This window comes from Melanerpes formicivorus, unplaced genomic scaffold (genome assembly GCF_026170545.1).
Source record: "Melanerpes formicivorus ecotype bairdi unplaced genomic scaffold, bMelFor1.0.p_v2 SCAF_119, whole genome shotgun sequence".
In the NCBI taxonomy this organism is placed as follows: Eukaryota; Metazoa; Chordata; class Aves; order Piciformes; family Picidae; genus Melanerpes; species Melanerpes formicivorus.
The window spans coordinates 1,136,222-1,276,022 of record NW_027142471.1 but is presented as its reverse complement, the minus strand read 5'-3'; the positions used below and the strand labels follow the sequence as shown (position 1 = coordinate 1,276,022).

The 139,801-nt window shown below is 52.7% G+C and overlaps 4 protein-coding genes, 1 long non-coding RNA gene and 1 pseudogene across 9 annotated transcripts; 3 read left to right on the top strand and 3 right to left on the bottom strand.

Annotated features, from left to right (window-relative positions):
- The first annotated feature begins 35,597 nt into the window (after nucleotides 1-35,597).
- LOC137456226 (feather keratin Cos1-1/Cos1-3/Cos2-1-like) lies at nucleotides 35,598-43,594 on the top strand. 2 transcript variants are annotated; one of them, XM_068167525.1, is made up of 2 exons: nucleotides 35,598-35,613; nucleotides 42,851-43,594. In XM_068167525.1, exon 2 carries the CDS (start codon nucleotides 42,871-42,873, stop codon nucleotides 43,168-43,170), a length of 300 nt encoding a protein of 99 aa, XP_068023626.1. In that variant the 5' UTR covers nucleotides 35,598-35,613; nucleotides 42,851-42,870; the 3' UTR covers nucleotides 43,171-43,594. The 2 variants fall into 2 exon arrangements, with proteins under 2 accessions (XP_068023626.1, XP_068023625.1); XM_068167524.1 differs by lacking the exon at nucleotides 35,598-35,613 and adding an exon at nucleotides 42,490-42,515.
- Nucleotides 43,595-53,203: 9,609 nt separating this feature from the next.
- LOC137456225 (feather keratin 1-like) lies at nucleotides 53,204-103,868 on the bottom strand. Of its 4 annotated transcripts, none has more exons than XM_068167523.1 (2): nucleotides 103,855-103,868; nucleotides 53,204-53,964 (listed from the first exon to the last, which is right to left on the bottom strand). In XM_068167523.1, exon 2 carries the CDS (start codon nucleotides 53,942-53,944, stop codon nucleotides 53,639-53,641), a length of 306 nt encoding a protein of 101 aa, XP_068023624.1. In that variant the 5' UTR covers nucleotides 53,945-53,964; nucleotides 103,855-103,868; the 3' UTR covers nucleotides 53,204-53,638. The 4 variants fall into 4 exon arrangements, 3 of the variants coding, with proteins under 3 accessions (XP_068023624.1, XP_068023623.1, XP_068023622.1); XM_068167522.1 differs by lacking the exon at nucleotides 103,855-103,868 and adding an exon at nucleotides 79,573-79,588; XM_068167521.1 differs by lacking the exon at nucleotides 103,855-103,868 and adding an exon at nucleotides 54,334-54,352.
- Nucleotides 56,954-58,218, top strand: LOC137456214 (feather keratin Cos1-1/Cos1-3/Cos2-1-like). Its single transcript, XM_068167514.1, has 2 exons — nucleotides 56,954-56,975; nucleotides 57,311-58,218. Exon 2 carries the CDS (start codon nucleotides 57,331-57,333, stop codon nucleotides 57,628-57,630), a length of 300 nt encoding a protein of 99 aa, XP_068023615.1. The 5' UTR covers nucleotides 56,954-56,975; nucleotides 57,311-57,330; the 3' UTR covers nucleotides 57,631-58,218.
- On the bottom strand, nucleotides 62,903-65,551 carry LOC137456257 (feather keratin-like; annotated as a pseudogene).
- LOC137456228 (uncharacterized) lies at nucleotides 66,250-67,237 on the top strand. Its single transcript, XR_010990997.1, has 2 exons — nucleotides 66,250-66,333; nucleotides 66,708-67,237. It is a non-coding gene; the product is annotated as an uncharacterized lncRNA (long non-coding RNA).
- Nucleotides 96,295-97,614, bottom strand: LOC137456256 (feather beta keratin-like). The gene is made up of 2 exons (XM_068167555.1): nucleotides 97,539-97,614; nucleotides 96,295-96,614 (listed from the first exon to the last, which is right to left on the bottom strand). The coding sequence occupies exons 1-2, from the start codon at nucleotides 97,612-97,614 to the stop codon at nucleotides 96,295-96,297; spliced, it is 396 nt and encodes a 131-aa protein (XP_068023656.1).
- Nucleotides 103,869-139,801: the final 35,933 nt, after the last annotated feature.

Here is a 139,801-nt window from a genome sequence, read left to right as displayed (position 1 = left end):
TCCCCTCTCAGTATTCTCCAGACTAAACAGCCCCAGGGCTCTCAGTCTCTCTACATAGAGGAGATGCTCAAGTCCCCTAATCATCCTCGTGGCTCTCCATTGCATTCTCTCTAGCAGGTCATATGTGCTAAGGAATGACAGAAGCTTGACTGACTGGCCTCAAATGCTGCCAGGCAAGAGCAATAAGAAGGAAGCAGCCCAGAAGACTTTTTTGACATCCATATGGTTTGCCAGGAAGGCTTTGACTTTCCAAACCCCAACCCTATATACTCAGAAAGCTTTAGTCTTCTCATCTTGGGACTTCAAAGTACCATCTGAGATCCAGAGGTCACCTCAGCAATGAGGAAGTGAAATGGCAGAGTGGATGAACCAAAACACCATGGGCTGGGAGGTTTGGCTTTGGAGCTGAGTTTGCTGGAAAATTACTGCCCAGGTGCAGTGCCTGTGGCCCTGGGGCGGTGCAGGAGCAGTATAAAAGAGACTCCTTCTGCTCACTCTCTCATCCACTCCTCTGGACTCCATCTCCTTGGAACAAGGTGAGTTTAGAACCCCTGGGACTGACATCAATGTCCCAGAGTCTTAGTCTCCTGACTTGTCTCCATCATGGTGGGGTGAAAATTGCTGCTCACCTACCTCTTGTGCTCTGCTTCCCTTCACTTCTCTGCAGGTTCATCGCCAGCCCCAGCCATGTCCTGCTACAGGCCCTGCCAGCCCTGCGGCCCAACCCCGCTGGCCAACAGCTGCAATGAGCCCTGTGTCAGGCAGTGCCAGGACTCCACTGTTGTCATTGAGCCTCCTGCTGTGCTGGTGACCCTGCCTGGCCCCATCCTCAGCTCCTTCCCACAGAGCACCGCCGTGGGCTCCTCCACATCCGCTGCTGTTGGCAGCATCCTCAGCTCTCAGGGGGTGCCCATCAGCTCCGGGGGCTTTGGCCTCTCTGGCCTCTCTGCCTTGGGCAGGAGCTGCCTGCCCTGCTAGAGCTGCTGCCCAGGGCCCTGGGCAAGGCCCCCAGGGCCCCACCTGATGCTTCTGCCCTGGGCACACAGCATCCTCTTGCTGCTTTCCGAGGGGCTGAGCAAGCCCAGCAGCCCTTGCCAAAGGACAGGGCCAGCCTGGGCTCTGGCACAGCACTGCCCATGCCTGCCTGTGCCCTCTGACACTCTCTCCTGGCCCTCCCATGGCCTCCTTCTCTTCTGCTGCCCTGGCCTGGCAGTACCACAGAGCCAGGCTAGGGAGGACCTGCTGGCCCTGCTTCCTCTGTGGGGCAGGCAGATGGACACCTGCTGGGAGCTCCACGTGAGCCATGGGGCTCAGCCTCTTCTTTGGCCCCTGCTACTCCATGTTCTGGGGCATCTACTCTCAGCCATTGTTTCCAACATTTGACTCATTAAAGTGCTGCTGCATCCCAGCTCTTGTCTCTGTGTCATCCTTTCCCCTGCAGATGCTCTCCCAAATTTCCCAGGTGTGATGAAGAATTTATTCATTTACTAATTGCGAAATTGAAATATGAAAAATAATTTTTAATTATTAGAAAACATTGACAACCAATGAATCACTGTTATATATCCAGATTCTAGTGCAGGATTGTGAGATATATCCCATAATTGGTTTATTCTCTACAATTAGAACCCAATTAGAATATTTACAGTATTAATTTCTGTTAAAGGAATGAAGGAGCAATTTCACCACTTGTCCAGCAGATGGCGACGAGTCAGGACTCGGAGGCTTAACTCTATCCGGGGAAGAGTTACAATGTACCTCAGAGGTTTAACCTAGGAATGCAACACGAGCTGGATGCGGGAGGCTTCTACCTGAATAGCGCTGGTTTGAGCTTTAACTGGAATTTAAAAGCTCAAATGATAATAGATTGAGACTCCTCCCCTCTCCCTTTGCCTAGCAAGAAATAAAAAAAGGAAAAAGGGGTAGGGGAAAGGGGAGAAGGTAAATTTATGAAAGAAATAATCTGGAATCGGTTTGGAAGTAGAAGAGGTCAATTTTTTAACAAAATATTTATATAGCAATAACAGGGAGGGTTCACAAAGCTAAGGGGCAAGGATAAATAGGAAAATATAGAGAACCAAGCCTGGATGGCCTTGGATTCCCCTGGATGCAAGTGGATTCTGTCCTTTAGAAAGCATGGATGCACCTGTGGAGAACAGGCCCCAACCACCTGGTCAGTGCAGGAAGCAGCAGCAGCAGCAAGCAGCAGCAGCAGCAGCAGCAGCAGCAGCAGCAGACCTCTCTCGACTTGGGGAGGCAGGAAAGAGGGAAACAGCAGCAGATGTCTTCCTTTTTATAGGCTTGCTGGACAGGAAGGGGGAGTAGAGTAGACCACGTTTGACCCAGGGGACTCCTCCTCCTGGGAGGGGGAAAACCAAGTCTGCCTCTGCCCAGCTGGATCAAGTTTCTTTTGTCTGCCTGGGGGGATGGGTTCCTTCAACCCCCATCCAGGATGGGTGTAACCCAGCACATGAATGTTAGTGGGTGCTGCACACATGAAAAGATACACTGTTCTTTTGGGTGGGAGCTCTGGAGACCATGGAGTGCAACACCCCTGCCAGAGCAGGATCCCCTAGGGCAGGTCAATGCCCAGACTTAATCCAGGCATGAGTGAGGTCTCCCATCAAAACATTCTCTGCTCCACACTCAGCAGCCCCATGCCCTCAGACTCCTTACCAATGGCTCCAGACCCCTCACCTTCCTGGATGCCCTGCTCTGGCCTTGCTTCCCTTGGTCAAAGCCTTCAACAGAATCCTGGAACCATCAGTTCACTGAGGTTGCAAGAAACCTCCAGGGTCATCTTGTCCAACTGTCAGCCTGACTCCTGCTGGCTCCAGCACTGAACCCTGTTCCTACCTGACACAGATCCAGCTCATGGAAACCATCCAAGGATGGTGACTCTACCACTGCCCTGGGCCCCCAGCCTGGAGTCTTCTTGGGGTTGTGACTCAGGTGCAGGACCCAACACTTGGCCTTGTTGAAACTCATCCCATTGTCCTTGGCCCTTTGATCTAGAGTAGTGAGGTCCCTCTGGGGATCAAGGAGATTGGCTCAGGCAAGCAGGACCTTATTTTCATAAGCCCATGCAGGACACAGGTTCTGCAACCCTCATCCTGCAGGACAGCATTTAGTGCCATCTCTTGTGGGGGTCCAGACCCACGTGCTGCCTCCCTTCCTACTTGGAACCCTGCATGTTTGTCCTGGAGGCACAGACAGGTCTGTACAAGCCCAAACTCAACCCCCCTTTTACCTCCCCTCTGTGGAGCTGGTTTTTTTTGCAAGAAGCAAGAAAAAAAGGCAAGACCCCTGAAAAGTCTGCAACACCTGCACATCCCCAGGCTTGGCTAGACCTGTCCTGTGGGTGGAGCTAAACAACGTGCACATGTTGCATTTGTTGCATGTGTCGCTCCTGTTGCTTATGAGGAGGCTCAAAGGAGACCTTATTACTGTCTACAACTACCTGAAGGGAGGTTGTAGCCAGGTGGGTGTTGGTCTCTTCTCCCAGACAACCACCTACAGAATAAGAGGACACAGTCTCAAGCTGTGCCAGGGGAGGTTTATGCTGGATGTTAGGAAGAAATTCTTCACAGAAAGAGAGACTGGCCATTGGAATGTGCTGCCCAGGGAGGTGGTAGAGTCACCATCACTGGAATTGTATAAGAAGAGCCTGGATGAGGCACTTGGTGCCATGGTTTAGTTGATTAGATGGTTTTTGGCGATAGGTTGGTCTTGATGATCTCTGAGGTCTTTTCCAACCTGGTTAATTCTGTTCTGTTCTATTCTATTCTATTCTATTCTATTCTATTCTATTCTATTCTATTCTCAACAGTGCAACACATAACAAGCACTGCTGAGAAGCAGCTTTTTCCTAATGATTAAGTTCCCTATGAATTGGAAAAGTCCCAAAGACTTTGCAAAAATGCCATTGGTTTATCAATCCAGCTGAAAGGAGGTGTGAAAAAAGGAGGAATGTAATCAGCATAACAATCTGCGGACTTCACACCAGCAATTGCCTTTACAACAGCAATTACCCTCTCTGCCATCTGATAGGGAGGACGAGAGTGAGGGGGAAGCTGTAAATCATAGTGTGACTGTGGCCACGCCAAAGTCTGCTGAGAACAGAGAGGGGGTTGGGTGTTGGTCTGCACCTTGGACCTTGCCTCCCTGTAGTGTCACTGTTACTCTGCATTTGGCAGCGAGATTTTGGCAGCAAGTTCACCAGAAAGCTGCTGCTGCAGGTGACTGGGGTTTAGTGGAAACCTTGGATATGCCACATATGTCTGTTCAAACAGAAGACAAGTCTTCTCCTATGGGTGTTTCAGAAGATCCTGTGGCTTTCCCTGAGGAAAAAGCAGCTCCGGGATTGGGGCAGCAGGATAATCATCAGGTTTTGGGATGGAAAGTTGTACAGGACTTGAGATCCACAGTAGCAAAGTATGGCAATTTAATGACTTGGGGATGAGGGTATACTTGTGCCTCAACAGATTCTGGACCACGCTGGGTTCCAGCAAGATGGGTTCCACCAGCAATTTCGTCACCTTCTGGACACTGACTGCTGCAAGAGTCATGCAGATTCCAAAGGACCCACAGGAGAATGCGTGGGTCATTGTCGTAGTTTGGGCTGGGTGCCCTCTGCTACAGGGGTGTTTCCTGTGTCCAGAAGTCCAGCCCAGTGGGTGGACACAGGAAATTAGGTTATTTTCCTACCATGATCCCTTGCACCACTATAAGTTTCACGGCGGGGTCTGGCACTTCTTTCCTTCCTCTCTGCTGCCTGGTAACTGGGGGAGAGATCTCCCGGCCATGGGCCTGGCCATGCCCAAGGCCACGGGGGGATGGGCAGTCTCAGATCTGGCCAGCTGAGACTAGCCTAGCAGTGGGGGGGGGAAGGAGGAGCCCTGGGGGTTTTGGGTGCACCCTCAGGTGGGGATGGGATCTCTCTGGGTCTGTTTTGGGGTTTCTTCTTGTCACTGTGTTTCTAGTTCTCTGCACGCACTCACTGTTCTATTTAAACTTTCCATCACTTTTGCAATCTGTTTGTTTGAGTCGTCATTTCTGTGCGTGGTGGGGAGGGGGTCTGCCCCAACCCATTACAGTCATACTTGCTAACGCCCTGAAACAAGACACACTGTGCCTCTGTGCATCAACACCAGCGAATCCTTTCAGCACCTGCCTGGGGGCATTCTGGTGAGTGGATGGAAGGACATCACTGAGAAGATTGAGCCTCTGAACTTAAAAGGATCATTTTATATGCAGCTTTTATGGAACTTTAAAAAAACACTTGGAGGACTTAAAAGCTTTCATGGTTTCAGTTGGGAAGGATTTGAAAAGACTAATTTAACATTAGAATATATGGCTAGGGGTTGGAAAAACTGGACCCAGTGCCTTTCAAGGGCTGCATTAGAGCCTCAAGAAATTGATATGTTAGGATTGGTAAAAATGGATTATTGTGTTATGTTCAATGTTAGGTCGTACGAAGCCACAAATGTTCAGGATGTTACCCCAGCAGGGAGGGAGTATAGAAACTATAGTGTAGTGTAATCACACTACATTTATAACAATGCCACTGCATTCTTATCCTTCTCATTTGCCTGCAGGTGTTTTTCCTTACTTGTGGGGATGGGGCTTGGCCATCCTTGCCCTCACAGATGAGGGGAGGACCTTGCAGTCTTGGTCAATTGACCATGTTAACACTAAATGCATCTGATATTTTCAGCCGCTTTAGAAAGAGGCAGAAGCGCAGCATTCATGCCTTTGAGAGGGATTGTGATGACAGCACTGATTTCTGGGGGAGGGCAAAAGTCGTAATAGCCTCTCTCCTCGTGTGACAGCAAAGGCACTAGGTACACTAAATAGAATGGGATGTTGGTTAGCAAAGCAGTAATGCTTCCTCTCTAGCTTTGAAAGAACTACTGCTTGATGTGGATTCTGTTCCACATGCTTCTTTGCAAAATAGGGCTGCAATTGGTTTCTTGCTGTTACCTCAGAGGCATGGTTGTCAAGAATGTGAAGGATTGTTTAAAGGATGGGGATTCTCTGGTTGGTTTCTTTTGATTGTTAAAACCGGGTTGTTAATTTTGGTAATTGAGATTGTAGTGTTACTGATGTTCCCATGCAGCAGATGGTCAAAGCAATATTTGCAGCAGAAAAACAAAAAGGGGGAATGGTGGGGGACTGTGATGAATCTGTGGACCTTCTGAAGAGCTCTGGTGAGGAGTTCAGTATTGAAAACATCCCTGTGTTCCAATGAGAAGATGGAAACTCCCTGGACCGGGTGTTGGAGGATGAGAAACTACAAGATAAGACAGGAGGCCACCTGGACTAGCTTAACAAGTAACTATAGCAATGCTATCACTAACCCGTGAGAATCCTGAGAAAAGTTTGTTAACCAATCACATGCAGCCACACTAACAACATAGATACAAATATGTGCTGCTGGCTGGAATAAACAGAGTCTTTTGTCTTTCTCTATACGTCACATTGGCTGTCCCCCTATCCCTATACCGCGACAGTAGATGCCACTTTGTTTGCTTTGCTCACTGCTGCAGACCTCACCCTACTGCTTGGGTTACAATTGCAGCACGTGCAAAGGTCCTGGCAGCAGCAGTGAGTGAAGTCACTCATTCCTATAAAGCCTCTTCTACAGTTCTAATGCCTACAGCTCCTTAAGCAGACCTAGAGCACCCCCGGGGGCAAGCCTGTGCTTTGCCTGTGTCTGCTTCCTGACTGGAGTATCTGGTTAAAGGTTTCCAGTTTGCTTAAATCGGTTATACTCTTACATGCTCCTCTTTGTCAAACACTTTAACCACAACTGACTCTCCCTGCCCAGTAATTTACACTGGGAGTAAGTTTCAGCAGCACTTTGATATTAACAAAGAATCACAATATTTTTATAACGTCTCTCAACTAAAGTTCTCCACTTTCAGTATTTTTCTCTTCTGACAGTAGAAGAGGGGAGAAAAGGGAGAGGAAAAAATCAGTGGGGTGGAGCCCTGAAAAAGGGGATGATCAGAAAGCTGGGAACAGACTTTGAGCAGGGCCTTTTGTGACAGTACAAGGGCTGATGATTTGAAACTGAAAGGGAGACTGAGAGTGAAGGGAGGAATGTTTAGCACTGGGGGCGGTGAGAGCCTGGCCCAGGTTGCCCAGAGATCTGGGAGCTGCCCCATGCCTGGCACCATTGAAGATGAGGTTGTCTGGGTCTGTGAACAACCTGATCTGGTTGGGGATGTACCTGCTGGCTGAAGGGACTTGGACTAATTGAGCTTTAAAGATCCCTTCCACCTCAAATCCTTCTCTCATTCCATGATTTTATCATTCTGTCTTGTAAGCCAGGCCCAGAGGCCACCAAGCCCAGTACCCATGCCAGTGACTGTGACATCACTCCCAGGCCCAAGGGCACCATGGCAAGGTGAGTACTGTGGTGCATCTGCTGTCTGTGGCTCTGGTGATAATGAGCTTCTGCTTCTTGCAGCAGACCCCTGGCAACAGCAATGGAGTCTCTGCTCCCCCTACTTGTGCTGCTGGCCCTGTGCTGGCCTGCACTTAGCAGCTGGCACTACTGAGGGGACAAAGCTGTGAGAGGGAGTGTGGGCAGCCCTGATGGCGTTCACTGCAGGCTGCCTGCTTGTCCTGTCACAGCTCCCTCAAACCCATGTGGAGCTTGATTCTTGAGCTTGGACAATAGAAGGCTGTGGGCTGATGTTAGTGCATCCTCTCAGTGTTTCAAGAAGACTTAAAAGGGAGTCAGAGTGAGACATTTAATGAAGACCTGCAATGACAGGACAAGATAAGAAGTTGTTTAGGATGAAGGTGGTGAGACACTGGGAGAGATTGCCCAGCGGATGTTGGGGTGCCCCAGCACTGAGCTGGTCAAGGCCAGCTTTGATGGAACATTGAGGAATGAGATGGAGGGACAGAGATGCCTGCCCATGGCAGGGGGCTTGGTCACAGGGATCTTTAGAGGTCTCTTCCAAGCAAAGCCACTCTAGGAGTCTATGAGCATGTGGTTCTCTCCTGAGGCAGCCCAGGACACTGTGGCCTTCTCTTGGTGGAATGCTGTGGCCAGGGTGGGTTGTCCTGGCCACTCCTGGGCAGCTGGTGCCTCTCTCTTGCCAATGCCACCTTCTGTCCTGACTCCTTGCATCCAGCACTGAGCTTACCCAGGATAAGGACAAGGTGTCCAGCACAAAGGGCATGGTCCTCACTGAACGGCCTGGGGCCATTCCACCCAGAGCCAAAGAGGCAGGGAAGATGAGAAGCTGGAGGCTCCCCTGGTGCATGAGTGAGTGTGGTCAGTGCTGGCCTGTGCTGAGCAGCAGCACAAAACCAGCCCCAGCAGCCCCTGCCAGAAGCAGCCCTGGCCACGAGCTGTGTGCCTGAACATCCTGGGAGAGCATCAGCAGGGGAAAGGATGACACAGAGGAAGGGTCTTGGATGCAGCAAAAGTTCACTAGAGTGAAAAGAAGGCCATGAGAGTGATGCAGGTGGAGCAGAAAAGTTTAGAAAGCAGAGGATCATCCAACATGTCCTGACAACACTCCTGTGTTAGCAGCCAGTGCAAACCATCCCTAACAAAACCCTCCAAGAAACCTCAGGCAATAGCTCTGCATCCTGGCAGAGCATCTGCAGGGGAAAGGATGAGACAGAGATCTGGGGTGGGATGCAGTAGAACTTTAATGAGTCACAAAAAGGGAAATGAAGCTGCTCTGAGTGGAGGCCATGGTGCAGGGGCAGCAGGAACAGAATGGAGCCTGCAGCTCATGGCTGTGGTGGAGATCCCAGCAGGTGTCCACCTGCCTGTCCCACAGAGGGAGCAGGACCAGCAGCTCCTCCCTAGTCTGGCTCTGTGGTACTGCCAGGCCAGGGCAGCAGAAGAGAAGGAGGCCACGGGAGGGCCAGGAGAGAGTGTCAGAGGGCACAGGCAGGCATGGGCAGTGCTGTGCCAAAGCCCAGGCTGGCCCTGTCCTTTGGCAAGGGCTGCTGGGCTTGCTCAGCCCCTCGGAAAGCAGCAAGAGGATGCTGTGTGCCCAGGGCAGAAGCATCAGGTGGGGCCCTGGGGGCAGCTCTAGCAGGGCAGGCAGCTCCTGCCCAAGGCAGAGAGGCCAGAGAGGCCAAAGCCCCCGGAGCTGATGGGCACCCCCTGAGAGCTGAGGATGCTGCCAACGGCAGCGGAGGTGGAGGAGCCCACGGCGGTGCTCTGTGGGAAGGAGCTGAGGATGGGGCCGGGCAGGGTCACCACCACAGGGGAGGGCTGGATGGCAACGGTGGAGTCCTGGCACTGCCTGACACAGGGCTCATTGCAGCTGTTGGCCAGCGGGGTTGGGCCGCAGGGCTGGCAGGGCAGGCAGGGTCTGTAGCAGGACATGGCTGGGGGTGGAGATGAACCTGGTGGAGAGCAAGGGGAAGAGGAAAGTGAGCAGGAGGTGAGGAGCAGCCTCCCACTGCTTTGTGAGCAAGGTGAGGAAGGAGCCAGAGACAAAAGCTGGGGACTGTGCAGGGAGGCACATTAGGGCTGCTCCTTCCACTCAGAAGAGTCCTACTGGGAGTGACCAAGCCCAGGGAGATCCTGGCCTAGTCCTCAGCTCAGGAGACAGCCCAGCACAGACCCAGCCATCTTCTGCCACCCTCCCTCTCCCATGGGAAGCAACTCAAAGAGCCTATGTGGGACAGTGAGGTAGGAGTGGGCTTAGAAGTATGGAAGGAGGAAGATGTGAAGGAGGAGGGGGAGAAAGGTCTGCAGACTCACCTTGTTCCAGGGAGATGGAGGCCAGAGGAGTGGATGAGAGAGTGAGCAGAAGGAGTCCCTTTTATACTGCTCCTGCACCGCCCCAGGCCCACAGGCACTGCACCTGGGCAGTAATTTTCCAGCAGACTCAGCTCCAAAGCCAAACCTCCCAGCCCATGGCACAGCCTGGCCTCTGGCTTCCTCCTTGCTGCCTTCTCACCTCCTCATTTCTGAGGTGACCACTGGGCCACGTAGGGTCCTTTGAAGTACCAGAATGGAAAGCCCAAAGCACTGTCCTTCAGGAACACAGCAGTAGCAGCAGTGACCAAGCCTCAAGTTGAGCTCCATGGAGAAGGATTCCTCTCCACTATCGGAGGGGCATTTTGGGCCTCAGGAGAGTGGCTTTGGACACTGACCAGCAAGAGACAAAAGAGCCTGGCCACCTGTTACAGCTTAAATGTGAGTGCCTTAGCTTAGTGCACTAACTGTAAACAAGAATAGGAATGTTCTGGACATCTTTGAGTCAAAAGTAAATAAAAATGGCCATTGGATACAAGAGAAAAACAATGATAAGGTCTCTCGTTTAGAATAGAATAGAATTGACCAAGTTGGAAAAGACCTTTGAAATCATCGAGTCCAGCCTCTCACCCAGCACCATCTGATCAACCAAGTGCCTCATTCAGGCTCTTCTTAAACACCTTCAGTGATGGTGACTCCATCACCTCCCTGGGCAGCTAAGGCCATTGGTTTGCTACTGAGGATAAAAGTTAGCTGCAGAAACATTTCTCTCTCTTTTTGCTGCTTCTCTCTGTGATCTCGGCGTTTGCCTTGCTCCCTTAGCTCTTTCCTGACCTTCTGCCAGCTTAGATTGTGCCTGTGAGGTACCAGGAAAGGGAGGGAGAGGGAGAGGGGAGGTTGCAAGCAGTCCCCTGGGCTGTCCAGAGGGGTCTGGCAACAGGTCAAGGGGGGCCTTGTGTTGTTTCTAAATTGTAAATATCTGTGTATATATTTTGTGCATTTTCATTGCAGTTGATATTTCTAGATTTTTGCTTGCTTTGTAAAGGCAGCTTCATTCTGCTTGCAAACCTTCTGAGCCAGGCTGGGCATTTATGCTGGGGGTAAACCTCCAATTTGTTGGGAGGTAATCTCAACACACCACATTACACCACCTTTCCAGTCCTGCTGACCAAGCTGTGGCAGTGCTGACAAGGAGGTCCTTGCTGCAGACAGTGGCTGTTGGGCGTCCCTGGAGCTGTGTGCTCAGGCACAGCCCTGTGCTCAGGGCTCCTTTTCCTCAGGCTGGGATGGAGCTGCCCTGGCCACAGGGGATGCAGCCCTGCGTGGGACAGGAGCCTGCAGACAGCTCAGGCTGTGCTACTCTGTTACTCTATCCCCTCTTTGTCCCTCTCCCTGCAGAAGCAGCAGACTGCAGCTCTGCTCTGGCCATGCACTGCTGCCATGGCGTTCGGCTGTGTGGCTCTGAGGCCTGGCAGGCAGGAATCTGTTTCTTGCTGCGTAGCTAAAGCCTGCTCTGGGCCTACCTTGGGGGGCAGTGAGGCCTAGTGTGGGGAGGTGTGGCTGTGGGGATACTTCTGATGTGCCTTTGAGGCCTGGTAGAGGCTTAGCTGAGGCCTGGTTTGGAGCTTAGCTTTGGGGGGGTAACCCAGGGTGGATTTGGAGTCTGTAAAATAGCTCCTTTGGCTTTGGTACCTTTTGTGTTTGGATTCCTTTTGTCAAGAGTCTTTCTGTTTAGGCTCCAATTCTGTGCCAGTGTTTATTTATTCCCTTGGGGTAAATTCATCCTCTCCTCAGTATGGAGCTCTTTCAGCTCAAGCCAAGCCAGACCTGCAGGCAGCTCACTGCTGGCTGTGCCTCATGCCAAAAGGCTGCGCCACGGCCAGGCCAAGCTGAGCGTGAGACTGGCCACAGGCAGGGAGAGGCTGTCTGTGAGGCTTGGCTGCTGAAGGCATTCCCTTGGCCTGCTGGGACTCCTGCCAGCTGCCTCCATGTCTGCAGGGCAGGGAAGTGAATCTCCTCCTTGATGTGCTCTGAGTTGTCTTCTTGTGCCCAGGGATCTTCTGAGCCCCTGCCTGTGCTGAGCAGCCTCAGGCATGCAGCACTGCAGGGCTTAGGGTCACGGAAGGGACATCATAGCTCTGTGCCCAGGCCATGCTAATGCAGGAGGCCCTTCCTGTCCAGGTGCAGGACTGCTCCTTGCCACCAGGCTCGTGGGGCCATTGCCCACTGGAGGAGGTGGGCACCTTGTGGGATCTCTGCCCTGCTGTGGGCCACATGCTCACTTCTGTCACTGGTGTTCACTGCCGCCCTGCCCTGCAGCAGCTCCCAGCAAAGGCAGTTCCAAAGCCTCACACTTCCCTGCTCGAAGCCAACATGCCCTGCCTGCACAGCAGCCCTCCTGTGCATGGGATGTGTCTTCTGCCCTCCATGACACAACTCAGCCTGGCATCTCCTTTGGCCTCTCACCGCAGCACATGAAAGGAGGTGGCCTGGCCAAGCAGGCATCTGGGACATGAGGAAGTGAAGTGGCAGCATGGAGGAAGCCAGAGGCCAGGCTGTGCCATGGGCTGGGAGGTTTGGCTTTGGAGCTGAGTCTGCTGGAAAATTACTGCCCAGGTGCAGTGCCTGTGGGCCTGGGGCGGTGCAGGAGCAGTATAAAAGAGACTCCTTCTGCTCACTCTCTCATCCACTCCTCTGGCCTCCATCTCCCTGGAACAAGGTGAGTCTGCAGACCTTTCTCCCCCTCCTCCTTCACATCTTCCTCCTTCCATACTTCTAAGCCCACTCCTACCTCACTGTCCCACATAGGCTCTTTGAGTTGCTTCCCATGGGAGAGGGAGGGTGGCAGAAGATGGCTGGGTCTGTGCTGGGCTGTCTCCTGAGCTGAGGACTAGGCCAGGATCTCCCTGGGCTTGGTCACTCCCAGTAGGACTCTTCTGAGTGGAAGGAGCAGCCCTAATGTGCCTCCCTGCACAGTCCCCAGCTTTTGTCTCTGGCTCCTTCCTCACCTTGCTCACAAAGCAGTGAGAGGCTGCTCCTCACCTCCTGCTGACTTTCCTCTTCCCCTTGCTCTCCACCAGGTTCATCTCCAGCCCCAGCCATGTCCTGCTACAGACCCTGCCTGCCCTGCCAGCCCTGCGGCCCAACCCCGCTGGCCAACAGCTGCAATGAGCCCTGTGTCAGGCAGTGCCAGGACTCCACCGTTGCCATCCAGCCCTCCCCCGTGGTGGTGACCCTGCCCGGCCCCATCCTCAGCTCCTTCCCACAGAGCACCGCCGTGGGCTCCTCCACCTCCGCTGCCGTTGGCAGCATCCTCAGCTCTCAGGGGGTGCCCATCAGCTCCGGGGGCTTTGGCCTCTCTGGCCTCTCTGCCTTGGGCAGGAGCTGCCTGCCCTGCTAGAGCTGCTGCCCAGGGCCCTGGGCAAGGCCCCCAGGACCCCACCCGATGCTTCTGCCCTGGGCACACAGCATCCTCTTGCTGCTTTCCGAGGGGCTGAGCAAGCCCAGCAGCCCTTGCCAAAGGACAGGGCCAGCCTGGGCTCTGGCACAGCACTGCCCATGCCTTCCTGTGCCCTCTGACACTCTCTCCTGGCCCTCCCGTGGCCTCCTTCTCTTCTGCTGCCCTGGCCTGGCAGTACCACAGAGCCAGTCTAAGGAGGACCTGCTGGCTGTGCTACCGCTGGGGGGCAGGCAGGTGGACACCTGCTGGGATCTCCACCACAGCCATGAGCTGCAGACTCCATTCTGTCCCTGCTGCCCCTGCACCATGGCCTCCACTCAGAGCAGCTTCATTTCCTTTTTTTTGACTCATTAAAGTTCTACTGCATCCCACCCCAGATCTCTGTCTCATCCTTTCCCCTGCAGATGCTCTGCCAGGATGCAGAGCTATTGCCTGAGGTTTCTTGGAGGGTTTTGTTAGGGATGGTTTGCACTGGCTGCTAACACAGGAGTGTTGTCAGGACATGTTGGATCATCCTCTGCTTTCTAAACTTTTCTACCTGTCTGTGGCTGGGTTGAATGCCTCCAGGTTGTTCAACCATTAGAGGTGCTCCAAAGATGATTTTTGCTCTCCCACCAAAGCTTTCTTTTGTCCATGCTCAGCAATTCCTTTGCCCTCAGTCTCTCCAACCTAACCCAATGATGAAGCTTTCCCACCATGCTTGCCACTTTGTGTTGCAGCCACTGTTCTGTAAACAGGAGCTGGAATTCATGCAGAGTGCTTGGGAAATACTTTCTAGCTGAGCAAGTGCACGCTGTGAGGAGCAAAACAGTAACATTCCTTGAGTGCCAAGAACAACCTCCTGACATGTTGGCACCTTTGATGGGGACATGCTGCAGAAGCCACCTCCTTGACACTCTGGCACCCCTCACTGGGAAAAGATCTTAGCTCATACATGTGGTTGTGTGTTATTGGTTCAGTGATTGCTAGCAAAGAGTACAAAAAACAGCCACTCTGAGCAATAGAGCAGATGTGGGGGTCAGGGCTGCTAGGGACTTCTGCTTCTCTGAGTTAGCTACATCGTCTGCTAAGGGCTTCTGGGGCTTCTGTTAAGGACGCTCTAAGACTCTGTGCTGCTGGGGATTCTGCAACAGAGTAATAAAGGACTTCTGAGAGGACTCCTGAGAATCTCTGCTCTCTGCATTTCTGCATTTCCTTTTCTAGAGCAGTAATGGGGGCATACATTTGTTACCCAATGGCCCCTGAGTCGGGGGGTTGCAACAACTTTCCACTGAAGCCTTGCACTTGGTGAAGCTGTTTACTGCCTGGGAGTCTACAGTCAGCACAACATTCCAGGTGCCAGCAGGTACATACTGAGGACAGGTACATGCTGAGGAGAGCAGGATTGATCTCCTGGTGACCTGTCTGTTCATACAACCCAGGACTGTGCTGAGGCCTTCATGTGGAAGAGCAGTGCTGGGACTCACACCTCTTCTGATGATAGTGCAGAAGCTCCCTTCTCTGCCCCTGCTCTTGGGCTATTCCTTGCCTGCTGTGGAACTGTGCAGAGAGACAATGGCACTTGGTACCAAGCCAGCTGACATCTGGGGCTCTGAGTGGCTAAGTCTCATCTTGCCCAGCTATGACCTGCAGCAGCTCAGTGGCTTCACAGCCTCAACTGCAGTTGCCTCTGTAGCCTTTGCTGCTGGTCAGCCTGCTGCTCTGGAGAGGTCCTGGACAGCCCTTTGCTCTGGGGATGTCCTGAACAGGACACTCAGCTCACACTCGCTGCCTCTTTCTGCCCTGTGCCACTCTGTCTCAGTGAGTTCTTTTTGATGGGGAATTAATTAATTACAGCTGCCACAGGTGCTGGTAGGTACAGCTTTAGTTACTCTAAAGGCAGACAAGGCTGCACTGGAGCATTGTAGGGCACCAAACGCAAGAGCAAGGCACAACCCTGCAGGCTACCCACGGCCCCAAAGCACTAAACACTGTAAGCACTGAACATTGTAAGCACTAAGCACTCGTTCTCTTCTTGAAGCTTCTCCTCTGCCACAGGCTTAGCCAGGGCCAAAGGAATCACCACCTCTTCTCTCCCCTCTTCCTCTCCCCTCCTGTCCACTTCCCAGGACACTTGGAGCTCCTGCTATCCCAGGGCCTTCCAAAGCCCAGGCCTTCTCATCTCATCAGATGTCTGCTGAGGCCATCTGGCAGAATCTCAGTGAGGCTTGGCCTGAGGGCCAGTGTCTGTGGTGATCACACATGGCAGCGGTTTCTCTCTCTTGGGAACTTCCAGGCTGACAAAAGACTTCTTCCAAATGTTTCTCCAGCCTGTCAAGATTTTGCAGTTGTTCAGAGGTGAAATTCCAGGAGCTTGGAGGTGACCACTCTCCTAGGCACTTGCCCATACTACCCCACCCCCGCCACTCACAATCATCTAACCCTCGTGCAGATCTCCAGGTGGTATTCTTGGGAGAGACCTGCACTGCTCTGGACAGAGCCTGTCCCATCAATGGGGTGAGATTACATCTGCACCAAGTGGCCAGTGGAGTGATCACAAGGTGACAGTATCCAGTACAGCCACAGAATAGCACTAATCCATGCCCCTGAGGTGCTGAGCACCACCAGAAGCTAGAGCACACAGAGCACACAGAGTGCATGTGCTGGGTTGAGGCAGCCCCCTCCCCACCACTGGCAACAACAAACAGTCAGACAAACGGATTGCAAAAGTCATGGAAAGTTTAAATAGAAAGCAGCGAACTTCCACAGAAAGCCAAAAGCGCAGTGACAAAGAAAGATCCCAAAACAGACCCAGAGAGATCCCATCCCCACCTGAGGGTACACCCAAGACCCCCAGGGCTCCTTCTTCCCCCTCCCACTGCTAGGCTAGTCTCAGCTGGCCAGGTCTGAGACTGCCCATCCCCCCATGGCCTTGGGCCTAGCCAGGCCCAAAGCCAGGAGACATCTCCCCCAGTTACCGGCTGACGGAGGAGGAAGAAAAGAGAGCGTGCTAGACTCTGCACTGGATCTTACAGTGGTGCAAAGGATTGTGGTAGGAAATACTACATAATTTCCTGTGTCCACCCCTCTGGGCTGGACTTCTGCACTCAGGAAGTAAACATTGCAGGGGGCCACCCAGCTCAAACTGCAACAGTGCATGAGGTTTTATGTGATGTAACCGGGGCTGCGCCCCAGCTGCCCCTGGAAAGCAAACGCATCACCATGGCAAGGTGTGCAGAATTCTCTTAGCAAGCCTTAACAGAATCCTCTCCTTATCTTGCTTCTCTTTATCTCAACCGTTTCTGTGCCCCATGATGGGCAGCAAAATAGATTGTCCTACGTTTACGCAGTCTCCTCTCACAAACAAGCTCCCCTCATTCTGAGATGGGTTGGAAAGTAGCAGAAACCTCCCCTGTGCTGGGCTAAGGAGTTCACTGAGCTAATCCGGTGGACAATGGCCTTAGCTTGTTTGCAGAAGCTGCAGAAGCAGCAAGAAAATGACTCCTCCAAACCCCAGCCCACAGCAAGCCCAGCATAAAGGTCCCAACAGCCCAAACAAGAAGCTGGAAGCAGACTCCAAGAAAGGGAGGCTCTCATGTTGCAATCTGAACTTCAAGCCCCATAGTGCTTTGCTCCAGCCAGCATTTTCATTTTGAAGCTGCCAGGACCCAGCAGAGTATCGAATACCAGCAGCAGATTCAACTCAGGCCTGATAGAGGAGTGCCTGACATCAAGTATCTCACCCTCTTTTTGAGCTGCCGTTGTAGTCCTAGCAGCCCCTGGGACTGGGATGCCATTGGGTGACACATGAGGCACAAACCCCTTTGCTGCATAATGAGATTGCAGAAATGCAGAGCAGAGACTCTCAGAAGTCCTCTCAATAGTCCTCTCTTACTGTGCTCTAGAACCCTCAGCATTTCAAAGTCTTAGAAGACTTACAGAAGAAGTCCCAGAAGCCCTTAACAGACAAGCAGCTAACAGAAGTAGAAGTCCCTAGAGAAGCCCTAACCACCCAGAGTGTCCTATAGCTCAGGGTGGCTGTTTATATACTCTTTGTTATCAATCACTTAACCAATAAAGTCCAGCCAGGTATATAAACTGAACTCATTCTCCAGTGAGAGGTGCCAGCATGTCAGGATGTTGTTCTTGGCACATGTGGAAGGTTATTGCTTTTTTCTTCTCAGCATGCAATTGGTCAGCTAAGGACTCTAGCACTCTGCATGTGTTCAGTAGCTGACCCCGGAACCGCAGCTGCAAAACTCAAGCCAGGGTCAACACACTCCTATGCCCTGTCCCTGGGGGTGTTTAAGCCCAGGCTGGATGAGGCTCTGTCCAGCCTGATCTAGTGTGGGGTGTCCCTGCCCATGGCAGGGGGGTTGGAACTAGATGATCCTTGTGGTCCCTTCCAACCCTGAATGAAACTATGAAACTATGGTTCTATCAGGCAGCCCAGAGCACTGTTTAGGATGAAGGTGGTGAGACACTGGGAGAGGTTGCCCAGCGGATGTTGGGGTGCCCCAGCACTGAGCTGGTCAAGGCCAGCTTTGATGGAACATTGAGGAATGAGATGGAGGGACAGAGATGCCTGCCCATGGCAGGGGGCTTGGTCACAGGGACCTTTAGAGGTCTCTTCCAAGCAAAGCCACTCTAGGAGTCTATGAGCATGTGGTTCTCTCCTGAGGCAGCCCAGGACACTGTGGCCTTCTCTTGGTGGAATGCTGTGGCCAGGGTGGGTTGTCCTGGTGTCGTAGTTTGGGCTGGGTGTCCTCTGCTACAGGGGTGTTTCCTGTGTCCCGAAGTCCAGCCCAGTGGGTGGACACAGGAAATTAGGTTATTTCCTACCATGATCCCTTGCACCACTATAAGTCTCATGGCGGGGTCTGGCACTTCCTCTTTCCTTCCTCCTCACCACCCGGTAACTGGGGAAGAGATCTCCTGGCCATGGGCCTGGTTAGGCCCAAGGCCACGGGGGAGGGATGGGCAGTCTCAAATCTGGCCAGCTGAGACTAGCCTAGCAGTGGGGGGGGGAAGGAGGAGCCCTGGGGGTTTGGGTGCACCCTCAGGTGGGAATGGGATCTCTCTGGGTCTGTTTTGGGTCTCTCTCTTGTCACTGTGTTTCTAGTTCTCTGCACGCACTCATCGTTCTATTTAAACTTTCCATCACTTTTGCAATCCATTTGTCTGAGTCGTTATTTCTGCGCGTGGTGGGGAGGGGGTCTGCCCCAACCCATTACACCTGGCCTCTCCTGGGCAGCTGGTGCCTCTCTCTTGCCAATGCCACCTTCTGTCCTGACTCCTTACATCCAGCACTGAGCTTACCCAGGATAAGGACAAGGTGTGCAGCACAAAGGGCATGGTCCTCACTGAACGGCCTGGGGCCATTCCACCCAGAGTCAGAGGCAGAGAAACTGAGAGGCTGGAGGCTCCCCTGGTGCATGAGTGAGTGTGGTCAGTGCTGGCCTGTGCTGAGCAGCAGCACAAAACCAGCCCCAGCAGCCCCTGCCAGAAGCAGCCCTGGCCACGAGCTGTGTGCCTGAACATCCTGGGAGAGCATCAGCAGGGGAAAGGATGACACAGAGGAAGGGTCTTGGATGCAGCAAAAGTTCACTAGAGTGAAAAGAAGGCCATGAGAGTGATGCAGGTGGAGCAGAAAAGTTTAGAAAGCAGAGGATCACCCAACATGTCCTGACAACACTCCTGTGTTAGCAGCCAGTGCAAACCATCCCTAACAAAACCCTCCAAGAAACCTCAGGCAATAGCTCTGCATCCTGGCAGAGCATCTGCAGGGGAAAGGATGAGACAGAGATCTGGGGTGGGATGCAGTAGAACTTTAATGAGTCACAAAAAGGGAAATGAAGCTGCTCTGAGTGGAGGCCATGGTGCAGGGGCAGCAGGAACAGAATGGAGTCTGCAGCTCATGGCTGTGGTGGAGATCCCAGCAGGTGTCCACCTGCCTGCCCCACAGAGGGAGCAGGGCCAGCAGGTCCTCCCTAGCCTGGCTCTGTGGTACTGCCAGGCCAGGGCAGCAGAAGAGAAGGAGGCCACGGGAGGGCCAGGAGAGAGTGTCAGAGGGCACAGGCAGGCATGGGCAGTGCTGTGCCAGAGCCCAGGCTGGCCCTGTCCGTTTGCAAGGGCTGCTGGGCTTGCTCAGCCCCTCGGAAAGCAGCAAGAGGATGCTGTGTGCCCAGGGCGGAAGCATCGGGTGCGGCCATGGGGGCCTTGCCCAGGGCCCTGGGCAGCAGCTCTAGCAGGGCAGGCAGCTCCTGCCCAAGGCAGAGAGGCCAGAGAGGCCAAAGCCCCCAGAGGTGATGGGCACCCCCTGAGAGCTGAGGATGCTGCCAACAGCAGCGGAGGTGGAGGAGCCCACGGCGGTGTTCTGTGGGAAGGAGCTGAGGATGGGGCCGGGCAGGGTCACCAGCACAGCAGGAGGCTCAATGACAACAGTGGAGTCCTGGCACTGCCTGACACAGGGCTCATTGCAGCTGTTGGCCAGCGGGGTTGGGCCGCAGGGCTGGCAGGGCAGGCAGGGTCTGTAGCAGGACATGGCTGGGGCTGGAGATGAACCTGGTGGAGAGCAAGGGGAAGAGGAAAGTCAGCAGGAGGTGAGGAGCAGCCTCCCACTGCTTTGTGAGCAAGGTGAGGAAGGAGCCAGAGACGAAAGCTGGGGACTGTGCAGGGAGGCACATTAGGGCTGCTCCTTCCACTCAGAAGAGTCCTACTGGGAGTGACCAAGTCCTGGCCTAGTCCTCAGCTCAGGAGACAGCCCAGCACAGACCCAGCCATCTTCTGCCACCCTCCCTCTCCCATGGGAAGCACCTCAAAGAGCCTATGTGGGACAGTGAGGTAGGAGTGGGCTTAGAAGTATGGAAGGAGGAAGATGTGAAGGAGGAGGGGGAGAAAGGTCTGCAGACTCACCTTGTTCCAGGGAGATGGAGGCCAGAGGAGTGGATGAGAGAGTGAGCAGAAGGAGTCTCTTTTATACTGCTCCTGCACCGCCCCAGGCCCACAGGCACTGCACCTGGGCAGTAATTTTCCAGCAGACTCATCTCCAAAGCCAAACCTCCCAGCCCATGGCACAGCCTGGCCCTTGGCTTCCTCCTCGCTGCCTTCTCACCTCCTCATTTCTGAGGTGACCACTGGGCCACGTAGGGTCCTTTGAAGTACCAGAATGGAAAGCCCAAAGCACTGTCCTTCAGGAACACAGCAGTAGCAGCAGTGACCAAGCCTCAAGTTGAGCTCCATGGAGAAGGATTCCTCTCCACTATCGGAGGGGCATTTTGGGCCTCAGGAGAGTGGCTTTGGACACTGACCAGCAAGAGACAAAAGAGCCTGGCCACCTGTTACAGCTTAAATGTGAGTGCCTTAGCTTAGTGCACTAACTGTAAACAAGAATAGGAATGTTCTGGACACCTTTGAATCAAAAGTAAATAAAAATGGCCATTGGATACAAGAGAAAAACAATGATAAGGTCTCTCGTTTAGAATAGAATAGAATTGACCAAGTTGGAAAAGACCTTTGAAATCATCGAGTCCAGCCTCTCACCCAGCACCATCTGATCAACCAAGTGCCTCATTCAGGCTCTTCTTAAACACCTCCAGTGACGGTGACTCCATCACCTCCCTGGGCAGCTAAGGCCATTGGTTTGCTACTGAGGATAAAAGTTAGCTGCAGAAACATTTCTCTCTCTTTTTGCTGCTTCTCTCTGTGATCTCTGCGTTTGCCTTGCTCCCTTAGCTCTTTCCTGACCTTCTGCCAGCTTAGATTGTGCCTGTGAGGTACCAGGAAAGGGAGGGAGAGGGAGAGGGGAGGTTGCAAGCAGTCCCCTGGGCTGTCCAGAGGGGTCTGGCAACAGGTCAAGGGGGGCCTTGTGTTGTTTCTAAATTGTAAATATCTGTGTATATATTTTGTGCATTTTCATTGCAGTTGATATTTCTAGATTTTTGCTTGCTTTGTAAAGGCAGCTTCATTCTGCTTGCAAACCTTCTGAGCCAGGCTGGGCATTTATGCTGGGGGTAAACCTCCAATTTGTTGGGAGGTAATCTCAACACACCACATTACACCACCTTTCCAGTCCTGCTGACCAAGCTGTGGCAGTGCTGACAAGGAGGTCCTTGCGGCAGACAGTGGCTGTTGGGCGTCCCTGGAGCTGTGTGCTCAGGCACAGCCCTGTGCTCAGGGCTCCTTTTCCTCAGGCTGGGATGGAGCTGCCCTGGCCACAGGGGATGCAGCCCTGCGTGGGACAGGAGCCTGCAGACAGCTCAGGCTGTGCTACTCTGTTACGCTATCCCCTCTTTGTCCCTCTCCCTGCAGAAGCAGCAGACTGCAGCTCTCTCTCAGCTCTGCTCTGGCCATGCACTGCTGCCATGGCGTTCGGCTGTGTGGCTCTGAGGCCTGGCAGGCAGGAATCTGTTTCTTGCTGCGTAGCTAAAGCCTGCTCTGGGCCTACCTTGGGGGGCAGTGAGGCCTAGTGTGGGGAGGTGTGGCTGTGGGGATACTTCTGATGTGCCTTTGAGGCCTGGTAGAGGCTTAGCTGAGGCCTGGTTTGGAGCTTAGCTTTGGGGGGGTAACCCAGGGTGGATTTGGAGTCTGTAAAATAGCTCCTTTGGCTTTGGTACCTTTTGTGTTTGGATTCCTTTTGTCAAGAGTCTTTCTGTTTAGGCTCCAATTCTGTGCCAGTGTTTATTTATTCCCTTGGGGTAAATTCATCCTCTCCTCAGTATGGAGCTCTTTCAGCTCAAGCCAAGCCAGACCTGCAGGCAGCTCACTGCTGGCTGTGCCTCATGCCAAAAGGCTGCGCCACGGCCAGGCCAAGCTGAGCGTGAGACTGGCCACAGGCAGGGAGAGGCTGTCTGTGAGGCTTGGCTGCTGAAGGCATTCCCTTGGCCTGCTGGGACTCCTGCCAGCTGCCTCCATGTCTGCAGGGCAGGGAAGTGAATCTCCTCCTTGATGTGCTCTGAGTTGTCTTCTTGTGCCCAGGGATCTTCTGAGCCCCTGCCTGTGCTGAGCAGCCTCAGGCATGCAGCACTGCAGGGCTTAGGGTCACGGAAGGGACATCATAGCTCTGTCCCCAGGCCACGCTAATGCAGGAGGCCCTTCCTGTCCAGGTGCAGGACTGCTCCTTGCCACCAGGCTCGTGGGGCCATTGCCCACTGGAGGAGGTGGGCACCTTGTGGGATCTCTGCCCTGCTGTGGGCCACATGCTCACTTCTGTCACTGGTGTTCACTGCCGCCCTGCCCTGCAGCAGCTCCCAGTAAAGGCAGTTCCAAAGCCTCACACTTCCCTGCTCGAAGCCAACATCCCCTGCCTGCACAGCACCCCTCCTGTGCATGGGACGTGTCTTCTGCCCTCCATGACACAACTCAGCCTGGCATCTCCTTTGGCCTCTCACCGCAGCACATGAAAGGAGGTGGCCTGGCCAAGCAGGCATCTGGGACATGAGGAAGTGAAGTGGCAGCATGGAGGAAGCCAGAGGCCAGGCTGTGCCATGGGCTGGGAGGTTTGGTTTTGGAGCTGAGTCTGCTGGAAAATTACTGCCCAGGTGCAGTGCCTGTGGGCCTGGGGCGGTGCAGGAGCAGTATAAAAGAGACTCCTTCTGCTCACTCTCTTATCCACTCCTCTGGCCTCCATCTCCCTGGAACAAGGTGAGTCTGCAGACCTTTCTCCCCCTCCTCCTTCACATCTTCCTCCTTCCATACTTCTAAGCCTACTCCTACCTCACTGTCCCACATAGGCTCTTTGAGTTGCTTCCCATGGGAGAGGGAAGGTGGCGGAAGATGGTTGGGTCTGTGCTGGGCTGTCTCCTGAGCTGAGGACTAGGCCAGGATCTCCCAGGACTTGGTCACTCCCAGTAGGACTCTTCTGAGTGGAAGGAGCAGCCCTAATGTGCCTCCCTGCACAGTCCCCAGCTTTTGTCTCTGGCTCCTTCCTCACCTTGCTCACAAAGCAGTGAGAGGCTGCTCCTCACCTCCTGCTGACTTTCCTCTTCCCCTTGCTCTCCACCAGGTTCATCTCCAGCCCCAGCCATGTCCTGCTACAGACCCTGCCTGCCCTGCCAGCCCTGCGGCCCAACCCCGCTGGCCAACAGCTGCAATGAGCCCTGTGTCAGGCAGTGCCAGGACTCCACCGTTGCCATCCAGCCCTCCCCTGTGGTGGTGACCCTGCCTGGCCCCATCCTCAGCTCCTTCCCACAGAACACCGCCGTGGGCTCCTCCACCTCCGCTGCCGTTGGCAGCATCCTCAGCTCTCAGGGGGTGCCCATCAGCTCCGGGGGCTTTGGCCTCTCTGGCCTCTCTGCCTTGGGCAGGAGCTGCCTGCCCTGCTAGAGCTGCTGCCCAGGGCCCTGGGCAAGGCCCCCAGGGCCCCACCTGATGCTTCTGCCCTGGGCACACAGCATCCTCTTGCTGCTTTCTGAGGGGCTGAGCAAGCCCAGCAGCCCTTGCCAAAGGACAGGGCCAGCCTGGGCTCTGGCACAGCACTGCCCATGCCTGCCTGTGCCCTCTGACACTCTCTCCTGGCCCTCCCGTGGCCTCCTTCTCTTCTGCTGCCCTGGCCTGGCAGTACCACAGAGCCAGACTAGGGAGGAGCTGCTGGCCCTGCTCCCTCTGTGGGACAGGCAGGTGGACACCTGCTGGGATCTCCACCACAGCCATGAGCTGCAGACTCCATTCTGTTCCTGCTGCCCCTGCACCATGGCCTCCACTCAGAGCAGCTTCATTTCCCTTTTTGTGACTCATTAAAGTTCTACTGCATCCCACCCCAGATCTCTGTCTCATCCTTTCCCCTGCAGATGCTCTGCCAGGATGCAGAGCTATTGCCTGAGGTGTCTTGGAGGGTTTTGTTAGGGATGGTTTGCACTGGCTGCTAACACAGGAGTGTTGTCAGGACATGTTGGGTGATCCTCTGCTTTCTAAACTTTTCTACCTATCTGTGGCTGGGTTGAATGCCTCCAGGTTGTTCAACCATTAGAGGTGCTCCAGAGATGATTTTTGCTCTCCCACCAAAGCTTTCTTTTGTCCATGCTCAGCAATTCCTTTGCCCTCAGTCTCTCCAACCTAACCCAATGATGAAGCTTTCCCACCATGCTTGCCACTTTGTGTTGCAGCCACTGTTCTGTAAACAGGAGCTGGAATTCATGCAGAGTGCTTGGGAAATACTTTCTAGCTGAGCAAGTGCACGCTGTGAGGAGCAAAACAGTAACATTCCTTGAGTGCCAAGAACAACCTCCTGACATGTTGGCACCTTTGATGGGGACATGCTGCAGAAGCCACCTCCTTGACACTCTGGCACCCCTCACTGGGAAAAGATTTTAGCTCATACATGTGGTTGTGTGTTATTGGTTCAGTGATTGCTAACAAAGAGTACAAAAAACAGCCACTCTGAGCAATAGAGCAGATGTGGGGGTCAGGGCTGCTAGGGACTTCTGCTTCTCTGAGTTAGCTACATCGTCTGCTAAGGGCTTCTGGGGCTTCTGTTAAGGACGCTCTAAGACTCTGTGCTGCTGGGGATTCTGCAACAGAGTAATAAAGGACTTCTGAGAGGACTCCTGAGAATCTCTGCTCTCTGCATTTCTGCATTTCCTTTTCTAGAGCAGTAATGGGGGCATACATTTGTTACCCAATGGCCCCTGAGTCGGGGGGTTGCAACAACTTTCCACTGAAGCCTTGCACTTGGTGAAGCTGTTCACTGCCTGGGAGTCTACAGTCAGCACAACATTCCAGGTGCCAGCAGGTACATACTGAGGACAGGTACATGCTGAGGAGAGCAGGATTGATCTCCTGGTGACCTGTCTGTTCATACAACCCAGGACTGTGCTGAGGCCTTCATGTGGAAGAGCAGTGCTGGGACTCACACCTCTTCTGATGATAGTGCAGAAGCTCCCTTCTCTGCCCCTGCTCTTGGGCTATTCCTTGCCTGCTGTGGAACTGTGCAGAGAGACAATGGCACTTGGTACCAAGCCAGCTGACATCTGGGGCTCTGAGTGGCTAAGTCTCATCTTGCCCAGCTATGACCTGCAGCAGCTCAGTGGCTTCACAGCCTCAACTGCAGTTGCCTCTGTAGCCTTTGCTGCTGGTCAGCCTGCTGCTCTGGAGAGGTCCTGGACAGCCCTTTGCTCTGGGGATGTCCTGAACAGGACACTCAGCTCACACTCGCTGCCTCTTTCTGCCCTGTGCCACTCTGTCTCAGTGAGTTCTTTTTGATGGGGAATTAATTAATTACAGCTGCCACAGGTGCTGGTAGGTACAGCTTTAGTTACTCTAAAGGCAGACAAGGCTGCACTGGAGCATTGTAGGGCACCAAACGCAAGAGCAAGGCACAACCCTGCAGGCTACCCACGGCCCCAAAGCACTAAACACTGTAAGCACTGAACATTGTAAGCACTAAGCACTCGTTCTCTTCTTGAAGCTTCTCCTCTGCCACAGGCTTAGCCAGGGCCAAAGGAATCACCACCTCTTCTCTCCCCTCTTCCTCTCCCCTCCTGTCCACTTCCCAGGACACTTGGGGCTCCTGCTCTCCCAGGGCCTTCCAAAGCCCAGGCCTTCTCATCTCATCAGATGTCTGCTGAGGCCATCTGGCAGAATCTCAGTGAGGCTTGGCCTGAGGGCCAGTGTCTGTGGTGATCACACATGGCAGCGGTTTCTCTCTCTTGGGAACTTCCAGGCTGACAAAAGACTTCTTCCAAATGTTTCTCCAGCCTGTCAAGATTTTGCAGTTGTTCAGAGGTGAAATTCCAGGAGCTTGGAGGTGACCACTCTCCTAGGCACTTGCCCATACTACCCCACCCCCACCACTCACAATCATCTAACCCTCGTGCAGATCTCCAGGTGGTATTCTTGGGAGAGACCTGCACTGCTCTGGACAGAGCCTGGCCCATCAATGGGGCGAGATTACATCTGCACCAAGTGGCCAGTGGAGTGATCACAAGGTGACAGTATCCAGTACAGCCACAGAATAGCACTAATCCATGCCCCTGAGGTGCTGAGCACCACCAGAAGCTAGAGCACACAGAGCACACAGAGTGCATGTGCTGGGTTGAGGCAGCCCCCTCCCCACCACTGGCAACAACAAACAGTCAGACAAACGGATTGCAAAAGTCATGGAAAGTTTAAATAGAAAGCAGCGAACTTCCACAGAAAGCCAAAAGCGCAGTGACAAAGAAAGATCCCAAAACAGACCCAGAGAGATCCCATCCCCACCTGAGGGTACACCCAAGACCCCCAGGGCTCCTTCTTCCCCCTCCCACTGCTAGGCTAGTCTCAGCTGGCCAGGTCTGAGACTGCCCATCCCCCCATGGCCTTGGGCCTAGCCAGGCCCAAAGCCAGGAGACATCTCCCCCAGTTACCGGCTGACGGAGGAAGAAGAAAAGAGAGTGTGCTAGACTCTGCACTGGATCTTATAGTGGTGCAAAGGATTGTGGTAGGAAATACTACATAATTTCCTGTGTCCACCCCTCTGGGCTGGACTTCTGCACTCAGGAAGTAAACATTGCAGGGGGCCACCCAGCTCAAACTGCAACAGTGCATGAGGTTTTATGTGATGTAACCGGGGCTGCGCCCCAGCTGCCCCTGGAAAGCAAACGCATCACCACGGCAAGGTGTGCAGAATTCTCTTAGCAAGCCTTAACAGAATCCTCTCCTTATCTTGCTTCTCTTTATCTCAACCGTTTCTGTGCCCCATGTTGGGCAGCAAAATAGATTGTCCTAAGTTCACGCAGTCTCCTCTCACAAACAAGCTCCCCTCATTCTGAGATGGGTTGGAAAGTAGCAGAAACCTCCCCTGTGCTGGGCTAAGGAGTTCACTGAGCTAATCCAGTGGACAATGGCCTTAGCCTGTTTGCAGAAGCTGCAGAAGCAGCAACAAAATGACTCCCCCAAACCCCAGCCCACAGCAAGCCCAGCATAAAGGTCCCAACAGCCCAAACAAGAAGCTGGAAGCAGACTCCAAGAAAGGGAGGCTCTCATGTTGCAATCTGAACTTCAAGCCCCATAGTGCTTTGCTCCAGCCAGCATTTTCATTTTGAAGCTGCCAGGACCCAGCAGAGTATCGAATACCAGCAGCAGATTCAACTCAGGCCTGATAGAGGAGTGCCTGACATCAAGTATCTCACCCTCTTTTTGAGCTGCCGTTGTAGTCCTAGCAGCCCCTGGGACTGGGATGCCATTGGGTGACACATGAGGCACAAACCCCTTTGCTGCATAATGAGATTGCAGAAATGCAGAGCAGAGACTCTCAGAAGTCCTCTCAATAGTCCTCTCTTACTGTGCTCTAGAACCCTCAGCATTTCAAAGTCTTAGAAGACTTACAGAAGAAGTCCCAGAAGCCCTTAACAGACAAGCAGCTAACAGAAGTAGAAGTCCCTAGAGAAGCCCTAACCACCCAGAGTGTCCTATAGCTCAGGGTGGCTGTTTATATACTCTTTGTTATCAATCACTTAACCAATAAAGTCCAGCCAGGTATATAAACTGAACTCATTCTCCAGTGAGAGGTGCCAGCATGTCAGGATGTTGTTCTTGGCACATGTGGAAGGTTATTGCTTTTTTCTTCTCAGCATGCAATTGGTCAGCTAAGGACTCTAGCACTCTGCATATGTTCAGTAGCTGACCCCGGAACCGCAGCTGCAAAACTCAAGCCAGGGTCAACACACTCCTATGGTTCTATCAGGCAGCCGAGAGCACTGTTTAGGATGAAGGTGGTGAGACACTGGGAGAGGTTGCCCAGCAGATGTTGGGGTGCCCCAGCACTGAGCTGGTCAAGGCCAGCTTTGATGGAACATTGAGGAATGAGATGGAGGGACAGAGATGCCTGCCCATGGCAGGGGGCTTGGTCACAGGGATCTTTAGAGGTCTCTTCCAAGCAAAGCCACTCTAGGAGTCTATGAGCATGTGGTTCTCTCCTGAGGCAGCCCAGGACACTGTGGCCTTCCCTTGGGGGAATGCTGTGGCCAGGGTGGGTTGTCCTGGCCTCTCCTGGGCAGCTGGTGCCTCTCTCTTGCCAATGCCACCTTCTGTCCTGACTCCTTGCATCCAGCACTGAGCTTACCCAGGATAAGGACAAGGGAATGGTCCTTGCTGAACTGCCTGGGGCCATTCCACCCAGAGCCAAAGAAGCAGGGAAGCTGAGAAGCTGGAGGCTCCCCTGGTGCATGAGTGAGTGTGGTCAGTGCTGGCCTGTGCTGAGCAGCAGCACAAAACCAGCCCCAGCAGCCCCTGCCAGAAGCAGCCCTGGCCACGAGCTGTGTGCCTGAACATCCTGGGAGAGCATCAGCAGGGGAAAGGATGACACAGAGGAAGAGTCTTGGATGCAGTTTACTGGAGTGAAAAGAAGGCCATGAGAGTGCTGCAGGTGGAGCAGCTCTAGCAGGGCAGGCAGCTCCTGCCCAAGGCAGAGAGGCCAGAGAGGCCAAAGCCCCTGGAGCTGATGGGCACCCCCTGAGAGCTGAGGATGCTGCCAACGGCAGCGGAGGTGGAGGAGCCCACGGCGGTGCTCTGTGGGAAGGAGCTGAGGATGGGGCCGGGCAGGGTCACCACCACGGGGGAGGGCTGGATGGCAACGGTGGAGTCCTGGCACTGCCTGACACAGGGCTCATTGCAGCTGTTGGCCAGCGGGGTTGGGCCGCAGGGCTGGCAGGGCAGGCAGGGTCTGTAGCAGGACATCTCTCAAGAGCACCTAGGAGAGAGTACAGGGTGAAGCAGAGCATGAGGGCTTGGTGAGAAGCCTGTGTGCCTACCAGGAGAAGGAGGAAAAGGGCTTTGACTCACCTTGTTCCAAGGAGGTGGAGGCCAGAGGAGTGGATGAGAGTGAGCAGGAGTCCCTTTTATACTGCTCCTGCACTGCCCCAGCCCCACAGGCACTGCACCTGGGCAGTAATTTTCCAGCAGACTCAGCTCGAAAGCCAAACCTCCCAGCCCATGGCAGTGTGGCCTTTGGTTCCATCAAGGCTACCATTACATTTCCTTACTCCTGACGTGAGCATCAGGTCTCAGAGGATCCTTTCAAGTGTCAAGATGAAAGAGCCTGGGATTTCCCAGCCAGGGACACATCACTACAGACAGTGATTCACTCCAAGTGCTGGAGGACTCTGTGCAGCCAGGGAACATGGGTGTGGGCCAATCTGAGCATGTTGTTTCCCACCCTTTTTGCAGAAGGATGCTCACATCCTCCCACCAATGCCATCCCTTCCTGCCTGTTCCCTTTCTTTGGCAGTTTACAGTGGTTCCTAAGCAATGCTACCAGCAGCCTTATGGCAGGAGAATGCTGCCCTCCCAGACCCTGGGCTTCCTGAACAGCCCTGTGGAGCCAGGTCCCTCTTCATGCTTGAAGGGTGTGTAGGCTTTGGGATGGTCACTTGTTCCTCCAACTCTTCTCACATCACCATGGACTTTGGGCACACACTTTGGCCACTGGCCAGCAGGAGACATTTTTCCAAAACATACTGACTGTGAGCAGCCCCTGGCACAGTTGGAGTGGTGACAAGGAGGTCCTTGCTGCAGACAGTGGCTGTTGGGTGTCCCTGGAGCTCTGTGCTCAGGCACAGTCCTGTGCTAGGGCTCCTTTTCCTGAGGCTGGGATGGAGCTGCCCTGGCCATAAGAGATCCAGCCCTGTGTGGGACAGGAGCCTGCAGACAGCTCACTGCTGGCTGTGCCTCACTCCAAAAGGCTGCCACACAGCCAGGCCAAACTGAGAGTGGGACTGGCCACAGACAGGGAGAGGCTGGCCCTGAAGCTTGGCTGCTGAAGGGATTCCCTTGGCCTTCTGGGACTCCTGCCAGCTGCCTCCATGTCTGCAGGGCAGGGAAGTGAATCTCCTCCTTGATGTGCTCTGAGTTGTCTTCTTGTGCCCAGGGATCTTCTGAGCCCCTGCCCGTCCATAGCATTCTCAGGCATGCAGCACTGCAGGGTCTGAGGGCTCTTCTCAGTTGCACCCTGTGACAGGACAAGGGGGTAACAGATATAAACTTCAACACAGGAGGTTCCGCCTCAATATGAGGAGGAACTTCTTCACCGTGAGCATCACAGAGCACTGGAACAGGCTGCCCAGAGAGGTTGTGGAGTCTCCTTCTCTGGTGCCTTTCCAGGCCTGTCTGGATGTGTTCCTGTGTGACCTGTGATGGATTCTATGCTCCTGCTCTGGCAGAGGGTTAGACTTGATGATCTCCGGAGGTCCTTTCCAACCTCTAACATCCTGGGATCTGTGATCCTTTAAATTTGTAAGATATGTCTGTCCCCAGGCTGTGCTGCTGCAAGAGTGTCTTTGGTTTAAGGAGCGAGACAGATGCTCTTACACCCTCCCAAAGGGGTAAAGGCGACACTCCACACAGGATTGGAAAGAATTCAGATTTCAAATGGAAGTACTGTTCACAACTAATATAACAATACAAAGCCATGCAAAAATACCTAAGAGTTCATATTCAGCCCAGCTGTCCAATATGGGCTTCTCCAAAACCTCACTAGGCCATCACCTTCCCAAAACCTTCCCCCAAACCAGGACAAAACCCTGGCCTCAAATGCCTCAGGCCTCTAATGATGCCCCCACCATATCTTGCTATACCTCCCTATCCCAGCCCAAATGAAGCAGTAAGAAAATCAGGCTTGCCAGCACCAGGCCCCACTCCCCTCCATTGCAAAGGTAAGGGAGCCTGTGTCAGGAGTAGAGGAAGGAGAACCTGTGCTGAATCGCCTGTGCTATTTGTTTAAAAGAGGACATGAAGGTGTTCTGGGAATGAAATAACAACAAATTACACTGGACCTATGGTTGAGACATCCCAGTTTCTTAAACCCATAACAAAGAGGTTCTTCCTTTCTGGGTGCAGGACTTGGCCCTTATAAAAAGTCCATGAGCCTCCAGTGAACCCTTTCCTGGAATCAGACAAGGTCTGCCTGGTCAGCATTTTTGCCCAGGAGTGCTTCAATTGGCTTGCATGAGTCAACTTTCCCCAGGCAGGCCTTGATTTGAGGCCCACTGTTATGGTTATGGCCATTTTGGTTCGGGAGCCGATCAGACCCGGTGCTCGGGACCGCTCTGCTTGAAATGTGAGTTTCTGCTCAGCTTTTCGCCTTCCTTTCGGGGTTTTGCGGGTCGGGAGGACTCCTGGTAGGGGGGGTCCGGCAGGATCGTGCTCTCGTAAGCCTGCGTGGGAACGGGAGCTTGACGTCAGCCGCGGGAGGTTTAAATCCCGCCCGGGCTGTGCGCGCGGCGCCAGTTTGGTTCGAGAGCCTTTCAGCTGGTTGCATAAAAAAAAACCAACCAAACAAACCCCAAAACTCCCCCAAAACCCCCACCCACAACCACAAACCAACCAAACTTTGAACTATGGTAGTCACTCAGACAAAGGGTAGAAAAACAGCATCTACCCAGACAGAGTTGCTTCATCAGCATGCTGGAGTCCAGGTTGCCAGCTGCAGAGAGTGCTTCAGCCTGGCACTTGGAATAGAGGGGGAAGGAGAGAACACCTGTGTCAGGTGTGACCAGGTGAACTTTCTCCTCAGTCTGGTGGCAGAGCTGAAGGATGAAGTGGCTGACCTGAAGGAGGAGGTGTCTAGGCTGAGGTCAATAAGGGAAAGCAAAAAGGAGTTAGATTTGTGGGAGAAGGCTCTGCAGATCTCCCCTGCTGAGGGAAGGGTCCCCGGATACTGGGAGGGATGGATACAGGTCCCTGCCAGGGGTGGCAAGAGAAATTCACCCCGGCCCTCTCCTCCTCCTCCGCTGCCCTTGCATAAGAACTATGAGGCCCTGCAGGCCAAGGGCAGTGGGGATGAAAGGGCTGAGGAGCAGCCATCCAGAGTGGAGCCTAAGGCCAAGCAGTCCCCACCAGCTATAACAACCAGCTCCAGAGGGGAGCCTAAGGCCAAGCAGTCCCCACCAGCTATAACAACCAGCTCCAGAGGGGAGCCTAAGGCCAAGCAGTCCCCACCACCTATAATGACCAGCTCCACATAGAAAAGGAGAAGGGTTATAATTGTTGGGGACTCTCTCCTGGGGGGTACTGAGGGACCCATATGTCGCCCCAACCCATCCCAAAGGGACGTCTGCTCCCTACCCGGGGCGTGGGTTAGGGACATCCCAAGGAGACTCCCAAAGTTAATCCAGCCCTCTGACTGTTACCCTCTGCTGGTGATACAAGCAGAGAGTGACACAATTGACAAGAAGGGCACCAGGGCAATTAAAAAGGAGTTCAAGGCCCTTGGACAATTGACTGATGGGGCAGGAGCTCAAGTGGTGTTCTGCTCAGTTCCCTCAGTGGCAGGGGTGTACACTGAGAGGAATGGGAGAACCCACACCATCAACAATTGGCTCAGGGGATGGTGCCAGCAGCAGAACTTTGGGTTCTTTGATCATGGGGCAACTTTTACCGCACCCAACCTGCTGGGTCCTGCTGGGGTGCATTTATCTAGAAAGGGTAAAAGAGTCCTAGCACTAGAGTTGGCAGGGCTCATTAGGAGGGCTTTAAACTAGGTCTGAAGGGGGTAGGTGAGGAAATCGGTCCCTCTGCAAAGGAAAGAGTAGGGCACAAATTAGGGGCAATTGAGAAGTCGGGAGCCCAGCTGCAGTGCATGTACACCAATGCACGCAGCATGGGCAATAAGGAAGAGGAGCTGGAAGTCCTGGTCCACCAGGATGACTATGATGTAGTCACCATCTCAGAAACATGGTGGGACAACAGGCACGATTGGAGTGCTGCACTGGGGGGTTACAGGCTCTTTAGGAGAGACAGGAGAGGGAGAAGAGGAGGAGGGGTGGCTCTGTATATTATGGAGTCACTCTCTGCCACAGAACTTGAGTTGGAGGATGAAGGGATTGAGAGCCTGTGGGTTAAAATCAGAGGGCAGCCTAAGACATCTGACATCCTGGTTGGAGTCTGTTATAGACCACCCAACCAGGATGAGGAGGCTGATGAATTATTCTATAAGCAACTGGAGGCTGTCTTAAGATCATCAGATCTTGTCCTTGTCGGTGACTTCAACCTGCCAGATATCTGCTGGGAACTTAATTCAGCAGAGAGGAGGCAGTCCAGAAGATTCCTGGAGTGCATGGAGGACTGCTTCCTGCTGCAGCTGTTAAGTGAGTGTACCAGGGGTCAGGCTCTGCTTGACCTGCTGTTCTCCAATAGAGAAGGGCTGGTGGGAGATGTGATCGTGGGAGGCTGCCTAGGGTGCAGTGACCATGAGATAGTGAAGTTTTCAATATGCAGGGAGCTAGGGAGGAGCACCAACAGAACCTTCACCTTGGACTGCAGGAGGGTGAACTTCAGCCTGTTTAAGAAACTTATTTGCAAAGTCCCCTGGGTAGCAGCCCTGAAGAACCAAGGGGTCCAAGAGGGTTGGACCTACTTCAAAGAGGAGCTCTTGAAGGCACAGGAACTGGCAGTTCCCATGGGCCGAAAGATGAGCTGGTGGGGAAGGTGACCGGCCTGGATGAGCAAGCAGCTGCTGGAGGATGTAAGGGGAAAAAAGAGGCAGTATCACCTTTGGAAGGAGGGGAAGGCTTCTTGAGGTATGTTCAAGGAAGCTGTTAGATTATGGCAGGGTTGTCCCCTGCTGTCTCCATGGCTGAGCTGGCCTAGGCATGGCAGTGGGCGTCTCTTGAAGCTTCTTCCCAGGATCTGCAGGCTGTCCTGAGGTTTCAGGCTCTGAGACATAGCCTGTTTCAGCATCTTCGTGAGGAGGTCTGGCTTTGCAAAGTGGCACTTATGCTGCCAACGACCTATTGTTTGTTGCAAAGGGATGGTTCCCGGGGTCTTGTCTCACCTGTGCCTGTGTCCTGTGCCTGGCAGGACACTTCTGTCTGCTTATATGATGTGTTACTGTGAAGGGCACTTGTGCCTTTCTGGGTAAACTGAGGCACAGAACAGATTCTAAGTTGCAAGGCAAGTGAGGTTTGGGTTCTTGGGCTTGCAGGGTAAAGCTCATGGCTTCTCTCCCAGGTCTTAGACAAGCCAAGTAAGGCAAGGCAAGGCAAGTACATCTTGGCCTATATCTACCACTTGCCTGAGATCCAATTTGGGCCAACAGGGCAGCTGAAGCAAGCAGAACAGTTAACCAATGAAATGGGATTCTGCCAGTCTGTGGCAAAGACCATAGGCCTAGTCTAGGAGAAGCGTGGCCATTTCATGTGCTCCTTACCATAAAGGGAGAAAATATCCCTTGCTGAGCAGATTTTCTGGTGCCAGGTTCTTTTGTCCTTTTCCTGCATTTCCCAGACTCCTGCAGGAGGGAGGGGGAGAGGGGAATCACATCTGGACATACCGGGATTTGTTCTGGGTTTGTGTTGGGCCCGTTTGGTCCTACCACCACACCCAACCACGGCTGGGCAGACTCCCCCTCCTTACTTCAGCTCTTTCAGAGGGCACAGCAGCCTGGCAGAACTTGTTTATAAAGACAGAGACAGAGAGACAGAGACAGAGACCGTGACAGAGACAGAGACCGTGACAGAGACAGAGAGAAGGCTTGGAATCCCTCCAGCCCTGTTCACAGGATTTTAGGGGCTGGAAAGGACCTCAGGAGATCAGCAGGTCCAACCCCCTGACAGAGCAGGACCACAGAATCCAGCACAGGTCACACAGCAACACATCCAGAGGGGTTTTGAAAGTCTCCAGAGAAGGAAACTCCCTAACCTCCTGGGAGACACAGTTGCAGTGCTCTGTGACCTGTTGGGAAAGGGTTTCAAGGATGCTTTCCACCATCACTTTTGCAGGAATCGATGTGAGACTCACAGGCCTCTCATTCCCCACACTCTCATTTGTGCCATTCCTGAAGTCAGGACACCTATTGGATCTCTTCCGGTCCTCAGATGCATCCCATGACTGTGGTAACTTTCAAAGGAAGCTGAGACCAGCCTTGTGTTAGACCAACCAACTCCCAGGGGCATGGCATCAGTTCACAGGCATCATTGCTGTCCTGTAAGGTTAAAGGCTCAAACCTGATCTGCAGATCTCTGTTCTTCTCTGCACTATCCAATGGAGGTTTGTAGCTTGATCTTCCAATATCAAATCCTGCTAGTAAAGACCACAGCCCAGAACACCACAACTCCACCATTCCTCTATCTCCTTTCCAGAGCCTGAATGCCCAGGGATGCAATGTTGGGATGAGCTGAGAGACAGATGAGGCACAGGCACGTGGCATGGCCTTCAAAACAGGCCACGCCAACACAATGCTGCCTGGCATCTCTTTTGCCCTCTTACCCCAGCACATTAAAGGAGTTGGCCAAGCTGAGCAGGTGTCTGTGACATGAGGAAGCGAAATGGAAGCTTTGAGGAGCCCAAAGGCCAGGCTGCGCCATGTGCTGGGAGGTTTGGCTTTGGAGCTGAGTCTGCTGGAAAATTACTGCCCAGGTGCAGTGCCTGTGGGCCTGGGGCAGTGCAGGAGCAGTATAAAAGGGACTCCTTCTGCTCACTCTCTCATCCACTCCTCTGGTCTCCATCTCCTTGGAACAAGGTGAGTTTGGAACCCTTTGTTCTCTTTCTTGTCCTCTTCCAGAATTTTGAAGTGCATAGCCTGTTTTAGACTGGGTTGTTGGCACACCCGGAATGGGAGAGGGAAAAAGGCAAGAGGTGTGGAGACTCAGAAGTTTGGCTGAGCAGAGTTCAGGGCTAGGTAGAAAACTCCCTGGGATTGCAGGGAGCTCTTTAGGGCTCTTTAGGATTGACAGAGCTCCTTAGGGCTGAAGCAAAGGAGAAAATCTTGAATCTCTTTACAACGACTCTAAATCTTTTCTCTGTTTTGTGGCTTGGTTGCATCAAAATGGGACAAGAAATTGCTCCTCATCTACCCCTTGTGTTCTCTTTCCCCCTGTCCTCTCTCCTAGGTTCCTCTCCAGCCCCAGCCATGTCCTGCTACAGGCCCTGCCAGCCCTGCCAGCCCTGCGGCCCAACCCCACTGGCCAACAGCTGCAATGAGCCCTGTGTCAGGCAGTGCCAGGACTCCACCGTTGCCATCCAGCCCTCCCCCGTGGTGGTGACCCTGCCCGGCCCCATCCTCAGCTCCTTCCCACAGAGCACCGCCGTGGGCTCCTCCACCTCCGCTGCCGTTGGCAGCATCCTCAGCTCTCAGGGGGTGCCCATCAGCTCCGGGGGCTTTGGCCTCTCTGGCCTCTCTGCCTTGGGCAGGAGCTGCCTGCCCTGCTAGAGCTGCTGCCCAGGGCCCTGGGCAAGGCCCCCAGGGCCCCACCGGATGCTTCTGCCTTGGGCACGCAGCATCCTCTTGCTGCTTTCCAAGGGGCTGAGCAAGCCCAGCAGCCCTTGCCAAAGGACAGGGCCAGCCTGGGCTCTGGCACAGCACTGCCCATGCCTGCCTGTGCCCTCTGACACTCTCTCCTGACTCTCCAGTGGCCTCCTTCTCTTCTGCTGCCCTGACCTGGCAGCAGCAGCACAAAGCCAGTCTAGGGCGGACCTGCTGGCCCTGCTCCCTCTGTGGGGCAGGCAGATGGACAGCTGCTGGGAGTTCCACTACAGCCATGGATCACAGAGTCCCTGCTGCCCCTGCTTTGGAGCTCCCACCCTTCTCCACCATGTTTCCCACATTTGACTCATTAAAGTTCTGCTGCATCCCACCCCAGATTTCTGTCTCATCCTTTCTCCTGCAAATGCTCTCCAGGAATTGCAGGAGGAGCAACCTTACTCAGGGCTGTGAGTCAAGATTTGGCAACATCCACGCTGTCTTTTTGCTTTCACAGAATGCATCTCCTGTGCAGGTCCTTTGACCTTGCTCCTTTTATGTCCAATCCACCTTTTGGAAGAACTGGAATTATTCTGTTGCCCTCCTCAAATACTTCTCCTGCTTGCTTGTCCCACAGGATGAGGCAACTGAACCCTAAACCCTCTTGCAGAGCCCCTTTTCAGCAGCTGCCTCCCCCCCTCCATTCACCTACACAGGCTTCCAGTTTCAAGCTGGGTTCACCATCCTAGTGCCTGTGATCAGAAGGAAGAACCAGAGAAGGCCATGTAGGATGCTCCTGCCTCTTCCTTCCACAGCAGAATGGAACTGGCTGCATGGGGTGTTCCTCGCAGCTAAGGAGCTGGGATGTGGGGACAAGGGCAGAGAGAGATTTTCTTCCAAATGTCAGGAAGAGGAGGATGTTGAGTTACCATCTGAGCTGAGTTAACAACCCCCCCACTCCCCATCTCCTCTCTCTCCCCATCACAGGATAACAGAATGGTAGAGGTTGGAAAGGACCTCTGGAGATCATTGAGTCCAACCCCACTACTAATGCAGCTACACCTAGATCAGGCTGCAGCAGAACTCATCCAGGTGGGTTTTGGAAGTCTCCAGAGGACAGTCCACAGCATTTCTGTGCAGCCTGGTCCACTGCTCTGGCACCCTCAAAGTTCTCCTTAAGTTCAAGTGGTATCACATGTTCTTGTTTGTACCCATTGCCCCTTTTCCTATCCCTGTCCACCACTGAAAGGAGTCTCATGACCTCATGACCTTCCCCTTTCAGATATTTACATACATTTCTAGATTGCCATCTCAGCCTTCTCTTTTTGAGTCTAAATGCCCCAGGAGTCTCAGTCTTTTCGCATGAGATGGATGTCCAGTCCCCTCAGCACCATCACGGCCCTGGGATGGAGTGGTCCCCAGGTCAAAGTCTTTGTGTCCACAAAGCCTTTTTAAGGGGAGCCATTTTCTATCTCTCTCTCTCTTCTCCTGCTCTCACCTGCCCGAGACCCTCCTCCTGATGCTCCTGGTGCTGGTGTAACCACGTGGTGAGACCTATTCCATGCTGCTCCAGAGTCTGAAGGAATGCATCTCAAGAGAATCCATCTTGCCTCCAGAGAATCCTTTGCCAGCTGCTTTCCTATCTATTTTTATTTACCCTTTTTCCTTATACCTTTGTAAACTTCCTTTTACACAAAGGATTTTATATTTTATTAAACTTAACTTTTTACTTCCAAATCAATTCAAGTCTGTTTCTTTTGTAGTTTTGCCTCTCTTTTCTCTTAACTAATTTGCTTTTTGCTACTGTGAAAAAGGGAGGGGGGAGGCGATCTAAATCTGTTCCATTTGAGCTTTTGGACTCTGGGAAAGCTTAAACCACAACACACAGCCCTGTGCCTCTCTGACCCCACTGCTGTGTGTGTGCCTAGAGGCCTCGTGGTAGGCAGCCTGTAGTGCTGGCCCCACACTACTCCGTTCCCACTCTGCCTGCATCCTGGAGCACAGCCACATGGCGCAGCCTCGCTTCACGCTGCCTGCAGCCTGGAGAAGACCAAGTGCACAGCCCTGCGCTGCCACTGCTCCTGGCAGTGTGTGCCTGCTGCCAAGGCACTTGGAGCAGCTCCTGCGACAATGCCACAGTTTCAGGCCAGGGAAAGGGTGATATCTCTTCCCTTAAGCACATGTATTTCCCACTGCTTTCCCTCTGCCCCAGCCCAGTAGAATGAACTCACTTCATTACCGTTTGGCATGGTTTCACCTTTGAAAATGCCAAGGAATTGTCTGAACGTTAGCATGACCCCACCCAGGCCCCCATCCAACCAGGGTTGGGAATGGGAATACCAAATTGTGACACACATCTGCATACCATGTGTTGGTCTATGGTATGGAATGTCCATTTGATGAGCCTGGGCCAACTATCCTTGCTGTGTTCTCTCCATGACATTCCAGCATGGCCAGACATCCAGCCTTTTGGAGATGGAGCAGAAGACAAAGCCTGGCTGCTCAGCAAACGCTGCACAGCAAACCCCAGAACACTACTGTGTTCTCAAAGCCATTCCAGCTAAAAGGAAGCAAAAACAGTAAGAGAGTTCAGGTGGTGAAGCTCAGCTCCATCTTGGAAAGAACCTGCCCAGTGCTGATCTCAGTCACTGCACATTCAAGACCAACAATGCCTGCCAAGATCCAATTCTGAGCAAACCCTTTCTCTCAAATCATCTTGGGAATGGATCAGCAAGGAAAAGGCTCACACAGAGGCATGGGGTAGAATGCAGACGAACTTTAATGAGCTAAGAAAGAGAGATTAGGTCAATCTGAGTGGGGATATCAGTGCAGGGAGCAGCAAGGAGAGACAGTAAGCTGTGCTCCACAGAGGTGTTGAAGTTGGCAACAGTGCTCACCTGCCTGCACCACAGAGGTAGCAGGGCCAGCAGCTCCTCCCTAGATTGGCTTTGTGGTACTGCCAGGCCAGGGCAGCAGAAGAGAAGGAGGCCATGGGAGGGCCAGGAGAGAGTGTCAGAGGGCACAGGCAGGCATGGGCAGTGCTGTGCCAGAGCCCAGGCTGGCCCTGTCCTTTGGCAAGGGCTGCTGGGCTTGCTCAGCCTCTCAGAAAGCAGCAAGAGGATGCTGTGTTCCCAGGGCAGAAGTATCAGGTGGGGCCCTGGGGGCCTTGCCCAGGGCCCTGGGCAGCAGCTCTAGCAGGGCAGGCAGCTCCTGCCCAAGGCAGAGAGGCCAGAGAGGCCAAAGCCCCCGGAGCTGATGGGCACCCCCTGAGAGCTGAGGATGCTGCCAACAGCAGCAGAGGTGGAGGAGCCCACAGCAGTGTTCTGTGGGAAGGAGCTGAGGATGGGGCCGGGCAGGGTCACCACCACGGGGGAGGGCTGGATGGCAACGGTGGAGTCCTGGCACTGCCTGACACAGGGCTCATTGCAGCTGTTGGCCAGTGGGGTTGGGCCGCAGGGCTGGCAGGGCTGGCAGGGCCTGTAGCAGGACATGGCTGGGGCTGGAGATCAACCTAGGAGAGAGAACAGGGGGAAAGCAGAGAATGTGAGGGAAGGGTGAGCAGCAATTTGTCACCCCACAGTGAGAGAGTCAAGGAGGGAGCTGGAGTCAAGAGGTGGTGATGGAGTTGAGAGGTTCACAGGCTTCCTGTTTCTCTCAGCCCAAAAGTGCCCTGCCAAAAGCAACTGAGCCCAAAGGAATCCCTGCCTGGCCCCAGACCAGCAGACACCCCAGTCAAATCCCCAACTTCCTTCCATGCATCACTTCTACTCCCTTCCCTCTGCCGTCACAAGCAGCTACTTGTCATACCTTGGGGAAAAAGGTGAAGGAAAACAAGCAGCAGGAGGAGGAGGAGGAGGAGCAGAAAGGTTTGCAGACTCACCTTGTTCCAAGGAGAGGGAGACCAGAGGAGTGGATGAGAGAGTGAGCAGAAGGAGTCTCTTTTATACTGCTCCTGCACCGCCCCAGGCCCACAGGCACTGCACCTGGGCAGCAATTTTCCAGCAGACTCAGCTCCAAATCCACACCTCCCAGCCCATGGCACAGCCTGGCCTTTGGCTTCCTCCACGCTGCCATTTCACTTCCTCATTGCTGAGGGGACCACTGGGCCACAGAGGATCCTTTGAAGTGCCAGCATGAGACATCCAAGGATTTCGACTGCAGGAATGCATCACTGCAGGCAGAAGCTGTGCTCCAAGCGCTGGAGGGCTGTGTGCAGGCAGGGGACATGGGTGTGGGAAAATCTGGGGAGCTTGTTTGCCATCCCTGTTAAGGCCGCAAAGATCCCCTGTCAGGGAGGATCATCCTGGGCACACAAATGCTCCCAGGCCTGATGGCACCATGCATCCTGCCCCCTTTCTCCTTTCCTGCTTGAGTGCACAAAGTCATCCCCTCTGGTGCCAGTCTCTGGGGGTCTCCAATGGCTGCCTTCAGGAGGCTGAAGAGGCAGCACTTCTCAATTGCTCAGCCAGCCTGGTGGAGTCAGGTCCCTCCTCCCCACAGGAGAGCGGCGCTGGGGCTCAGCTCGCCCTCCTCACACCCCCATGTGCTTTGGCCACACACTTTGGCCCCTGGCCAGGAGCAGAGACTTTTCCAACACATGAGAACCAGCCTGCAAGGCCATTGGGTTGTGGGAACTCTTACAAGGAGGTCATGCCAAGGGCAAAAGCCATTTGGGCTGCCTCAAGTTGTGTACTCAGGTACAGGCCAGAGCCTGGAGCAGTTTTCCTGGGTTATGGGTGGAGCTGCCCTGGCCACAGGGGATCCAGCCCTGTCTAGGACAGGGACCTACAGACAGCTCACTGAGAGTGGGAGTGGCCATGGAGGGGGAGAGGCTGTCCCTGAAGCTTGGCTGCTGGAGGCATTCCCTTGGCCTCCTGGGACTCCTGCCAGCTGCCTCCATGCCTGCAGGGCAGGGAAGTGAATCTCCTCCTTGATGTGCTCTGAGACTTCTTCTTGTTCCATGGTGCTCCTGAGCACGTCACCTCCCTCAGCATCCCCAGGCATGTACTACCCCAAGATCCTGAGCTCTCTCATTTACTGGGGAGTTCCCTGCTTCCCTAATGCTTCTGCTTTGTGCTGCAGGCTGAGGAGGGCTCTGTGGCCTTGGCATGATGAAGCCCTAATGCCAGGAGAATACCTACCAGATGAGCCCCAGGGATGGGTCCCAGCCAGTGGCTTTCCAACCTTTTCCATCACTCCATGGAGCATCCAGGAGAGCTCCTCAGCATGGCCTGGACTCTCTGGCTAGGGAGATGAGGCTTGTGGATCTTGACCCTCCCACTGCCCAAGGTTCTCCCCAAGGCTCAGCCCCCTCTCATCAGAGAGGAGAGCTGAGGCCTCTAAGATTGCAGATTAATGCAGTCTCCAGTCCTTCCTGACATAAAAGGTTCTTCCCTGCCCAGTCAAACACTCATCCACTCTCCTTTGTCACACCAGAATCCTCCTGGGGGACAGTCCCTTAGCTCTAAGGGCATTGAAAGTGACACTGCAGGGACAGCAGATAACTCTCCTGAGGACATGGTGTCAGATCTCACACACTCCTGTCTGTACCATCTGTATCAAGGATCCCACACCTGCCTGTCCTCTGCTCCAGGTAAGCCTTTCCTATGCTGAACTTCCCAGAGAATGTCCAGATCCTGATCCCTTCACATCCCATTGTGCCAGTACAGACCAAGGCCAAAACTCCTTGGAGTGCCTCCACCCTTCCTGCATCTCCTCTCCCCAGTACAGCTTCCTCCTCCAGCTTTTGTTGTCAACGTGCATGGAAGAAGAAAGTCTGAGATCTCCATGCCAGCAGGGCACTCACAGACCAGGTGTGCTTTTCCTTCCCTAATCCCAGATCTGCACACTCAGCCTTGCAAACATTCTCCCCAGAGCAAAGGGGAACAGACCAGAAACCATAGGCACAGCCAGTCCCTTGGCCTCTCAAGCAAACACATGAAAGGAGCTGGCCTGGCTGAGCAGGCATCTGAGAAATGAGGAAGTGAAATGGCAGCATGGAGGAAGCCAGAGGCCAGGCTGTGCCATGGGCTGGGAGGTTTGGCTTTGGAGCTGAGTCTGCTGGAAAATTGCTGCCCAGGTGCAGTGCCTGTGGGCCTGGGGTGGTGCAGGAGCAGTATAAAAGAGACTCCTTCTGTTCACTCTCTCATCCACTCCTCTGGCCTCCCTCTCCTTGGAACAAGGTGAGTAGAAATCCTTTCTCCTCCTGCTCCTTCTTCTACTCTTCTTCCTTTGGGACAGCTCAGCCCACACCTGTTCCTATGTCCCATGTGAGTTTTTGGAGGTGCTTTGCATTGGAAGGGGGAAGGTGCAAAAGTTGTGCCAGATCTGAGCAAACCCTTGATTTGGTGACTCCCAGCAGGGCTCTCTTAGGCTGAGGGAAGGTGAGACAGGTGGGACCCCCTGCACAGCCCCCAGCACTCTCCTCCAGCTCACAACTTTCCTTCCCTTCAGTGAGCATTCAGGCTTGTCCTCTGCGAGCTCTCACTCTCTGCTTTCTGCCTGTCCTCTCTCCTAGGTTCATCTCCAGCCCCAGCCATGTCCTGCTACAGACCCTGCCTGCCCTGCCAGCCCTGCGGCCCAACCCCGCTGGCCAACAGCTGCAATGAGCCCTGTGTCAGGCAGTGCCAGGACTCCACTGTTGTCATTGAGCCTCCTGCTGTGCTGGTGACCCTGCCCGGCCCCATCCTCAGCTCCTTCCCACAGAGCACCGCCGTGGGCTCCTCCACCTCCGCTGCTGTTGGCAGCATCCTCAGCTCTCAGGGGGTGCCCATCAGCTCCGGGGGCTTTGGCCTCTCTGGCCTCTCTGCCTTGGGCAGGAGCTGCCTGCCCTGCTAGAGCTGCTGCCCAGGGCCCTGGGCAAGGCCCCCAGGGCCCCACCTGAGGCTTCTGCCCTGGGAACACAGCATCCTCTTGCTGCTTCCCGAGGGGCTGAGGAAGCCCAGCAGCCCTTGCCAAAGGACAGGGCCAGCCTGGGCTCTGGCACAGCGCTGCCCATGCCTGCCTGTGCCCTCTGACACTCTCTCCTTGCCCTCCCTTGGCCTCCTTCTCTTCTGCTGCCCTGGCCTGGCAGCATGAGAACAAAGCCAGGCTAGGGAGGAGATGCTGGCCCTGCTCCCTCTGTGGGGCAGGCAGATGGACAGCTGCTGGGAGTTCCACTACAGCCATGGAACACAGAGTCCCTGCTGCCCCTGCTTTGGAGCTCCCACCCTTCTCCACCATGTTTCCCACATTTGACTCATTAAAGTTCTGCTGCATCCCACCCCAGATTTCTGTCTCATCCTTTCTCCTGCAAATGCTCTCCAGGAATTGCAGGAGGAGCAACCTTACTCAGGGCTGTGAGTCAGGAAGTTCTTCAGCCTGGCTGTGCAGTGACACAAGCTTGCATGAAGTATTTGCAGTCATGCATCAGTTCTCCCTGCTCTGCCTCTGGTTGTGGTGAAGCCTCTCCATGTCTCCCACTCCCTGCCAGCTTCTCCAGGGCAACAAACTGCTCACTGTTGCTGCTGCAGTGTCTGCAGAGGGAGGGACCATGTGGGGGTGGTTCATGGTGGGGTAACACATTCCTTCTGCCACATTGGTGAGGACAGTCCTTGGTACCTTATTGATCCTATCCACAGGGACCTGGCAATGTCTACTCTGTCTTTTTCTTTCCAAGAAATGCTTCTCCTGCCAGGTCCTTTCACCTTGCTCCATTTATGTCCAATCCACCTTTCAGTAGAACTAGAATTATTTTGTTCTCCTCCTTAAATACTGATACTCCTGGTTGTTCATCTCAGAGAATGGGGGAACTCAGTTCAAAAAGTCCCTTTTCAGCAGCTTCCTTCCCCCTCCAATCTCCTACACAGGCTCCCAGTCTCAGGCTGGGCTCACCATTGCTCTGACCATGGTCAGAAGTAAGTCCAAGAGGAACACATAGGATGCTCCTGGCTCTTCCTTTCATGGTGACCACAGCAGGATGGGACTGACTCCATGGGGTGCTCCTCACAGCTGAGGAGCTGGGCTTTGGGGACAAGGCCTGAGAGACATCCAAAAGGATACTGGTGGCCATTTGGTAGAGCTGCCTTAGAAACAGTGATAGAGGAACAGTTTCCTGCCTTGTGTGGTCTTTCAAGGGAGTCCTTCGTGGTGTGCTTGTTAGATGTTAAAGACAAACAAATGCCAAATGCCACTGCAACAGTGCACCAGTGACAGTACTGCACCAACCAGGACTCTGTGATCCTCATCTATAGACTAATTTGACAACTGCAGAGACAAAAGGTGATCTTTAAGGCTCACTCAGCCTTCTTTTCTCCAGACTGAACAGCCCCAACTCCTTCAGTCTGTCCTCATAGAAGAAGTGCTCCAGCCCTCTGCTCATCCTCGTGACCCTTCTCTGGACACCTGCCGGCACCTCCAGATCCCTCTTGTAATACGGGCTCCAGAACTGGACACAGTACTCCAGGTGGGGTCTCACTGGAGCTGAGCAGAGGGGGAGAATCACCTCCCTTGACCTGCTTGCCACACTTGTCTTGATGCAGCCCAGGATCTGATTGGATTCTTGCCTGCCAGTGCACATTGAGAGCTCCTATTGAGGTTCTTGTCCACTAGCACCCCCAAGTCTCTCTCCTCAGGGCTGCTTTCCAGCCAGTCCCTGCCCAGCCTGGATTTGTGCCTGGGATTGCCTCCACCCAGATGCAGGACCCTGCATCTTGTTGAACCTCATGAAGTTGGCTTGTGCCCACCTCTCCAGCCTGTCCTGGTCCCTCTGGATGGCCTCCCTTCCCTCCAGCGTGTCTGCTGCACCACACAGCTTGGTGTCATCAGCAAACCAGCTGAGGGCTCACTCAATGTCACTGTCCATGGCACCCACAAAGATGTTGAACAAGCCTGGTCCCAGGACTGATCTCTGAGGGACTGTGCTTGTCCCTGGCCTCCACTGGGACCCATTGACAGCCACTCTTTGGGTGCAGCCATCAAGCCAGTTCTGTATCCATCTAGTGGTCACCCATCAAACCCCTGTGTCACCAGTTTGGAGACCAGGATGTGGAGCGGGACAGTGTCGAAGGCTTTGCTCAGTGTGACCATTTTAGGCTGTGCCTTTAAGAAAGGGACAGTTGCTGGGACACTCTGGCTGAATGTTTTGAAAATATTCAGATATTCTAAATGAATTTCATTGGTAGATATGTAAAATGCAACTTCAAGTTTTAGTTCAGTTTGAGTCTCAGTTCTGTTCTGTCTGCTTTTTCAGCCTGTCTGCTTCTGAGCCACAGCTGTGGGACGGAGTTAACCTTGAGATAACAGATAAGAAAAAAAATAATTCTTGCATTCACTTTGAGCTAACAGAATTTCCCTCCTTAATAATTACCTTTTCTATCTCTCTAATGGGAAAAAAGGGACGAAGGGGGAGAGACAGGGTCCAGGTAGACGACATCAGTTGCTCGCCCTTCATCTATTGATGTTGTCACCTGTTCAGAGAAGGCCACCAGTTTGGTCAGGCAGGATTTGCCCTTGGTGAAGCCATGCTGCCTATTCCAAGTCACCTCATCACGATTCTTCTGAGTCAGTAGTGCCTCCAGGAGGATCTGCTCCATGATTTTTCTGGGCACAGAGGTGAGACTGACTGACCTGTAGTTCCCTGATTTCTCCTTCTTGCCCTTTTTGCAAATGGGAGTAAGGTTTCCCCTATTCCAGTCTGTGAGGACTTCCCCAGACTGCCATGACTTTTGGAATATAATAGAGAGGGGTTAGCAACCTCATCTGCCAGTCCTCTCAGTACCCATGTGTCTTGGTCTGGAGAGGGAAAGAGACTCAAGTTGTTTTAGAACATTCCCGTGATGTGAAATTAGAGGCACAAACGAGGCCAAAATATCAACAGCTAGACTATTTATTACATAAGTAAAGTGGACATAAGAAGGGGAGAGGGAGAAAATCGAGAGGGAGAGAGAGAAGAGAGAGAGAAGAGGAAAGGAATTATGTTATCACACCCCTCATCCCCCCCAAGACAGTTTGAGTCTGTGGAGGAAAGGTGCTGCAGGAGATGTTGGGTCTGCAGAGAAACGGTGCTGAGGCTTTTGCTGGAGAAGAGCTGTGGTCCTCTGGGCAGCCTCTTTTCTCCGGAGCTGCATTGTCCCGGCTTTCCCTTCTCAGTGGCATGGTCCGTCTCCTGTGTTTTCCTTTATCTCTGTTTTTCTACTCTGTTTCTCTCTACAAACCAGCAGTTGCTCAAGTCTTTTATATAGTTTTTAGTCCTTAGGTATGTATTCAAATATTGTCCCTCAGGAATTCCAGGGGCAGGAAATAATCCTTAGGGGTCGTTTCCCCAGAAATCTTTCTGTGTGTTGCTGTGTGTTTGGGCAAGATTTTGGATGGGGGGAGGGGGGAATCTCCGTCTCCCCCGTCTCCATCCTGACAAGCCCCCCACATTCCTTACACATCAGGAAACAGGTGGTAAAAACCGTTGTGTCACCCTGACCAGGGTACTCGATGGGTGGAGATTATCTTGCCCTGAAGGCATGAATGGCTGGGTCATTGTTGTAGGCCTGATGTGGCCCAGTTAGCAATGTTATCTTTGCACCTTCCAAAAGTCCTTAGTGGCTCTGCCCAATACATATTGTCTGGGCAAACAGCAAGTGATTTTATCTTTGTTGAGTACACCAAGAGAGACAAACTTATTAGTCTCTCACACCATGGGTGTATCCCGTTGGGTCCCATGGACTTAAACACCTCCAGGTTCTTCAGGTGACCACGAACCTAATCCTCACTTACGACGGGCAGTTCTTCCTCCCGGTCCCTGCCATTATCTTCCATGACTCCAGGAGTGTGGCTAGAGGCCCTTGCAGTGAAGGCTGAGGTAAAGAAGTCATAGAGAACCTCAGCCTTTTCCATGTCACTTGTGACCATGTCACCAGTTTCCTTTCTGAGGGGGCCCACACCTTCCCTAGTCTTCTTCTTGTCATTAATATACCTGTAGAAATTCTTAGTGCTCCCTTTAACCTCCCTGGCTAGATTCAAGTCAAACTGTGCTTCTATGATTCTATAACACTTGCACTGCATTGATGACATCATTGTGTGGGGTGACACAGAAGTTTATGAGAAAGGGAGGAAAACAATCCAGATTCTTCTGAAGGCCAGGTTCACCATAAACCAAAGTAAGGTCAGGGGACCTGCAAGAAAGATCCAGGTTTTAGGGGTAAAATGGCAGGACAGGTGTCACCAAATCCCAATGGACATCATCCACAAGGTCACAGATAAGTCTCCGCACACCAATAAGAAGCAAACCCAGGCTCTCTTGGTTGTTTGGGGTTCCTGGACAACGCAGAGAACTTGGTTGTCAAAATATGTCATATAGATGCCCCTGAGTTGAGCCACTGAAGAACATCACAACAACCAGCAGGTAGATCAAGCTGCGTCATTAAAGTGGCTCAGGTAGATCTAGGCCGCCAACATAAAAGTGAATTATTTCTAGCTCAATGGGCCCACGATACCTAAGGCCATCAAGGAAGAGATGCACTATAGAGATGGGCTCAGGATCAAGGGGTGGACTTAACCATGGACGCTATAGCACAGGTTATCCATGAGTGTGAATTGTGCTGCAATCAATCAGGCCAAGCGGATAAAACCTTTATGGTGTGTGTGGGGGAATGGCTGAGATAGAAATACCGGGCAGCCTGGCAGATTGATTGCATCACGCTGCCACAAACCTGGCAAGGCAAACACTGTGTGTTTACAATGGTAGAAGCAACCACTGGATGGCTGGAAACATATTCAGTGCCCCATGCCACTGCTCAAAACGTCATCCTGGGCCTTGAAAAACAGCTCCTGTGGTGACATAATGGGCTGCCCAGGGAGGTGGTGGAGTCCCCATCCCTGGAGGTGTTCAAGAGGGGATTGGATGTGGCACTTGGTGCCATGGTCTAGTCATGAGGTCTGAGGCGACAGGTTGGACTCAATGATCTTTGTGGTCTCTTCCAACCTTGGTGATACTGTGATACTGTGACATGGCAGCCCAGGAAGAGTTGAGTCGGTAATGGAACTCCTTTCTGAAACAGCCTCATAGAGAGTTGGGCCAAGGAGCGTGGCATTGAGTGGGTGCATCACATCCCTTGCCACGCTCCAGGTGCTGGCAAAGTCGAGCGTTACAATGGCCTGCTAAAAACCTATCTGAAAGCAGTAGGAGGAGGGACTTCAAACACTGGAATGCACATTTGGCACAAGCCACCTGGCTGGTCAACACCACAGGACCTACTAACCAGGCCCAGCCTGCCCAATCCAAGCTGCCACCTGCTGCAGAAAGTGATGAAGTTCCTGTGGTACATGTAAAGAATATCCCAGGGAAAAAGGTCTGGGTTAGTCCTGCCCAGGTCAAAGCAAACCCATTTGTGGGATTGCTTTCACCCAAGGCCCAGGATCTACCTGGTGGATAGTGCAGAAAGATGGAAACGTTCATTGTGCGCCACACAACAATCTCACTCTAGGTGAGAATGCACAGTAAATTGTACATGGATTCTGACGTTAACTGCTGTTGAGCATGATACAGAATAGTGTGGGATAAGGGGTGGAGTATGTAATGGATTGAACCACATAATAGTCTCCTGTATCAGAATCAGGAATTTACAAATGCACAGCATTTATAGCTGTGCAGAGTTATGACCTCCATAAAAATCAAAAAAGAAAAGCAAAGGCAGGAGAAAGAGTGAGGCAGGAAGTTGACCCTCTTACAGAGGGCTGTGGACAGGAACTGAGAGTGGAACTGTGACCAAGTCTCCCTGCCCACCTTGGTTTGGGCTTCCAGCCTACCTCCTGGGAGGGGCCAGGTTTCTTTGCTCACCTGGGGTTAGGTTTCCAGCCCACCCCACCTAGGTTGGGCTTAACCCAGCACAGACTCAAACATCCATTTCCCCCTGCTTTCTGGAGTGTGGGGGGGGTTTGGCATGAAATTGAAAGGACCAGGAGTCAGCAAGTCTAAGTAGAAAGCCCACGCAGGCATGTTTTGCACCTCATGGTAAACAAGGTTCATACACCCAGACTATGGGATGCTTGTGTTGTCCTCAAGTACTGGTAATGCACCTTCCATGTATGGGCAAACTCTACCTCAGTGCCATGCCATAGGTTAATGACTTTGTTTTGCCATTGTCCAAGACCTGTCTCAGACAATACTAAATACTATTGCTTTGCTATCCAGAAAAGAAGCCAAACCTTGCCCGTTCCCCGGAACCTGCCAAGAGCCCTTCGCCTAAACCCCTTTCGGCAGCACCACGCACCCACTGCAGGCTGCAGCCAAGGGACTGATCCTGCAAGCAGGCTACCACCTGAGCCAAGACACCCGCAAGTCAGAAACCTCCGTGCAGAGTGCAAGAGTCCCGAGAGACTCACTCGCCACGAGTGGAGACAGAGTCAACACCGTTCACGGCCAGCCTGGAACCAGAACGGGGAGTAACCCAAGCTGGGAAAGTCCCACTCGCCCAGAACCATGCCCGACCGCTGAACTGTGCCAGCTGCTAAGCTGTGGGAAGGAGCTGTTGCCTGAGTGGCATCAGAGAGCTGTCCCATGAGCTTAGCACCAGGATGTGCCAGCTACCAAGCCCTGGGTAGAGCCCAGGAAAGTGGCAGCTGAGAGAAATCAGTGCCGCTCGCTCATTTCAAGCCAAGAGCCAACTACATTCCGAGCTGGGGAAAAAGGCACTTTGACCTCCTGACGCTCTGCAAAGCTACTCTGGGGGAGCTGCTCCCCTCACTGCTCTGCAAACTCCGCACCAGGAAAACTGCTCCTGTAGCCTTTGAGGTGAACAGGTCCTCTCTGCCTCTTTCTTCCCTCACCGCTACCTGGTGAATGGGGTAAACCACCTTGCAGCCCCTCTTGGGCCTGGCTTGGCCCAAGGCTGGAGGGGAAGGGGGGAGAAAGAGCCCTGGGGGGTTTGGGTGCACCCCCAGGTGGGGGTGGGATGCTTTTGGGTATGTTTTGGGATCTCTCTCTTTTGTCACGGTGCTTGTGGGTCTCTGTAAAACTTTCATTGTTTTTCCATTTAAACTTTCCACCATTTTTGCAATCCGTTTGTCTGAGCCTTTTCTTTTGCCTGTGGTGGGAGAATTGGTGTCTCAACCTACCACAGAGAGTTCAATTTCAGAGTGCTGTACAGATACATCGCACCCAAAGGAAGAATGCAGAAGAATCTACAGTGCACGAACCCTGAGAACCCTGAGAGCCCTGAGTCAACTGAGAATCCCTGATTCCCTTTCTTCGCTTTGTCTGCGAAGAGCCAAACTGTTTTCTGTTTTCTTGTTTCCTGATTTTTCTTGGGCTTCTGAATCATCTACATCTGAGGATAGTCAGAATAGACTGTGAACTTTACTTATGAATTGTAGATATTGTTTTAAGTTAGACACACAGTATGAACAGCCAATGAAATTGTTTAGAAGGGGTGGATTGTGACAGTTTTAAGCTGTGCCTTTAAGAAGAGGACAGCTACAGAGTTCTCTAGCTGAATGTTTAGGTGTAAAACAGGAAAACAAAGATAATTCTAAACGATTTTCATTGGCAGATCAGTAGAATGTGACTTTAAGAACTCAGTCTGAGTTCAGTCGGTTCTGCTTTTCTTTTCTGTTCCTGGCCAGCCTGCATGCAACTGACCCTGGACTGCAGCTTATGAGATAAGAAAACTAACTTCTCTAGCAACTGCTTTGCACTAACAAAGTTTCCCTTCATAACTGTTTCTCTTGGAATACTTTTTCTGTCCAATTAGCCTTGGACAAGAATGGGGGGAGGAGAAGAGGGGTTTTGGGGGAAGCTGGGGGGGATTCTCCTCAGGAGGGACTTGCTGTGTTACGTTCTTTCCTGTGTATTTTGTATATACTGTAAATCTTGTACATTTTGTATATATTCATTGCATTCCATTCTGCTTGAAAAATACAGATTTTCATTTGCTTCTCCGACTGAGTCTACCTGTGCTTTAAGTGGCAGGAGGGCTAAACTTTCACATGAGCACAGGACAGCTCAGCCCATACCTGTTCTTATATCCCATGGGAGTTTTTGGAGGTGCTTGGCATTGGAAGAGGGAAGGCAGCAAAATTTTTACCAGGGCTGAGTCTTGGTTAAGAAGTCTCTGGAGTTAAGGGCTAGGCTTGGATCTCCGTGGCTTTGGTCACACCCAGCAGAGCTCTTTTGGACTGAGGGAAGGTGAGACAGGTGGCACCCCCTGCACAGCCTCCAGCACTCTCCTCCAGCTCACAATTTTTCTATCTTTAGTTGGCATGCAGAATTGTCTGCAGTAAGCTCTCACTCTCTGCTTCCTCTTGCTCTCTCTCTGCCAGGGTCACCTCCAGCCCCAGTCATATCCTGCTACAGACCCTGCCTGCCCTGCCAGCCCTTGGGCCCAACCCCACTGGCCAACAGCTGCAATGAGCCCTTCTGTGTGAGGCACCAGGATTCCACCGTCACCATCCAGCCCTCCCCCGTGGTGGTGACCCTGCCTGGCCCCATCCTCAGCTCTTTCCCACAGAGCACTGCTGTGGACTCCTCCACCTCCGCTGCCGTTGGCAGCATCCTCAGGTCTGAGGGGGTGCCCATCAGCTCCGGGGGCTTTGGCCTCTCTGGCCTCTCTGCCTTGGGCCGTGGCTCCTGTGGCAGGAGCTGCCTGCCCTGTTAGAGCTGCTGCCCAGGGCCCTGGGCAAGGCCCCCAGGGCCCCACCTGATGCTTCTGCCCTGGGAACACAGCATCCGCTTGCTGTTTTCTGGGGGGCTGAGCGAGCCTAGCAGCCCTTGCCAAAGGACAGGGACAGCCTGGGCTCTGGCACAGCACTGCCCATGCCTGCCTGTGCCCTCTGTCACTCTGTCCAGGCCCTCCCATTGCCTCTTTCTCTTCTGCTGCCCTGGCCTGGCAGCAGCACAAAGCCAGTCTAGGGTGGACCTGCTGGCATTTTATAGGGAAGACAGCTCCCGCTTCCCTTCTGGGCCTGCTGGGGCTGGTTTTGTTGTGCAGGCTCCTGAGGTCCTTGCTCTCCCTTGCATGAGCTGTTCAGTGCTGTTGATGAACACTCTTGGGCTGTTAGAGGTTCATGGAATCCAGAGCCATGCTGGCTGAGACAACTTTTGAGCAGGGCAAGTGTGAATCATGTCCTGAGTGGTGCAGTCCCTCAGTGTCTGCTTCTAGTATGATCCTGGGGCTTGATCTGTCTTCCTGGAGCCACAATTCAGTACTGTCAGAGGAATCTCTGTAAAACAGGGACTTAAAACACCCCTGTGAATGCCATGATTGATCCAGGGATCCACACTGGAGTGGAGAATACTGTACTTGAGGCAGAGCCCCAAACCCATCTGAGAGCACCCTGCTTCTGCTGGCACTCAAACACCAACAGGAATGGCCACAGGAGTGAAAAAGAAATAAGGGTCAGGAGGCAAGAGACAGCTCTGACTTGCAAGGCACAGGAGTGATGGCAGTAGTTGAAAAGCTGCTGTAGGCTCCATTTCAGGGAGGTCACCAACGTGAAGGGTTCCAGAGCAGAGCATCATGGCAGAGGAACCTTCCCAAAGCAGCAAAAGCACAGCCAAAGAGTGAAGCTAAAACATCAGGAGAGAGAGAGGCTGTCCCCAGCCCTCACTTAGAGCAGGAAGAGTGTGAGGTCCTGGCAAGAGGCAGCTATGGCTCAGCATGGTTGGGGACAAGGGTGATGGTGGGCAAGGCCCTCACATACAAGAGCAGCAGCCAAGGAGCACAGTGAATGGGAAACAGGGAGGAATAATATGACCAATGTCACCTCTGTTTCAGGAAGACCCTGCCCAGTGCTCTAACAGTCACTTGCATTCAACCTCACAAATGCCCTCCCAGACTGAACAAAAGCTTTCTCTCCAGTCGTCTTTGGAATGAACCAGCAGGCAATAGGATAAAACAGAGGCTTGAGGTGGGATGCAGAACTTTAATGAGCCAAAAAAGAGAGATTAGGTCAATCTGAGCGGGGATATCAGTGCAGGGAGAAGCAAGGAGAGACAGTAAGATGTGTTCCACAGAGATGTTGAAGTCGACAGCAGTGCTCACCTGCCTGCCCCACAGAGGTAGCAGGGCCAGCAGCTCTTCCCTAGACGGCCTTTGTTCTCCTGCTGCCAGGCCAGGGCATCAGAAGAGAAGGAGGCCACAGAAGGGCAAGGAGAGAGTGTCAGAGGGCACAGGCAGGCATGGGCAGTGCTGTGCCAGAGCCCAGGCTGGCTCTGTCCTTTGGCAAGGCTGCTGGGCTTGCTCAGCCTCTCGGAAAGCAGCAAGAGGATGCTGTGTGCCCAGGGCAGAAGCATCAGGTGGGGCACTGGGGGCCTTGCCCAGGGCCCTGGGCAGCAGCTCTAGCAGGGCAGGCAGCTCCTGCCACAGGAGCCACGGCCCAAGGCAGAGAGGCCAGAGAGGCCAAAGCCCCCGGAGCTGATGGGCACCCCCTGAGAGCTGAGGATGCTGCCAACAGCAGCGGAGGTGGAGGAGCCCACGGCGGTGTTCTGTGGGAAAGAGCTGAGGATGGGGCCAGGCAGGGTCACCACCACGGGGGAGGGCTGGATGGCAACGGTGGAGTCCTGGCACTTCACACAGCAGGGCTCATTGCAGCTGTTGGCCAGCGGGGTTGGGCCGCAGGGCTGGCAGGGTCTGTAGCAGGACATGGCTGGGGCTGGAGCTGAACCTAGGAGAGAGAACAGGGGGAAAGCAGAGAATGTGAGGGAAGGGTGAGCAGCAATTTGTCACCCCACAGTGAGAGAGTCAAGGGGGGAGCTGGAGTCAAGAGGTGGTGATGGAGTTGAGAGGTTCACAGGCTTCCTGTTTCCCTCAGCCCAAAAGAGCTCTGCCAAGAGCAACTGAGCCCAAAGGAATCCCTGCCTGGCCCCAGACCAGCAGACACCCCAGTCAAATCCCCAACTTCCTTCCATACATCACTTCTACTCCCTTCCCTCTGCCGTCACAAGCAGCTACTTGTCACAGCTTGGGGAAAAAGGTGAAGGAAAACAAGCAGCAGGAGGAGGAGGAGGAGGAGCAGAAAGGTTTGCAGACTCACCTTGTTCCAAGGAAATGGAGGCCAGAGGAGTGGATGAGAGAGTGAGCAGAAGGAGTCCCTTTTATACTGCTCCTGCACCGCCCCAGGCCCACAGGCACTGCACCTGGGCAGTAATTTTCCAGCAGACTCAGCTCCAAAGCCAAACCTCCCAGCCCATGGCACAGCCTGGCCTTTGGCTTCCTCCATGCTGCCATTTCACTTCCTCATTGCTGAGGGGACCACTGGGCCACAGAGGATCCTTTGAAGTGCCAGCATGAGACATCCAAGGATTTAGACTGCAGGAATGCATCACTGCAGGCAGAAGCTGTGCTCCAAGCGCTGGAGGGCTGTGTGCAGGCAGGGGACATGGGTGTGGGCAAATCTGGGGAGCTTGTTTGCCATCCCTGTTAAGGCCGATCCCCTGTCAGGGAGGATCATCCTGGGCACACAAATGCTCCCAGGCCTGATGGCACCATGCATCCTGCCCCCTTTCTCCTTTCCTGCTTGAGCAGACAAAGTCATCCCCTCTGGTGCCAGTCTCTGGGGGTCTCCAATGGCTGCCTTCAGGAGGCTGAAGAGGCAGCACTTCTCAGTTGCTCAGCCAGCCTGGTGGAGTCAGGACCCTCCTCCCCACAGGAGAGCGGTGCTGGGGCTCAGCTCACCCTCCTCACACCCCCATGTGCTTTGGCCACACACTTTGGCCCCTGGCCAGGAGCAGAGACTTTTCCAACACATGAGAACCAGCCTGCAAGGCCATTGGGTTGTGGGAACTCTTACAAGGAGGTCATGCCAAGGGCAAAAGCCATTTGGGCTGCCTCAAGTTGTGTACTCAGGTACAGGCCAGAGCCTGGAGCAGTTTTCCTGGGTTATGGGTGGAGCTGCCCTGGCCACAGGGGATCCAGCCCTGCATAGGACAGGGACCTGCAGACAGCTCACTGAGAGTGGGAGTGGCCATGGAGGGGGAGAGGCTGTCCCTGAAGCTTGGCTGCTAGAGGCATTCCCTTGGCCTCCTGGGACTCCTGCCAGCTGCCTCCATGCCTGCAGGGCAGGGAAGTGAATCTCCTCCTTGATGTGCTCTGAGACTTCTTCTTGTTCCATGGTGCTCCTGAGCACGTCACCTCCCTCAGCATCCCCAGGCATGTGCAACCCCAAGATCCTGAGCTCTCTCATTTAGTGGGGAGTTCCCTGCTTCCCTAATGCTTCTGCTTTGTGCTGCAGGCTGAGGAGGGCTCTGTGGCCTTGGCATGATGAAGCCCTAATGCCAGGAGAATACCTACCAGATGAGACCCAGGGATGGGTCCCAAACAGTAGCTTTCCAACCTTTTCCATCACTCCATGGAGCATCCAGGAGAGCTCCTCAGCATGGCCTGGACTCTCTGGCTAGGAAGATGAGGCTTGTGGATCTCGTACTTCCCACTGCCCAAGGTTCTCCCCAAGGCTCAGCCCCCTCTCATCAGAGAGGAGAGCTGAGGCCTCTAAGATTGCAGATTAATGCAGTCTCCAGTCCTTCCTGACACAAAAGGTTCTTCCTTGCCTAGACAAACACTCATCCACTCTCCTTTGTCACACCAGAATCCTCATGGGGGACAGTCCCTTAGCTCTAAGCATTCTTACAGCAGACAGCACCAAAATCTTTGCTTACATGAGAGGCAGAGCATTTGCTGTGCTTCCCTCACCCACCAGACTCAGGCAGGCAGCACAAAGCCCATGAGGTTGCTCCCGCTCTCCCCTCCATAGATCCATGCTGACCTCTCACACTCACCTTCTTGTCCCTTCATGTTGGGAAATGGCTTCCAGGATGATATACTTCATCCTGTTTGAAGAGGCCAAGGTGAGGCTGATGCTCCTGTCATTCTCCTCCTTCTCCTTCATGTCCTCCATGAAGGTAGGAGCCCCACTGGATTTCTTCCAGGCCTCAGATGCATTCCCTGACTCTGGAGATTTTCAAAGGGCATTGAAAGTGACACTGCAGGGACAGCAGATAACTCTCCTGAGGACATGGTGTCAGATCTCACACACTCCTGTCTGTACCATCTGTATCAAGGATCCCACACCTGCCTGTCCTCTGCTCCAGGTAAGCCTTTCCTATGCTGAACTTCCCAGAGAATGCCCAGACCCTGGTCCCTTCACATCCCATTGTGCCAGTACAAACCAAGGCCAAAACTCCTTGGAGTACCTCCACCTTTCCTGCATCTCCTCTCCCCAGTACAGCTTCCTCCCCCAGCTTTTGTTGTCAACATGCATGGTAGAAGAAAGTCTGAGATCTCCATGCCAGCAGGGCACTCACAGACCAGGTGTGCTTTTCCTTCCCTAATCCCAGCCCTGCACACTCAGCCTTGCAAACATTCTCCCCAGAGCAAAGGGGAGCAGACCAGAAACCATAGGCACAGCCAGTCCCTTGGCCTCTCAAGCAAGCACATGAAAGGAGCTAGCCTGGCTGAGCAGGCATCTGAGAAATGAGGAAGTGAAATGGCAGCATGGAGGAAGCCAGAGGCCAGGCTGTGCCCTGGGCTGGGAGGTTTGACTTTGGAGCTGAGTCTGCTGGAAAATTGCTGCCCAGGTGCAGTGCCTGTGGGCCTGGGGCGGTGCAGGAGCAGTATAAAAGAGACTCCTTCTGTTCACTCTCACATCCACTCCTCTGGCCTCCCTCTCCTTGGAACAAGGTGAGTAGAAGTCTTTTCTGTTCCTGCTCCTTCTTCTACTCTTCTTCCTTTGGGACAGCTCAGCCCACACCTGTTCCTATGTCCTATGGGAGTTTTTGGAGGTGCTTTGCATTGGAAGGGGGAAGGTGCAAAAGTTGTGCCAGATCTAAGCAAACCCTTGATTTGGTGACTCCCAGCAGGGCTCTTTTAGGCTGAGGGAAGGTGAGACAGGTGGGACCCCCTGCACAACCCCCAGCACTCTCCTCCAGCTCACAACTTTCCTTCCCTTCAGTGAGCATTCAGGCTTGTCCTCTGCGAGCTCTCACTCTCTGCTTTCTGCCTGTTCTCTCTCCTAGGTTCATCTCCAGCCCCAGCCATGTCCTGCTACAGGCCCTGCCAGCCCTGCCAGCCCTGCGGCCCAACCCCGCTGGCCAACAGCTGCAATGAGCCCTGTGTCAGGCAGTGCCAGGACTCCACTGTTGTCATTGAGCCTCCTGCTGTGCTGGTGACCCTGCCTGGCCCCATCCTCAGCTCCTTCCCACAGAGCACCGCCGTGGGCTCCTCCACCTCTGCTGCTGTTGGCAGCATCCTCAGCTCTCAGGGGGTGCCCATCAGCTCCGGGGGCTTTGGCCTCTCTGGCCTCTCTGCCTTGGGCAGGAGCTGCCTGCCCTGCTAGAGCTGCTGCCCAGGGCCCTGGGCAAGGCCCCCAGGGCCCCACCTGATGCTTCTGCCCTGGGCACACAGCATCCTCTTGCTGTTTTCCGAGGGGCTGAGCAAGCCCAGCAGCCCTTGCCAAAGGACAGAGCCAGCCTGGGCTCTGGCACAGCACTGCCCATGCCTGCCTGTGCCCTCTGACACTCTCTCCTGGCCCTCCCGTGGCCTCCTTCTCTTCTGCTGCCCTGGCCTGGCAGCAGCACAAAGCCAGTCTAGGAAGGACCTGCTGGCCCTGCTCCCTCTGTTGGGAGGGCAGATGAACACTGTTGAGATCTTCAACATCTCTGTGGAACACAGCTTATTGTCTCTCCTTGGTGCTCCCTGCACTGGTATCCCTGCTCAGATTGACCTAATCTCTCTTTTTTGGCTCATTAAAGTTCTTCTGCATCCCAACCCAAGCCTCTGTTATCCTATTGCCTGCTGGTTCATTCCAAAGATGATTGGAGAGAAAGGTTTTGTTCAGTCTGGGAGGGGATTTGTGGGGTTGAATGCAAGTGACTGTTATAGCACTGGGCAGGGTCTTCCTGAAATAGAGGTGACATTGATCATAGTATTCCTCTCACTGGTTCTTTTTCCTGGTAGTTAGAACAGCTTTGATGACACAGGAATGTTCTGGGTTTTGATGGGCCAGGCTGTATCTCCAACTGCATCTCCTAATGGCCAGAAGGCTCAGAGGTAAGTAAGATTTCTGGAAGGGACACAGCAATTTGTAATAAGATATATATTTTTATTTTTTATAGTTAATATTTCTGGCAGTGCTACCTTCAAACACTGCCAGAACTTACTGACAAAGTAGATATACAGGTTCTGTTCTTCGGTGGTGAGTGGTGTATTCCACAAATGAAGACATTTAAATGATGTAAGCACAGCCCTGTGAGTTTCCAATGCAGGACTCACATTGGTCATAAGGGTTCTATGATCTGTGGTTTCCCACCAAAGGGATTCTGTAGCAGATTAGCAGGGGACTCAGGGCTTGCTCCTCTCTCTGGTATCTTCCCAGATGCTGTGACTACAAGTGGCTCTTGGCTCAGAGAGGGCTAAGGGCCTCTCTCCCCTTGCTCCCAGTTTATGGTCCAGGTGCAAGGCTGAGGTGTAGATGGCCTGTTAGGACAAGCTCCTCAGCTTCTTCTCCAGCAGCATTTGGCTCTGTTTGCTGTCTGGGTGAGAACAAGGCAAGTTGCCTACTTTCTCGCCTGGTTTAAAGAATGCCCCAAGACATTTACTGCCCTTTGGCAACAAGAGAAACTTGACAGCTGAACCTACAGGATGGGGCATATCCAAACATGGCCAGGGGCAAACATAGCTCACAGGTGTGTTACAAGGCCACTCACACGTGCTACAAGTTTACCTGGGCCATCTGGATCCCCGGAAGAGTCCCCCTTTGAGCATTCACAGGTGATTAGCCAATTGTAAGGGTTAGGAATGTTCTGGGGTTTGACCCTTCAGGACACAATTAGAGTTGTCCCAGGCTCACCAAAGCAACCTTCCACATCCTGTGCCATCCTGGTCAGCAATAAATGCTAAGAGAAAGGAGGAGATGAGACACTGAGGGACATTCCTGGTTAAGGCATTTGTCTTGCAAAGCAACCACTAAGTGTCCTGAGGTTCTGCTTGCCAGGAGTGGCTGCGCAGCACCTGATGGTGGCAGGAAGAGAAGAAGTCTTTTCACTTTGCTTCTGCAGCTCTTTGCTCTTCTTCCTGAAACTGCCTTTGCTTGACCCACCAGAACTTCATTTTATTTTCTCTTCCCTTTCCAGTTGAGGAGAGGAAGTGACAGAGTGTGGTGGTGGGCACCTGGCCACCAGACGAGGTAAGGCCCCCACAGCCGTCTTGGTGTTTTATGGGGGGCTGGAGCCAGTGTCAGCCTGAGCTGCTCATGTCCAGCTGCAGCAGTCCCTGGCTGGCAGGCTGTGGTGTAGCTCAGGCAGCCTGCTGGCTGCACTGCTCAGCTCTGCATCTGACTGAGCCTGGCAACAGGCTCATAGAGCCAAAGGCTTTGCCCTGGCATTGAGGCCCTGCTGTGCTGGGGGAGCTGTGGAGTGGAGAGGAGGAGGGAAGACAGCTCCCGCTTCCCTTCTGGGCCTGCTGGGGCTGGTTTTGTTGTGCAGGCTCCTGAGGTCCTTGCTCTCCCTTGCATGAGCTGTTCAGTGCTGTTGATGAACACTCTTGGGCTGTTAGAGGTTCATGGAATCCAGAGCCATGCTGGCTTGTGGTGGGTGGAAGGGTAAGGCCAAGAAGCCTCCTCCCTTCCCCCTTGTAAGGTGAAGGGAAAGAAAATTGAAGGGAAAGGAAAATAAAACTCACAAGCTGAATTAGCAAGGCAGTGGAGCTATATTTACAAAGCAATGTAGGGTATGCAGGGGAATATTTACAAATTTACAATATCTACAATATATACAAAGATATACAACAGAGTAACACAGAAATGAGAGTGACCCCCCTCGGCAGAGGGAGTTCCCCACCTCCCCTCTCCCCTCTCTCCCCCCCTTTCCCCAGAGTAGGTCAGAAAAAGGGAGAAAGAAGAAAGAAAGAAGTTAAAAGCAGTTTTGTGTTAATTGGAAATGAGTCAATACAGGCCTTCTATCTTATCGGTTTCAAGGCCGAAGTCTTGGCAGAAAGCCCAGCACAGAAAGAGATGCAGCACGAAGAATAGGCAGAAGCAAGACTGACAGAGAAGATCTGGAAATGCCCAGTTCACTCCCAGTTCAGAAGGTGCTTCCTCCCACTCTTCCAATGAAATTAGTTTAGATTATTCCTTCCGTTTACCAACTTCCGTCCACCATATTCCCTTTCTTAAGGGGGCAACGTCAACCGGCCACATGGCTGAGACAACTTTTGAGCGGGGCAAGTGTGAATCATGCCCTGAGTGGTGCAGTCCCTCAGTGTCTGCTTCTAGTATGATCCTGGGGCTTGAGCTGTCTCCCTGGAGCCACAATTCAGTACTGTCAGAGGAATCTCTGTAAAACAGGGACTTAAAACACCCCTGTGAATGCCATGATTGATCCAGGGATCCACACTGGAGTGGAGAATACTGTACTTGAGGCAGAGCCCCAAACCCATCTGAGAGCACCCTGCTTCAGCTGGCACTCAAACACCAACAGGAATGGCCACAGGAGTGAAAAAGAAATAAGGGTCAGGAGGCAAGAGACAGCTCTGACTTGCAAGGCACAGGAGTGATGGCAGTAGTTGAAAAGCTGCTGTAGGCTCCATTTCAGGGAGGTCACCAAAGTGAAGGGTTCCAGAGCAGAGCATCATGGCAGAGGAACCTTCCCAAAGCAGCAAAAGCACAGCCAAAGAGTGAAGCTAAAACATCAGGAGAGAGAGAGGCTGTCCCCAGCCCTCACTTAGAGCAGGAAGAGTGTGAGGTCCTGGCAAGAGGCAGCTATGGCTCAGCATGGTTGGGGACAAGGGTGACGGTGGGCAAGGCCCTCACAGACAAGAGCAGCAGCCAAGGAGCACAGTGAATGGGAAACAGGGAGGAATAAAATGACCAATGTCACCTCTGTTTCAGGAAGACCCTGCCCAGTGCTCTAACAGTCACTTGCATTCAACCTCACAAATGCCCTCCCAGACTGAACAAAACCTTTCTCTCCAACCGTCTTTGGAATGAACCAGCAGGCAATAGGATAAAACAGAGGCTTGAGTTGCCTCTCCAACCTGATCTCTTTCTATGATCAGGTGACCCGTCTGGTGGATGTCGAGAGGGCTGTGGATGTGGTGTACCTGGACTTCAGCAAGGCCTTTGATACCATCCCCCACAGCAATCTGCTGATTAAGCTGTCAGCCCGTTGATTGGACCATTACACTTTGTGCTGGGTTAGGAACTGGCTGGAGGGCCGGGCCCAGAGAGTGGTAGTGAACAGTGCCACATCCAGCTGGAGGCCAGTCACCAGTGGTGTCCCCCAGGGATCAGTGCTGGGCCCTGTACTCTTCAGCATATTCATCGATGATATGGATCAGGGGGTAGAGTCAGTCCTCAGCAAGTTTGCAGATGACACCAAGTTAGGGGCAGATGTTAGTCAGTTAGAGGGTGGAAAGGCTCTGCAGAGGGACCTCAACCGACTGGACAGATGGGCAGAGTCCAATGGGATGGCATTCAACAAGTCCAAGTGCCGAGTGCTGCACTTTGGCTACGGCAATCCCATGCAGAGCTATAGGCTGGGGTCGGAGTGGCTGGAGAGCTCCCAAACAGAGAGGGACCTGGGGGTGCTGATCGACAGCCACCTGAATATGAGCCAGCAGTGTGCCCAGGTTGCCAGGAGGGCCAATAGCATCCTGGCCTGCATTGGGAATAGTGTGGCCAACAGGAGCAGGGAGGTCATAGTGCCCCTGGACTCTGCTTTGGTTAGGCCACACCTTGAGTCCTGTGTCCAGTTCTGGGCCCCTCAGTTTAAGAAGGACATCGAAACACTTGAGCGTATCCAGAGAAGGGCAACAAGGCTGGGGAGAGGCCTTGAACACATGCCCTATGAGGAGACGCTGAGGGAGCTGGGATTGTTTAGCCTGGAGAAGAGGAGGCTCAGGGGTGACCTCATTGCCCTCTACAACTACCTGAAGGGTGGTTGTAGCCAGAAAGGGTTTGGTCTCTTCTCCCAGGCAACCAGCACCAGAACAAGAGGACACAGTCTTAAGCTGCGCCAGGGGAGGTTTAGACTCGAGGTGAGGAGGAAGTTCTTCACCGAGCGAGTCATTCGTCATTGGAACGGGCTGCCCAGGGAGGTGGTTGAGTCATCGACCCTGGAGGCATTCAAGGGGAGATTGGACATGGCACTTGGTGCCATGGTCTAATCATTGGGTGTGTGTTGATAGGTTGGACTTGATGATCCTTGAGGTCCTTTCCAACCTAAGTGATACTGTGAGACTGTGATACTGTGATACTGTGATACTGAGTTGGGATGCAGAAGAACTTTAATGAGCCAAAAAAGAGAGATTAGGTCAATCTGAGTGGGGATATCAGTGCAGGGAGAAGCAAGGAGAGACAGTAAGCTGTGTTCCACAGAGATGTTGAAGTTGGCAACAGTGCTCACCTGCCTGCCCCACAGAGGTAGCAGGGCCAGCAGCTCTTCCCTAGACTGCCTTTGTTCTCCTGCTGCCAGGCCAGGGCAGCAGAAGAGAAGGAGGCCACAGGAGGGCCAGGAGAGAGTGTCAGAGGGCACAGGCAGGCATGGGCAGTGCTGTGCCAGAGCCCAGGCTGGCCCTGTCTGTTGGCAAGGCTGCTGGGCTTGCTCAGCCTCTCGGAAAGCAGCAAGAAGATGCTGTGTTCCCAGGGCAGAAGCATCAGGTGGGGCCCTGGGGTCCTTGCCCAGGGCCCTGGGCAGCAGCTCTAGCAGGGCAAGCAGCTCCTGCCACAGGAGCCACGGCCCAAGGCAGAGAGGCCAGAGAGGCCAAAGCCCCCGGAGCTGATGGGCACCCCCTGAGAGCTGAGGATGCTGCCAACAGCAGCGGAGGTGGAGGAGCCCACGGCGGTGTTCTGTGGGAAGGAGCTGAGGATGGGGCCAGGCAGGGTCACCACCACGGGGGAGGGCTGGATGGCAACGGTGGAGTCCTGGCACTGCCTGACACAGGGCTCATTGCAGCTGTTGGCCAGCGGGGTTGGGCCGCAGGGCTGGCAGGGCTGGCAGGGTCTGTAGCAGGACATGGCTGGGGCTGGAGATCAACCTAGGAGAGAGAACAGGGGGAAAGCAGAGAATTTGAGGGAAGGGTAAGCAGCAATTTCTTACCCTATGGTGAGACAGTCAAGGAGAGAGCTGGAGTCAAGAGGTGGTGATGGAGTCAAGAGGTTCACAGGCTTCCTGTTTCTCTCAGCCCAAAAGTGCTCTGCCAAAAGCAACTGAGCCCAAAGGAATCCCTGCCTGGCCCCAGACCAGCAGGCACCCCAATCAAATCCCCAACTTCCTTCCATGCATCACTTGCACTCCCTTACCTCTCCTGTGACAAGCAGCTACTTGTCACACCTCGGGAAAAAAGGTGAAGGAAAACAAGCAGTAGGAGGAGGAGGAGGAGCAGAAAGATCTGCAGACTCACCTTGCTCCGAGGAGATGGAGGCCAGAGGAGTGGATGAGAGAGTGAGCAGAAGGAGTCTCTTTTATACTGCTCCTGCACCGCCCCAGGCCCACAGGCACTGCACCTGGGCAGTAATTTTCCAGCAGACTCAGCTCCAAAGCCAAACCTCCCAGCCCATGGCACTGCCTGGCCTTTGGCTTCCTCCATGCTGCCATTTCACTTCCTCATTGCTGAGGGGACCACTGGGCCACAGAGGATCCTTTGAAGTGCCAGCATGAGACATCCAAAGATTTAGACTGCAGGAATGCATCACTGCAGGCAGAAGCTGTGCTCCAAGTGCTGGAGGGCTGTGTGCAGGCAGGGGACATGGGTGTGGGCAAATCTGGGGAGCCTGTTTGCCATCCCTGTTAAGGCCGATCCCCTCTCAGGGAGGATCATCCTGGGCACACAAATGCTCCCAGGCCTGATGGCACCACGCATCCTGCCCCCTTTCTCCTTTCCTGCTTGAGCGGACAAAGTCATCCCCTCTGGTGCCAGTCTCTGGGGGTCTCCAATGGCTGCCTTCAGGAGGCTGAAGAGGCAGCACTTCTCAATTCCTCAAGCAGCCTGGTGGAGTCAGGTCCCTCCTCCCCACAGGAGAGCGGTGCTGAGGCTCAGCTCACCCTCCTCACACCCTCATGTTCTTTGGCCACACACTTTGGCCCCTGGCCAGGAGCAGAGACTTTTTCAACAGATGAGAACCAGCCTGCAAGGCCATTGGGTTGTGGGAACTCTTACAAGGAGGTCATGCCAAGGGCAAAAGCCATTTGGGCTGCCTCAAGTTGTGTACTCAGGTACAGGCCAGAGCCTGGAGCAGTTTTCCTGGGTTATGGGTGGAGCTGCCCTGGCCACAGGGGATCAGCCCTGCATAGGACAGGGACCTGCAGACAGCTCACTGAGAGTGGGAGGGGCCATGGAGGGGGAGAGGCTGTCCCTGAAGCTTGGCTGCTGGAGGCATTCCCTTGGCCTCCTGGGACTCCTGCCAGCTGCCTCCATGCCTGCAGGGCAGGGAAGTGAATCTCCTCCTTGATGTGCTCTGAGACTTCTTCTTGTTCCATGGTGCTCCTGAGCACGTCACCTCCCTCAGCATCCCCAGGCATGTGCAACCCCAAGATCCTGAGCTCTCTCATTTAGTGGGGAGTTCCCTGCTTCCCTAATGCTTCTGCTTTGTGCTGCAGGCTGAGGAGGGCTCTGTGGCCTTGGCATGATGAAGCCCTAATGCCAGGAGAATACCTACCAGATGAGACCCAGGGATGGGTCCCAGCCAGTGGCTTTCCAACCTTTTCCATCACTCCATGGAGCATCCAGGAGAGCTCCTCAGCATGGCCTGGACTCTCTGGCTAGGAAGATGAGGCTTGTGGATCTCGAACCTCCCACTGCCCTAGGTTCTCCCCAAGGCTCAGCCCCCTCTCATCAGAGAGGAGAGCTGAGGCCTCTAAGATTGCAGATTAATGCAGTCTCCAGTCCTTCCTGACACAAAAGGTTCTTCCTTGCCTAGTCAAACACTCATGCACTCTCCTTTGTCACACCAGAATCCTCATGGGGGACAGTCCCTTAGCTCTAAGCATTCTTACAGCAGACAGCACCAGAAGCTTTGCTTACATGAGAGGCAGAACATTTGCTGAGCTTCCCTCACCAACCGGACTCAGGCAGGCAGCACAAAGCCCATGAGGTTGCTCCCGCTCTCCCCTCCATCGATCCGTGCTGACCTCTCACACTCACCTTCTTGTCCCTTCATGTTGGGAAATGGCTTCCAGGATGATATACTTCATCCTGTTTGAAGAGGCCAAGGTGAGGCTGATGCTCCTGTCATTCTCCTCCTTCTCCTTCATGTCCTCCATGAAGGTAGGAGCCCCACTGGATTTCTTCCAGGCCTCAGATGCATTCCCTGACTATGGAGATTTTCAAAGGGCATTGAAAGTGACACTGCAGGGACAGCAGATAACTCTTCTGAGGACATGGTGTCAGATCTCACACACTCCTGTCTGTACCATCTGTATCAAGGATACCACACCTGCCTGTCCTCTGCTCCAGGTAAGCCTTTCCTATGCTGAACTTCCCAGAGAATGTCCAGATCCTGATCCCTTCACATCCCATTGTGCCAGTACAGACCAAGGCCAAAACCCCTTGGAGTACCTCCACCTTTCCTGCATCTCCTCTCCCCAGTACAGCTTCCTCCTCCTGCTTTAGTTGTCAACATGCATGGAAGAAGAAAGTCTGAGATCTCCATGCCAGCAGGGCACTCACAGACCAGGTGTGCTTTTCCTTCCCTAATCCCAGCCCTGCACACTCAGCCTTGCAAACATTCTCCCCAGAGCAAAGGGGAACAGACCAGAAACCATCGGCACAGCCAGTCCCTTGGCCTCTCAAGCAAGCACATGAAAGGAGCTGGCCTGGCTGAGCAGGCATCTGAGAAATGAGGAAGGGAAATGGCAGCATGGAGGAAGCCAGAGGCCAGGCTGTGCCCTGGGCTGGGAGGTTTGGCTTTGGAGCTGAGTCTGCTGGAAAATTGCTGCCCAGGTGCAGTGCCTGTGGGCCTGGGGCTGTGCAGGAGCAGTATAAAAGGGACTCCTTCTGCTCACTCTCTCATCCACTCCTCTGGCCTCCCTCTCCTTGGAACAAGGTGAGTAGAAATCCTTTCTCTTCCTGCTCCTTCTTCTACTCTTTTTCCTTTGGGACAGCTCAGCCCACACCTGTTCCTATGTCCCATGGGAGTTTTTGGAGGTGCTTTGCATTGGAAGGGGAAGGCAGCAAAATTTTTGCCAGGGCTGAGTCTTGGTTAAGAAGTCTCTGGATTTAAGGGCTAGGCTTGGATCTCTGTGGCTTTGGTCACACTCAGCAGAGCTCTTTTGGACTGAGGGAAGGTGAGACAGGTGGGACCCCTGCACAGCCTCCAGCATTCTCCTCCAGCTCACAACTTTTCTATCTTTAGTTGGCATGCAGAATTGTCTGCAGTAAGCTCTCACTCTCTGCTTCCTCTTGCTCTCTCTCTGCCAGGTTCATCTCCAGCCCCAGCCATGTCCTGCTACAGACCCTGCCAGCCCTGCCAGCCCTGTGGCCCAACCCCGCTGGCCAACAGCTGCAATGAGCCCTGCTGTGTGAAGTGCCAGGACTCCACCGTTGCCATCCAGCCCTCTGCTGTCGTGGTGACCCTGCCTGGCCCCATCCTCAGCTCCTTCCCACAGAACACCGCCGTGGGCTCCTCCACCTCCGCTGCTGTTGGCAGCATCCTCAGCTCTCAGGGGGTGCCCATCAGCTCCGGGGGCTTTGGCCTCTCTGGCCTCTCTGCCTTGGGCAGGAGCTGCCTGCCCTGCTAGAGCTGCTGCCCATGCCCTTTGTCCCGTCCCTACACAAAGCCGTCCTAGGAGGACCTGCTGGCCCTGCTCCCTCTGTGGGGCAGGCAGATGGACAGCTCCCGGGAGCTCCACCACAACCATGGGACAGTCCCTCCTGCCCCTTCTTTGTGACCTTCACCGATATCCAGGCTGTTTAGAACATCTGCCTCATTAAAGCTCTTCTGCATCCCATCCCATAGTTGTTTGTCATCCTTTCTCCTGGAGATGCTCTTCAAGATCTGCAAGAGGAGCAACCACCGTGATTAGTGTGAGTCAGCAGCTGACAACATCTGCTCTGTCTTTTTTGTTCCACAAAATGTATCTCATGTGAAATCCTTTAACCTTGGTCTACTTGTGTCCAATCCACCTTTCAGAGGTCTGCAATTGTTGGTCAGGAACACATGGTGCAATCTCTGGAGCAAACTAGGAAACCTCCCAAATGCTCTTTGACTCACAAGTCCTTTTGTCGCTGGTTGCCCAGACAGCTCTGGTCCCAAATTGAAAGTACAAAAGGACTTCTACAGTGCCCGCTGCCACGGCCTGCCCTTCCTGTGCCACTCCCTTCTCTCTGCCACTCCCTTATCTCTGCCACACCCTTCTCTCTGCCACACCCCTGTTTCCCATTCACTGTGCTCCTTGGCTGCTGCTCTTGTATATCAGGGTGTTGGCCACTGTCACCCTTGTGCCCAGCCATGATGAGGCATAGCTGCCTCTTGCCAGGACCTCACACTCTTCCTGCTCTGAGGGCAGGGGACAGCCTCTCTCTCTCCTGATGTTTCAGCTTCACTCTTTGGCTGTGCTTTTGCTTCTTTGGGAATTTTCCTCTGCCATGATGCTCTGCTCTGGAACCCTTCACTTTGGTAATCTCCCTGAAATGGAGATTACAGAAAGTTTTCAAGTGCTGCCATCGCTCCTGTGCCCTGCAAGTCAGAGCTGTCTCTTGCCTCCTGACCCTTATTTCTTTTTCACTTCTGGGGCCCTTACTGTCAGTGGTGTTTAGGAGCCCAGCTGAACCAGGATGCTCTCAGATGGGTGTGGGTCTCTGCTTCAACTGCATTGTTCTCCACAATGGTGTGAATCCCTGGTTAAATCATGGCATTCAGAGGGGTGGTTTAGGTCCCTGTTTTACAGAGCTTCCTCTGACAGCTTGCAGGGCAAAGGAGTGATGCAGCAGCTGAAAATCTGCTGTAGCCTCCATTTCAGGTGACCCAAGGGCTACAGAGCAGAGCAGAGGAACCTTGCCAAAGCAGCAATCCACAGCCAAAGGGTGAAGGCCAAATCTCAGGAGGGACAGACGCTGTCCCCAGCCCTCACTCAGAGCAGGAGGCGTGTGAGCTCCTGGCAAGAGGCAGCTCTGGCTCAGCGGTGTGCGGTGACAAAAGTGTGACTGTGGCAAACAGCCTCTAGTAGAAGAGCAGCAGCCAGGGAGCACATGGAATGGGCAACAGGGGGTGGCACGTAGAAGGGCAGGACATGGCAGTTGCTGCTGTAGAAGGCTCTTTGGATTTCCCTTTTTGCACCAGAGCTGTCTGGGCAACCAGCTACAAGATTTATGTGTTTGTGTTTATGTGAGTGTTTTAGAGGTTTCCTGGTTTGCTCCAGAGACTGCACCAGAGTGCGTGTAATGGCTTAGTGCAAGGGCTGAACTCCCCCACTCCCCCCACTCCCCTTTCTCTCTCTCCCTTCACCAGGAGATAGGAAAGCAAAGGGAATGAAAGGCAGAGGGAGAGTTTTCAGTTCCTTTACACAGAATAATTTACTCCTTTGCTTCAAAGTTATCAGATTACATCAGCATATATAGAGGACAGAAGGAAAAGTGAAGTGAATACCTGTTCCAATCCTGTAACAAGCAAAAAGCAGTTGCCTGCTCAAGCAGCAGAAAGGCAAGAGCCAGGCTGAGATTCTCTTTTGTTTTTCAAGTCATAACTCTGCACAGCTATAAATGCTGTGGTCATAAATTCATGATCCTGATAGTGGAGAATATTATGTGGTTTGATCCCTACATTCTCCACACCTTATCCCACACTATTCTGTATCATGCTCAACAGCAGTTAACATGATAACCTATATACAATTTACTGTGCATTCTCACCTAGAGTGTATTGTTCTGCGGCACACAATAAACTTTTCCATCTTCCTGCACTACCTACCAGGTAGATCCTGGGCCAGGTGGGACAGTTCTCCCCAGCTGCAGTATAGAGCACATTTGTATCCTCTTGTCCTGTCTGAACTGGTCCAAGGGCTCCTGCATGCACAATCTCCTGTTTGATCTGTTCAAAAGCTTGTTCCTGCTTAGGGCTTTGTTGGAAATCATCCTTCTTCCAATTTGCTTGGTAGGGAGCACTTACAATCAAACTGTACTTTGGGATGTGCATTCTCCACAAACCCACAACACCTAAGGAAGCCTGGCTGTGCTTGTATTTGTGGGTGGAGACATAGCTGTGATCTTGTGGATGACATACATTGGGATTTGGCGATACCTGTCCTGCCATTTTCTCCCTAAAAACTGGATCTTTCTTGCAGGTCCCTTGACCTTACTTTGGTTTATGGTGAACCTGGCCTTCAGAAGAATCTGGGTTATTTTCTTCCCTTTCTCACAAACTTCCTCTGCTGTGTCACCTGACACAATGATGTCATCAATGCACGGCAAGGGTTCTGCAGCTGGTACTGGAGCACCAGCATGTCTGGCACAGCAGCCCTCATCACTGGTGTAGCATCATTCAGAGCAGGGTAGTTCACTGTCAGTCTCCATTCACCATTAGATTTCCTTACTGGCCATGTAGGGCTTCTGAATGCTAAGTGAGTCTTAGAGATCACCTTTTGTCTCTGCAGTTGTCAAATTAGTCTATAGATGAGGATCACAGAGTCCTGGTTGGTGCAGTACTGTCTCTGGTGCACTGTTGCAGTGGCATTTGGTATTTGTTGGTGTTTTGATTGGGAGCAAATTACTGAGGAAGGAATTACAAAAATATAGCTATCTTTATTTTCCCAGAACCCCTGCCCCAAAATTATGCACAAAACTGATTCAATTTTATTGACAGGTTCGATTTTGTAGCGAATTCTGCAAGGATGCTTATGAGCAACTTTAGTACCAATTAGAGAGTTCAGAAAATGGAAAAGGCTAAGCCACAAAATAGTTTTACCACTCTGGTAAAATGAGAGGCAAGCCAGGACCCTAGGGAAAAGCCAAGAGTGCCTCCAGAACTGCAAGCTTTATAACGCAATTTGTGGATAACATGGCATAAATCCAAAGGAAGAAGGACCTGCCAAAGATAAAGTGTCCTCAGACACAGGTCCCATGAGGCAAATCTCATGGGACAGTGCTGTCAAAGCAAGGCAAGAGAAGCTGCACTACCAGCCTATTTCCATCCAACAGCTTCGGTTTCCAGCAGTTAGGGATCTCCAGCACAGGGCAGGGAGCAGGACCCCAGGGTATACAAGTGCAGGGACTACAGCAGGAAGAAAGGCTCCATTTTAATATTTCCCTGCTTAAGCCCCAGGGGGAGTAGAAGGACTTTTGTGCCTTTGTCTTCCACCATTCAAACATCCAAAGATGGAGATGGGGGAAGTGGGGTTTGGAGCACCCTGCAACACTTAGTCTTAGTGTTATCAGAGCCATCCACTTACACCATGTTGAGTCTGTGAAATGATGTGGTGTGGAGCCTTTCCCTTTGAACATCCAATTCAAACCTGGTAACCTGGGAGCTATGAGAAGTTGTGATTCAGTTCCAATTACTTCAGAAGATGCTTTTGCTCCTTCATAGGCAGCTTGAATCTCTTTTTCTGTTGGAGTATAATTTGCTTCAGAACCTCTGTAACCTCGACTCCAGAAACCAAGAGGTCAACCACGTGTCTCACCTGGAGCTCTTTGTCACAAGCACCAGGTTGGACCATTGTCACTTGCAGCCGTGTACAAAATGTTCTTAATGTCTGGACCATCTCGGACAGGTTCCGGACCCACTGCTTGAACTACCTCTTGCTTTATCTGGTCAAAGGCTGCCTGTTGTTCAGGTCCCCAGTGGAAACTGTTTCTCTTTCGAGTCACATCATACAGAGGTTTCACAATCTGACTGTATCCACGAATGTGCAGTCTCCAAAATCCCACTATCCCCAAGAAACGTAGGGTCTCTTGCTTGTTTGTGGGATTTGCCATGGTAGAGACTCTATTCACCACATCCACTGGAATGTGTCGGCATCCATCCTGCCACTGCACTCCCAGAAACTGAATCTCTGTGGTAGGTCCTTTTACCTTGTCTCGCTTGATGGCAAAACCTGCATTCAGAAGAATGTCAATGATTTTGTTACCTTTCTCCAAGACTTCCTCAGCAGTTTTACCCCAGACGATGGCATCATCGATGAACTGGATGTGTTCTGGAGCACCGCCTTTCTCCAGAGCATCGTGGATTACTGCATGACAGATGCTGGAGCTGTGGATCCAGCCCATTGGCAATCTGTTGAAAGTGTACTGGATTCCTCTCCAGGTGAAAGCAAACTGAGGCCTGCATTCCTCTGCTATGGGAATAGAGAAGAATGCATTAGCAATGTCTATGGTAGCATACCATTTGTCCTCTTTGGATTCCAGCTCATACTGTAGTTCCATCATGTCTGGCACTGCTGCACTCATAGGTGGTGTTACTTCATTCAGGGCTCGGTAGTCGACCGTCAGACGCCAGTCTCCATTCTGCTTCCGCACAGGCCACACTGGACTGTTGAAAGGGGAATGAGTTTTGCTGACAACTTTCTGACTCTCCAACTGACGAATCAGATTCTGAATGGGCAACAAAGAGTCCCGGTTGGTTCTGTATTGTCTGTGATGCACAGTCTGAGAAGCAACCGGCAATTTAATGTCCTGTATCTTGTGTTGTCCCACAACTGCAGATTCATCAGAAAGCTCAGGTCTGACAGACAGCTTCAGTTTTTGTCCATCAACTTCTACAGAAGCTACTCCAAAAGCCCATTTGTAACCTCTAGGGTCTTTGAAACGCCCTTCTCTCAGAAAATCAATTCCCAAAATACAAGGTGCATCAGGTCCGGTCACAACTGTATGCTTCCTCCATTGTTTACCAGTTAAACTTATATTAACCTCCACCTTAGTTAACTCTTGAGATCCACCAGTGACTCCCAGAATAGTTATAGACTCTGATCCCTGATAATTTGATGGCATTATGGTGCACTGAGCTCCTGTGTCAACCAAGGCCCTGTACTTCCGAAATTGTGAAGTGCCAGGCCACTGGATGTACACATCCCAATAGATTCTGTTATCTCTGTTATGTCTTTCCTCCCCCTGGCGGGAGGCAGGGCACCCCTAGTGATGGGAAACATGCCCACATGTGCATTGAGCACAGTGTGCAGTATTATAACTGGAGCCACTGTTGGAGCTACTAGAGTTGTTCTGGGGAACTGTGGAAGTAACAGCTACCCTTCTGGTATTGCCACCTCGGGTTCTGCCACTTTGCAGTTCCCTCAGTCTCCTGAAAAGGTTAGAAGCTGGTTGACTGACGCACTGAATTTAGGGAGTGCAATGCTCAAGCAATGCTCAGCTGATAGAAGGAAACGTTTTAGCCCTTGTAGGCCACAGACCTTGGGAACAAACTGCAGCTATGTAGAGAGAAAAAAGCCTTTAGCTGATTACCAACGGCCATTGTGACTCAGGAAGTCCCACAATTGCCTGAGAATTAGAGCTGGTAAACATTGCAAGAGAGTCTTTTGTTTTCTCTCTGAACTTAGATAAGAGATGCATGATCGTTTGCCTTTTGTCTAGCACCTGCCTGGGCCTTGCCCGGCGATGTGTGTTCCCTGGTCTTTTCTCGGCAGCCAATCACGAATCTATAACTGTCGGATGGACAGTTACTAGTTAGTTTTGATTATGTTACCCTATATAAAGAACATACTTTGTACAATAAAGTAGACACTTTGCTTGCATCAAGCTTTGTCTCCATCTCTCAGTCACGGTAGTTGACCATCCCACCTGTTCACGTTCTCACCAAAGTGATCATGCAGAGTTATCCAAATACTCCTCCCTGATTGCCTTGGTGGTCTGTTTTGGTTTGGTCTGTTTTGGTTTGATCTCTTTTGGAATGACCTCCTTGGAGGACGTCTATTCCTCACAGAAGAAACTTGTATCCACCTGGAGGAAGAATTAGAATTATCTCTGTGTGCCAATTGGGATATGGTGTTTTTAAATTCATCCTTCAGCTCTTTCATGCAAATCTCACCAGACAGAGTTTCAATGGCTGAAACCAAAGAAACACGTGTCATGCTATCCTCCAATTGTCTCATTTGATCAGTGAATTGGCCAACTGTAGGAGGAGCTCCACCATAATTTCTTGCCACAATTTTGCTTGCCAGAATGTTTGCATAATTAGCCGGATCAAGCTTGATGAGCTTTTTAGCAAGACCAGTTCCTACAGGAATGTCATCAGGATTCAGAGTTTCATGGCCACCATAGAGTACCTCTCTAACTGCAAATTCTCTCAGACGCTTAATTCCCTCATCTATGGTAGTCCAGGGCTTAGGATTCCATGGAAGATCATCTCAGGAAGGGTATCTCAGGGCAACCACCATTAAAAGGCGTATCCACAGACTAACTTTACCGAGAGCCTTGCCTAGTTGTCTATCTATTCCATTATCCCTCGAGAGAGTTCCTAGCTGAGCTGCTGACTTATCTCCAACCACCAGCTGGTGCACCTGTATCGTAACATCTACCAAGCCAAGCTAGGACTGGTTCATTATCCACTCTGATGTAATCCAGGACCTGCACCTCCATCCTGTGATGATCTCAATAACTCAGCTATATCTTTAAGACAAACCTTCTCTTCCTCCCCAGCAGAAGTACATTGCTGTTCTCCCCCTTCAGCTCCTGCATCACCTTTGGGCTTTCCACTTCTTGTTTGTAAAACTGCTACTTGCTTAATTGGAGCTGTGTTTGGATTTACAGCTGCCTTAACAGAAGCTGACAGATTTTGAGAAGGACCAGCTGCTGTGGAGGACACTTCCGGTCCTGCTGAAGAAGAAGGAAATGGTTTTGACTCTCTAATGGCTGCTGAGCCGCCATGTTAGGAGCTGCTGCTGCTGCTGGCTGGTGGCCAGGATTACCAACAGCACTGTTCAAAGCAGCCTTTCCGATAGACTTTTTAGCTTTATCTTTAACTGATACAGACTCTCCATTCTTCTCATCACTAGAAGTCTCTGGGGTAGAGTTAGAGCTATGCTTCCTTCTCTTTGATCTACACTTAATAACAAAACAGGCCTTAGATACCTTCTTCTCCTTCTCCTTCTTCTCCTTCTCCTTCTCCTTCTCCTTCTCCTTCTCCTTCTCCTTCTCCTTCTCCTTCTCCTTCTCCTTCTCCTACTCCTTCTCCTTCTCCTTCTCCTTCTCCTTCTCCTCCTCCTTCTCCTCCTCCTTCTCCTCCTCCTCCTCCTTCTCCTCCTCCTTCTCCTTCTCCTTCTCCTTCTCCTTCTCCTTCTCCTTCTCCTTCTCCTTCTCCTTCTCCTTCTCCTTCTCCTTCTCCTTCTCCTTCTCCTTCTCCTTCTCCTTCTCCTTCTCCTTCTCCTTCTCCTTCTCCTTCTCCTTCTCCTTCTCCTTCTCCTTCTCCTTCTCCTTCAGTGCATATAACAAGTACATAATCACTATCACCAGCAGCAGATTCACACACATCAAATAAATCACCTTTGGATCCCAGCCGTCACTTAAAATTACTCTTTCACCTACAGGAATCTTAAACTCCCTTATCTCGACAGGAAGAGTGTTCGATGTTACATTTCTGTAACTCATAAGCCAAAAGAATCCCAGGCACCGGTCATAGAGAAGCTGAATCTTATACTTAAACCATAAATATAATTTATTCATTATGTAGCTGCCTAAGCAATCACAAGTCAATCCTAGAACATGCTTATAGATCAGGACACCAAAAATTGAAAAAAAACAGATGCTCTAAAATCCAAAACACTTTCATGTTTGCAACTCTGACTTGAGCAGACAATAAATCAAGTCAATTTTGCCATGCTTCTGGACAGCAATTATCCACAAGCCGCATGTTGGACCGCCAAATAAATTATGTGGTGGTGAGAGAAAGGTCAGTCCTCCTTCCCCAACAAAACAACACAGCTAACTCAGTCAGAGAAGCAAAACGGATATAAGCTATATTTAAAAGCAGGATGAAATGCAGCGAATATATACACAATATACAATATTTACAATACATACAGAAATACACAGCAAAGAAAGTAATACAGAACAAAACTCCCTCTACCAGACAGAGGAGGGTCCCCCCCCTGTACCCCCTGTCTCTCCCCCTACGTCCCTTTTTTCCCATTAGAGAGATAGAAAAGGTAATTATTAAGGAGGGAAATTCTGTTAGCTCAAAGTGAATGCAAGAATTATTTTTTTTCTTATCTGTTATCTCAAGGTTAACTCCGTCCCACAGCTGTGGCTCAGAAGCAGACAGGCTGAAAAAGCAGACAGAACAGAACTGAGACTCAAACTCGACTAAAACTTAAAGTTGCATTTTACATATCTACCAATGAAATTCATTTAGAATATCTGAATATTTTCAAAACATTCAGCCAGAGTGTCCCAGCAACTGTCCCTTTCTTAAAGGCACAGCCTAAAATGGTCACACTGAGCAAAGCCTTCGACACTGTCCCGCTCCACATCCTGGTCTCCAAACTGGTGACACAGGGGTTTGATGGGTGACCACTAGATGGATACAGAACTGGCTTGATGGCTGCACCCAAAGAGTGGCTGTCAATGGGTCCCAGTGGAGGCCAGGGACAAGCACAGTCCCTCAGAGATCAGTCCTGGGACCAGGCTTGTTCAACATCTTTGTGGGTGCCATGGACAGTGGCATTGAGTGAGCCCTCAGCAGGTTTGCTGATGACACCAAGCTGTGTGGTGCAGCAGACATGCTGGAGGGAAGGGAGGCCATCCAGAGGGACCAGGACAGGCTGGAGCGGTGGGCACAAGCCAACTTCATGAGGTTCAACAAGACTAAGGGCAGGGTCCTGCATCTGGGTGGAGGCAATCCCAGGCACAAATCCAGGCTGGGCAAGGTCTGGCTGGAAAGCAGCCCTGAGGAGAGAGACTTGGGGGTGCTGGTGGACAAGAACCTCAACAGGAGCTCTCAATGTGCACTGGCAGGCAAAAATCCAATCAGATCCTGGGCTGCATCAAGACAAGTGTGGCCAGCAGGGCAAGGGAGGTGATTCTCCCCCTCTGCTCAGCTCCGGTGAGACCCCACCTGGAGTACTGTGTCCAGTTCTGGAGCCCGTTATTACAAGAGGGATCTGGAGGTGCTGGCAGGTGTCCAGAAAAGGGTCACGAGGATGAGCAGAGGGCTGGAGCACTTCTCCTATGAGGACAGACTGAAGGAGTTGGGGCTGTTCAGTCTGGCGAAAAGAAGGCACTGAGGTGACCTAATTGTGGCCTTCCAGTATCTGAAGGGGGCCTACAAGAAGGCTGGGGAGGGACTGCTCAGGCTCTCAGGGAGTGATAGGACTAGGGGGAATGGAATGAAGCTGGAGGTGGGGAGATGCAGGCTGGACTTGAGGAAGAAGTTCTTCACCGTGGGAGTGGTGAAGCCCTGGAATGGGTTGTCCAGGGAGGTGGTTGAGGCCCTGTCCCTGGAGGTGTTTAAGCCCAGGCTGGATGACGCTCTGGCCAGGCTGATCTAGTGTGGGGTGTCCCTGCCCATGGCAGGGGGGGTGGAATTAGGTGATCCTTGTGGTCCCTTCCAACCCTGACTGATTCTATGATTCTATGATAGAATTATTAGAGTTGGAAGGGAGCTCAAGGATCATCTAGTGCCGACTGCCCTGCCATAGGCAGGGGCACCGCACACTAGATCAGGTTGCTCTGGGCCACATCCAGCCTGGCCTTAAAAAAACTCCAGGAATGAGGCTTCCACCACCTCCCTGGGCAACCTGTTCCAGAGTCTCACCACCCGCAAGGGGAAGACTTTCTTCCTAACATCCAGTCAAAATCTACACATTTCTGGTTTTGCTACATTCTCTTCAGTTCTATCACTACCTGACACCCTGAAAAGTCCCTCAACATATTTCGTGTATTCTGGAGCTCCATGCCATTCCAGTGCAGTTTGGATCAGCCCATGACAAATGGTGGGGCTGTGTTTTCAACCCTGGGACAGTCAATTCCAGGTATATTGGCCACCTCTCCATGCAAAGGTAAACTGTGGCCTGCATTCTGGTACTATGGGAATGGAGAAGAATGCATTAGCAATGTCAGCTGTGGCATACAATTTGGCTGCCTATGGCTGCAGCTGGTACTGGAGCACCAGCATGTTTGGCACAGCAGCCCTCATCACTGGTGTGACCTTAGTCAGAGCAGGGTAGTTCACTGTCAGTCTCCATTCACTGTCAGTCTCCATTCACCATCAGACTTCCTTACTGGCCATGTAGGGCTGCTGAAGGCTGAGTGAGCCTTAAAGATCACCTTTTGTCTCTGCAGTTGTCAAATTAGTCTATAGAAGAGGATCACAGAGTCCTGGTTGGTGCAGTACTGTCACTGGTGCACTGTTGCAGTGGCATTTGGCATTTGTTTGTCTTTAACATCTAACAAGCACACCACGAAGGACTCCCTTGAAAGACCACACAAGGCAGGAAACTGTTCCTCTATCTCTGTTTCTAAGGCAGCTCTACCAAATGGCCACCTGTATCCTTTTGGATCTCTCTCAGGCCTTGTCCCCAAAGCCCAGCTCCTCAGCTGTGAGGAGCACCCCATGGAGTCAGTCCCATGCTGCTGTGGTCACCATGAAAGGAAGAGCCAGGAGCATCCTATGTGTTCCTCTTGGACTTACTTCTGACCATGGTCAGAGCAATGGTGAGCCCAGCCTGAGACTGGGAGCCTGTGTAGGAGATTGGAGGGGGAAGGAAGCTGCTGAAAAGGGACTTTTTGAACTGAGTTCCCCCATTCTCTGAGATGAACAATCAGGAGTATCAGTATTTAAGGAGGAGAACAAAATACTTCTAGTTCTACTGAAAGGTGGATTGGACATAAATGGAGCAAGGTGAAAGGACCTGGCAGGAGAAGCATTTCTTGGAAAGAAAAAAACAGAGTGGACATTGCCAGGTCCCTGTAGATAGGATCAATAAGGTACCAAGGACTGTCCTCACCAATGTGGCAGAAGGAATGTCTTACCCCACCATGAACCATCCCCGCATGGTCCCTCCCTCTGCAGACACTGCAGCAGCAACAGTGAGCAGTTTGTTGCCCTGCAGAAGCTGGCAGGAAGTGGGAGACATGGAGAGGCTTCACCACAACCAGAGGCAGAGCAGGGAGAACTGATGAATGACTGCAAATACTTCATGCAAGCTTGTGTCACTGCACAGCCAGGCTGAAGAACTTCCTGACTCACAGCCCTGAGTAAGGTTGATCCTCCTGCTATTCCTGGAGAGCATTTGCAGGAGAAAGGATGAGACAGAAATCTGGGGTGGGATGCAGCAGAACTTTAATGAGTCAAATGTGGGAAACATGGTGGAGAAGGGTGGGAGCTCCAAAGCAGGGGCAGCAGGGACTCTGTGTTCCATGGCTGTAGTGGAACTCCCAGCAGCTGTCCATCTGCCTGCCCCACAGAGGGAGCAGGGCCAGCAGGTCCTCCCTAGCCTGGTTTCCTGCTGCTGCTGCCAGGCCAGGGCATCAGAAGAGAAGGAGGCCACGGGAGGGCCAGGAGAGAGTGTCAGAGAGCACAGGCAGGCATGGGCAGTGCTGTGCCAGAGCCCAGGCTGGCTCTGTCCTTTGGCAAGGGCTGCTGGGCTTGCTCAGCCCCTCGGAAAGCAGCAAGAGGATGCTGTGTGCCCAGGGCAGAAGCATCAGGTGGGGCCCTGGGGGCCTTGCCCAGGGCCCTGGGCAGCAGCTCTAGCAGGGCAGGCAGCTCCTGCCCAAGGCAGAGAGGCCAGAGAGGCCAAAGCCCCCGGAGCTGATGGGCACCCCCTGAGAGCTGAGGATGCTGCCAACGGCAGCGGAGGTGGAGGAGCCCACGGCGGTGCTCTGTGGGAAGGAGCTGAGGATGGGGCCAGGCAGGGTCACCAGCACAGCAGGAGGCTCAATGACAACAGTGGAGTCCTGGCACTGCCTGACACAGGGCTCATTGCAGCTGTTGGCCAGTGGGGTTGGGCCGCAGGGCTGGCAGGGCTGGCAGGGCCTGTAGCAGGACATGGCTGGGGCTGGAGATGAACCTAGGAGAGAGGACAGGCGGAAAGCAGAGAGTGAGAGCTCGCAGAGGACAAGCCTGAATGCTCACTGAAGGGAAGGAAAGTTGTGAGCTGGAGGAGAGTGCTGGGGGCTGTGCAGGTGGTCCCACCTGTCTCACCTTCCCTCAGCATAAAAGAGCCCTGCTGGGAGTCACCAAATCAAGGGTTTGCTCAGATCTGGCACAACTTTTGCACCTTCCCCCTTCCAATGCAAAGCACCTCCAAAAAATCCCATGGGACATAGGAACAGGTGTGGGCTGAGCTGTCCCAAAGGAAGAAGTGTAGAAGAAGGAGCAGGAAGAGAAAGGACTTCTACTCACCTTGTTCCAAGGAGAGGGAGGCCAGAGGAGTGGATGTGAGAGTGAGCAGAAGGAGTCTCTTTTATACTGCTCCTGCACCGCCCCAGGCCCACAGGCACTGCACCTGGGCAGCAATTTTCCAGCAGACTCAGCTCCAAAGTCAAACCTCCCAGCCCAGGGCACAGCCTGGCTTCTGGCTTCTTCCATGCTGCCATTTCACTTCCTCATTTCTCAGATGCCTGCTCAGCCAGGCCAGCTCCTTTCATGTGCTTGCTTGAGAGGCCAAGGGACTGGCTGTGCCTATGGTTTCTGGTCTGTTCCCCTTTGCTCTGGGGAGAATGTTTGCAAGGCTGAGTGTGCAGGGCTGGGATTAGGGAAGGAAAAGCACACCTGGTCTGTGAGTGCCCTGCTGGCATGGAGATCTCAGACTTTCTTCTTCCATGCATGTTGAAAACTAAAGCAGGAGGAGGAAGCTGTACTGGTGAGAGGAGATGCAGGAAGGGTGGAGGTACTCCAAGGGGTTTTGGCCTTGGTCTGTACTGGCACAATGGGATGTGAAGGGATCAGGATCTGGACATTCTCTGGGAAGTTCAGCATAGGAAAGGCTTACCTGGAGCAGAGGACAGGCAGGTGTGGGATCCTTGATACAGATGGTACAGACAGGAGTGTGTGAGATCTGACACCATGTCCTCAGGAGAGTTATCTGCTGTCCCTGCAGTGTCACTTTCAATGCCTTTGAAAATCTCCATAGTCAGGGAATGCATCTGAGGCCTGGAAGAAATCCAGTGGGGCTCCTACCTTCATGGAGGACATGAAGGAGAAGGAGGAGAATGACAGGAGCATCAGCCTCACCTTGGCCTCTTCAAACAGGATGAAGTATATCATCCTGGAAGCCATTTCCCAACATGAAGGGACAAGAAGGTGAGTGTGAGAGGTCAGCATGGATCTATGGAGGGGAGAGTGGGAGCAACCTCATGGGCTTTGTGCTGCCTGTCTGAGTCTGGTGGGTGAGGGAAGCTCAGCAAATGTTCTGCCTCTCATGTAAGCAAAGCTTCTGGTGCTGTCTGCTGTAAGAATGCTTAGAGCTAAGGGACTGTCCCCCAGGAGGATTCTGGTGTGACAAAGGAGAGTAGATGAGTGTTTGACTGGGCAAGGAAGAACCTTTTGTGTCAGGAAGGACTGGAGACTGCATTAATCTGCAATCTTAGAGGCCTCAGCTCTCCTCTGTGATGAGAGGGGGCTGAGCCTTGGGGAGAACCTTGGGCAGTGGGAGGGCTGAGATCACAAGCCTCATCTTCCTAGCCAGAGAGCCCAGGCCATGCTGAGGAGCTCTCCTGGATGCTCCATGGAGTGATGGAAAAGGGTGGAAAGCCACTGGCTGGGATCCATCCCTGGGTCTCATCTGGTAGGTATTCTCCTGGCATTAGGGCTTCATCATGCCAAGGCCACAGAGCCCTCCTCAGCCTGCAGCACAAAGCAGAAGCATTAGGGAAGCAGGGAACTCCCCAGTAAATGAGAGAGCTCAGGATCTTGGGGTTGCACATGCCTGGGGATGCTGAGGGAGGTGACGTGCTCAGGAGCACCATGGAACAAGAAGAAGTCTCAGAGCACATCAAGGAGGAGATTCACTTCCCTGCCCTGCAGGCATGGAGGCAGCTGGCAGGAGTCCCAGGAGGCCAAGGGAATGCCTCCAGCAGCCAAGCTTCAGGGACAGCCTCTCCCCCTCCATGGCCACTCCCACTCTCAGTGAGCTGTCTGCAGGTCCCTGTTCTAAGCAGGGCTGGATCCCCTGTGGCCAGGGCAGCTCCACCCATAACCCAGGAAAACTGCTTCAGGCTCTGGCCTGTACCTGAGTACACAACTTGAGGCAGCCCAAGTGGCTTTTGCCCTTGGCATGACCTCCTTGTAAGAGTTCCCACAACCCAATGGCCTTGCAGGCTGGTTCTCATGTGTTGAAAAAGTCTCTGCTCCTGGCCAGGGGCCAAAGTGTGTGGCCAAAGCACATGGGGGTGTGAGAAGTTTGAGCTGAGCCCCAGCACCGCTCTCCTGTGGGGAGGAGGGACCTGACTCCACCAGGCTGGCTGAGCAATTGAGAAGTGCTGCCTCTTCAGCCTCCTGAAGGCAGCCATTGGAGACCCCCAGAGACTGGCACCAGAGGGGATGACTTTGTCCGCTCAAGCAGGAAAGGAGAAAGGGGGCAGGATGCATGGTGCCATCAGGCCTGGGAGCATTTGTGTGCCCAGGATGATGCTCCCTGAGAGGGGATCTGTGTGGCCTTAACAGGGATGGCAAACAAGCTCCCCAGATTTGCCCACACCCATGTCCCCTGCCTGCACACAGCCCTCCAGCGCTTGGAGCACAGCTTCTGCCTGCAGTGATGCATTCCTGCAGTCGAAATCCTTGGATGTCTCATGCTGGCACTTCAAAGGATCCTCTGTGGCCCAGTGGTCCCCTCAGCAATGAGGAAGTGAAATGGCAGCATGGAGGAAGCCAAAGGCCAGGCAGTGCCATGGGCTGGGAGGTTTGGCTTTGGAGCTGAGTCTGCTGGAAAATTACTGCCCAGGTGCAGTGCCTGTGGGCCTGGGGCGGTGCAGGAGCAGTATAAAAGGGACTCCTTCTGCTCACTCTCTCATCCACTCCTCTGGCCTCCATTTCCTTGGAACAAGGTGAGTCTGCAAACCTTTCTGCTCCTCCTCCTCCTCCTCCTGCTGCTTGTTTTCCTTCACCTTTTTCCCCAAGGTGTGACAAGTAGCTGCTTGTCACGGGAGAGGGAAGGGAGTAGAAGTGATGTATGGAAGGAAGTTGGGGATTTGACTGGGGTGTCTGCTGGTCTGGGGCCAGGCAGGGATTCCTTTGGGCTCAGTTGCTTTTGGCAGAGCACTTTTGGGCTGAGGGAAACAGGAAGCCTGTGAACCTCTCGACTCCATCACCACTTCTTGACTCCAGCTCCCTCCTTGACTGTCTCACCACAGGGTAACAAATTGCTGCTTACCCTTCCCTCAAATTCACGGCTTTCCCCCTGTTCTCTCTCCTAGGTTGATCTCCAGCCCCAGCCATGTCCTGCTACAGACCCTGCCAGCCCTGCGGCCCAACCCCGCTGGCCAACAGCTGCAATGAGCCCTGCTGTGTGAAGTGCCAGGACTCCACCGTCGCCATCCAGCCCTCCCCCGTGGTGGTGACCCTGCCCGGCCCCATCCTCAGCTCCTTCCCACAGAGCACCGCCGTGGGCTCCTCCACCTCTGCTGCCGTTGGCAGCATCCTCAGCTCTCAGGGGGTGCCCATCAGCTCCGGGGGCTTTGGCCTCTCTGGCCTCTCTGCCTTGGGCCGTGGCTCCTGTGGCAGGAGCTGCCTGCCCTGCTAGAGCTGCTGCCCAGGGCCCTGGGCAAGGCCCCCAGGGCCCCACCTGATGCTTCTGCCCTGGGCACACAGCATCCTCTTGCTGCTTTCCGAGAGGCTGAGCAAGCCCAGCAGCCTTGCCAAAGGACAGAGCCAGCCTGGGCTCTGGCACAGCACTGCCCATGCCTGCCTGTGCCCTCTGACACTCTCTCCTGGCCCTCCTGTGGCCTCCTTCTCTTCTGCTGCCCTGGCCTGGCAGCAGGAGAACAAAGGCAGTCTAGGGAGGACCTGCTGGCCCTGTTCCTTCTGTGGGGCAGGCAGGTGAGCACTGCTGCCGACTTCAACATCTCTGTGGAACACAGCTTACTGTCTCTCCTTGCTTCTCCCTGCACTGATATCCCCACTCAGATTGACCTAATCTCTCTTTTTTGGCTCATTAAAGTTCTTCTGCATCCCACCTCAAGCCTCTGTTTTATCCTATTGCCTGCTGGTTCATTCCAAAGACGATTGGAGAGAAAGGTTTTGTTCAGTCTGGGAGGGCATTTGTGAGGTTGAATGCAAGTGACTGTTAGAGCACTGGGCAGGGTCTTCCTGAAACAGAGGTGACATTGGTCATATTATTCCTCCCTGTTTCCCATTCACTGTGCTCCTTGGCTGCTGCTCTTGTCTGTGAGGGCCTTGCCCACTGTCACCCTTGTCCCCAACCATGCTGAGCCATAGCTGCCTCTTGCCAGGACCTCACACTCTTCCTGCTCTAAGTGAGGGCTGGGGACAGCCTCTCTCTCTCCTGATGTTTTAACTTCACCCTTTGGCTGTGCTTTTGCTGCTTTGGGAAGGTTCCTCTGCCATGATGCTCTGCTCTGGAACCCTTCACTTTGGTGACCTCCCTGAAATGGAGCCTACAGCAGCTTTTCAACTACTGTCATCACTCCTGTGCCTTGCAAGTCAGAGCTGTCTCTTGCCTCCTGACCCTTATTTCTTTTTCACTCCTGTGGCCATTCCTGTTGGTGGTGTTTGAGTGCCAGCAGAAGCAGGGTGCTCTCAGATGGGTTTGGGGCTCTGCCTCAAGTACAGTATTCTCCATGTAATGGGTTGGGGCAGACCCCTCTTCCTACCACGTGCAGAAATGACGACTCAGACAAACAGATTGCAAAAGTGATGGAAAGTTTAAATAAAACAGTGAGTGCGTGCAGAGAACTAGAAACACAGTGACAAGAGAGACCCCAAAACAGACCCAGAGAGATCCCATCCCCACCTGAGGGTGCACCCAAAACCCCCAGGGCTCCTCCTTCCCCCCCCCCACTGCTAGGCTAGTCTCAGCTGGCCAGATCTGAGACTGCCCATACCCCTGTGGCCTTGGGCCTAACCAGACCCATGGCCGGGAGATCTCTCCTCCAGTTACCAGGCAGCAGAGAGGAAGGAAAGAGCAAGTGCCAGACCCCGTCGTAAATCTTATAGTGGTGCAAGGGGTCATGGTAGGAAAGAACCTAATTTCCTGTGTCCACCCACTGGGCTGGACTTCTGGACACAGGAAACACCCCGGTAGCAGAGGACACGCAGCCCAAACTACGACACTCCACTCCAGTGTGGATCCCTGGATCAATCATGGCATTCACAGGGGTGTTTTAAGTCCCTATTTTACAGAGATTCCTCTGACAGTACTGAATTGTGGCTCCAGGAAGACAGCTCAAGCCCCAGGATCATACTAGAAGCAGACACTGAGGGACTGCACCACTCAGGGCATGATTCACACTTGCCCCGCACAAAAGTTGTCTCAGCCAGCATGGCTCTGGATTCCATGAACCTCTAACAGCCCAAGAGTGTTCATCAACAGCACTGAACAGCTCATGCAAGGGAGAGCAAGGACCTCAGGAGCCTGCACAACAAAACCAGCCCCAGCAGGCCCAGAAGGGAAGCGGGAGCTGTCTTCCCTCCTCCTCTCCACTCCACAGCTTCCCCAGCACAGCAGGGCCTCAATGCCAGGGCAAAGCCTTTGGCTCTATGAGCCTGTTGCCAGGCTCAGTCAGATGCAGAGCTGAGCAGTGCAGCCAGCAGGCTGCCTGAGCTACACCACAGCCTGCCAGCCAGGGACTGCTGCAGCTGGACATGAGCAGCTCAGGCTGACACTGGCTCCAGCCCCCCATAAAACACCAAGAAGGCTGTGGGGGCCTTACCACGTCTGGTGGCCAGGTGCCCACCACCACACTCTGTCACTTCCTCTCCTCAACTGGAAAGGGAAGAGAAAATAAAATGCAGTTCTGGTGGGTCAAGCAAAGGCAGTTTCAGGAAGAAGAGCAAAGAGCTGCAGAAGCAAAGTGAAAAGACTTCTACTCTTCCTGCCACCATCAGGTGCTGCGCAGCCACTCCTGGCAAGCAGAACCTCAGGACACTTAGTGGTTGCTTTGCAAGACAAATGCCTTAACCAGGAATGTCCCTCAGTGTCTCATCTCCTCCTTTCTCTTAGCATTTATTGCTGACCAGGATGGCACAGGATGTGGAAGGTTGCTTTGGTGAGCCTGGGACAACTCTAATTGTGTCCTGAAGGGTCAAACCCCAGAACATTCCTAACCCTTACAATTGGCTAATCACCTGTGAATGCTCAAAGGGGGACTCTTCCTGGGATCCAGATGGCCCAGGTAAACTTGTAGCACGTGTGAGTGGCCTTGTAACACACCTGTGAGCTGTGTTTGCCCCTGGCCATGTTTGGATATGCCCCATCCTGTAGGTTCAGCTGTCAAGTTTCTCTTGTTGCCAAAGGGCAGTAAATGTCTTGGGGCATTCTTTAAACCAGGCGAGAAAGTAGGCAACTTGCCTTGTTCTCACCCAGACAGCAAACAGAGCCAAATGCTGCTGGAGAAGAAGCTGAGGAGCTTGTCCTAACAGGCCATCTACACCTCAGCCTTGCACCTGGACCATAAACTGGGAGCAAGGGGAGAGAGGCCCTTAGCCCTCTCTGAGCCAAGAGCCACTTGTAGTCACAGCAAGCCCTGAGTCCCCTGCTAATCTGCTACAGAATCCCATTGGTGGGAAACCACTGATCATAGAACCTTTATGACCAATGTGAGTGCTGTATTGGAAACTCACAGGGCTGTGCATACATCATTTAAATGTCTTCCTGTGTGGAATACATCACTCACCACCGATGAACAGAACCTGTATATCTACTTTGTCAGTAAGTTCTGGCAGTGTTTGAAGGTAGCACTGCCAGAAATATTAACTATAAAAAATAAAAATATATATCTTATTACAAATTGCTGTGTCCCCTCCGGAACTCTAACTTACCTCTGAGCCTTCTGGCCATTAGGAGATGCAGTTGGAGATACAGCCTGGCCCATCAAAACCCAGAACATACCTGTGTCATCAAAGCTGTTCTAACTACCAGGAAAAAAAACCAGTGAGAGGAATACTATGATCAATGTCACCTCTATTTCAGGAAGACCCTGTCCAGTGCTATAACAGTCACTTGCATTCAACCCCACAAATCCCCTCCCAGATTGAACAAAACCTTTCTCTCCAATCATCTTTGGAATGAACCAGCAGGCAATAGGATAAAACAGAGGCTTGGGTTGGGATGCAGAAGAACTTTAATGAGCCAAAAAAGAGAGATTAGGTCAATCTGAGCAGGGATACCAGTGCAGGGAGCACCAAGGAGAGACAATAAGCTGTGTTCCACAGAGATGTTGAAGATCCCAACAGTGTTCATCTGCCCTCCCAACAGAGGGAGCAGGGCCAGCAGGTCCTCCCTTGACTGGCTTTGTGCTGCTGCCAGGCCAGGGCAGCAGAAGAGAAGGAGGCCACGGGAGGGCCAGGAGAGAGTGACAGAGGGCACAGGCAGGCATGGGCAGTGCTGTGCCAGAGCCCAGGCTGGCTCTGTCCTTTGGCAAGGGCTGCTGGGCTTGCTCAGCCCCCCGGAAAACAGCAAGAGGATGCTGTGTGTCCAATACAGAAGCATCAGGTGGGGCCCTGGGGGCCTTGCCCAGGGCCCTGGGCAGCAGCTCTAGCAGGGCAGGCAGCTCCTGCCTAAGGCAGAGAGGCCAGAGAGGCCAAAGCCCCCGGAGCTGATGGGCACCCCCTGAGAGCTGAGGATGCTGCCAACAGCAGCAGAGGTGGAGGAGCCCACGGCAGTGCTCTGTGGGAAGGAGCTGAGGATGGGGCCGGGAAGGGTCACAACCACAGCAGAGGGCTGGATGGTGACGGTGGAGTCCTGGTGCCTCACACAGAAGGGCTCATTGCAGCTGTTGGCCAGCGGGGTTGGGCCCAAGGGCTGGCAGGGCAGGCAGGGTCTGTAGCAGGATATGGCTGGGGCTGGAGGTGACCCTGGCAGAGATAGAGCAAGAGGAAGCAGAGAGTGAGAGCTTACTGCAGACAATTCTGCATGCCAACTAAAGATAGAAAAGTTGTGAGCTGGAGGAGAGTGCTGGAGGCTGTGCAGGGGGTGCCACCTGTCTCACCTTCCCTCAGTCCAAAAGAGCTCTGCTGGGTGTGACCAAAGCCACGGAGATCCAAGCCTCACCCTTAACTCCAGAGACTTCTTAACCAAGACTCAGCCCTGGCAAAAATTTTGCTGCCTTCCCTCTTCCAATGCCAAGCACCTCCAAAAACTCCCATGGGATATAAGAACAGGTATGGGCTGAGCTGTCCTGTGCTCGTGTGAAAGTTTAGCCCTCCTGCCACTTAAAGCACAGGTAGACTCAGTCGGAGAAGCAAATGAAAATCTGTATTTTTCAAGCAGAATGGAATGCAATGAATATATACAAAATGTACAAGATTTACAGTATATATAAAATACACAGGAAAGAATGTAACACAGCAACTCCCTCCTGAGGAGAATCCCCCCCAGCTTCCCCCAAAACCCCTCTTCTCCTCCCCCCATTCTTGTCCAAGGCTAATTGGACAGAAAAAGTATTCCAAGAGAAACGGTTATGAAGGGAAACTTTGTTAGTGCAAAGCAGTTGCTAGAGAAGTTAGTTTTCTTATCTCGTAAATTGGAGTCCAGGGTCAGTTGCATGCAGGCTGGCCAGGAACAGAAAAGAAAAGCAGAACCGACTGAACTCAGACTGAGTTCTTAAAGTCACATTCTACTGATCTGCCAATGAAAATCGTTTAGAATTATCTTTGTTTTCCTGTTTTACACCTAAACATTCAGCTAGAGAACTCTGTAGCTGTCCTCTTCTTAAAGGCACAGCTTAAAACTGTCACAATCCACCCCTTCTAAACAATTTCATTGGCTGTTCATACTGTGTGTCTAACTTAAAACAATATCTACAATTCATAAGTAAAGTTCACAGTCTATTCTGGCTATCCTCAGATGTAGATGATTCAGAAGCCCAAGAAAAATCAGGAAACAAGAAAACAGAAAACAGTTTGGCTCTTCGCAGACAAAGCGAAGAAAGGGAATCAGGGATTCTCAGTTGACTCAGGGCTCTCAGGGTTCTCAGGGTTCGTGCACTGTAGATTCCTCTGCATTCTTCCTTTAGGTGTGATGTATCTGTACAGCACTCTGAAATTGAACTCTCTGTGGTAGGTTGAGACACCAATTCTCCCACCACAGGCAAAAGAAAAGGCTCAGACAAACGGATTGCAAAAATGGTGGAAAGTTTAAATGGAAAAACAATGAAAGTTTTACAGAGACCCACAAGCACCGTGACAAAAGAGAGAGATCCCAAAACATACCCAAAAGCATCCCACCCCCACCTGGGGGTGCACCCAAACCCCCCAGGGCTCTTTCTTCCCCCTTCCCCTCCAGCCTTGGGCCAAGCCAGGCCCAAGAGGGGCTGCAAGGTGGTTTACCCCATTCACCAGGTAGCGGTGAGGGAAGAAAGAGGCAGAGAGGACCTGTTCACCTCAAAGGCTACAGGAGCAGTTTTCCTGGTGCGGAGTTTGCAGAGCAGTGAGGGGAGCAGCTCCCCCAGAGTAGCTTTGCAGAGCGTCAGGAGGTCAAAGTGCCTTTTTCCCCAGCTCAGAATGTAGTTGGCTCTTGGCTTGAAATGAGCGAGCGGCACCGATTTCTCTCAGCTGCCACTTTCCCGGGCTCTACCCAGGGCTTGGTAGCTGGCACATCCTGGTGCTAAGCTCATGGGACAGCTCTCTGATGCCACTCAGGCAACAGTTCCTTCCCACAGCTTAGCAGCTGGCACAGTTCAGCGGTCGGGCATGGTTCTGGGCGAGTGGGACCTTCCCAGCTTGGGTTACTCCCCGTTCTGGTTCCAGGCTGGCCGTGAACGGTGTTGACTCTGTCTCCACTCGTGCAGGGACAGCTGCAGTGAGCTCCAGTTTGCGAGCAGGTGCTCAGGCTGGAGGTGGCTTATCACTTGCAGGGGCTGCAGCTCTGTGCTTGCAGCAGGTATGGTTCTCCGGGGTTTGGATCTCCCAGGATTCTGCCCCTTTCGGCATGGCTAGGTGACTCCTTCCTACTGGCAGGACTCTTACGATGAGTTGAGGCTGGATGGGTTTCTGTAGGCCTTATGCAAAGGGCTCTTGGCAGGTTCCGGGGAACGGGCAAGGTTTGGCTTCTTTTCTGGATAGCAAAGCAATAGTATTTAGTATGTCTGAGACAGGTCTTGGACAATGGCAAAAATTGATAAACAAAGTCATTAACCTATGGCATGGCACTGAGGTAGAGTTTGTCCATACATGGAAGGTGCATTACCAGTACTTGAGGACAACACAAGCATCCCATAGTCTGGGTGTATGAACCTTGTTTACCATGAGGTGCAAAACATGCCTGCGTGGGCTTTCTACTTCGACTTGCTGACTCCTGGTCCTTTCAATTTCATGCCAAACCCCCCCCACACTCCAGAAAGCAGGGGGAAATGGATGTTTGAGTCTGTGCTGGGTTAAGCCCAACCTAGGTGGGGTGGGCTGGAAACCTAACCCCAGGTGAGCAAAGAAACCTGGCCCCTCCCAGGAGGTAGGCTGGAAGCCCAAACCAAGGTGGGCAGGGAGACCTGGTCAAAGTTCCACTCTCAGTTCCTGTCCACAGCCCTCTGTAAGAGGGTCAACTTCCTGCCTCACTCTTTCTCCTGCCTTTGCTTTTCTTTTTTGATTTTTATGGAGGTCATAACTCTGCACAGCTATAAATGCTGTGCATTTGTAAATTCCTGATTCTGATACAGGAGACTATTATGTGGTTCAATCCATTACATACTCCACCCCTTATCCCACACTATTCTGTATCATGCTCAACAGCAGTTAACGTCAGAATCCATGTACAATTTACTGTGCATTCTCACCTAGAGTGAGATTGTTGTGTGGCACACAATAAACGTTTCCATCTTTCTGCACTATCCACCAGGTAGATCCTGGGCCTTGGGTGAAAGCAATCCCACAAATGGGTTTGCTTTGACCTGGGCAAGACTAAACCAGACCTTTTTCCCTGGGATATTTTTCACATGTACCACAGGAACTTTATCACTTTCTGCAGCAGGTGGCAGCTTGGATTGGGCAGGCTGGGCCTGGTTAGTAGATCCTGTGGTTTTGACCAGCCAGGTGGCTTGTGCCAAATGTGCATTCCAGTGTTTGAAGTCCCTCCTCCTACTGCTTTCAGATAGGTTTTTAGCAGGCCATTGTAGCGCTCGACTTTGCCAGCACCTGGAGCGTGGCAAGGGATGTGATGCACCCACTCAATGCCATGCTCCTTGGCCCAACTCTCTATGAGGCTGTTTCAGAAAGGAGTTCCATTACCGACTCAACTCTTCCTGGGCTGCCATGTCACAGTATCACAGTATCACCAAGGTTGGAAGAGACCACAAAGATCATTGAGTCCAACCTGTCGCCTCAGACCTCATGACTAGACCATGGCACCAAGTGCCACATCCAATCTGCTCTTTAACACCTCCAGGGATGGGGACTCCACCACCTCCCTGGGCAGCCCATTATGTCACCACAGGAGCTGTTTTTCAAGGCCCAGGATGACGTTTTGAGCAGTGGCATGGGGCACTGAATATGTTTCCAGCCATCCAGTGGTTGCTTCTACCATTGTAAGCACACAGTGTTTGCCTTGCCATCTTTGTGGCAGCGTGATGCAATCAATCTGCCAGGCTGCCCGGTATTTCTATCTCAGCCATCCCCCCACACACACCATAAAGGTTTTATCCGCTTGGCCTGATTGATTGCAGCACAATTCACACTCATGGATAACCTGTGCTATAGCGTCCATGGTTAAGTCCACCCCTTGATCCTGAGCCCATCTCTATAGTGCATCTCTTCCTTGATGGCCTTAGGTATCGTGGGCCCATTGAGCTAGAAATAATTCACTTTTATGCTGGCGGCCTAGATCTACCTGAGCCACTTTAATGACGCAGCTTGATCTACCTGCTGGTTGTTGTGATGTTCTTCAGTGGCTCAACTCAGGGGCATCTACATGACATACTTTGACAACCAAGCTCTCTGCGTTGTCCAGGAACCCCAAACAACCAAGAGAGCCTGGGTTTGCTTCTTATTGGTGTGCGGAGACTTATCTGTGACCTTGTGGATGATGTCCATTGGGATTTGGTGACACCTGTCCTGCCATTTTACCCCTAAAACCTGGATCTTTCTTGCAGGTCCCCTGACCTTACTTTGGTTTATGGTGAACCTGGCCTTCAGAAGAATCTGGATTATTTTCCTCCCTTTCTCATAAACTTCTGTGTCACCCCACACAATGATGTCATCAATGCAGTGCAAATGTTATGGAATCATAGAAGCACAGTTTGACTTGAATCTAGCCAGGGAGGTTAAAGGGAGCACTAAGAATTTCTACAGGTATATTAATGGCAAGAAGAAGACTAGGGAAGGTGTGGGCCCCCTCAGAAAGGAAACTGGTGACATGGTCACAAGTGACATGGAAAAGGCTGAGGTTCTCTATGACTTCTTTACCTCAGCCTTCACTGCAAGGGCCTCTAGCCACACTCCTGGAGTCATGGAAGATAATGGCAGGGACCAGGAGGAAGAACTGCCCGTCGTAAGTGAGGATTAGGTTCGTGGTCACCTGAAGAACCTGGAGGTGTTTAAGTCCATGGGACCCAACGGGATACACCCATGGTGTGAGAGACTAATAAGTTTGTCTCTCTTGGTGTACTCAACAAAGATAAAATCACTTGCTGTTTGCCCAGACAATATGTATTGGGCAGAGCCACTAAGGACTTTTGGAAGGTGCAAAGATAACATTGCTCACTGGGCCACATCAGGCCTACAACAATGACCCAGCCATTCATGCCTTCAGGGCAAGATAATCTCCACCCATTGAGTACCCTGGTCAGGGTGACACAACGGGTTTTACCACCTGTTTCCTGATGTGTAAGGAATGTGGGGGGCTTGTCAGGATGGAGACAGGGGAGACGGAGATTCCCCCCCCATCCAAAATCTAGCCCAAACACACAGCAACACACAGAAAGATTTCCGGGGAAACGACCCCTAAGGATTATTTCCTGCTGTTACAGTTTGAGCTGGGTGCCCCCCTGCAGTGTTTACTTCCTGTGTCCAGAAATCCAGCCCAGGGGTGGACACAGGAAATTATGTAGTATTTCCTACCACAATCCTTTGCACCACTATAAGATCCAGTGCGGAGTCTAGCACTATCTCTTTTCTTCCTCCTCCGTCAGCCGGTAACTGGGGAGATGTCTCCTGGCTTTGGGCCTGGCTAGGCCCAAGGCCACGGGGGGATGGGCAGTCTCAGATCTGGCCAGCTGAGACTAGCCTAGCAGTGGGAGGGGGAAGAAGGAGCCCTGGGGGTCTCGGATGTACCCTCAGGTGGGGATGGGGTCTCTCTGGGTCTGCTTTGGGATTTTTCTTTGTCACTCTGCTTTTGCTTTTCTGTAAAGGTTCACTGCTTTCTATTTAAACTTTCCATCACTTTTGCAATCCGTTTGTCTGAGTGTTTATTGTTGCCAGGGGTGGGGAAGGGGGCTGCCTCAACCCAGCACACCTGCCCCTGGAATTCCTGAGGGACAATATTTGAATACATACCTAAGGACTAAAAACTATATAAAAGACTTGAGCAACTGCTGGTTTGTAGAGAGAAACAGAGGAGAAAAACGGAGATGAAGGAAAACACAGGAGACGGACCATGCTGCTGAGAAGGGAAAGCCAGGACAATGCAGCTCCGGAGAAAAGAGGCTGCCCAGAGGACCACAGCTCTTCTCCAGCCAGAGCCTCAGCACCGTTCCTGTACCAACCTAACACCTCCCCAGAGGACCACAGCTCTTCTCCAGCAAAAGCCTCAGCACCGTTTCTCTACAGACCCAACATCTCCTGCAGCACCTTTCCTCCACAGACTTTAACTGTCTTGGGGGGGATGAGGGGTGTGATAATATAATTCCTTTCCTCTTCTCTCTCTCTTCTCTCTCTCCCTCTCGATTTTCTCCCTCTCCCCTTCTTATGTCCACTTTATTTATGTAATAAATAGTCTAGCTGTTGATATTTTGGCCTCGTTTGTGCCTCTAATTTCACATCACGGGAATGTTCTAAAAGAACTTGAGTCTCTTTCCCTCTCCAGACCAAGACACATGGGTACTGAGAGGACTGGCAGATGAGGTTGCTAACCCCTCTCTATTATATTCCAAAAGTCATGGCAGTCTGGGGAAGTCCTCACAGACTGGAAAAGGGGAAACCTTACTCCCATTTGCAAAAAGGGCAAGAAGGAGAAATCAGGGAACTACAGGTCAGTCAGTCTCACCTCTGTGCCCAGAAAAATCATGGAGCAGATCCTCCTGGAGGCACTACTGACTCAGAAGAATCGTGATGAGGTGATTTGGAACAGTCAGCAGGGCTTCACCAAGGGCAAATCCTGCCTGACCAACCTGGTGGCCTTCTCTGAACAGGTGACAACATTAATAGATGAAGGGCGAGCAACTGATGTCGTCTACCTGGACCCTGTCTCTCCCCCTACGTCCCTTTTTTCCCATTAGAGAGATAGAAAAGGTAATTATTAAGGAGGGAAATTCTGTTAGCTCAAAGTGAATGCAAGAATTATTTTTTTTCTTATCTGTTATCTCAAGGTTAACTCCGTCCCACAGCTGTGGCTCAGAAGCAGACAGGCTGAAAAAGCAGACAGAACAGAACTGAGACTCAAACTGAACTAAAACTTAAAGTGGCATTTTACATATCTACCAATGAAATTCATTTAGAATATCTGAATATTTTCAAAACATTCAGCCAGAGTGTCCCAGCAACTGTTCCTTTCTTAAAGGCACAGCCTAAAATGGTCACACTGAGCAAAGCCTTCGACACTGTCCCGCTCCACATCCTGGTCTCCAAACTGGTGACACAGGGGTTTGATGGGTGACCACTAGATGGATACAGAACTGGCTTGATGGCTGCACCCAAAGAGTGGCTGTCAATGGGTCCCAGTGGAGGCCAGGGACAAGCACAGTCCCTCAGAGATCAGTCCTGGGACCAGGCTTGTTCAACATCTTTGTGGGTGCCATGGACAGTGGCATTGAGTAAGCCCTCAGCAGGTTTGCTGATGACACCAAGCTGTGTGGTGCAGCAGACATGCTGGAGGGAAGGGAGGCCATCCAGAGGGACCAGGACAGGCTGGAGCGGAGGGCACAAGCCAACTTCATGAGGTTCAACAAGACTAAGGGCAGGGTCCTGCATCTGGGTGGAGGCAATCCCAGGCACAAATCCAGGCTGGGCAGGGACTGGCTGGAAAGCAGCCCTGAGGAGAGAGACTTGGGGGTGCTGGTGGACAAGAACCTCAATAGGAGCTCTCAATGTGCACTGGCAGGCAAGAATCCAATCAGACCCTGGGCTGCATCAAGACAAGTGTGGCCAGCAGGTCAAGGGAGGTGATTCTCCCCCTCTGCTCAGCTCCAGTGAGACCCCACCTGGAGTACTGTGTCCAGTTCTGGAGCCCCTATTACAAGAGGGATCTGGAGGTGCCGGCAGGTGTCCAGAGAAGGGTCACGAGGATGAGCAGAGGGCTGGAGCACTTCTTCTATGAGGACAGACTGAAGGAGTTGGGGCTGTTCAGCCTGGAGAAAAGAAGGCTGAGTGAGCCTTAAAGATCATCTTTTGTCTCTGCAGTTGTCAAATTAGTCTATAGATGAGGATCACAGAGTCCTGGTTGGTGCAGTACTGGTGCACTGTTGCAGTGGCATTTGGCATTTGTTTGTCTTTAACATCTAACAAGCACACCACGAAGGACTCCCTTGAAAGACCACACAAAGCAGGAAACTGTTCCTCTATCTCTGTTTCTAAGGCAGCTCTACCAAATGGCCACCTGTATCCTTTTGGATCTCTCTCAGGCCTTGTCCCCAAAGCCCAGCTCCTCAGCTGTGAGGAGCACCCCATGGAGTCAGTCCCATCCTTCTGTGCTCACCATGAAAGGAAGAGCCAGGAGCATCCTATGTGTTCCTCTTGGACTTACTTCTGACCATGGTCAGAGCAATGGTGAGCCCAGTCTGAGACTGGGAGCCTGTGTAGGAGATTGGAGGGGGAAGGAAGCTGCTGAAAAGGGACTTTTTGAACTGAGTTCCCCCATTCTCTGAGATGAACAATCAGGAGTATCAGTATTTAAGGAGGAGAACAAAATAATTCTAGTTCTACTGAAAGGTGGATTGGACATAAATGGAGCAAGGTGAAAGGACCTGGCAGGAGAAGCATTTCTTGGAAAGAAAAAGACAGAGCAGACATTGCCAGGTCCCTGTAGATAGGATCAATAAGGTACCAAGGACTGTCCTCACCAATGTGGCAGCAGGAATGTGTTACCCCACCATGAACCACCCCCACATGGTCCCTCCCTCTGCAGACACTGCAGCAGCAACAGTGAGCAGTTTGTTGCCCTGGAGAAGCTGGCAGGGAGTGGGAGACATGGAGAGGCTTCACCACAGCCAGAGGCAGAGCAGGGTGAACTGATGCATGACTGCAAATACTTCATGCAAGCTTGTGTCACTGCACAGCCAGGCTGAAGAACTTCCTGACTCACAGCCCTGAGTAAGGTTGCTCCTCCTGCAATTCCTGGAGAGCATTTGCAGGAGAAAGGATGAGACAGAAATCTGGGGTGGGATGCAGCAGAACTTTAATGAGTCAAATGTGGGAAACATGGTGGAGAAGGGTGGGAGTTCCAAAGCAGGGGCAGCAGGGACTCTGTGTTCCATGGCTGTAGTGGAACTCCCAGCAGCTGTCCATCTGCCTGCCCCACAGAGGGAGCAGGGCCAGCAGCTCCTCCCTAGCCTGGCTTTTTTCTCCTGCTGCCAGGCTAGGGCAGCAGAAGAGAAGGAGGCCACGGGAGTGCCAGGAGAGAGTGTCAGAGAGCACAGGCAGGCATGGGCAGTGCTGTGCCAGAGCCCAGGTTGGCCCTGTCCTTTGGCAAGGGCTGCTGGGCTTGCTCAGCCCCTCGGAAAGCAGCAAGAGGATGCTGTGTGCCCAGGGCAGAAGCATCAGGTGGGGCCCTGGGGGCCTTGTCCAGGGCCCTGGGCAGCAGCTCTAGCAGGGCAGGCAGCTCCTGCCCAAGGCAGAGAGGCCAGAGAGGCCAAAGCCTCCGGAGCTGATGGGCACCCCCTGAGAGCTGAGGATGCTGCCAACAGCAGCGGAGGTGGAGGAGCCCACGGCGGTGCTCTGTGGGAAGGAGCTGAGGATGGGGCCGGGCAGGGTCACCAGCACAGCAGGAGGCTCAATGACAACAGTGGAGTCCTGGCACTGCCTGACACAGGGCTCATTGCAGCTGTTGGCCAGCGGGGTTGGGCCGCAGGGCTGGCAGGGCTGGCAGGGTCTGTAGCAGGACATGGCTGGGGCTGGAGATGAACCTAGGAGAGAGAACAGGTGGAAAGCAGAGAGTGAGAGCTCGCAGAGGACAAGCCTGAATGCTCACTGAAGGGAAGGAAAGTTGTGAGCTGGAGGAGAGCGCTGGGGACTGTGCAGGGTGTCCCACCTGTCTCACCTTCCCTCAGCCTAAAAGAGCCCTGCAGGGATTCACCAAACCAAGGGTTTGCTCAGATCTGGCACAACTTTTGCACCTTCCCCCTTCCAATGCAAAGCACCTCCAAAAACTCCCATGGGACATAGGAACAGGTGTGGGCTGAGCTGTCCCAAAGGAAGAAGAGTAGAAGAAGGAGCAGGAAGAGAAAGGACTTCTACTCACCTTGTTCCAAGGAGAGGGAGGCCAGAGGAGTGGATGTGAGAGTGAGCAGAAGGAATCCCTTTTATACTGCTCCTGCACAGCCCCAGGCCCACAGGCACTGCACCTGGGCAGCAATTTTCCAGCAGACTCAGCTCCAAAGCCAAACCTCCCAGCCCAGGGCACAGCCTGGCCTCTGGCTTCTTCCATGCTGCCATTTCACTTCCTCATTTCTCAGATGCCTGCTCAGCCAGGCCAGCTCCTTTCATGTGCTTGCTTGAGAGGCCAAGGGACTGGCTGTGCCTATGGTTTCTGGTCTGTTCCCCTTTGCTCTGGGGAGAATGTTTGCAAGGCTGAGTGTGCAGGGCTGGGATTAGGGAAGGAAAAGCACACCTGGTCTGTGAGTGCCCTGCTGGCATGGAGATCTCAGAATTTCCTCTTCCATGCATGTTGACAACAAAAGCTGTGGGAGGAAGCTGTACTGGGGAGAGGAGATGCAGGAAAGGTGGAGGTACTCCAAGGAGTTTTGGCCTTGGTCTGTACTGGCACAATGGGATGTGAAGGGACCACGATCTGGACATTCTCTGGGAAGTTCAGCATAGGAAAGGCTTACCTGGAGCAGAGGACAGGCAGGTGTGGGATCCTTGATACAGATGGTACAGACAGGAGTGTGTGAGATCTGACACCATGTCCTCAGGAGAGTTATCTGCTGTCCCTGCAGTGTCACTTTCAATGCCCTTAGAGCTAAGGGACTGTCCCCCAGGAGGATTCTGGTGTGACAAAGGAGAGTGGATGAGTGTTTGACTGGGCAGGGAAGAACCTTTTGTGTCAGGAAGGACTGGAGACTGCATTAATCTGCAATCTTAGAGGCCTCAGCTCTCCTCTCTGATGAGAGGGGGGTGAGCCTTGGGGAGAACCTTGGGCAGTGGGAGGGTCAAGATCCACAAGCCTCATCTCCCTAGCCAGAGAGTCCAGGCCATGCTGAGGAGCTCTCCTGGATGCTCCATGGAGTGATGGAAAAGGTTGGAAAGCCACTGGTTGGGACCCATCCCCGGGTCTCATCTGGTAGGTATTCTCCTGGCATTAGGGCTTCATCATGCCAAGGCCACAGAGCCCTCCTCAGCCTGCAGCACAAAGCAGAAGCATTAGGGAAGCAGGGAACTCCCCAGTAAATGAGAGAGCTCAGGATCTTGGGGTTGCACATGCCTGGGGATGCTGAGGGAGGAGACGTGCTCAGGAGCACCATGGAACAAGAAGAAGTCTCAGAGCACATCAAGGAAGAGATTCACTTCCCTGCCCTGCAGGCATGGAGGCAGCTGGCAGGAGTCCCAGGAGGCCAAGGGAATGCCTCCAGCAGCCAAGCTTCAGGGACAGCCTCTCCCCCTCCATGGCCACTCCCACTCTCAGTGAGCTGTCTGCAGGTCCCTGTCCTAAGCAGGGCTGGATCCCCTGTGGCCAGGGCAGCTCCACCCATAACCCAGGAAAACTGCTCCAGGCTCTGGCCTGTACCTGAGTACACAACTTGAGGCAGCCCAAATGGCTTTTGCCCTTGGCATGACCTCCTTGTAAGAGTTCCCACAACCCAATGGCCTTGCAGGCTGGTTCTCATGTGATGAAAAAGTCTCTGCTCCTGGCCAGGGGCCAAAGTGTGTAGCCAAAGCACATGGGGGTGTGAGGAGGGTGAGCTGAGCCCCAGCACCGCTCTCCTGTGGGGAGGAGGGACCTGACTCCACCAGGCTGGCTGAGCAATTGAGAAGTGCTGCCTCTTCAGCCTCCTGAAGGCAGCCATTGGAGACCCCCAGAGACTGGCACCAGAGGGGATGACTTTGTGCACTCAAGCAGGAAAGGAGAAAGGGGGCAGGATGCGTGGTGCCATCAGGCCTGGGAGCATTTGTGCGCCCAGGATGATCCTCCCTGAGAGGGGATCTGTGTGGCCTTAACAGGGATGGCAAACAAGCTCCCCAGATTTGCCCACACCCATGTCCCCTGCCTACACACAGTCCTCCAGCACTTGGAGCAGAGCTTCTGCCTGCAGTGATGCATTCCTGCAGTCTAAATCCTTGGATGTCTCATGCTGGCACTTCAAAGGATCCTCTGTGGCCCAGTGGTCCCCTCAGCAATGAGGAAGTGAAATGGCAGCGTGGAGGAAGCCAAAGGCCAGGCTGTGCCATGGGCTGGGAGGTTTGGCTTTGGAGCTGAGTCTGCTGGAAAATTACTGCCCAGGTGCAGTGCCTGTGGGCCTGGGGCGGTGCAGGAGCAGTATAAAAGAGACTCCTTCTGCTCACTCTCTCATCCACTCCTCTGGCCTCCATTTCCTTGGAACAAGGTGAGTCTGCAAACCTTTCTGCTCCCCCTTCTCCTCCTCCTGCTGCTTGTTTTCCTTTACCTTTTTCCCCAAGGTGTGACAAGTAGCTGCTTGTGATGGCAGAGGGAAGGGAGTAGAAGTGATGCATGGAAGGAAGTTGGGGATTTGACTGGGGTGTCTGCTGGTCTGGGGCCAGGCAGGGATTCCTTTGGGCTCACTTGCTTTTGGCAGAGCTCTTTTGGGCTGAGGGAAACAGGAAGCCTGTGAACCTCTCAACTCCATCACCACCTCTTGACTCCAGCTCCCTCCTTGACTCTCTCACCGTGGGGTGACAAATTGCTGCTCACCCTTCCCTCACATTCTCTGCTTTTCCCCTGTCTTCTCTCCTAGGTTCATCTCCAGCCCCAGCCATGTCCTGCTACAGACCCTGCCAGCCCTGCCAGCCCTGCGGCCCAACCCCACTGGCCAACAGCTGCAATGAGCCCTGTGTCAGGCAGTGCCAGGACTCCACTGTTGTCATCCAGCCCTCCCCCGTGGTGGTGACCCTGCCCGGCCCCATCCTCAGCTCCTTCCCACAGAACACTGCCGTGGGCTCCTCCACCTCTGCTGCTGTAGGCAGCATCCTCAGCTCTCAGGGGGTGCCCATCAGCTCCGGGGGCTTTGGCCTCTCTGGCCTCTCTGCCTTGGGCAGGAGCTGCCTGCCCTGCTAGAGCTGCTGCCCAGGGCCCTGGGCAAGGCCCCCAGGGCCCCACCTGATGCTTCTGCCCTGGGCACACAGCATCCTCTTGCTTCTTTCTGAGGGGCTGAGCAAGCCCAGCAGCCCTTGCCAAAGGACAGGGCCAGCCTGGGCTCTGGCACAGCACTGCCCATGCCTGCCTGTGCCCTCTGACACTCTCTCCTGGCCCTCCCATGGCCTCCTTCTCTTCTGCTGCCCTGGCCTGGCAGTACCACAAAGCCAGTCTAGGGAGGAGCTGCTGGCCCTGCTACCTCTGTGGGGCAGGCAGGTGAGCACTGTTGCCAACTTCAACACCTCTGTGGAGCACAGCTTACTGTCTCTCCTTGCTGCTCCCTGCACTGATATCCCCACTCAGATTGACCTAATCTCTCTTTCTTAGCTCATTAAAGTTCGTCTGCATTCTACCCCATGCCTCTGTGTGATCCTTTTCCTTGCTGATCCATTCCCAAGATGATTTGAGAGAAAGGGTTTGCTCAGAATTGGATCTTGGCAGGCATTGTTGGTCTTGAATGTGCAGTGACTGAGATCAGCACTGGGCAGGCTCTTTCCAAGATGGAGCTGAGCTTCACCACCTGAACTCTCTTACTGTTTTTGCTTCCTTGTATCTGGAATGGCTTTGAGAACACAGCAGTGTTCTGGGGTTTGCTGTGCAGCGTTTGCTGAGCAGCCAGGCTTTGTCTCCTGCTCCATCTCCAAAAGGCTGGATGTCTGGCCATGCTGGAATGTCATGGAGAGAACACAGCAAGGATAGTTGGCCCAGGCTCATCAAATGGACATTCCATACCATAGACCAACACATGGTATGCAGATGTGTGTCACAATTTGGTATTCCCATTCCCAACCCTGGTTGGATGGGGGCCTGGGTGGGGTCATGCTAACGTTCAGACAATTCCTTGGCATTTTCAAAGGTGAAACCATGCCAAACGGTAATGAAGTGAGTTCATTCTACTGGGCTGGGGCAGAGGGAAAGCAGTGGGAAATACATGTGCTTAAGGGAAGAGATATCACCCTTTCCCTGGCCTGAAACTGTGGCATTGTCGCAGGAGCTGCTCCAAGTGCCTTGGCAGCAGGCACACACTGCCAGGAGCAGTGGCAGCACAGGGCTGTGCCACTTGGTCTTCTCCAGGCTGCAGGCAGCGTGAAGCGAGGCTGCGCCATGTGGCTGTGCTCCAGGATGCAGGCAGAGTGGGAACGGAGTAGTGTGAGGCCAGCACTACAGGCTGCCTACCACGAGGCCTCTAGGCACACACACAGCAGTGGGGTCAGAGAGGCACAGGGCTGTGTGTTGTGGTTTAAGCTTTAGCAGAGTCCAAAAACTCAAATGGAACAGATTTAGATCGCCTCCCCCCTCCCTTTTTCACAGTAGCAAAAAGCAAATTAGTTAAGAGAAAAGAGAGGCAAAACTACAAAAAAGAAACAGACTTGAATTGATTTGGAAGTAAAAAGTTAAGTTTAATAAAATATAAAATCCTATGTGTAAAATGAAGTTTACAAAGGTATAAGGAAAAAGGGTAAATAAAAATACATACGAAAGCAGCTGGCAAAGGATTCTCTGGAGGCAAGATGGATTCTCTTGAGATGCATTCCTTCAGACTCTGGAGCAGCATGGAATAGGTCTCACCACGTGGTTACACCAGCACCAGGAGCATCAGGAGGAGGGTCTCGGGCAGGTGAGAGCAGGAGAAGAGAGAGAGAGATAGACAATGGCTCCCCTTAAAAAGGCTTTGTGGACACAAAGACTTTGACCTGGGGACCACTCCATCCCAGGGCCGTGATGGTGCTGAGGGGACTGGACATCCATCTCATGCGAGAAGACTGAGACTCCTGGGGCATTTAGACTCAAAAAGAGAAGGCTGAGATGGCAATCTAGAAATGTATGTAAATATCTGAAAGGGGAAGGTCATGAGGTCATGAGACTCCTTTCAGTGGTGAACAGGGATAGGAAAAGGGGCAATGGGTACAAACAAGAACAAGTGATACCACTTGAACTTAAGGAGAACTTTGAGGGTGCCAGAGCAGTGGACCAGGCTGCACAGAAATGCTGTGGACTGTCCTCTGGAGACTTCCAAAACCCCCCTGGATGAGTTCTGCTGCAGCCTGATCTAGGTGTAGCTGCATTAGTAGTGGGGTTGGACTCAACGATCTCCAGAGGTCCTTTCCAACCTCTACCATTCTGTTATCCTATGATGGGGAGAGAGAGGAGATGGGGAGTGGGGGGGTCGTTAACTCAGCTCAGATGGTAACTCAACATCCTCCTCTTCCTGACATTTGGAAGAAAATCTCTCTCTGCCCTTGTCCCCACATCCCAGCTCCTTAGCTGCGAGGAATACCCCATGCAGCCAGTTCCATTCTGCTGTGGAAGGAAGAGGCGGGAGCATCCTACATGGCATTCTCTGGTTCTTCCTCCTGATCACAGGCACTAGGATGGTGAACCCAGCTTGAAACTGGAAGCCTGTGTAGGTGAATGGAGGGGGGGAGGCAGTTGCTGAAAAGGGGCTCTGCAAGAGGGTTTAGGGTTCAGTTGCCTCATCCTGTGGGACAAGCAAGCAGGAGAAGTATTTGAGGAGGGCAACAGAATAATTCCAGTTCTTCCAAAAGGTGGATTGGACATAAAAGGAGCAAGGTCAAATGACCTGCACAGGAGATGCATTCTGTGAAAGCAAAAAGACAGAGTGGATGTTGCCAAATCTTGGCACACAGCCCTGAGTAAGGTTGCTCCTCCTGCAATTCCTGGAGAGCATTTGCAGGAGAAAGGATGAGACAGAAATCTGGGGTGGGATGCAGCAGAACTTTAATGAGTCAAATGTGGGAAGCATGGTGGAGAAGGGTGGGAGCTCCAAAGCAGGGGCAGCAGGGACTCTGTGTTCCATGGCTGTAGTGGAACTCCCAGCAGCTGTCCATCTGCCTGCCCCACAGAGGGAGCAGGGCCAGCAGGTCCGCCCTAGACTGGCTTTGTGCTGCTGCTGCCAGGCCAGGGCAGCAGAAGAGAAGGAGGCCACGGGAGGGCCAGGAGAGAGTGTCAGAGGGCACAGGCAGGCATGGGCAGTGCTGTGCCAGAGCCCAGGCTGGCCCTGTCCTTTGGCAAGGGCTGCTGGGCTTGCTCAGCCCCTCGGGAAGCAGCAAGAGGATGCTGCGTGCCCAAGGGAGAAGCATCAGCTGGGGTCCTGGGGGCCTTGCCCAGGGCCCTGGGCAGCAGCTCTAGCAGGGCAGGCAGCCCCTGCCCAAGGCAGAGAGGCCAGAGAGGCCAAAGCCCCCGGAGCTGATGGGCACCCCCTGAGAGCTGAGGATGCTGCCAACAGCAGCAGAGGTGGAGGAGCCCACGGCAGTGCTCTGTGGGAAGGAGCTGAGGATGGGGCCGGGCAGGGTCACCACCACGGGGGAGGGCTGGATGGCAACGGTGGAGTCCTGGCACTGCCTGACACAGGGCTCATTGCAGCTGTTGGCCAGTGGGGTTGGGCCGCAGGGCTGGCAGGGCTGGCAGGGTCTGTAGCAGGACATGGCTGGGGCTGGAGATGAACCTAGGAGAGAGGACAGGGGGAAAGAGAACACAAGGGGTAGATGAGGAGCAATTTCTTGTCCCATTTTGATGCAACCAAGCCACAAAACAGAGAAAAGATTTAGAGTCATTGTAAAGAGATTCAAGATTTTCTCCTTTGCTTCAGCCCTAAGGAGCTCTGTCAATCCTAAAGAGCCCTAAAGAGCTCCCTGCAATCCCAGGGAGTTTTCTACCTAGCCCTGAACTCTGCTCAGCCAAACTTGTGAGTCTCCACACCTCTTGTCTTTTTCCCTCTCCCATTCCGGGTGTGCCAACAACCCAGTCTAAAACAGGCTATGCACTTCAAAATTCTGGAAGAGGACAAGAAAGAGAAGAAAGGGTTCCAAACTCACCTTGTTCCAAGGAGATGGAGACCAGAGGAGTGGATGAGAGAGTGAGCAGAAGGAGTCCCTTTTATACTGCTCCTGCACCGCCCCAGGCCCACAGGCACTGCACCTGGGCAGTAATTTTCCAGCAGACTCAGCTCCAAAGCCAAACCTCCCAGCACATGGCACTGCCTGGCCATTGGGCTCCTCAAAGCTTCCATTTCGCTTCCTCATGTCACAGACACCTGCTCAGCTTGGCCAACTCCTTTAATGTGCTGGGGTAAGAGGGCAAAAGAGATGCCAGGCAGCATTGTGTTGGCGTGGCCTGTTTTGAAGGCCATGCCACGTGCCTGTGCCTCATCTGTCTCTCAGCTCATCCCAACATTGCATCCCTGGGCATTCAGGCTCTGGAAAGGAGACAGAGGAATGGTGGAGTTGTGGTGTTCTGGGCTGTGGTCTTTACTAGCAGGATTTGATATTGGAAGATCAAGCTACAAACCTCCATTGGATAGTGCAGAGAAGAACAGAGATCTGCAGATCAGGTTTGAGCCTTTAACCTTACAGGACGGCAATGATGCCTGTGAACTGATGCCATGCCCCTGGGAGTTGGTTGGTCTAACACAAGGCTGGTCTCAGCTTCCTTTGAAGGTTACCACAGTCATGGGATGCATCTGAGGACCGGAAGAGATCCAATAGGTGTCCTGACTTCAGGAATGGCACAAATGAGAGTGTGGGGAATGAGAGGCCTGTGAGTCTCACATCGATTCCTGCAAAAGTGATGGTGGAAAGCATCCTTGAAACCCTTTCCCAACAGGTCACAGAGCACTGCAACTGTGTCTCCCAGGAGGTTAGGGAGTTTCCTTCTCTGGAGACTTTCAAAACCCCTCTGGATGTGTTGCTGTGTGACCTGTTCTGGATTCTGTGGTCCTGCTCTGTCAGGGGGTTGGACCTGCTGATCTCCTGAGGTCCTTTCCAGCCCCTAAAATCCTGTGAACAGGGCTGGAGGGATTCCAAGCCTTCTCTCTGTCTCTGTCACGGTCTCTGTCTCTGTCTCTCTGTCTCTGTCTTTATAAACAAGTTCTGCCAGGCTGCTGTGCCCTCTGAAAGAGCTGAAGTAAGGAGGGGGAGTCTGCCCAGCAGTGGTTGGGTGTGGTGGTAGGACCAAACGGGCCCAACACAAACCCAGAACAAATCCCGGTATGTCCAGATGTGATTCCCCTCTCCCCCTCCCTCCTGCAGGAGTCTGGGAAATGCAGGAAAAGGACAAAAGAACCTGGCACCAGAAAATCTGCTCAGCAAGGGATATTTTCTCCCTTTATGGTAAGGAGCACATGAAATGGCCACGCTTCTCCTAGACTAGGCCTATGGTCTTTGCCACAGACTGGCAGAATCCCATTTCATTGGTTAACTGTTCTGCTTGCTTCAGCTGCCCTGTTGGCCCAAATTGGATCTCAGGCAAGTGGTAGATATAGGCTAAGATGTACTTGCCTTGCCTTGCCTTACTTGGCTTGTCTAAGACCTGGGAGAGAAGCCATGAGCTTTACCCTGCAAGCCCAAGAACCCAAACCTCACTTGCCTTGCAACTTAGAATCTGTTCTGTGCCTCAGTTTACCCAGAAAGACACAAGTGCCCTTCACAGTAACACATCATATAAGCAGACAGAAGTGTCCTGCCAGGCACAGGGACAAATCCTGGGTGAGACAAGACCCCGGGAACCATCCCTTTGCAACAAACAATAGGTCGTTGGCAGCATAAGTGCCACTTTGCAAAGCCAGACCTCCTCACGAAGATGCTGAAACAGGCTATGTCTCAGAGCCTGAAACCCCAGGACAGCCTGCAGATCCTGGGAAGAAGCTTCAAGAGCCGCCCACTGCCATGGCTAGGCCAGCTCAGCCATGGAGACAGCAGGGGACATCCCTGCCAGCAATCAGCTCCAGTCCCTTGCCATGTCATGCAGCCAAGAGCACCTGAAAAGCCTTACTGGCTAACATACAGCAGCAGCACCACCACTCTACCTGGATGGAGCTCATCGTGAGTAACTAATTTTATCTTGCCTCCTAGTTAATGGTTCTTGTTGAGTGTCCCCTGGTGGTCAAGCACCACATTGCGCCGGGGATTCTGCTGCTCAGTTGTTTTCCTGATTTGCTTAAAATTGTTACATATTGCCTAAATACTGTACATTCCTATTGTAAATTCCAGCTGTACACCAAACCTATCAGTGATTTGGGGGCATTTTTTCATATTAATAAATAGTTATTAATATTTATATTAAGATAATAGTTGCCTTATTAATTTTATTATAAATCATAACCACAGTATCACAGTATCACCAAAGTTGGAAGAGATCTCCAGGATCATCGAGTCCAACCTGTCACCACAGACCCACGACTAGACCATGGCACCAAGTGCCACATCCAATCTGCTCTTTAACACCTCCAGGGATGGGGACTCCACCACCTCCCTGGGCAGCCCATCCCAATGACCAATGACTCTCTCGGTGAAGAACTTTCTCTTCACCTCCAGCCTAAACTTCCCCTGGCGCAGCTTGAGACTGTGTCCCCTTGTTCTGGTGCTGATTGCCTGGAGAAGAGACCAACCCCCACCTGGCTACGACCACCTTTCAGGTAGTTATCGAGGGCACCAACTGGATGTGGCACCATTCACCACCACTCTCTGGGCTCGGCCCTCCAGCCAATTCCTAACCCAGCTGTCCAAGCCACGAGCTGACAGCTTAGCCAGCAGTTTGCTGTGGGGATGGTGTCAAAAGCCTTGCTGAAGTCCAGGTAGACTACATCCACAGGGCTCCCCATGTCCACCAGATGGGTCACCTGATCATAGAAGGAGATCAGGTCGGAGAGGCAGGACCTGCCCTTCCTAAATCCATGTTGGCTGGACCTGAGCCCTTGGCCGTCCCTCAGGTGCGCAGTTATTGCTGCCAAGATAATCTGCTCCATCACTTTCCCTGGCACTGAGGTCAGGCTGCCAGGCCTGGAGCTTCCAGGTTCCTCTATCTGATCCTTCTTGTGGATGGGGACCACCTTGGCCAGTTTCAGTCATCTGGGACCTGTCCAGTGAGCCAGGACTGGTGAAAAATGATGGAGAGCGGTTTGGCAGCTCATCTGCCAGCTCTCTCAGCACCCTAGGATGGATCCCATCCAGTCCCATGGACTTGTGAGTGTCCAAGTGGCTCAGCAGGTCCCCAACTAATTCCTCATGGATTTCTGGGGCATTACACTGCTCCCTGACCCCATCACCCAGCTCAGGAGGCCACTCGTCCTCAACTCCTGATTTGCTGTTAAACATTGAGGCAAAGAAGGTGTTCAGAACCTCAGCCTTTCCCTCATCTTCAGTCACAGTGCTCCACTCCAGGTCCAATAAGGAGTGCAGGTTCTTCCTGCCCTTCTTTTTAGTGTTAATGTATTTGTAACAATGCTGTTTATTATCTTTCACAGAGGTGTTCAGCTTCAGTTCCAGCTGGGCCTTTGCCTCTCTAATTTTTTTCCTACATAATCTAACAGCTTCCTTGAACATACCTCGAGAAGCCTTCCCCTCCTTCCAAAGGCGATACAGCCTCTTTTTTCCCCTTACATCCTCCAGCAGCTGCTTGCTCATCCAGGCCGGTCGCCTTCCCCACCAGCTCATCTTTCGGCCCATGGGAACTGCCAGTTCCTGTGCCTTCAAGAGCTCCTCTTTGAAGTAGGTCCAACCCTCCTGGACCCTTTGGTTCTTGAGGGCTGCTACCCAGGGGACTTTGCAAATAAGTTTCTTAAACAGGCTGAAGTTTGCCCTCCGTAAGTCCAAGGTGAAGGTTCTGTTGATGCTCCTCCCTAGCTCCCTGCATATTGAAAACTTCACTATCTCGTGGTCACTGCACCCTAGGCAGCCTCCCACCATCACATCTCCCACCAGCCCTTCTCTATTGGAGAACAGCAGGTCAAGCAGAGCCTGTCCCGTGGTAGGCTCACTTAACAGCTGCAGCAGGAAGCAGCCCTCCATGCACTCCAGGAATCTTCTGGACTGCCTCCTCTCTGCTGAATTAAGTTCCCAGCAGGTATCTGGCAGGTTGAAGTCACCGACAAGGACAAGATCTGATGATCTTGAGACAGCCTCCAGTTGCTTATAGAATAATTCATCAGCCTCCTCATCCTGGTTGGGTGGTCTGTAACAGATTCCAACCAGGATGTCAGACTAGTTAGGCTGTCCTCTGATTTTGACCCACAGGCTCTCAATCCCTTCATCCTCCAACTCAAGTTCTGTGGCAGAGAGTGACTCCATAATATACAGAGCCACCCCGCCTCTTCTTCTCCCTCGCCTGTCTCTCCTAAAGAGCCTGTAACCCCCCAGTGCAGCACTCCAATCGTGCCTGTTGTCCCACCATGTTTCTGAGATGGTGACTACATCATAGTCATCCTGGTGGACCAGGACTTCCAGCTCCTCTTCCTTATTGCCCATGCTGCGTGCATTGGTGTACATGCACTGCAGCTGGGTTCCCGACTTCTCAATTGCCCCTAATTTGTGCCCTACATTTTCCTTTGCTGAGGGACCAATTTCCTCACCTACCCCCTTCAGACCTAGTTTAAAGCCCTCCTAATGAGCCCTGCCAACTCCAGTGCCAGGACTCTCTTACCCTTTCTAGATAAATGCACCCCATCGTGGCCCAGCAGGTTGGGTGCGGTAAAAGTTGCCCCATGATCAAAGAACCCATAGTTCTGCTGCTGGCACCATCCCCTGAGCCAATTGTTGATGGTTTGGGTTCTCCCATTCCTCTCAGTGTACTGCCCTGCCACTGAGGGAACTGAGCAGAACACCACTTGAGCTCCTGCCCCATCAATCAATTGTCCAAGGGCCTTGAACTCCTTTTTAATTGCCCTGGTGCCTTTCTTGTCAATTGTGTCACTCTCTGCTTGTATCACCAGCAGAGGGTAACAGTCAGAGGGCTGGATTAACTTTGGGAGTCTCCTTGGGATGTCCCTAACCCATGCCCCGGGTAGGGAGCAGACCTCCCTTTGGGATGGGTTGGGACGACATATGGGTCCCTCAGTACCCCCCAGGAGAGAGTCCCCAACAATTATAACCCTTCTCCTTTTCTATGTGGAGCTGGTTGTTATAGGTGGTGGGGACCGCTTGGCCTTAGGCTCCACTCTGGATGGCTGCTCCTCAGCCCTTTCATCCCCACTGCCCTTGGCCTGCAGGGCCTCATAGTTCTTATGCAAGGGCAGCGGAGGAGGAGGAGAGGGCCGGGGTGAATTTCTCTTGCCACCCCTGGCAGGGACCTGTATCCATCCCTCCCAGTATCCGGGGACCCTTCCCTCAGCAGGGGAGATCTGCAGAGCCTTCTCCCACAAATCTAACTCCTTTTTGCTTTCCCTTATTGACCTCAGCCTAGACACCTCCTCCTTCAGGTCAGCCACTTCATCCTTCAGCTCTGCCACCAGACTGAGGAGAAAGTTCACCTGGACACGCCTGACACAGGTGTTCTCTCCTTCCCCCTCTATTCCAAGTGCCAGGCTGAAGCACTCTCTGCAGCTGGCAACCTGGACTCCAGCATGCTGATGAAGCAACTCTGTCTGGGTAGATGCTGTTTTTCTACCCTTTGTCTGAGTGACTACCATAGTTCAAAGTTTGGTTGGTTTGTGGTTGTGGGGGGGGGTTTTGGGGGAGTTTTGGGGTTTGTTTGGTTGTGTTTTTTTATGCAACCAGCTGAAAGGCTCTCGAACCAAACTGGCGCCGCGCGCACAGCCCGGGCGGGATTTAAACCTCCCGCGGCTGACGTCCAGCTCCCGTTCCCACGCAGGCTTACGAGAGCACGATCCTGCCGGACCCCCCCTACCAGGAGTCCTCCCGACCCGCAAAACCCCGAAAGGAACGTGAAAAGCTGAGCAGAAACTCACATTTCAAGCAGAGCGGTCCCGAGCACCGGGTCTGATCGGCTCCCGAACCAAAATGGTCATAACCATAACAGTGGGCCTCAAATCAAGGCCTGCCTGGGGAAAGTTGACTCATGCAAGCCAATTGAAGCACTTCGGGGCAAAAATGCTGACCAGGCAGACCTTGTCTGATTCCAGGAAAGGGTTCACTGGAGGCTTATGGACTTTTTATAAGGGCCAAGTCCTGCACCCAGAAAGGAAGAACCTCCTTGTTATGGGTTTAAGAAACTGGGATGTCTCAACCATAGGTCCAGTGTAATTTGTTGTTATTTCATTCCCAGAACGCCTGCATGTCCTCTTTTAAACAAACAGCACGGGCTATTCAGCACAGGTTCTCCTTCCTCTACTCCTGACACAGGCTCCCTTACCTTTGCAATGGAGGGGAGAGGGCACTGGTGCTGGCAAGCCTGATTTTCTTACTGCTTCATTTGGGCTGGGATAGGGAAGTATAGCAAGATATGGTGGGGGCATCATTGGAGGCCTGAGGCATTTGAGGCCAGGGTTTTGTCCTGGTTTGGGGGAAGGTTTTGGGAAGGTGATGGCCTAGTGAGGTTTTGGAGAAGCCCATATTGGACAGCTGGGCTGAATATGAACTCTTAGGTATTTTTGCATGGCTTTGTATTGTTGTATTAGTTGTGAACAGTACTTCCATTTGAAATCTGAATTCTTTCCAATCCTGTGTGGAGTGTCGCCTTTACCCCTTTGGGAGGGTGTAAGAGCATCTGTCTCGCTCCTTAAACCAAAGACACTCTTGCAGCAGCACAGCCTGGGGACAGACATATCTTACAAATTTAAAGGATCACAGATCCCAGGATGTTAGAGGTTGGAAAGGACCTCCGGAGATCATCAAGTCTAACCCTCTGCCAGAGCAGGAGCATAGAATCCATCACAGGTCACACAGGAACACATCCAGACAGGCCTGGAAAGGCACCAGAGAAGGAGACTCCACAACCCCTCTGGGCAGCCTGTTCCAGTGCTCTGTGATGCTCACGGTGAAGAAGTTCCTCCTCATATTGAGGCGGAACCTCCTGTGTTGAAGTTTATATCTGTTACCCCCTTGTCCTGTCACAGGGTGCAACTGAGAAGAGCCCTCAGACCCTGCAGTGCTGCATGCCTGAGAATGCTATGGACGGGCAGGGGCTCAGAAGATCCCTGGGCACAAGAAGACAACTCAGAGCACATCAAGGAGGAGATTCACTTCCCTGCCCTGCAGACATGGAGGCAGCTGGCAGGAGTCCCAGAAGGCCAAGGGAATCCCTTCAGCAGCCAAGCTTCAGGGCCAGCCTCTCCTTGTCTGTGGCCAGTCCCATTCTCAGTTTGGCCTGGCTGTGTGGCAGCCTTTTGGAGTGAGGCACAGCCAGCAGTGAGCTGTCTGCAGGCTCCTGTCCCACACAGGGCTGGATCTCTTATGGCCAGGGCAGCTCCATCCCAGCCTCAGGAAAAGGAGCACTGGCACAGGGCTGTGCCTGAGCACAGAGCTCCAGGGACACCCAACAGCCACTGTCTGCAGCAAGGACCTCCTTGTCACCACTCCAACTGTGCCAGGGGCTGCTCACAGTCAGTATGTTTTGGAAAAGTGTCTCCTGCTGGCCAGTGGCCAAAGTGTGTGCCCAAAGTCCAAGGTGATGTGAGAAGAGTTGGAGGAACAAGTGACCATCCCAAAGCCCTACACTCCCCTCAAGCATGAAGAGGGACCTGGCTCCACAGGGCTGTTCAGGAAGCCCAGGGTCTGGGAGGGCAGCATTCTCCTGCCATAAGGCTGCTGGTAGCATTGCTTGGCAACCACTGTAAACTGCCAAAGAAAGGGAACAGGCAGGAAGGGATGGCATTGGTGGGAGGATGTGAGCATCCTTCTGCAAAAAGGGTGGGAAACAACATGCTCAGATTGGCCCACACCCATGTCCCCTGGCTGCACAGAGTCCTCCAGCACTTGGAGTGAATCCCTGTCTGTAGTGATGTGTCCCTGGCTGGGAAATCCCAGGCTCTTTCATCTTGACACTTGAAAGGATCCTCTGAGACCTGATGCTCACGTCAGGAGTAAGGAAATGTAATGGTAGCCTTGATGGAACCAAAGGCCAAACTGCCATGGGCTGGGAGGTTTGGCTTTCGAGCTGAGTCTGCTGGAAAATTACTGCCCAGGTGCAGTGCCTGTGGGGCTGGGGCAGTGCAGGAGCAGTATAAAAGGGACTCCTGCTCACTCTCTCATCCACTCCTCTGGTCTCCATCTCCTTGGAACAAGGTGAGTCAAAGCCCTTTTCCTCCTTCTCCTGGTAGGCACACAGGCTTCTCACCAAGCCCTCATGCTCTGCTTCACACTGTACTCTCTCCTAGGTGCTCTTGAGAGATGTCTTGCTACAGACCCTGCCTGCCCTGCCAGCCCTGCGGCCCAACCCCGCTGGCCAACAGCTGCAGTGAGCCCTGTGTCAGGCAGTGCCAGGACTCCACCGTTGCCATCCAGCCCTCCCCCGTGGTGGTGACCCTGCCCGGCCCCATCCTCAGCTCCTTCCCACAGAGCACCGCCGTGGGCTCCTCCACCTCCGCTGCCGTTGGCAGCATCCTCAGCTCTCAGGGGGTGCCCATCAGCTCCGGGGGCTTTGGCCTCTCTGGCCTCTCTGCCTTGGGCAGGAGCTGCCTGCCCTGCTAGAGCTGCTCCACCTGCAGCACTCTCATGGCCTTCTTTTCACTCTAGTAAACTGCATCCAAGACTCTTCCTCTGTGTCATCCTTTCCCCTGCTGATGCTCTCCCAGGATGTTCAGGCACACAGCTCGTGGCCAGGGCTGCTTCTGGCAGGGGCTGCTGGGGCTGGTTTTGTGCTGCTGCTCAGCACAGGCCAGCACTGACCACACTCACTCATGCACCAGGGGAGCCTCCAGCTTCTCAGCTTCCCTGCCTCTTTGGCTCTGGGTGGAATGGCCCCAGGCCATTCAGCAAGGACCATGCCCTTGTCCTTATCCTGGGTAAGCTCAGTGCTGGATGCAAGGAGTCAGGACAGAAGGTGGCATTGGCAAGAGAGAGGCACCAGCTGCCCAGGAGTGGCCAGGACAACCCACCCTGGCCACAGCATTCCACCAAGAGAAGGCCACAGTGTCCTGGGCTGCCTCAGGAGAGAACCACATGCTCATAGACTCCTAGAGTGGCTTTGCTTGGAAGAGACCTCTAAAGGTCCCTGTGACCAAGCCCCCTGCCATGGGCAGGCATCTCTGTCCCTCCATCTCATTCCTCAATGTTCCATCAAAGCTGGCCTTGACCAGCTCAGTGCTGGGGCAACCCAACATCCGCTGGGCAACCTCTCCCAGTGTCTCACCACCTTCATCCTAAACAGTGCTCTCGGCTGCCTGATAGAACCATAGGAGTGTGTTGACCCTGGCTTGAGTTTTGCAGCTGCGGTTCCGGGGTCAGCTACTGAACATATGCAGAGTGCTAGAGTCCTTAGCTGACCAATTGCATGCTGAGAAGAAAAAAGCAATAACCTTCCACATGTGCCAAGAACAACATCCTGACATGCTGGCACCTCTCACTGGAGAATGAGTTCAGTTTATATACCTGGCTGGACTCTATTGGTTAAGTGATTGATAACAAAGAGTATATAAACAGCCACTCTGAGCTATAGGACACTCTGGGTGGTTAGGGCTTCTCTAGGGACTTCTACTTCTGTTAGCTGCTTGTCTGTTAAGGGCTTCTGGGACTTCTTCTGTAAGTCTTCTAAGACTTTGAAATGCTGAGGGTTCTAGAGCACAGTAAGAGAGGACTATTGAGAGGACTTCTGAGAGTCTCTGCTCTGCATTTCTGCAATCTCATTATGCAGCAAAGGGGTTTGTGCCTCATGTGTCACCCAATGGCATCCCAGTCCCAGGGGCTGCTAGGACTACAACGGCAGCTCAAAAAGAGGGTGAGATACTTGATGTCAGGCACTCCTCTATCAGGCCTGAGTTGAATCTGCTGCTGGAATTCGATACTCTTCTGGGTCCTGGCAGCTTCAAAATGAAAATGCTGGCTGGAGCAAAGCACTATGGGGCTTGAAGTTCAGATTGCAACATGAGAGCCTCCCTTTCTTGGAGTCTGCTTCCAGCTTCTTGTTTGGGCTGTTGGGACCTTTATGCTGGGCTTGCTGTGGGCTGGGGTTTGGAGGAGTCATTTTGTTGCTGCTCCTGCAGCTTCTGCAAACAGGCTAAGGCCATTGTCCACCAGATTAGCTCAGTGAACTCCTTAGCCCAGCACAGGGGAGGTTTCTGCTACTTTCCAACTCATCTCAGAATGAGGGGAGCTTGTTTGTGAGAGGAGACTGCGTGAACTTAGGACAATCTATTTTGCTGCCCAACATGGGGCACAGAAACGGTTGAGATAAAGAGAAGCAAGATAAGGAGAGGATTCTGTTAAGGCTTGCTAAGAGAATTCTGCACACCTTGCCATGGTGATGCGTTTGCTTTCCAGGGGCAGCTGGGGCGCAGCCCCGGTTACATCACATAAAACCTCATGCACTGTTGCAGTTTGAGCTGGGTGGCCCCCTGCAATGTTTACTTCCTGAGTGCAGAAGTCCAGCCCAGAGGGGTGGACACAGGAAATTATGTAGTATTTCCTACCACAATCCTTTGCACCACTATAAGATCCAGTGCAGAGTCTAGCACGCTCTCTTTTCTTCCTCCTCCATCAGCCGGTAACTGGGGGAGATGTCTCCTGGCTTTGGGCCTGGCTAGGCCCAAGGCCACGGGGGGATGGGCAGTCTCAGACCTGGCCAGCTGAGACTAGCCTAGCAGTGGGAGGGGGAAGAAGGAGCCCTGGGGGTCTTGGGTGTACCCTCAGGTGGGGATGGGATCTCTCTGGGTCTGTTTTGGGATCTTTCTTTGTCACTGCGCTTTTGGCTTTCTGTGGAAGTTCGCTGCTTTCTATTTAAACTTTCCATGACTTTTGCAATCCGTTTGTCTGAGTGTTTGTTGTTGCCAGTGGTGGGGAGGGGGCTGCCTCAACCCAGCACATGCACTCTGTGTGCTCTGTGTGCTCTAGCTTCTGGTGGTGCTCAGCACCTCAGGGGCATGGATTAGTGCTATTCTGTGGCTGTACTGGATACTGTCACCTTGTGATCACTCCACTGGCCACTTGGTGCAGATGTAATCTCGCCCCATTGATGGGCCAGGCTCTGTCCAGAGCAGTGCAGGTCTCTCCCAAGAATACCACCTGGAGATCTGCACGAGGGTTAGATGATTGTGAGTGGCGGGGGTGGGGTAGTATGGGCAAGTGCCTAGGAGAGTGGTCACCTCCAAGCTCCTGGAATTTCACCTCTGAACAACTGCAAAATCTTGACAGGCTGGAGAAACATTTGGAAGAAGTCTTTTGTCAGCCTGGAAGTTCCCACGAGAGAGAAACCGCTGCCATGTGTGATCACCACAGACACTGGCCCTCAGGCCAAGCCTCACTGAGATTCTGCCAGATGGCCTCAGCAGACATCTGATGAGATGAGAAGGCCTGGGCTTTGGAAGGCCCTGGGAGAGCAGGAGCCCCAAGTGTCCTGGGAAGTGGACAGGAGGGGAGAGGAAGAGGGGAGAGAAGAGGTGGTGATTCCTTTGGCCCTGGCTAAGCCTGTGGCAGAGGAGAAGCTTCAAGAAGAGAACGAGTGCTTAGTGCTTACGATGTTCAGTGCTTACAGTGTTTAGTGCTTTGGGGCCGTGGGTAGCCTGCAGGGTTGTGCCTTGCTCTTGCGTTTGGTGCCCTACAATGCTCCAGTGCAGCCTTGTCTGCCTTTAGAGTAACTAAAGCTGTACCTACCAACACCTGTGGCAGCTGTAATTAATTAATTCCCCATCAAAAAGAACTCACTGAGACAGAGTGGCACAGGGCAGAAAGAGGCAGCGAGTGTGAGCTGAGTGTCCTGCTCAGGACATCCCCAGAGCAAAGGGCTGTCCAGGACCTCTCCAGAGCAGCAGGCTGACCAGCAGCAAAGGCTACAGAGGCAACTGCAGTTGAGGCTGTGAAGCCACTGAGCTGCTGCAGGTCATAGCTGGGCAAGATGAGACTTAGCCACTCAGAGCCCCAGATGTCAGCTGGCTTGGTACCAAGTGCCATTGTCTCTCTGCACAGTTCCACAGCAGGCAAGGAATAGCCCAAGAGCAGGGGCAGAGAAGGGAGCTTCTGCACTATCATCAGAAGAGGTGTGAGTCCCAGCACTGCTCTTCCACATGAAGGCCTCAGCACAGTCCTGGGTTGTATGAACAGACAGGTCACCAGGAGATCAATCCTGCTCTCCTCAGCATGTACCTGTCCTCAGTATGTACCTGCTGGCACCTGGAATGTTGTGCTGACTGTAGACTCCCAGGCAGTAAACAGCTTCACCAAGTGCAAGGCTTCAGTGGAAAGTTGTTGCAACCCCCCGACTCAGGGGCCATTGGGTAACAAATGTATGCCCCCATTACTGCTCTAGAAAAGGAAATGCAGAAATGCAGAGAGCAGAGATTCTCAGGAGTCCTCTCAGAAGTCCTTTATTACTCTGTTGCAGAATCCCCAGCAGCACAGAGTCTTAGAGCGTCCTTAACAGAAGCCCCAGAAGCTCTTAGCAGACGATGTAGCTAACTCAGAGAAGCAGAAGTCCCTAGCAGCCCTGACCCCCACATCTGCTCTATTGCTCAGAGTGGCTGTTTTCTGTACTCTTTGTTAGCAATCACTGAACCAATAACACACAACCACATGTATGAGCTAAGACCTTTTCCCAGTGAGGGGTGCCAGAGTGTCAAGGAGGTGGCTTCTGCAGCATGTCCCCATCAAAGGTGCCAACATGTCAGGAGGTTGTTCTTGGCACTCAAGGAATGTTACTGTTTTGCTCCTCACAGCGTGCACTTGCTCAGCTAGAAAGTATTTCCCAAGCACTCTGCTTGAATTCCAGCTCCTGTTTACAGAACAGTGGCTGCAACACAAAGTGGCAAGCATGGTGGGAAAGCTTCATCATTGGGATAGGTTGGAGAGACTGAGGGCAAAGGAATTGCTGAGCATGGACAAAAGAAAGCTTTGGTGGGAGAGCAAAAATCATCTCTGGAGCACCTCTAATGGTTGAACAACCTGGAGGCATTCAACCCAGCCACAGATAGGTAGAAAAGTTTAGAAAGCAGAGGATCATCCAACATGTTCTGACAACACTCCTGTGTTAGCAGCCAGTGCAAACCATCCCTAACAAAACCCTCCAAGAAACCTCAGGCAATAGCTCTGCATCCTGGCAGAGCATCTGCAGGGGAAAGGATGAGACAGAGATCTGGGGTGGGATGCAGTAGAACTTTAATGAGCCAAAAAAAAGGAAATGAAGCTGCTCTGAGTGGAGGCCATGGTGCAGGGGCAGCAGGGACAGAATGGAGTCTGCAGCTCATGGCTGTGGTGGAGATCCCAGCAGGTATTCATCTGCCTGCCCCCCAGCGGTAGCACAGCCAGCAGGTCCTCCTTAGACTGGCTCTGTGGTACTGCCAGGCCAGGGCAGCAGAAGAGAAGGAGGCCACGGGAGGGCCAGGAGAGAGTGTCAGAGGGCACAGGCAGGCATGGGCAGTGCTGTGCCAGAGCCCAGGCTGGCCCTGTCCGTTTGCAAGGGCTGCTGGGCTTGCTCAGCCCCTCGGAAAGCAGCAAGAAGATGCTGTGTGCCCAGGGCAGAAGCATCAGGTGGGGTCCTGGGGGCCTTGCCCAGGGCCCTGGGCAGCAGCTCTAGCAGGGCAGGCAGCTCCTGCCCAAGGCAGAGAGGCCAGAGAGGCCAAAGCCCCCGGAGCTGATGGGCACCCCCTGAGAGCTGAGGATGCTGCCAACGGCAGCGGAGGTGGAGGAGCCCACGGCAGTGCTCTGTGGGAAGGAGCTGAGGATGGGGCCGGGCAGGGTCACCACCACGGGGGAGGGCTGGATGGCAACGGTGGAGTCCTGGCACTGCCTGACACAGGGCTCATTGCAGCTGTTGGCCAGTGGGGTTGGGCCGCAGGGCTGGCAGGGCAGGCAGGGTCTGTAGCAGGACATGGCTGGGGCTGGAGATGAACCTGGTGGAGAGCAAGGGGAAGAGGAAAGTCAGCAGGAGGTGAGGAGCAGCCTCTCACTGCTTTGTGAGCAAGGTGAGGAAGGAGCCAGAGACAAAAGCTGGGGACTGTGCAGGGAGGCACATTAGGGCTGCTCCTTCCACTCAGAAGAGTCCTACTGGGAGTGACCAAGCCCAGGGAGATCCTGGCCTAGTCCTCAGCTCAGGAGACAGCCCAGCACAGACCCAGCCATCTTCTGCCACCCTCCCTCTCCCATGGGAAGCAACTCAAAGAGCCTATGTGGGACAGTGAGGTAGGAGTGGGCTTAGAAGTATGGAAGGAGGAAGATGTGAAGGAGGAGGGGGAGAAAGGTCTGCAGACTCGCCTTGTTCCAGGGAGATGGAGGCCAGAGGAGTGGATGAGAGAGTGAGCAGAAGGAGTCCCTTTTATACTGCTCCTGCACCGCCCCAGGCCCACAGGCACTGCACCTGGGCAGTAATTTTCCAGCAGACTCAGCTCCAAAGCCAAACCTCCCAGCCCATGGCACAGCCTGGCCTCTGGCTTCCTCCATGCTGCCACTTCACTTCCTCATGTCCCAGATGCCTGCTTGGCCAGGCCACCTCCTTTCATGTGCTGCGGTGAGAGGCCAAAGGAGATGCCAGGCTGAGTTGTGTCATGGAGGGCAGAAGACACGTCCCATGCACAGGAGGGGTGCTGTGCAGGCAGGGGATGTTGGCTTCGAGCAGGGAAGTGTGAGGCTTTGGAACTGCCTTTACTGGGAGCTGCTGCAGGGCAGGGCGGCAGTGAACACCAGTGACAGAAGTGAGCATGTGGCCCACAGCAGGGCAGAGATCCCACAAGGTGCCCACCTCCTCCAGTGGGCAATGGCCCCACGAGCCTGGTGGCAAGGAGCAGTCCTGCACCTGGACAGGAAGGGCCTCCTGCATTAGCATGGCCTGGGGACAGAGCTATGATGTCCCTTCCGTGACCCTAAGCCCTGCAGTGCTGCATGCCTGAGGCTGCTCAGCACAGGCAGGGGCTCAGAAGATCCCTGGGCACAAGAAGACAACTCAGAGCACATCAAGGAGGAGATTCACTTCCCTGCCCTGCAGACATGGAGGCAGCTGGCAGGAGTCCCAGCAGGCCAAGGGAATGCCTTCAGCAGCCAAGCCTCACAGACAGCCTCTCCCTGCCTGTGGCCAGTCTCACGCTCCGCTTGGCCTGGCCGTGGCGCAGCCTTTTGGCATGAGGCACAGCCAGCAGTGAGCTGCCTGCAGGTCTGGCTTGGCTTGAGCTGAAAGAGCTCCATACTGAGGAGAGGATGAATTTACCCCAAGGGAATAAATAAACACTGGCACAGAATTGGAGCCTAAACAGAAAGACTCTTGACAAAAGGAATCCAAACACAAAAGGTACCAAAGCCAAAGGAGCTAATTTACAGACTCCAAATCCACCCTGGGTTACCCCCCCAAAGCTAAGCTCCAAACCAGGCCTCAGCTAAGCCTCTACCAGGCCTCAAAGGCACATCAGAAGTATCCCCACAGCCACACCTCCCCACACTAGGCCTCACTGCCCCCCAAGGTAGGCCCAGAGCAGGCTTTAGCTACGCAGCAAGAAACAGATTCCTGCCTGCCAGGCCTCAGAGCCACACAGCCAAACGCCATGGCAGCAGTGCATGGCCAGAGCAGAGCTGAGAGAGAGCTGCAGTCTGCTGCTTCTGCAGGGAGAGGGACAAAGAGGGGATAGAGTAACAGAGTAGCACAGCCTGAGCTGTCTGCAGGCTCCTGTCCCACGCAGGGCTGCATCCCCTGTGGCCAGGGCAGCTCCATCCCAGCCTGAGGAAAAGGAGCCCTGAGCACAGGGCTGTGCCTGAGCACACAGCTCCAGGGACGCCCAACAGCCACTGTCTGCCGCAAGGACCTCCTTGTCAGCACTGCCACAGCTTGGTCAGCAGGACTGGAAAGGTGGTGTAATGTGGTGTGTTGAGATTACCTCCCAACAAATTGGAGGTTTACCCCCAGCATAAATGCCCAGCCTGGCTCAGAAGGTTTGCAAGCAGAATGAAGCTGCCTTTACAAAGCAAGCAAAAATCTAGAAATATCAACTGCAATGAAAATGTACAAAATATATACACAGATATTTACAATTTAGAAACAACACAAGGCCCCCCTTGACCTGTTGCCAGACCCCTCTGGACAGCCCAGGGGACTGCTTGCAACCTCCCCTCTCCCTCTCCCTCCCTTTCCTGGTACCTCACAGGCACAATCTAAGCTGGCAGAAGGTCAGGAAAGAGCTAAGGGAGCAAGGCAAACGCAGAGATCACAGAGAGAAGCAGCAAAAAGAGAGAGAAATGTTTCTGCAGCTAACTTTTATCCTCAGTAGCAAACCAATGGCCTTAGCTGCCCAGGGAGGTGATGGAGTCACCATCACTGGAGGTGTTTAAGAAGAGCCTGAATGAGGCACTTGGTTGATCAGATGGTGCTGGGTGAGAGGCTGGACTCGATGATTTCAAAGGTCTTTTCCAACTTGGTCAATTCTATTCTATTCTAAACGAGAGACCTTATCATTGTTTTTCTCTTGTATCCAATGGCCATTTTTATTTACTTTTGACTCAAAGGTGTCCAGAACATTCCTATTCTTGTTTACAGTTAGTGCACTAAGCTAAGGCACTCACATTTAAGCTGTAACAGGTGGCCAGGCTCTTTTGTCTCTTGCTGGTCAGTGTCCAAAGCCACTCTCCTGAGGCCCAAAATGCCCCTCCGATAGTGGAGAGGAATCCTTCTCCATGGAGCTCAACTTGAGGCTTGGCCACTGCTGCTACTGCTGTGTTCCTGAAGGACAGTGCTTTGGGCTTTCCATTCTGGTACTTCAAAGGACCCTCCATGGCCCAGTGGTCACCTCAGAAATGAGGAGGTGAGAAGGCAGCGAGGAGGAAGCCAAGGGCCAGGCTGTGCCATGGGCTGGGAGGTTTGGCTTTGGAGCTGAGTCTGCTGGAAAATTACTGCCCAGGTGCAGTGCCTGTGGGCCTGGGGCGGTGCAGGAGCAGTATAAAAGAGACTCCTTCTGCTCACTCTCTCATCCACTCCTCTGGCCTCCATCTCCCTGGAACAAGGTGAGTCTGCAGACCTTTCTCTCCCTCCTCCTTCACATCTCCCTCCTTCCATACTTCTAAGCCCACTCCTACCTCACTGTCCCACATAGTCTCTTTGAGTTGCTTCCCATGGGAGAGGGAAGGTGGCAGAAGATGGCTGGGTCTGTGCTGGGTTGTCTCCTGAGCTGAGGACTAGGCCAGGATCTCCCTGGGCTTGGTCACTCCCAGTAGGACTCTTCTGAGTGGAAGGAGCAGCCCTAATGTGCCTCCCTGCACAGTCCCCAGCTTTTGTCTCTGGCTCCTTCCTCACCTTGCTCACAAAGCAGTGAGAGGCTTCTCCTCACCTCCTGCTCACTTTCCTCTTCCCCTTGCTCTCCACCAGGTTCATCTCCAGCCCCAGCCATGTCCTGCTACAGGCCCTGCCAGCCCTGCGGCCCAACCCCGCTGGCCAACAGCTGCAATGAGCCCTGTGTCAGGCAGTGCCAGGACTCCACCGTTGCCATCCAGCCCTCCCCCGTGGTGGTGACCCTGCCCGGCCCCATCCTCAGCTCCTTCCCACAGAGCACCGCCGTGGGCTCCTCCACCTCTGCTGCCGTTGGCAGCATCCTCAGCTCTCAGGGGGTGCCCATCAGCTCCGGGGGCTTTGGCCTCTCTGGCCTCTCTGCCTTGGGCAGGAGCTGCCTGCCTTGCTAGAGCTGCTGCCCAGGGCCCTGGGCAAGGCCCCCAGTGCCCCACCTGATCCTTCTGCCCTGGGCACACAGCATCCTCTTGCTGCTTTCCGAGGGGCTGAGCAAGCCCAGCAGCCCTTGCCAAAGGACAGGGCCAGCCTGGGCTCTGGCACAGCACTGCCCATGCCTGCCTGTGCCCTCTGACACTCTCTCCTGGCCCTCCCATGGCCTCCTTCTCTTCTGCTGCCCTGGCCTGGCAGTACCACAGAACCAGGCTAGGGAGGAGCTGCTGGCCCTGCTCCCTCTGTGGGGCAGGCAGGTGGACACCTGCTGGGATCTCCACCACAGCCATGAGCTGCAGACTCCATTCTGTCCCTGCTGCCCCTGCACCATGGCCTCCACTCAGAGCAGTTTCATTTCCCTTTTTGTGACTCATTAAAGTTCTGCTGCATCCCACCCCAGATCTCTGTCTCATCCTTTCCCCTGCAGATGCTCTGCCAGGATGCAGAGCTATTGCCTGAGGTTTCTTGGAGGGTTTTGTTAGGGATGGTTTGCACTGGCTGCTAACACAGGAGTGTTGTCAGAACATGTTGGATGATCCTCTGCTTTCTAAACTTTTCTGCTCCACCTGCATCACTCTCATGGCCTTCTTTTCACTCTAGTGACCTTTTGCTGCATCCAAGACCCTTCCTCTGCGTCATCCTTTCCCCTGCTGATGCTCTCCCAGGATGTTCAGGCACACAGCTCGTGGCCAGGGCTGCTTCTGGCAGGGGCTGCTGGGGCTGGTTTTGTGCTGCTGCTCAGCACAGGCCAGCACTGACCACACTCACTCATGCACCAGGGGAGCCTCCAGCTTCTCATCTTCCCTGCCTCTTTGGCTCTGGGTGGAATGGCCCCAGGCCATTCAGTGAGGACCATGCCCTTTGTGCTGCACACCTTGTCCTTATCCTGGGTAAGCTCAGTGCTGGATGCAAGGAGTCAGGACAGAAGGTGGCATTGGCAAGAGAGAGGCACCAGCTGCCCAGGAGTGGCCAGGACAACCCACCCTGGCCACAACATTCCACCAAGAGAAGGCCACAGTGTCCTGGGCTGCCTCAGGAGAGAACCACATGCTCATAGACTCCTAGAGTGGCTTTGCTTGGAAGAGACCTCTAAAGGTCCCTGTGACCAAGCCCCCTGCCATGGGCAGGCATCTCTGTCCCTCCATCTCATTACTCAATGTTCCATCAAAGCTGGCCTTGACCAACTCAGTGCTGGGGCACCCCAACATCCACTGGGCAACCTCTCCCAGTGTCTCGCCACCTTCATCCTAAACAACTTCTTATCTTGTCCTGTCATTGCAGGTCTTCATTAAATGTCTCACTCTGACTCCCTTTTAAGTCTTCTTGAAACACTGAGAGGATGCACTAACATCAGCCCACAGCCTTCTATTGTCCAAGCTCAAGAATCAAGCTCCACATGGGTTTGAGGGAGCTGTGACAGGACAAGCAGGCAGCCTGCAGTGAACGCCATCAGGGCTGCCCACACTCCCTCTCACAGCTTTGTCCCCTCAGTAGTGCCATCTGCTAAGTGCAGGCCAGCACAGGGCCAGCAGCACAAGTAGGGGAAGCAGAGTCTCCATTGCTATTGCCAGGGGTCTGCTGCAAGAAGCAGAAGCTCATTATCACCAGACCACAGCCAGCAGATGCACCACAGTACTCAACCTTGCCATGGTGCCCTTGGGCCTGGGAGTGATGTCACAGTCACTGGCATGGGTACTGGGCTTGGTGGCCTCTGGGCCTGGCTTACAAGACAGAATGATAAAATCATGGAATGAGAGAAGGATTTGAGGTGGAAGGGATCTTTAAAGCTCAATTAGGCCAAGTCCCTTCAGCCAGCAGGTACATCCCCAACCAGATCAGGTTGTTCACAGACCCAGACAACCTCATCTTCAATGGTGCCAGGCATGGGGCAGCTCCCAGATCTCTGGGCAACCTGGGCCAGGCTCTCACCGCCCCCAGTGCTAAACATTCCTCCCTTCACTCTCAGTCTCCCTTTCAGTTTCAAATCATCAGCCCTTGTACTGTCACAAAAGGCCCTGCTCAAAGTCTGTTCCCGGCTTTCTGATCATCCCCTTTTTCAGGGCTCCACCCCACTGATTTTTTCCCCTCCCTTTTCTCCCCCACCCCCTCTCCCTTTTCTCCCCCACCCCCTCTCCCTTTTCTCCCCTACTGTCAGAAGAGAAAAATACTGAAAGTGGAGAGCTTTAGTTGAGAGACGTTATAAAAATATTGTGATTCTTTGTTAATATCAAAGTGCTGCTGAAACTTACTCCCAGTGTAAATTACTGGGCAGGGAGAGTCAGTTGTGGTTAAAGTGTTTGACAAAGAGGAGCATGTAAGAGTATAAACGATTTAAGCAAACTGGAAACCTTTAACCAGTGACTCCAGTCAGGAAGCAGACACAGGCAAAGCACAGGCTTGCCCCCGGGGGTGCTCTAGGTCTGCTTAAGGAGCTGTAGGCATTAAAACTCTAGAAGAGGCTTTATAGGAATGAGTGACTTCACTCACTGCTGCTGCCAGGACCTTTGCACGTGCTGCAATTGTAACCCAAGCAGTAGGGTGAGGTCTGCAGCAGTGAGCAAAGCAAACAAAGTGGCATCTACTGTCGCGGTATAGGGATAGGGGGACAGCCAATGTGACGTATAGAGAAAGACAAAAGACTCTGTTTATTCCAGCCAGCAGCACATATTTGTATCTATGTTGTTAGTGTGGCTGCATGTGATTGGTTAACAAACTTTTCTCAGGATTCTCACGGGTTAGTGATAGCATTGCTATAGTTACTTGTTAAGCTAGTCCAGGTGGCCTCCTGTCTTATCTTGTAGTTTCTCATCCTCCAACACCCGGTCCAGGGAGTTTCCATCTTCTCATTGGAACACAGGGATGTTTTCAATACTGAACTCCTCACCAGAGCTGTTCAGAAGGTCCACAGATTCATCACAGTCCCCCACTATTCCCCCTTTTTGTTTTTCTGCTGCAAATATTGCTTTGACCATCTGCTGCATGGGAACATCAGTAACACTACAATCTCAATTACCAAAATTAACAACCCGGTTTTAACAATCAAAAGAAACCAACCAGAGAATCCCCATCCTTTAAACAATCCTTCACATTCTTGACAACCATGCCTCTGAGGTAACAGCAAGAAACCAATTGCAGCCCTATTTTGCAAAGAAGCATGTGGAACAGAATCCACATCAAGCAGTAGTTCTTTCAAAGCTAGAGAGGAAGCATTACTGTTTTGCTAACCAACATCCCATTCTATTTAGTGTACCTAGTGCCTTTGCTGCCACACGAGGAGAGAGGCTATTACGACTTTTGCCCTCCCCCAGAAATCAGTGCTGTCATCACAATCCCTCTCAAAGGCATGAATGCTGCGCTTCTGCCTCTTTCTAAAGCGGCTGAAAATATCAGATGCATTTAGTGTTAACATGGTCAATTGACCAAGATTGCAAGGTCCTCCCCTCATCTGTGAGGGCAAGGATGGCCAAGCCCCATCCCCACAAGTAAGGAAAAACACCTGCAGGCAAATGAGAAGGATAAGAATGCAGTGGCATTGTTATAAATGTAGTGTGATTACACTACACTATAGTTTCTATACTCCCTCCCTGCTGGGGTAACATCCTGAACATTTGTGGCTTCGTCCGACCTAACATTGAACATAACACAATAATCCATTTTTACCAATCCTAACATATCAATTTCTTGAGGCTCTAATGCAGCCCTTGAAAGGCACTGGGTCCAGATTTTCCAACCCCTAGCCATATATTATAATGTTAAATTAGTCTTTTCAAATCCTTCCCAACTGAAACCATGAAAGCTTTTAAGTCCTCCAAGTGTTTTTTTAAAGTTCCATAAAAGCTGCATATAAAATGATCTTTTTAAGTTCAGAGGCTCAATCTTCTCAGTGATGTCCTTCCATCCATTCACCAGAATGCCCCCAGGCAGGTGCTGAAAGGATTCGCTGGTGTTGATACACAGAGGCACAGCGTGTCTTGTTTCAGGGCGTTAGCAAGTATGACTGTAATGGGTTGGGGCAGACCCCCTCCCCACCACGCACAGAAATGACGACTCAAACAGACAGATTGCAAAAGTGATGGAACGTTTAAATAGAACAGTGAGTGCGTGCAGAGAACTAGAAACACCGTGACAAGAAGAAACCCCAAAACAGACCCAGAGAGATCCCATCCCCACCTGAGGGTGCACGCAAAACCCCCAGGGCTCCTCCTTCCCACCCCCCACTGCTAGGCTAGTCTCAGCTGGCCAGATCTGAGACTGCCCATTCCCCCGTGGCCTTGGGCATGGCCAGGCCCATGGCTGGGAGATCTCTCCCCCAGTTACCAGGTGGCGGAGAGGAAGGAAAGAGGAAGTGCCAGACCCCGCCGTGAGACTTATAGCGGTGCAAGGGATCATGGTAGGAAAATAACCTAATTTCCTGTGTCCACCCACTGGGCTGGACTTCTGGACACAGGAAACACCCCTGTAGCAGAGGGCACCCAGCCCAAACTACAACAATGACCCATGCATTCTCCTGTGGTTCCTTTGGAATCTGCATGACTCTTGCAGCACTCAGTGTCCAGAAGGTGATGAAATTGCTGGTGGAACCCATCTTGCTGAAACCCAGCGTGGCCCAGAATCTGTTGAGGCACAAGTATACCCTCATCCCCAAGTCATTAAATTGCCATACTTTGCTACTGTGGATCTCAAGTCCTGTACAACTTTCCATCCCAAAACCTGATGATTATCCTGCTGCCCCAATCCCGGAGCTGCTTTTTCCTCAGGGAAAGCCACAGGATCTTCTGAAACACCCATAGGAGAAGACTTGTCCTCTGTTTGAACAGACATATGTGGCATATCCAAGGTTTCCACTAAACCCCAGTCACCCGCAGCAGCAGCTTTCTGGTGAACTTGCTGCCAAAATCTCGCTGCCGAACGCAGAGTAACAGTGACACTACAGGGAGGCAAGGTCCAAGGTGCAGACCGATGCCCAACCCCCTCTCTGTTCTCAGCAGACTTTGGCGTGGCCACAGTCACACTATGATTTACAGCTTCCCCCGCACTCTCGTCCTCCCTATCAGATGGCAGAGAGGGTAATTGCTGTTGTAAAGGCAATTGCTGGTGTGAAGTCCGCAGATTGTTATGCTGATTACATTCCTCCTTTTTTCACACCTCCTTTCAGCTGGATTGATAAACCAATGGCATTTTTGCAAAGTCTTTGGGACTTTTCCAATTCATAGGGAACTGAAGTTAATCATTAGGAGAAAGCTGCTTCTCAGCAGTGCTTGTTATGTGTTGCACTGTTGAGAATAGAATAGAATAGAATAGAATAGAATTAACCAGGTTGGAAAAGACCTCAGAGATCATCAAGACCAACCTATCGCCAAAAACCATCTAATCAACTAAACCATGGCACCAAGTGCCTCATCCAGGCTCTTATACAATTCCAGTGATGGTGACTCTACCACCTCCCTGGACAGCACATTCCAATGGCCCGTCTCTCTTTCTGTGAAGAATTTCTTCCTAACATCCAGCATAAACCTCCCCTGGCACAGCTTGAGACTGTGTCCTCTTATTCTGTAGGTGGTTGTCTGGGAGAAGAGACCAACACCCACCTGGCTACAACCTCCCTTCAGGTAGTTGTAGACAGTAATAAGGTCTCCTTTGAGCCTCCTCATAAGCAACAGGAGCGACACATGCAATAAATGCAACATGTGCACGTTGTTTAGCTCCACCCACAGGACAGGTCTAGCCAAGCCTGGGGATGTGCAGGTTTTGCAGACCTTTCAGGGGTCTTGCCTTTTGTCTTGTTTCTTGCAAAAAAAAACAGCTCCACAGGGGGGAGGTGAAAGAGGGGTTGAGTTCGGGCTTGTACAGACCTGTCTGTGCCTCCAGGACAAACATACAGGGTTCCAAGTAGGAAGGGAGGCAGCACGTGGGTCTGGACCCCCACAAGAGATGGCACTAAATGCTGTCCTGCAGGATGAGGGTTGCAGAACCTGTGTCCTGCATGGGCTTATGAAAATAAGGTCCTGCTTGCCTGAGCCAATCTCCTTGATCCCCAGAGGGACCTCACTACTCTAGATCAAAGGGCCAAGGACAATGGGATGAGTTTCAACAAGGCCAAGTGTTGGGTCCTGCACCTGAGTCACAACCCCAAGAAGACTCCAGGCTGGGGGCCCAGGGCAGTGGTAGAGTCACCATCCTTGGATGGTTTCCATGAGCTGGATCTGTGTCAGGTAGGAACAGGGTTCAGTGCTGGAGCCAGCAGGAGTCAGGCTGACAGTTGGACAAGATGACCCTGGAGGTTTCTTGCAACCTCAGTGAACTGATGGTTCCAGGATTCTGTTGAAGGCTTTGACCAAGGGAAGCAAGGCCAGAGGAGGGCATCCAGGAAGGTGAGGGGTCTGGAGCCATTGGTAAGGAGTCTGAGGGCATGGGGCTGCTGAGTGTGGAGCAGAGAATGTTTTGATGGGAGACCTCACTCATGCCTGGATTAAGTCTGGGCATTGACCTGCCCTAGGGGATCCTGCTCTGGCAGGGGTGTTGCACTCCATGGTCTCCAGAGCTCCCACCCAAAAGAACAGTGTATCTTTTCATGTGTGCAGCACCCACTAACATTCATGTGCTGGGTTACACCCATCCTGGATGGGGGTTGAAGGAACCCATCCCCCCAGGCAGACAAAAGAAACTTGATCCAGCTGGGCAGAGGCAGACTTGGTTTTCCCCCTCCCAGGGGGAGGGGTCCCCTGGGTCAAATGTGGTCTACTCTACTCCCCCTTCCTGTCCAGCAAGCCTATAAAAAAGAAGACATCTGCTGCTGTTTCCCTCTTTCCTGCCTCCCCAAGTCGAGAGAGGTCTGCTGCTGCTGCTGCTTGCTGCTGGCTGCTGCTGCTGCTGCTGCTGCTGCTTGCTGCTGCTGCTGCTTGCTGCTGCTGCTGCTGCTTGCTGCTGCTGCTTGCTGCTGGCTGCTGCTGCTGCTGCTGCTTGCTGCTGGCTGCTGCTGCTGCTGCTGCTGCTGCTTGCTGCTGCTGCTGCTGGCTGCTGCTGCTGCTTGCTGCTGCTTGCTGCTGCTGCTGCTGCTTGCTGCACTGACCAGGTGGTTGGGGCCTGTTCTCCACAGGTGCATCCATGCTTTCTAAAGGACAGAATCCACTTGCATCCAGGGGAATCCAAGGCCATCCAGGCTTGGTTCTCTATATTTTCCTATTTATCCTTGCCCCTTAGCGTTGTGAACCCTCCCTGTTATTGCTATATAAATATTTTGTTAAAAAATTGACCTCTTCTACTTCCAAACCGATTCCAGATTATTTCTTTCATAAATTTACCTTCTCCCCTTTCCCCTACCCCTTTTTCCTTTTTTTATTTCTTGCTAGGCAAAGGGAGAGGGGAGGAGTCTCAATCTATTATCATTTGAGTTTTTAAACTCCAGTTAAAGCTCAAACCAGCACTACTCAGTTAGAAGCCTCCTGCATCCAGCTCGTGTTGCATTCCTAGGTTAAACTGCTGAGGTACATTGTAACTCTTCCCCGGACAGAGAGGCAAAAGGCACCGGAAGCAAGACTAAACTCAATGAGAGCAGCTGAAGATTCATTGAAGAAAATGTAGGCCCATTTTTGACTGGACCAAGGTGTGATCCTAAAGCCCTACACGACCCTCAAGCATGAAGAGGGACCTGGCTCCACAGGGCTGTTCAGGAAGCCCAGGGTCTAGGAGGGCAGCATTCTCCTGCCATAAGGCTGCAGGTAGCATTGCTTGGCAACCACTGTAAACTGCCAAAGAAAGGGAACAGGCAGGAAGGGATGGCATTGGTGGGAGGATGTGAGCATCCTTCTGCAAAAAGGGTGGGAAACAACATGCTCAGATTGGCCCACACCTATATCCCCTGGCTGCACAGAGTCCTCCAGCACTTGGAGTGAATCCCTGTCTGTAGTGATGTGTCCCTGGCTGGGAAATCCCAGGCTCTTTCATCTTGACACTTGAAAGGATCCTCTGAGACCTGATGCTCACGTCAGGAGTGAGGAAATGTAATGGTAGCCTTGATGGAACCAAAGGCCAGGCAGTGCCATGGGCTGGGAGGTTTGGCTTTGGAGCTGAGTCTGCTGGAAAATTACTGCCCAGGTGCAGTGCCTGTGGGGCTGGGGTGGTGCAGGAGCAGTATAAAAGAGACTCCTTCTGCTCACTCTCTCATCCACTCCTCTGGGCTCCATCTCCTTGGAACAAGGTGAGTCCCTTTCTTCACTTCATAGTATCATAGTATCATAGTATCATAATATCAGTCAGGGTTGGAAGAGACCACAAGAATCATCTAGTTCCAACCCCCTGCCATGGGCAGGGACACCCCACACTAGATCAGGCTGACCAGAGCCTCATCCAGTCTGGGCTTAAACACCTCCAGGGACAGGGCCTCAACCACCTCCCTGGACAACCCATTCCAGGGCTTCACCACTCTCATGGGGAAGAACTTCCTCCTCACCTCCAGCCTGAATCTCCCCACCTCCAGCTTCATTCCATTCCCCCTAGTCCTATCACTACCTGAGAGCCTTAGAAGTCCCTCCCTGGCCTTCCTGTAGGCCCCCTTCAGAAGGGGGCCACAATGAGGTCACCTCAGAGCCTTCTCTTCTCCAGACTAAACAGCCCCAGCTCCTTCAGTCTGTCCTCATAGGAGAGGTGCTCCAGCCCTCTGCTCATCCTCGTGGCCCTTCTCTGGACACGTTCCAGCATGTCCATATCCCTCTTGTAATAGAGGCTCCAGAACTGGACACAGTACTCCAGGTGGGGTCTCACCAGGGCTGAGTAGAGGGGGAGAATCACCTCCCCTGACCTGCTGGCCACACTTCTCCTGATGCAGCCCAGGATCTGATTGGCTTTGCATGCTGCAAGTGCACACTGAGAGCTCCTGTTGAGCTTCTTGTCCACCAGCACCCCAAGTCTCTCTCCTCAGGGCTGCTTTCCAGCCAGTCACTGCCCAGCCTGGACTTGTGCCTGGGATTGCCACTCTCATCCTCCTTCATCCTTTAAGATTTCTCAGCCCATATCTGCTCCTTTGTCCCCTGTGAATTCTTGCAGCTGCTTTGTGTGGGAGGGGAAGTTGTAAAAGTGCAGTAAAAGTTGTGCCATGACTGGGTCTTGGTTGAGATGTCTGCAGAGTTAAGAGTTAGGTTGGGATCTCATTGGGTTTCATCCCTCTTGGCAGGACTTCTGCAGAAAGAGGGGATGAGATCAGCCGTAGTCCCAAGACAGCCTCCAGTAGTATTTTTCAGCTTGTGACTTTCCTGCCTTGTGGTGGGCATACAGGCTTCTCACAGGCCCTCACAATAGACTTCCCTCATTCGCTCTCCTAGGTTCATCTCCAACCCCAGCCATGTCCTGCTACAGACCCTGCCTGCCCTGCCAGCCCTGCGGCCCAACCCCGCTGGCCAACAGCTGCAATGAGCCTTGCTGTGTGAGGTGCCAGGATTCCAGTCGCCATCCAGCCCTCCCCCGTGGTGGTGACCCTGCCCGGCCTCATCCTCAGCTCCTTCCCACAGAGCACCGCCGTGGGCTCCTCCACCTCCGCTGCTGTAGGCAGCATCCTCAGCTCTCAGGGGGTGCCCATCAGCTCCGGGGGCTTTGGCCTCTCTGGCCTCTCTGCCTTGGGCAGGAGCTGCCTGCCCTGCTAGAGCTGCTGCCCAGGGCCCTGGGCAAGGCCCCCAGTGCCCCACCTGATGCTTCTGTCCTGGGCACACAGCATCCTCTTGCTTCTTTCTGAGGGGCTGAGCAAGACCAGCAGCCCTTGCCAAAGGACAGGGCCAGCCTGGGCTCTGGCACAGCACTGCCCATGCCTGCCTGTGCCCTCTGACACTCTCTTCTTGCCCTCACAGTATCACAGTATCACAGTATAACTTAGGTTGGAAAGGACCTCAAGGATCATTGAGTCCAACCTATCAACACAGACCCCATGACTAGACCATGGCACCAAGTGCCACGTCCAATCTCCCCTTGAATGCCTCCAGGGATGGTGACTTCACCACCTCCCTGGCAACCCGTTCCAATGACGAGCGACTCGCTCGGTGAAGAACTTCCTCCTCACCACGAGTCTAAACCTCCCCTGGCACAGCTTGAGACTGTGTCCCCTTGTTCTGGTGCTGGTTGCCTGGGAGAAGAGACTAACCTCTTCCCGGCCACAACCACCCCTCAGGTAGTTGTCACCCCTGAGCCTCCTCTTCTCCAGGCTAAACAATCCCAGCTCCCTCAGCCTCTCCTCATAGGGCTTGTGTTCAAGGCCTCTCCCCAGCCTTGTTGCCCTTCTCTGGACATGTTCAAGTGTTTCGATGTCCTTCTTAAACTGAGGGGCCCAGAACTGGACACAGTACTCAAGGTGTGGCCTAACCAATGCAGAGTACAGGGGCACAATGACTTCCCTGCTCCTGCTGGCCACACTATTCCTAATGCAGGCTAGGATGCCATTGGCTCTCTTGGCCACATGGGCACACTGCTGGCTCATATTCAGGTGGCTGTTGATCAGCACCCCCAGGTCCCTCTCTGTTTGGGGCTCTCCAGCCACTCTGACCCCAGCCTGTAGCTCTGCATGGGGTTGCCGTAGCCAAAGTGCAGCACTCGGTACTTGGACTTGTTAAATGCCATCCCATTGGACTCTGCCCATCTGTCCAGTCGGTCGAGGTCCCTCTGCAGAGCCTTTCCACCCTCTAACTGACTAACATCTGCTCCTAACTTGGGGTCCTCTGCAAACTTGCTGATGGCTGACTCGACCCCCTCATCCAGATCATCAATGAAGATGTTGAAGAGGATGGGGCCCAGCACTGATCCCTGGGGGACATCACTGGTGCCTGGCTGCCAGCTGGATGTGGCACCATTCACCACTCTCTGGGCCCAGCTCTCCAGCCAGTTCCTAACCCAGCACGGAGTGTGGTGGTCCAAGCCACGAGCTGACAGCTTAGCCAGCAGTTTGCTGGGGGGGACGTTGTCAAATTCCTTGCTGAAGTCCAGGTAGACCACATCCACAGGCCTCCCCACATCCACCAGGCAGTCACCTGATCATAGAAGGAGATCAGGTTGGAGAGGCAGGACCTGCCCTTCCTAAATCCATGTTGGCTGGAACTGAGCCCTTGGCCATCCTTCAGGTGCGCAGTTATTGCCGACAGGATAATCTGCTCCATCACTTTCCCTGGCACTGAGGTCAGGCTGACTGGCCTGTAGTTTCCAGGTTCCTCCATCCGACCTTTCTTATGAATGGGGACCACATTGGCCAGTTTCCAGTCACCTGGGACCTCTCCAGTGAGCCAGGACTGGTGAAAAATGGTGTGGCCTCCTGTGGCCTCCTTCTCTTCTGCTGCCATGGTCTGGCAGCAGCAGCACAAAGCCAGCCTAGGGAGGAGCTTCTGGCCCTGCTACCTCTGTGGGGCAGGCAGGTGAGCACTGTTGCCAACTTCAACACCTCTGTGGAGCACAGCTTACTGTGTCTCCTTGCTGCTGCCTGCACTGATATCCCCGCTTAGATTGACCTAATCTCTCTTTCTTGACTCATTAAATTTCTTCTGCATTCTAACCCATGCCTCTGTGTGATCCTTTTCCTTGCCGATCCTTTCCCAAGATGCTTTGTGAGAAAGGTTTTGCTCAGAGGAGATTCTTGGTGGGCATTGTTGGTCTTGAATGTGCAGTGACTGAGAACAGCACTGGGCAGGTTCTTTCCGAAATGGAGCCGAGCTTCACCACCTGTGATGGGTTAACACCCATCCTGAAAATAGGGGCTGGAGAGCTTGTGAGTGCTTTGCTCTCCCTGTAGGGCATTTTCCCCCTGGTTAAACTGAGTCTGTTCCACTTCCCCTTCCCTGCCCACCTAGGGTATAAGAGGGAGGACACTGCAGCCATTAGCACTCCTTTGGCTCCTGCCTTCTTGGACAAGAGCTACTGCAGCTGCCTTCCTGCTCCTCTGCCATATGGTCGGACCCAATCCTTCTCCCTGCTGCCTCTGCGCCTCTTCAGAGAGAGACTGGTTTTGTACTCTTGTTCTTTTTTAGTTCCTCCCATCCATCCTTGTTCCTTGCCCTTGTGAACCTCACCTGTTATTGTTATACATACATATATTGTTATGAATATACTCGTGGCTTGTGTTAAAAGTATAAAATTCAGAGTGTACTAAGATTAAGGGTCAGAAGCTTGCAAGAGCCTGTTTTGAGGATAAAGGGAGTGCTGCATATTTTCCAGACTTAAACAGAGTCCGTGTGTTTGGCTAATTGGAGACACCAAGGCTGAGGAGAAGCTATATTAAGATGAATACTCAGTTCTATCCAGAACTAGGAATTTGTTTTCTTTAGATAAGAAGCCTGGATGACTGAGCATGCGTGAAAGTGGATACTTTGACCCTTGCCACACAGAGTGCATGGGAGCAGGGATTTGATCACCTATTCTGATAATGAGAACTCATTATCATATGCCTGCCTTCTATTTAGCATAAGTTTGTTTATGTAGATGATGTAGCTATATATGATAAAGCTATTGTAAAAGTGCTGTGGGGTGAAGTTTTGTACTCTTTCAAGCCCAACAGGTTGCTTTGCTTGCTTTTATTGACTTTTATTGCCTTTTTATGGTCTTTTATTGCCAATAAAATCATGACCAGAAACTTTTACCTGGACTCATCTATAACACACATATATATATATAAATTGTTTAAAGAAAACTCTTTACGTCTCTACTTCCAAGCTGACTCCAAATTATTTCCTGTGGGATTTTCTCCTCCCCTTTTTTTCCCCTCTCTGTTAGGAGGGAGGAGGGGGGAGCAGGGGAGGGATTATCAGCCTTGCCCCCATCTGAGCCCTTAAGTCCAGGTTAAGGCTCAAACCACCACAATTTTTTGGCACCCAATGTGGGGCTTGGAAATTAATATTGTATTTGGAAAGCAATACTTTTTCTGAAAGAAAGGGACTGAAAGTAGAGATGTCAATTTTGAAGAATCTGATGGTCCAAGCTTTTGCATGGGTGTTTGGCTGGATCTTATGGGCTCATATCTACAAATTACTAACTTATCATGGGGTGTGGGTAATGACAGAGATGCTGCTCAACTGCATAAAAACTTTACCAATGCAGTTGGGCATGTATCTCTTGAATTTTTTGAATTTTACTGGCAGTGGTAACTTCTCTAACACAGGAAATTTTCCTGAAGCAGGCTATGAAACCAACAGTGTAGATAAAAATGCCTGTGATGGAAAATTGCCTTACATTGCAATATGCTCCATATGCTTAAATATAATCCTTATAGGGGCATTTGCTGTGACCATGTTGGGTGGGGGAAGTGCTAACCCATTAAGAGCTGTTTGGAGGATGATAATGCACTCCTTTGTACTCTTTCAGGACCGGGGGCATGTCTGCTGTGGGCATTGAGAGCACTCTGTAAAGGCAAAGAGGGAGGGGTCGGGTTGTTATGAGTGTGCCAGATCTCAGCCTGAGCCCCAGGCACAAGGATTTGCACCACCAACAGCAGTCCTACACTTAACCCCTGGTGCTCCTGCCAATGCAGTTTCTCTAGCATCTGTCAGCACACGCAGGAAAGGAAGGCAAAAATCACCTCCAGGCACAGATGGTGAGGAAGGCACATCATCAGGGCCCAGCACCTCACAGAACCCAGCGGTGGATGAAGATGAGTCAGACCAGGAAATAACTGTTACATCTCTACCCAGAAAGGAACTAAGGCAAACTTGTCTGGATTACGCAAGGAAAGAGGGTGAGCCAATACTAAACTGGGCCCTGAGATGCTGGGATGAGGGGGTGGACACAGGGGACCTGGATAAGAGGGAGGCAAAGCTTTTAGGCTCTCTGACTTGTGATGCTCGTCTGGACAAAGAGTTAGCCAAACTCAATGGAATACACACTCTCTGGGCCCGGATCCTCCATCCATCAAGAGCCGGTACTGCTCAAGAGGTGACCCGCCCTGGGCCCCAGTTAGATGGACAGCTATGGAACAGGGCATTCAGTATCTGAGACAGATGGCTGTGCTGGAAATAATTTATGGGGATGGCCAGCTCCCTTTGGACCCAGAGGAGGTGCCCATGAGAGGGCCCTTCATAAAGAAACTCACCCAGGGTGCTCCTCAGAAATATGATCACACATTAGGAGGGATACTCCTGACTTGACAAGATGGAAGTCCTAAAACTGTCTGAGTTTGCCAATGATTTAAGGGAATATGAGGACAGTGTAAGTCAGAAACCCCTGATCTCAGCCATAGAAACTATGGCTAAGGACATTGTCAAAGAGATCAAGACCTCCATGTCTGAACTGAAAAAGAGAAGCGATGCCTCCTTTTCCCCTTCTCCTTCAGAATGGGTCCAGGTTTCACAATCAGGACCAGGAGACTTTCCCCTAGGAGATCACCCCAAGCCAATCGGGGGATGTCAAGGGGGTCTCTGTGGAGGATCCTCTGTGACCATGCAGAGGATATGGACACCTGGCATGGCCAACCCACCTCTGCCCTCTGGGACAGAGTGTGGTAACTACAAGGTGGCCACACTGGGGATAACTCATCCAGGAGGAGGGCTGCCCCAGTTTCCCGGAGTGGTCCCTCTCGCTCAAGAGACCTTTCCCCTAGTAACACAGGACCCCATGACAAGTATGGGCCTCACCGCCAGCATTAGAGGTGCGCTACTTCCAGACAGGTGGAGGCCAGGGACAACAGAGTGTACTGGGAACGTCGATGTGAAATGGCCTGGCACTTCAGAAGCCCTGAAATACCAAGCTCTGGTGGACACAGGGGCCCAATGCATCCTGATACCATCAAGGTACAAAGGGGCTGAGCCCATAAGCATTCAGGATTTGAAGTTAGCTATTGCTGCTCGCATAGTACATCGCAGGCAATATAGGACCAACAGAGACTCTCTGCACCCCTGTGACCATTTGAGGTGGTGCCTTTAAGAAAGGGGCACTGTGACTGAATGTTTTGTAAACAAAGGACACGTCTAAACTAATTTCATTGGTGGATTGGCAGAGTACTGCCTGAAGTTTTGATTCCCAGAGAGACTTTTCTCAGTCTTGCACTTTTTTCCTCCTTTCACGCTTGCGGATTCTGGGCTTTCTGCCAGACTGACCTTGGAACTGATAAAGCATGAGGCCTGCACAAAACTTACAAACACATTTGCTCTAATTATAACTGCTTTTAATTAACAATTGTTCCTTTTCTCTCTTTCTAACCCTCTCTGGGGAAAAGGGGGAGAGAAGGGGGTACAGGGGGGAAAACCCTTCCTCCTGGCGGGGGAGTGGAATCTCATTCCTGTGTTACTTTGTTGTATATTTCTGTGTATATATTGTAAATACTGTAAATTGTGTATATAACCTGCATTTCCTAAACCGCTTGTAAATACAGCACATTTCTTTGTTTATCTGGCTGTGGGTTGTTGTTTTTTACCTTCATTTTTTTTTCCCTTCACTTACAGGGGGGGAGAAGGCTGAGGCCTTCTCCTCAACCCTCAACATTTTTTTCTTGGTGCCCAACGTGGGGCAGATAATTAGCTTGATTTATTTCTTTATTGCTTTATTGATTTATTGCTTCATAGCCGGATTAACAAAACATGAAGCTGCTGTGGATTTTGGAGCTCTTGTTCTTTTCAATTTTTGGGGCTCTGGTCTACAGATATTGTTTGGGTTTGATTCTGGATTACCCGGGTAAATATTTGATGCAGACAATTTATTTGTGGTGTATGTATCGAGTCAGACTTCTGTATGCATGCTGTGTAAATTTCTTTTGGCCAACGAGATACAGGAATGTGACCTCTAGCACTCTCCCGATTGAGATAAAAGAGTTTAAGATCCCAGTAGGAGAAAGAGTAACTTTAAGTGATGGCTGGGATCCAAAGGTGATTTATTTGTTGTGTGTAATCCTGCTCTCGGTGATCTGCTGTTTTCTCTGCGTCGGGAGAGGAAGGTATCCAGAGCATGCTTTGTTATTAAGCCTAGATCACAAAGAAGGAGGCACACCACTGGATCAGCCCAGTGCAGGATTCAAACCCATGATCTCAACACTCATAGTCTCATGCCCTACCAAGTGAGACACAGATGGATGCTTTGTTCACAGACTGTTCCTGTCGTCTTGTTGGAAACAAGTGAAGGTGGAAGTCTGCAGTGTGGAGTCCAACACGCTGAGTTGCAGAGGCGAAGGATGGAGAAGGAGAATCCAGTCAGTTTGCAGAGGTAAAAGCTGTCCAGCTAGCTCTCGATGTAGCTGAACGTGAGAGATGGACAAAGCTTTATCTCTACACCGACTCATGGATGGCAGCCAATGCTCTATGGGGTTGGCTAAAGAACTGGAAGAAGAATGGTTGGCAGAGGAAAGGAAAACCCATTTGGGCAGCCGACCTGTGAAACAACATTGCTGATCGAGTCGAGAGAATTCCAGTGAAAGTGCTCACATCGATGCTCACATTCCTAAGAGCAAAGCTACTGAGGAACAGCAACACGACCATCAGGCAGATCTAGCTGCAAGAGTTTCTCAAGTAGACATGGACTCTAATCTTGATCTTGACTGGAAACACCGAGGTGAGATATTCTTAGCTCGGTGGGCTCACGATTCGTCAGGACATCAAGGCAGAGATGCAACATCCCAATGGGCTGGTGACAGATCCATAGACATTTCCATGGGTGCTATGATACAAGTCATCCATGACTGTGACATTTGTGCTGCTATTAAGCAGGCAAAACGACTTAAGCCCTTGTGGTATGGTGACAGATGGTCCAAGTACAAGTATGGTGAAGCTTGGCAGATTGACTATATCACTCTAACACGTTCTCATTCTGGTAAGCAATACTATGGTAGAGGCAAACACTGGATGGTTGGAAACTTATCCAGTTCCACATGCAACTGCACGCAACACCATTCTCGGTCTGGAGAGACAGATCCTGTGGAGACACGGAACTCCAGAGAGGATTGAGTCAGACAACGGAACTCATTTTAAAAACAACCTTGTAAAGAACTGGGCCAAAGAGCACGGTATTGAGTGGATAGTCCACATCCCCTACTATGCACCAGATTCAGGGAAGATTGAACGCTACAACGGTTTGTTGAAGACCACTCTTAAAGCCATGGGGGGTGGATCTTTGAAAAACTGGGAAAAACATTTAGCACAAGCAACCTGGCTGGTAAATAGTAGAGGTTCAGTGAACTGAGCTGGACCTGCACATTCAGAACTGCTACAGAAAGTAGAAGGTGATAGAGTTCCTGTTGTTAGAGAAAAGAATCTGTTAGGTAAAACTGTTTGGGTATTTTCTCCCTCAGAAGGGGCTAAACCTGTCCAAGGGGTGGTTTCAGCTGAAGGTCCGGGTCACACTTACTGGGTAATGCAAGAAAATGGTGAAATTCAGTGTATTCCACAAAGAAGCCCTGAAATACCAAGCTCTGGTGGACACAGGGGCCCAATGCATCCTGATACCATCAAGGTACAAAGGGGCTGAGCCCATAAGCATTCAGGGAGTCACAAGGGGCTCACAAGACCTGACTGTACTGCAGGCTCAGATAAGCCTGTCTGGGAATGAACGGGGAAAGCACGACATAGTGACTGGTCCAGATGCACCTTGCGTTCTTGGCATTGAATTTCTGCAGGAGGGATGCTTTGAGGACCCAAGACAGCACAATTGGGCATTTGGGGTAGCATCTGTAGAGACTACAGGCAAAGAAGAGCTGTCTACAATGCCCAAGTCGTCAGGTGACCCCTCCGTAGTGGGCAGCCATAAGGTGCAGGATTTGAAGTTAGCTATTGTCTCTTGCGTAGTACATTGTAGGCAATACAGGACCAACAGAGAATCTCTGCACCCCATACACCTACTGATTATTATTTAGAATAAACCAAACCAGGTTGGAAGAGACCTTCAAGATCATTGCATAAAACCCATCAACCAATCCAACCCACCTAAACAACTAACCCATGGCACCAAGCACCCCATCAAGTCTCCTCCTGAAAACCTTCAATGATGGCAACTCCACCACCTCCCTGGGCAGCCCATTCCAATGGGCAATCACTCTTTCTGTACAGAACTTCTTCCTAACATCCAACCTAAACGTCCTCTGGTGCCGCCTGAGGCTGTGTCCTCTTGTTCTGGTACTGGCTGCCTGGGAGAAGAGACCATCATCTGCCTGTCTACAACCTCCCTTCATGTAGTTGTAGAGAGTGATAAGGTCACCCCTGAGTCTCCTCTTCTCCAGGATTCCACAACTGGAGAGCCAGAAGGTGATCAGCAAGGCTCACTCCCCCTTCAACAGCCCAATATGGCCAGTGCAGAAGGCAAATGGGGAATGGAGACTGACCG

What these genes read in the sequence shown, in the direction of transcription:
- LOC137456226 (XM_068167525.1), top strand. Translation starts at nt 42,871, where the DNA reads ATGTCCTGCTACAGACCCTGCCTGCCCTGCCAGCCCTGCGGCCCAACC.
- LOC137456225 (XM_068167523.1), bottom strand. Translation starts at nt 53,944, where the DNA reads ATGTCCTGCTACAGACCCTGCCAGCCCTGCGGCCCAACCCCGCTGGCC.
- LOC137456256 (XM_068167555.1), bottom strand. Translation starts at nt 97,614, where the DNA reads ATGGTGTCAGATCTCACACACTCCTGTCTGTACCATCTGTATCAAGGA. An exon ending in CTGCCTGTCCTCTGCTCCAG is followed by an intron (nt 96,615 to 97,538) that starts GTAAGCCTTTCC and finishes TCTCTCTCCTAG; the next exon opens with GTTCATCTCCAGCCCCAGCC.
- LOC137456214 (XM_068167514.1), top strand. Translation starts at nt 57,331, where the DNA reads ATGTCCTGCTACAGGCCCTGCCAGCCCTGCCAGCCCTGCGGCCCAACC.